This window comes from Phyllobates terribilis, unplaced genomic scaffold, assembly GCF_046119375.1.
Source record: "Phyllobates terribilis strain yellow unplaced genomic scaffold, ASM4611937v1 Scaffold_68__1_contigs__length_7421828, whole genome shotgun sequence".
Taxonomy (NCBI): domain Eukaryota; kingdom Metazoa; phylum Chordata; class Amphibia; order Anura; family Dendrobatidae; genus Phyllobates; species Phyllobates terribilis.
In genome coordinates this window covers 26,899-171,077 of record NW_027362828.1, presented here as the reverse complement: position 1 = coordinate 171,077, position 144,179 = coordinate 26,899, and positions in this window count along the sequence as shown.

Genomic DNA, 144,179 nt, shown 5'->3' with positions numbered 1-144,179 from the left:
AACATATCCCTTAACAAAAACTTATCTGCCTTCTGCATCAATTAAGTGATGTTTTGACGTGAAGGGCAAAATTTTGGGTATTGCAATGCTAACTCCCTTAGCTGTAGCTGAGCTACACCTATGGAACCATAGACGAAACTTACCGTATTTTTCGGACTATAAGACGCACCAGACCATAAAATGCACCTAGGTTTTAGAGGAGGAAAAGAGAAAAAAAATATAAGCAAAAAATGTGGTCATGATGCCCTGTTAAGGGGGAGGGGGTCTGCTGCTGACACTGTTATAGGTGTAATGTCCCCTCATCCCTGTATGTATGGCTCCCCTCATCCCGCTATGTATGGCCCCCCTCATCCTTGTATGCATGGCCCCCTCATCCTGGTAGCCGCACAGCAGCTAAAGTGTGCGCGCTATTAGGGAGAATGAATGGTCACTGCTCCCCATACACGCAGTCCCAGCATGGTGAGCAGTGACTATTCCATTACAGAGCGTGACACAGCGCTGGAGGAGAGAGGAAGTGAGTATGAGTGTTTATTTTTTTTTTCTGTGCAGCGTGACGGGTATTAGGGGGTACCAAGCATACCTGAATGAGGTGGGCTTAAATACAGGGATGAAAGAGGCCATACATACCGGGATGAGGGGGGGCCATACATACAGGGTGCCATACTTACCAGGAGCCGGGCTGCAGGCACAGTGTGCCAGTTATTAAGGAAAATTAATATTCACTACTCCCCACGCCCATGGACGTGGGGAGCAGTGAATATTCATTTTCTTTAGTAGCGGGCACAGTGTAGGCTGCAGCAGGTGGCTGCTGCCTCCTATGCACCGCTATTCCGCCACTGTCGCTTCCCCCACCACCCACAGCCACAGTATTTATGTATATCGGACTATAAGACATACCCCCACTTTGCTCCAATATTTTGGAGGAAAAAATTGCGTCTTATAGTCTGAAAAATACAGTAGATCCAGAAATATTTGGAGTGCGGCCTGATTTGCAGGCTATTGAAGCATACTATGGAACCTTGATTTCCAAATGAAAACCTTCTGAACTGTGTCAATGACTGCCTTCTGGACATCTGTCAAGTCAACAGTCTTTCCCATGATTGTGGAGCCTACTGAAAAAGATTAATGGATCTTTTTAAACGCTTAGGAAGCCTTTGCAGGTGTTTTTTTGTTAATTATTTTAATTTGCTGAGATAATTAGTTTTGTGTTTTCATTGTCTGTAAGCCATAATCATCAACATTAGCAGAAATAAACACTTGAAGTAGATCACTCTGTTTTTAATGACCCTATATAATATATCAGTTTCACTTTTTGTATTGAAGAACTGAAATGATTTAACTTTTTGATGATATTCTAATTTAGTGAGATGCACTTGTACTTGTAACTTGAAGACATACTTGTAACTTGAAGGTGAGCATGTGGGTAAACATTTTGTAGTACAGAGTCAAAGAAAAATATTTATGGTGTGATGTGTTCACTACGGACCCTCTCTTTATCATAATTATATTCTCACCACATTTTACTATCACTTTCATTTTACTATTACTTAAACAAAAGCCAAGTTTTATGTCCTGCTACAGATAGATTATTGCAATGGTCTTCGGCCTTCCTGCAATTTATTGTAATTTCATCCCTCCAAGGAACATTTCTTCTGCAGGTTTATTCAAACACGACATAAACCAGTGCAGAGATCAACATAAACGTGGCCTTTCTGGCAATATGAGAAAACAAAACATAACTTATAGCACAGTCCATATACCTGTTGGGATCTGTCCCCTCAGGGTACAATCAACAGTCCTGCACAGTTGCACATAACCACTTCCCTGGAGGTCTCTGGCCTCTACACACACAGAGAGAGAAAAAAACCATCAGTGGCTGGGCATTAAATTTCCTGAACCAAACCCTTGGGGTGGAGATGTGGTGAGCAGACGCTGCTGCATGTAACAGAGCAGGGCTTGAACAGCACAGATGCCGGGGAAGCGGCCCTGTACAGATGCCGGGGAAGCGGCCTGGGCCCCGATAACGAGTGGGCCCCACTGATGGCCCAGGGCCATGTGACATGCCTGAGGCCCTGCACTGCCACATGACTGAGGAGCTGGACGGGACACAGGCCAGGGGGCAGGTGAGCGAGCTTCCCCAATCCCCATATAAAAAATATTTCTAATGTGTGTGCGCATGTATGATGTGAATGTCTGTGTATGTCAGTGTGTATGACTGTGTATATATATATTGATGTCTGTTTTATATGTGTCTTTAAGAATGTGCTCAAATATGTATGTGTATGTATCTAAGCATGTCTGTATATTGTGTGTGTATATCTGTGTACCATGTTCATGTGTGTATGTGTGTGCATACCTGTGTGCCGTGTGCATGCGCATGTCTGTGTACTGTGTGTGCATGTCTGCGTATTGTGTGCATGTCTGCGTATTGTGTGCATGTCTGCGTATTGTGTGCATGTCTGCGTATTGTGTGCATGTCTGCGTATTGTGTGCATATCTGCGTATTGCGTGCATGTCTGCGTATTGTGTGTGTGCGTGTCTGCGTTTTGTGTGTGTCTTCGTACTGTGTGTGTGAGCGTGTCTGCGTATTGTGTGTGTGTGCGTGTCTGCGTATTGTGTGTGTGCGTGTCTGCGTATTATGTGTGTGTGCGTGTCTGCGTATTGTGTGTGTGCGTGTCTGCGTATTGTGTGTGTGCGTGTCTGCGTATTGTGTGTGTGTGTCTGTATTGTGTGTGTGTGCATGTTTGCGTATTGTGTGTGTGCATGTTTGCGTATTGTGTGTTTGCGTGTCTGAGTATTGTGTGTGTGTCTGCTTATTGTGTGTGTCTGCGTATTGTGTGTGTGTGTGCGTGTCTGCGTACTGTGTGTGTGTGTGTGCGTGTCTGCGTACTGTGTGTGTGTGCGTGTCTGCGTACTGTGTGTGGGCCTGCGTGTCTGCGTACTGTGTGTGGGCCTGCGTGTCTGCGTACTGTGTGTGGGCCTGCGTGTCTGCGTACTGTGTGTGTGTGCGTGTCTGCTTACTGTGTGTGCTTGCATGTCTGCGTACTGTGTGTGCGTGCATGTCTGCGTACTGTGTGTCTGTGTGCGTGCATGTCTGCGTACTATGTGTGTGTGCGTGTCTACATACTGTGTGTGTGCCTGCGTGTCTGCGTACTATGTGTGTGCGTGCGTGTCTGCGTACTATGTGTGTATGTCTGTGTACTGTGTGTGTGTGCGTGTCTGCGTACTGTGTGTGTGTGCCTATCTACATACTGTGTGTGTGCCTGCGTGTCTGCGTACTATGTCTGTGCGTGCGTGTCTGCGTACTGTGTGTGTGTGCGTGTCTACATACTGTGTGTGTGCCTGCGTGTCTGCGTGCTATGTGTGTGCGTGCATGTCTGCGTACTATGTGTGCGTGTCTGCGTACTGTGTGTGTGCGTGTCTGCGTACTGTGTGTGTGCGTGCATGTCTGCGTACTGTGTGTGTGCATGCATGTTTCCATATGTGAAGGATGAGGTGGCAGCCTGGGACCTGTGTTGTGTACCTATATTTCTCCGCCGTATCTGTGCTTCATGAATCGTGGTATGTGCTAAAGGCGTCTACTGAGACTCTTTCGCCCGGGGCCCACAAAAACCAGGAGCCGGTCCTGGTAGGAGATCTGCTATGTTCCCAAATGATAATCCGCATGTGCTATGCACATGCTGCGGAAATTTCCGCTGCGGTTATCATTGTGGAAAAGTCCGCAGCACTACCAATTATTTTGCTTAATCGCGGTGATTTCGCCACCATTGACTTGCATTGAATCGCTTAATATCCGCATGACTACATGTGCACATGTGGATATTAAGCGATTCAATGTGCGGATGGTACCCATGTCTGGATAAGAGGAGACTCTCCTCCAGACCCGGGTACCATAGTACCTGTAAAGAAAAAAAAAAGAATTTAAAATAAAAAATACATTATACTTACCTTTTGATTTGTCCCCAACCTCCATAGCGTCCTGGCTCCCCGGCAGCTCACGTTGGTCTAAAAGGACCTTCCATGACGTCATTTATTCATGTGACGGGTCACATAACCGCTGACGTCGGTGGTCGCGTGACCCGTCGCATAACTAAATTACGTCATGGAAGGTCCTTTTACACCACCACGAGACACCGTAGAGACCGGACGCATCGAATTAGGAGACCGGGGGCCATCGGAAGGTGAGTATATGGTTTTCTTTTTATTTTTTACCATTTTTATTCTTTATTTTAACAAACTTGGTCACTCTTTATAAAATCCATGCCGTTTGCTTGGATTTATATAGTTTTACCAAGTTGTCAAGCACTTTCCAAGTGATGCTAAAATCGCTTAGAAAGCTCTTGACAACCCGCATGCGAAATCGCATGATCAAAACCCTTCACAAACGTTTTGTCTGCCAGGTAGATGCAGAAACGCTCAGGAAAAATCTGGAGCATTTCTGCATCATGGGCACATAGCCTGACAGCCACTCACAAAAAAGATCCAACCCTGTCATGGCCGATTAACCCCTCTGAGCACATAACATGCTGGAGTCAAATGGTTTTCACATCACGGGAGATAGCAATCTGCGTGATGCATATCTCCCCCCTACTTACATTGCCAGTGATCCTTTCAAACCGTCCTGTGGCAGGTTTTGACAACTAGATGTGGTGTTCAGCTTTCACACCATTTATGGTTTCTGGTCTCCGTCAGAATACCGACTCTGGATCAATCTTACGGAACGGAAAACAATTTTTCTGACTCTCAGTTTTTCCTCATGCTGAGGAACCTTTAGCTTTGAGAACAGATGAACATCTCGACAGCGATGGCCTACTTTGAACCATTAGCAGAGCACATAGTGTGGTTGCTGACTTTGCCAGGCTAGTTAAACCTTGTGTCTGTTCACTTGGCTTGTTGCATTCCGTGACATGCTGTAACATTCCCAGAGTCCCCTATTCAAAAGAAAGAGACTGAAAAAGGCTTCTTTCAGGCTCATTATGGAGGAGAAAGTTTCTGCATACCATTTGTTTATTGTAAAGGAAGCGCAGTGGGATGTGCCTTCCTACACAGAATGCCACAGCAAAGGAGGGTATACTATGTAATATAGGTTTTCCTTAGTCAGCTTCTATAGCGGATAGATGCCTTGACACTCATCCTGACCGTGGCCAATGTCAGACATATACCTCTTGAGGGCATGCACCTACCAGTGAACACAAATGCTGTGTATACCTAGCTTCACAGTTGATCACATTAGTTTGAACTTCTTTAGTGCCAATGTCAAGTGTGACAGTGACATTTAACTGACTACTACATAGTGGTCCTCAGTTCTGTTGACCATCGGCCCTCCATGTAGTACAACCACAGGTTTCTGAAGGGTTATTGTAAAGTTTTTTGTTTTATTTTTAAGTAGTAAATGAAAACTCTATGTAAATTTGGAATCTCATAAGTAAACTGGCCTGTAGAGCAGAGTCAACATATCACCAACAGATTACCATTAAGTAAACGGCGCTAATCAGTGATGAGAGAACACTAAAATGCTCAGGTGCTCGTTGCTAAGGTCAGGCAAATCGTAATGCTCGGATGGTCAACACAAGCAGCCCAATGTTATTCAGTGGGAAACTCGAGCATTTTTCCGGCGGTTCCCCTGGAGTTCTGAAGGGGGCCGAAAAATTGACCAAATCGGTGGAAACAGTGCTGAATTGTTATGGAAACAGCATGGGGAAGACCTCTGGAAGCATTGACTCCCTGGTCACTGCTGTTAACATTTTTACTCCACTTTTACTGACTGCGAATAAAACATACAAAAAGTAAGCCAAAATGGACTTTCCTTGAAAAAAATGGTAAGGAACATTCTTTCCAGGGTAATGACTTGTATGTAAAGCAAAAACACAAATGCTCCACCAAACGTTGGGTTATGTTCACACATAGCGTTTTTGATGCGTTTTTGCACTTTTGCATTGCTTTCAACAATGAAAAATACATACATCAGTAAATGTGATTTTAACATTTTACTACCTTATCTGGCCATATGGTGTTTAAGACATGATCAGACAAATCCTGTTTCATTTATGAAGGAGGTACTCTGAAAGTCGCAAAGCCTATTTTTACAAGGCCTTCACTTTGCCCTTACTATTGTTAGACAGCCGTCAGCCGGCTATGCTTTGTTGTTCCCATTATTAAGGAGTGGGTCTCTTATTGTCACGGGTGTAAAATAATACTTCTTTCTGTATTATTTTCTCTACTGAGGACTTCTCAAAGTATCAATATCACGATATTCTTATAAAAAAATGTATCTATTTATTCTTGGATTGTCCATTAAAAAGAATCAGATTGCAGCAGGTACATACAATAATTAGTTATAAAGTAATTGTCCATTTGTCCATAATTAGCTTAATTGTTGAGATTCACCCATCTTTCCTTGGATCCTGGCTGGTAAATCATGTCTTTGTCCAGCACGTGTCCAGGCCTACGTCAGCTGCTTCTCAGCATGCATGAAGATTCTTCTTGTGGGGTGGGAAGAACAAGAGAGCCCCCCCTTTCTGTACCATGGGCTTTTATAGCCAGTCGTATGGCACACCTGTTCTACATATGGTAGTGAACTAAAAATACACACACAAATAGCGCATGTCAACTAGACACGATGGCTGATGCAATCCTTGTATAGAACTCAAAATTAAGGATAAAATGAATATCCATTATTAATTAACATTCCAAATGAATTTCCATAATTAACCATTTAGCAACGGGTGTGTCAGAAGTGGCAGACTGTCGCCCTGCAGTTGGCTGCAGGAGATCTCTACTTTTGGCATTACAGACATCTTACAGACTGTCTCTAGGACCTAGCGGCTACCTTCCTCTTGTTAAATAACTCCCTGGTCTGGGTGTATAAATACCTGCTGTGTATCATAGGGAGGTACTGGCAATATTCATTTACTTCTTGTGAAGGCTTTTGCAAGAGCAGTACTGCTTCCTCTCTGGTGCCTGAGTACGTGTGCGCATTTGTTTGGAGTTGTCTAAAGCTAAACAATTTCCCCTGTTTGTCGTCCCTTATTGCCTTTAGTGTTCTGTGGGGATCGACTACTGGTCATCTCCTCCCTTCCCTAGCCTGAGTCTAACGCCAGGGAAGGACAGAGCGAGGTACGCGTGCGACGATTGGTGAAGAGCCAATATAGGGTTGATAGGGGAGATGGGATGACATTATACCAGACTAGGAGGTTTCCACTCCCCCCTTTCCCTAGAGTCTGGGCTCTCTTTTTCTCTTCCCTTTGTGTTGCTCTAAGTCTTTCCATACTTTGCATGACGTTATCGCCGGCCAAGCACATTTTGAAATGGAAAAAAAAAACAAAAAAATAACCTGACACTTTTTTTCTCTGTGTGTTTTTGGGCGTGGACCTTTTTTTTTTCCTTTCTCCCCTGGTTTGGGTTCAGTTGCAGAGCTCGCAGAGTAGTTCCGCTCTCTGTCTCTGGAGGTGAATGACCAGGTTGCCAATGTTGGGTCTCTGCATGTAGGCCTGCCCAGCCTGAACCCAAGGTTGCCCTCCCGGACAGGTATTCTGGAGGTAGGGACAAGTTTTTTTGTAATCAAGGAGGCATGCAAATTGTATTTTGAACTTCGTCCCTATTCCTTCTGAAATGAGGAGCAACGGATTGGAATTGTGATCTCTCTACTGCAGTGAGATCCTCAGTCGTGGGCGTTTTCTTTACCGCAGGACTTGGTTTGTCTCCAGTCTTTGGAGGTTTTTTTTGAGGCTCTGTCCCTCATCTATGGTGACCCTGACCGAGTCGCCTTGGCTGAGTCGGTTAGTGTAAATGTACAATTCAGAATTCTGTATATGGGCAACGGATTCCAAATGGAATGACTCAGCCCTTAGAAGTCAATTTTGTGAGGGGCTTTCTGAAAGGTTGAAAGATACCTGAAACCCCTCAGTCCTTGGAGGCTGCCATGCCGTTGGCCATACGTCTTCATAGATGCCTTTGGGATAGACGAGTGATACCACCTTCTCCGAGGCCTACTGGTCGGGGTTGTGTACCTCTGCAGGGGGAGCGGTCTAGGGGTGTACCAGTACTGGGGGAGGTGGAGGAACCCATGCAGTTAGGGGGTATCTCTGCATCATACATCTCCCTGAAGATTTGCAAGAAAATATGCGTATTTTTTTTGTGGGAAAAAGGGACATTTTGTTGGGACCTGTCCTTCAATTCCTAAACAAAAGGAGACTCGATTAACTCTTGGTAGTCTGGAGTTGGATAACCAAGGGGTGCATTTGTGGCCAACCTGCAGTTCCAGCTTTGTCCTGACAGCAGATGTGGTGCTAGAGAGCAAAACCGAGAAAATTTCTGTGTTTGTTGACAGTGGTGCCGGAGTCGGCATGGTTGATGCTGAGTTTGTGAAAACTCATGGTCTTGCTTGCTGTACTTTAGATAAACCTATTTCCATTTTCCCCATCGACTTGGCACCACTTGCTCAGAAAGCATTTACTCAGATTGTACATAATGTAAAACTGAGGGTGGGGTGAGTTCATTGTGAAATATTTCCTTGCTATGTCTTGGACAATCTTCCCACACCGATTGTTTTGGGTATTTCCTGGCTTGTTAAACATAACCCATTGGTGGATTGGCAAATGGGAGATTATTGAATAGGGAGATTACTGCCATGAGAACTGTTTAGATATTTCCCTTGCTACTGTCTCTACGGAAATATCACCTGCTTTTCTGTCTGGTTTTGAGGATGTTTTTTCTGAGAGGGGGTGTCAGGATTTGCCTCCTCGTCATTTTTATGACTGTCCTATTAAACCTAGCCCCGGAGCTAAACTACCGAAGTCCAGACTGTATAATCTTTCTGGCCCTGAGAGACAAACCATGAAGGATTTCATTGCGGAAAGTCTGGAGAAGGGACATATCAGAACCCCATCTTCGTCCGTGGCGGCAGGGTTCTTCTTTGTGAAGAAAAAAGATGACTGTCTACATCCCTGTTTAGATTTCCGGGCATTAAATCAAATTACTATCCTTGGCCAATACAATCTTCCTCTGATTCCTGATTTGTTCATCAAGGTTGTTGGAGCTAAGGTAGTCTCCAAGTCGGATTCAAGGGGAGCCTCCAATCTGGTTAGAATCAGAGAGGGGGAAGTCCAGAGCTGTAAAGTCGAGGTCGGTGTCCATTTTGGTGGAGTCTTAATCGTAGTCGGTATAAAATGCTGGGCTGTGGAGTTGGTAAACCAAACCTTCGATTCCAACTCCGACTCCTCGATTTCCATGACACCCACTCCAACTCCGACTCCACGATTCCATCGTATATTGCTTTGGAATTCCTAACTAAATAAACCATCAATTCTCTCCCTAGCTCAGCAGCACCTCTCCCTACTCTGCCTGTCTGAAGGGTAGGGTCTTTATGACCGACAAATCTTGAATCTGGAATTTCTATGAACAATAAAATATTTCAGTCTATGTGAAGAAGCCAGTGCCAGGTCCTACTTGTGCACCGAAGTATACCCAGAAGTGTAGTGTTTGGTATCATAAGTATTTTTTCTCAGGAGTTGGAGCCAAAACCAGGAGTGGGTGATAAATGAAGAATTTGTGCTTTTGTTTCTATTTTATACCTTTTCTTTGATTGTTCTTCACCTGGTTTTGACACCCACTCCTGAAAAAATATACTGACCGAATACTGACCAAATACTCATAGTGGGGCCGCGGCCAAATACGGATAGTGGGGCTATGGCCTAAGGCCAAGGATTGAAACTCACAACTTAGTCATTGAATTCGGGTTTTTTCTTTTTGTCCCATTGCCACAGGTATATAAAATCCAGCACCTAAATATGCAGCCTGCCCCTTCAAACATTTGTAAAAGATTGACTCATTTTAAAGAGCATCCTGAATTCAGCATGTTTCTGTAAGGCCTCATAGCCATATGTGAGAAAAAAAAGGTCCGTATTCTAGACCGAAGAAACGGACGAGTGCCATGCGAGTGTCATGCGACTGCTATGCGATTTTTCACACCTAGCATCCGTATGGCATCTATATACAATGCGTTTTTTTTCTCTGCAGCTATTATTCTGCAATCACTTACAGGATCATTTACAGTGTTCTGTGCTACAGAATGGTAATGTATCCGTAAAAATCAGATGGCATACAGATGGTCCGTATGCCGTCCGTTTTTTTTCCTCGCACCTATTGACTTGCATTGGCGAGTCTCGTCCGAGATATGCGGCAATATGCAGCATGCTGCGATTTTTTTTCTCAGTTCGATTTCAGCTGAGAAAAAAAATCGCAAATTAGATGTAACCCATTGATTAACATTGGTCAGAGTGCAATCCGATTTTTTATCGGATTGCACTCTTCCGTTTTTCTCGCAAGTGAGCCCTAATAACATGTTGTCACAAGTCAGTTCATGAAAGTCCAAAACAGACATGGTTGGGTGAGTTTGGAGTGGAAGAACTTGACTGACCTCAACTCTATCAGATACATTTTGGCTGAACTAGAGATTACAAGCCAGGTCCTCTTGTCCAACATCAGTCGCTAACCTGATAAATTCTCTTCTGGATGAATAGATAAAAAATTGCACACAAAAAAAAAAGTTTTTTTTTAAATGCCTTCCAAATGCGTGGGAGCTGTAATATTTGCAAAACGAGATCAACTCCATATTAATGACCATGCATTTAGAATGGAATATCATAAAAGCTCCTTTGGGATTAATGTGTATGTGTCCCAATTGTTTTATCCCAATAGTGTGTAATAGGTTCTGCATGTGTAAATCTTAAGGTGAATGAGAATTATAATCAGTTTTTGTATAAATTGTAGGAAACTATAAACAAAAAGAAAAAGCAAAAAAAACAGTCCATTGGAAGACGCCGGTAACAGATAATGAAGATGAGGAGGTGCAGCCAAGGTAAGCAAGAAATATGGCTATCATTCCGGTATTGTTACATTGTAGTATAAGGCTCTGTTCACATGTCCAGTAGTTATTTCCATTTTTGGATCCATTTGATATGATAAAAATGGAAATATTCAATGCAAAATTATGTCATTTAAATGGGGACGAGAATGTCTTAGGCTGTGTGCCCACGTAGCGTTTTTCAAGCGTATATGCTGCGGAATTTCCGCAGCGTAAACGCTTGTAAAACGCATGTATATCCGCCCCCCATTGTCCCCAATGGCATTCAGCAATGTCAATGCCCATGCTGCGGATTTTTCCGCAGCGTATATGCTGCGGTCAAAAATCCGCAGCATGTTCATTAATTTTGCGGAAGCGCTGCGGGATCAATGTGCGGATGGTACCCAAGTCTGGAGGAGAGGAGACTCTCATCCAGACCTGGGTACCAAAGAACCTGTAAAAAAAAGAAAAAATAAAGTTTATACTTATCTTCTGATGTTTTCCCTCCGTCGCGCTGTTGTCTGAAGGACGTGCCACGTCATTGAGTCATGTGACCCATCACATGACTCAATGACGTCACCGCAGGTCCTGCACACAACAGCGAGAGCCGCTCAAGACTCCGGACGGGGCAGAGAATGCATCGGTAGGTGAGTATAAACTTTATTTTTTACCATTCTGATTCTTTTTTTTAACTATTACTTGGTCACACTATATAAATCCATGCCGGTTGCATGGATTTATATAGTATGAACAAGTTGTCAAGCACTTTTCCAAGTGATGCTTAAATCACTTGGAGAAGTGCTTGATAACCCGCATGCGGAAATGCATGCAAAGACGCCTCACAAACGCTTCTACCTGGCGGGAAAACCGCATGTAATATCCGCATGCGATTTTCCCGCCAGGGAGAAGCGTAAAAAATATGCTTCAGGTCCGCAACGTGGGCACATAGCCTTAAATTGTCTTCTTTTTTTACTACATTCCATTTTTTTAGCATGATAAATGTGAGGAGCTGCCCATTTTCTAAAGACTATGATACTTTTCCAGCAACGGACCACCATTTTTGTTAATATTATTATTGTGTTTTATTAGTGATTTACTTGTCATGTTTTATATAGTTCTGCTAACTTGTCAGTGTGTACACTAGATTCACTTGTAAAATGTCCAGCATTCCACTAATCTGTATCTCAGGACATCTTTATCACAGGAGTCCATTGTTTCAAACAGCCAATGGTCTCATTAGGTGAGTGGATTGAGACACAGTGGAGCCGTCATCACAGGGGGTCTTACATCTTTTCTCAAATGAAGGCTTCTAGAATATTCTTCATTGCTTTTGGCTTACAGTGAATGCTTGAGTGGGAGGGTGATCACTTCTGTGCTGGGAGGGGGCTGACCCCAGAGATGTAGAGAAAAAGACATGTTTTAGTGGGAGAGTTGATGGAAGGACACTGAAGAGATAGGACCTATGGCTGTGGCAGAAGAGATGATGGATGGATGGCTTGTGGAGTGTTGGAGCTCAGTTATCAACTGATCCCAGGTTGAGAACTTAAGGACTGAGAGAACTGTATTTTGGCCATTTACTTGGAATGCAAAATTATGTCATTTAAATGGGGACAAGAATGTCTTAAATTGTCTTCTTTTTTTACTGCAGTCCATTTTTTTAGCATGATAAAAGTCAGTGTTACATGGATTTTAATGGATGTCATCTGCCGTGCCACCTGTTAACTAATTGTTTTTTAGAACTGTGAATGCCCAGAACACTGGATAATTCAAAAATCACAGAATGCAAAAATACCCCACAGGAAACCCAAAACAGTATTTCAATGTGAAAGTAGTGGACAACCCCTTTAACTGTATTGACTGAACAGTACCATTATATGCCACCATAACATTACTAAATATGTAACTGTAACGAATACTGCCATATAGCTAGTAAATTATAAAATAATACTTTTCTAACATGACTTTAGCACCACCATACTGTAACTGAAAAGCAACATCATATTGTGACTTGATTGCTTGGGGGCTCAGCAGTTGGATCCCCAGCAATCAGTATGTTGTCACTTAATTCTAATTCTCATATAGAAGTTGGCTAAACCTATAATTTGGTCTTGAATCGGTTGACTATCTAATGTCTGTGGGGGCAGGGCTGATTGTAGCTTTTTTGTTGCCAGACGTGAATATTCAAGTGTCACTGCTCCCAGCAGTTCAATATAAACCTGTAATGAATAGACACAATTCCATCATTGTTTTTTTTGGAGTTTTGCTTTTAAGATATTGATTGTGTGGTAAAAGTGACATGTGAACATGATTCTCCAGGTCATTGCAATTACAGCAGTACCAAACTATCATAGATTTTTACTTTTTGTAAAAAAAAATGAAGATTTGGTTTGTGATGCCATTTTTGAAGACCTGTTATATTTTTATTCTTCTGTCCATAGAGCAATGTGAGGGCTGTTTCTTGCTTTGTAAGTTGAAATATTTATTGAAATCAATTCTGAGTGCAGAGAACATTTTGATGGCTTTTTGCTGCATTTTTAGGTGTGAAAAAGCAGTTCTATTACTTTTTTCTCTGTACTGTATGGCTAGGTTGACACATGTTGGGTTTTTCAGTGTTTTTTGCTGCAGATTTTTATGCAAATTTTCAGCTGCATTTTGCAGTACCAGCAAAGTCTATAAGAAACCAGAATTCTCTATTCACACATCTTTTTTTTGCGTAATTTGGGCCTTGGTTGGGTTTTGGAAAATATAGCATGTCACTTCTTTTAGCGTTTTTCCCCCATAGGAAGTAATGGGTGGGGAAAAAAATGCTGAAAAAACGCAGGTAACGTTTTTTCAGCGTTTTTGATGGCAAAATAGAATGGGGTTCTTTTTTCACAGAACTTTATGTACATGCATAAATAGAGTGTGGAGTTTTTACTCACTTGGGTGTGTCAGGAGCAAACAGGAAGCATTTTCCTTTAAATGTTCTTGTCAGTTTATTACTTCATAAACCAGACAAAAGCGTTCCTTTCCTGTGTTATACAGTTCAACTACCTTTTCCCATAGATCCATTGACAATTCTTTTACTTTCCCCATGACTCACAATCCACAAACGTCAGTGGCTGAATGAAAGATGCAAGAGTCTGTCTGGATCCCATAAACTCACTCAGCTTTTATGCACACATACTGATTACAAGCAAACAGGTCACAGGTGAGGGTGTTACCTTTAGTAGCCATTCAAACCCATTTGTGACAAATTCTGTGCATGTTAAAAGGCCAAAATCACCAGGGTATGTGAACTTTTGATCAGGGTCATTTGGATGTTTTTGGTTGTCATTAAGATTTAAAAAGAGAACACAGTAGTTTGACAATAAGTGGCTTCACCCAACCAATAACCATGAGTGGAGAAAAAGTTTTTTGTTATCATTCATATTCTCTGAAACAAGGCCAAGTAACCAAAAATTTTGCCGGGGTATGTAAACTTTTGAGCACAACTATAGCTTCCCTGCTCTATGTTCTTCCTGGAAGTTGAAATCCTGTAGGGCTAAAAACCTAGGGTGACCCTAGCGTTTTTTCCTTTTTTTTCCCTTCATTCATCTGAGTGGGGCATGGTCGGATACAAATCTAAACTTTCGTGCGATTGTACCGTAACGTGTCCACCACCCACTTTATGGCCAAGCACTCCTTCTCTATGATAGAATATTTTTTCTCGCATGAGTACAGCTTCCCACTCAGGTAGAGAACAGGGTGCACCTCCCTGTGTATCTCCTGGGAAAGGACTGCTCCTAATGTGACATCTGATGCTTCTGTTTGGAGTATAAATTTTTTCTTGAAGTTGGGGGCAACCAGAACCGGTTGCCTACACAGAGCCACTTTCATTTCTTGAAAGGCCGTCTCCGCCTCTCCAGTCCATTTGGCCATGGCTCATTTTGTTCCCTTAATGAGATCAGGGGTGCGGCCATCATGACGAAGTTTGGGATGAACCTCCTGTAGTATCGCACGATTCCCAGGAAGGTTCTAACTTGCTTCCTCGACAGTGGTTTCGGCCAAGCTTGGATTGGTTCCAATTTAGTGATTTGGGGTTTGATCTCGACTCTACTCACTACATATCCCAGGTATTTGACTACTACTTTTCCCATGGCACAATTTTTTCAGATTTATTGAAAACCCCGCCTTCTTTCGAGCATCAAACACCACCTGGACCTTTTCCAGATGACTTTTCCAGTCCAGTTTGCAATATCATCCAGGTACAGTTAGGTGCATATATATTTGGACAGAGACAACATTTTTCTAATTTTGGTTCTAGACATTACCACAATGAATTTTAAACAAAACAATTCAGATGCAGTTGAAGTTCAGACTTTCAGCTTTCATTTGAGTGTATCCACATTAAAATTGGATGAAGGGTTTAGGAGTTTTATCTCCTTAACATGTGCCACCCTGTTTTTAATAGGACCAAAAGTAATTGGACAATTGACTCCAAAGCTATTTCATGGACAGGTGTGGGCAATCCCTTTCTTATGTCATTTTCAATTAAGCAGATAAAAGGCCTGGAGTTGATTTGAGGTGTGGAGCTTGCATTTGGAAGGTTTTGCTGTGAAGTAAACATGCGGTCAAAGGAGCTCTCCATGCAGGTGAAACAAGCCATCCTTAGGCTATGTGCCCACGATGCAGAAATGAAGCAGAAAATTTCTGCAGCATTTCTGCATCTCCCTGGCAGAAAAAACGCATGCAGATTGTGCATGCGTTTTTCCTGCCAGGGATATGCGGAAATGAAGCGTTCTTCATTTGCATTTCCGCATGCGGGTGTCAACCGCTTTCCAAGTGATTTTAGCATCACTTGGAAAGTGCTTGACAACTAGGTCACACTATATAAATCCATGCAACCGGCATGGATTTTTATAGTGTGACCTTAAAGAATGTTAAAAATAAAAAAATAAATCTTTACTTACCTTCCGATGGCCCCTGGTGTCTTGCTGCGCTCATGTGCTGGCTGCCGGTACATCGCGGGACACTGTACTGAAGGACCTGCCGTGACATGACTGTGACGTCAGCGTAGGTCCTACAGCCCTTCGCGATCTGCTCGCTAGCACAGGGAAGGAGTCCGGGGGCCGTCGGAAGGTGAATATAATCTTTATTTTTTATTTTATTCTTTTTTTTACAAGTTTTATGGTACCTGGGTCCGGAGGAGAGTCTCCTCTTCTCCACACCCGGGTACCATCCGCACATTAGAACGCATGGAAGGCGCATGTACAGATGCAGTGATGCATTTTTCATGCTCTCTAATGCAAGTCAATGGCAGCGAAAACGCAGCGCTACCGCAAAATTAATGGACATGCTGCAGATTTTTGAGCGCAGCATAAACGCTGCGGAAAAATCCACAGCATGGGCATTGAAAGTGCGGAATTGCATTGGTGACCATGAGGGAAGGTTTCCCAAGCGTTTACGCTGCGGAAATTTCGCAGCGTAAATGCTTGAAAAACGCATCATGGGCACACAGCCTTAAGCTGCAAAAACAGAAGAAAAAAAACATCCGAGAAATTGCTACAATATTAGGAGTGGCAAAATCTACAGTTTGGTACATCCTGAGAAAGAAAGAAAGCACTGGTGAACTCATCAATGCAAAAAGACCTGGGTGCCCACGGAAGACAACAGTGGTGGATGATCGCAGAATAATCTCCATGGTGAAGAGAAACCCCTTCACAACAGCAAACCAAGTGAACAACACTCTCTAGGAGGTAGGCGTATCAATATCCAAATCTACCATAAAGAGAAGACTGCATGAAAGTAAATACAGAGGGTTCACTGCACGGTGCAAGCCACTCATAAGCATCAAGAATAAAAAGGCTAGACTGGACTTTTCTAAAAAAAACATTCTTTGGACAAATGAAACCAAGATCAATCTCTACCAGAATGATGGAAAGAGAAAAGTATGGCGAAGGCGTGGTATAGCTCATGATCCAAAGCATGCCACATAATCTGTAAAACACTGCGGAGGCAGTGTGATGGCTTGAGCATGCATGGCTGCCAGTGGCACTGGGTCACTAGTGTTTATTGATGATGTGACACAGGACAGAAGCAGCCGAATGAATTCTGAAGTATTCAGAGCCATACTGTGTGCTCAGATCCAACCAAATGCAGCCAAACTGATTGGTCGTCGTTTCAGACTACAGATGGACAATGACCTAAAACATAAAGCCAAAGCAACCCAGGAGTTTATTAAAGCAAAGAAGTGGAATATTCTTGAATGGCCAAGTCAGTCACCTGATCTCAACCCAATTGAGCATGCATTTCACTTGTTAAAGACTAAACTTCAGACAGAAAGGCCCACAAACAAACAGCAACTGAAAACCACCGCAGTGAAGGCCTGGCAGAGCATCAAAAAGGAGGAAACACAGCATCTGGTGATGTCCATGAGTTCAAGACTTCAGGCAGTCATTGCCAACAAAAGGTTTTCAACCAAGTACTAGAAATTAACATTTTATTTACAATTATTTCATCTGTCCAATTACTTTTGGTCCCTTTAAAAACAGGGTAGCACATGTTAAGGAGCTGAAACTCCTAAACCCTTCATCCAATTTTAATGTGGATACCCTCAAATGAAAGCTGAAAGTCTGTGAACTTCAACTGCATCTGAATTGTTTTGTTTAAAATTCATTGTGGTAATGTCTAGAACCAAAATTAGAAAAATGTTGTCTCTGTCCAAATATATATGGACCTAACTGTATATCATTGAGTATTTCTTATGGGGTGCAAGGATTCAATCCATGACTCTCTGGAAGGTGGTAGGGGTTCCCTGCAGTCCAAACTGCATCCGAACATATTGGAAGCATCTGTCCGGCATAGATAACTCAGTCTTCTCTTTAGGCTCCCTGTGAAATAGGGATCTGCCAATATTCCTTCATCAACTCCAAGGCGGTTATGTACCTTGCTGGCCCAAGTCTCTCGATCAGCTCATAGACACGCTGTATCGTATATTGGTCGAATTTGGAGACCTCATTCAACTACCGATAGTCATTGCAGATTCTCCATTCGCCATCTCGTTTTGAGACCAGTACAGTTGGGCTCGACCAACCGCTCTTGGATTCCTCAATGACCCTGAGTTTCAGCTTACGACTCACTTCTATGGAGAGCAACTCTCGTCAGGCCTCAGGAATCTGATAGGGCTTCAAGTTCACTCGCACATGAGGCTCCGTCAGAACCTCGTGCTTTATAACCTTTGTGCATCCCGGAAATTTTGAGAACAGATCCCTGTTCTTCTGTAGCAATTCCCGACACTGCTGTTTATGGTCTTTCATTAGTGTCTCCGCTATTGCGACTCCTCCAACCTCGCCTTCTGGTTTGGCCAACAAGCTCGGAGCTTCAACAGCCTCTATGTCTTGCCACGGTTTGATGAGATTCACGTGATGGATCTGGTATGGCTTACGTCATCCTGGTTGATGAATCTTATAATTCACTTCGAAAACATTTTTCACCACCTCATAGTGCTATTGCCACTTGGCCAAGAACTTGCTTTCAACAGTAGGAATTAACACAAGGACTCTGTCACCAGGAATGAACTGCCGCACTCTGGCTGATCGGTTGTAGACCCTGGCCTGAGCCTCTTGTGCCCGGAGGTGATGTTATTTTATGATGGACATCACCTTCGCAATCCTCTCCTTTATCAGGGCGACATGCTCGATGACGCTCCTCTGGGGTGTGACCTTGGCTTCCCAGGTTTCCTTTGCTACATCCAGGAGACCCCGCAAATGTCGGCTATACAGGAGTTCAAATGGCGAGAACCCAGTAGAGTCCTGTGGAACCTCTCAGATAGAGAACAACGGATACGACAGGAGACAATCCCAGTCTCTGCCATCCTTTTCTATGACCTTCCTCAGCACAGTTTTGTTGAACCTCTCCACGAGGCAATCTGTCTGAGGATGGTATACTGATGTTTTCAGTTGGGAGATTTGCAAGACCTTACGCAATTCCTTCATCACCTTACTCAAAAAGGGTGTTCCTTGGTCGGTCAGGATCTCTGTTGATAATCCTGTCCGGGAGAAAACATTGACCAACTCGCGAGTTATACTCTTGGCTGAGGAGTTTCTCAGAGGGATCGCTTCAGGATAGCGGGTGGCATAGTCCAAGATGACCAATATATATTGATGCCCACGAGCAGATTTATCGAGGGGACAGACCAAATCCATAGCAATTCTCTCGAACAGCACTTCAATGATGGGCAAAGGCACGAGGCGACTTCGAAAGTGAGAGGTGGGGTGGATAATCTGGCATGTAGGGCAGGACCTGCAATACTTTATTATTTCCTGGTGAAATCCAGGCCAATAAAGCTTCTGCATGATTCGTCCCTGAATTTTTTCCACTCCCAGATGTCCTTCCAAGACATGTGAATGGGCCATGTCCAACACCCTTAGTCTGTAGGGCCCTGTACCAATAACTGTTCCACAAGCTCCTCCCTCACTTTCGGAACACGGTACAACAACTCCCCACTCAACATTAAATAGAGAAGTCTTGTGTCAGCCCCCGGCTCCTGTGCAATCCCATTCATGACCGTGACATTATTAAAGGCTTCATCATAGTTAGGTCCTTATGTTGGGCATATCCAAAATTCTCACTGGTCACCCCTAACTCCGGAATGTCTGACTCAGGAGACACTATCGCCTCATCATCCACAAGAACACAAAAGGGAAATCCGTCTAACTCTGGGTGTGGTGATATCTCTTATGCTATGTTCACACACGTTTTTTTCTGCTGAAAATCTGCTGCTAACTTTTCTCTGGCAGGAAAACAGTTGCGTAAAAAACTTGCGTATTTGCTGCGTATATTGTTGCGTGTTTGCTGCATATTTTTGACCAGCCATTACTTCCTATGGGTTAAAATATGCAGCAAAAATTCAGGTGCGTTTTCTGCGCAGAAACGCTGAAAGAAGTGACATGTTCTATTTTCCAATTACGCAAGCAAGGCAGAAAATGCGCAGCAAACAAAAAGCAACATGTGTGAACAGAGAATTCTGGTTTCTCATAGACTTTGCTGGTACTGCTAGACCCAGCTGAAAATTTGCATAAGAATCTGCTGCAATATACGCAGCAAAACACAACGTGTGTGAACAAACTGGTTTCTTATCAAAGCGAGCGAACCCAGAACCCTTCCCCAACAGATCCCAAAACAAACAAAAGTCCCGGCCTATAATGATGGGGTGCAACAAGTCTTGGACAACAGCGACCTCGTAGGACTCAATACCGTGGGCCGTTTCATTGACCACTCTGGCCGTGGGGAAGTCTTTAGCATCACTATGAATGCTTCTTTCCTGGGATCAGTTGGAGAGGAAATGTGGCCTTCACAAGTGTCACCAGACTCCCGGAGTCCAGCAGTCCCGTTACCTGCCAACCATTTACCTTCATAGGACATGCTTGTGGCCCCTCGTTGGGTGGACAGTTCACACTGCAGGCCAGACACTGCAGTCCATCTGCTCGAGGGTCAGGGGACAACGGGCAGCTATATGGCCTGGGCCGCTGCACTTCCAGTAAATAATTTCACTCGTAGGGACTTTGAGCATTTCCTTCCCCGCCCCTTTGGACCTGGGACGCCCCACCCCCTTTTGGGCCTCCGCCCCCTGTATTGAGTGGGCTGCCTTCCCAGGGAACCCTCAACCCCTTGTTATCTCTCGACCAGTCCATCTACATTCCGGGGATCACCTTGGGCAAACCAGGTCTTTACTGGCTTCAGCATGGAATGCACAAACCGATCCATCATCACTCGCTTTACCATCAGCGCAGGAGTAGAGGACTCCGGCTGCAGCCATTGTTGACCAGGTGCAAAAGGTCAAACATTTGGGAGCGAGGGGGTTTGTACCGGTAATACTCTCAGCGGTGGACCCACTGTGCCCTGACAGTCAACGTCATCCCCAGGTGCGCTAGAATTTCGGTTTTAAGTTTGCCATATTCCTTGGCGTCCTGCAGAGCTAAGTCATAGTAAGCCTTCTGGGACTCCCCCATCAAGTATGGCACCAGCACTTCTGCCCACTGCTCTGTCAGAAGTTTCTCCCTCTCGGTGACCCTTTCAAACACAGTCAGGAAGGCCTCTGTCATCCCCTGGGTCATTTTCTGTAGGGCTCTCCTTACCGCCTTCCAGATAGAAAAATCGTCCACTGACCTTGTCTTTGCGGTCACCGTGCCACAGATCGTCTCTGCAAGTAACTTGAACTGCTGCTGCTGTTGATGATACTCATCCTGTTGCTGCTGCTTCTGGAGCTGGATCTGCTGCATCAGCAACTTAGTGGTCTCTCGTTGCACCATTTGTTGCTACTGCATTAATTGCTGGTGTTGCTGATGTTGTGCCTGCTGCGCCTGCACCAAATGTTTCAGCCGGTCCTCCATTTTGTCTGTTGTCACTTGCTGGCTTGTGGCAGACTTCACCCTGAACATGCAGTCTTCCTTTTAGCGGTCACACGTTTCTGCTGGGAATGCTGTCCAAACTACTAACACCAATTGTGGGGTTTCTACTCACTTGTGTTCATCGGGAAGCATTTTCCTTTAAATGTCCATGTCGATTTATTACTTCATCAGCCAGGCAAAAGGAATACAAACAGCCTTTAATTCATGCAAAAACTAAGTAAAAAGTCCTTAAGGCAAAGTCTCTGGTTAGCCAGTCGTGTGGGCACACAGGCTGTGGATAGCATCCCTTTCACTGGCTCAGTCATGAGACCACAACACACAGGAAGCATTCTCCCTCCAAACACACAGACCATGTGCCAAACACCGGCCTCCTTTTTATATTTTAACCACGCCCAGACGTGAGGTATGTGGCTAGCTAGACTCGCCCATCTCTCCCAACTACCCGTAACCCCGTCCCAGGTGCACCAAACAGTCCTCTTACTGCTTGCGTGCACTGGAGCAACATTCCGGGTTACATCAGAAGACAGACATCTCTGTGATACATACCTCCCATCAACTATGTGTCTGTTAGCCACCTTACAAGAGACAGTAGGACAGTTAAAAAAAACGCACAAAAAAGACAGTAAAACCTGAATTTTTGACACAGCTGACTTCCTGCCAGAGACTAGGTTGTGCTGCAGATTTGTGACGCTGAAAAACCCAACATGTGTGAACAGAGCTTATGTGTTTTTATGCATATGGACATAACAAAATATTTTTAATTGTGTATTTTATTTTAATGAGGGAAGGCAGCACCAGAGCCATTATCTTTACATGAATATATCACAAGAACATTTCATCAGTGTATAAATACAGCACCAGCACCACCATCAGTACTTAAACATAGCACCAAAACCACCATTGATGCATAAATTCATCACTAGAACCATAATCAGTAATTGAATATAGCACTGGAACCATCATCAATGCACAAGTACAGTATCAGAACCCTCATCATTACTTGAATACATCACCAGAACCACAAACAGTACATGAATACTTGACTAGAACTACCATACAGAGATAACAATATCACCAGAACCACCATCAATACATTAATACATAATCAAAAAAAATCAGAATTTCTGCATGAGTACTTTTCCAAAATCATCATCAGTACATAGATACAGCACTAAGCTTAAAGGATTTGTCCTGTTAAACTCTGAAAATGTTGTACCTCTGCGCAGTTTGTTATTAAAAAATAAACCAGCTGTACTCATTGTCCCCAGGTCCACTGATATATTTCAGCTGCTGCACTAGTGTCTGGAATTGACTGCAGTCCTGATGTCACTTTGACAATGCGGCAGCTAATAAGTAAGCTCTGCCAGAATAGATAGAATGACTTGCTCAGAGCCGCTGAGCTAGGTTGTTGTCTGCCACACTGTCGATGTGACATCAGTAATGCAGCCAATTCCAGACACCGATGCAGAAGACTTAGCACTGCACCTGGAGACAGTTTGTAATGCACGTATTTTATGTTTATACAGTATAACAAACTGCACTTGGGTAAAAAAAAATTCTGAATTGTGACACCTCCTTTAAAGGTGCTCTGTCAGCACAAAATTACTGCTCAAGCAAAGTACAAGCTCTCGGTGCATCACCGCTGGGCCAATAATTTAAATTTCACTTTCTCATCTGCTTTGTTTCCATCTATCTCTGCCTTTCTCAGGCCTTATGAATTTAGAGCTGATAATCAGAGAAGAAAGGAGTATGAAGCAGATGTAAAGGTGAATTTAAATGATTGGCACAGCCGTGAAGAACCAAGCACATGTACTTAGCTTGAAGAGTCATCCTTTGCTGAGTCCCTTTAATACAGCAATCAATTGCAATGTCAAATCTTGCCCCAACATATACATTTTTATCTCCCAAATCTATAACTCCCAGTATGTCCATAACAATGGTAAGGAGATATTAAGCGTTGCTATCAGTCAACATCAGACTGCGGACTATACAGAAGCCACAGTACTGATGAGACAGGCAACATCACAAATAAACATTTATATCCCGGTACTTTATAAGCGACATCTTCTCTGATTGGTGTTGTTTTCTTTCTATTCTTCTCCATGTTGTCCAGACGCCATGATGACTTTTCACATCCACAGCTTGTGTCTACAGACTTCCATCTTCTCTAGTCTTCTGCAGCACATCCCAACACAGTACCTTTCAAAATAAGAGTATCATTATAATGTTCCTGATTGAAAATATCTGCTCTATGCTGCAGGGCTGTGGAGTCGGAGTCGGAGTCGTGGAGTCTGTGTCCATTTTGATGGAGTTGAAATCGGAGTTGGTATAAAATGGACCGACTCCAACTCCTAAAATATATAATAAATTGGGTACAGTAGTTCAATGCAGTTTGTGGGGAATATTTTTTTCATAATAATTTGGGAAATTTATGAAATGTCCTATAAATGTCTGTCCTATTCCTCATCTAAGGGTCTAGACTTTTATCTGAGATGAATCTGTGCTGCTACAGTAAATTTATCACTTAAACATGAACTATGTATGTCTGAGTCGGAGTTGAAGTCGGTGTCATGGAAATTGAGGAGACAGAGTCGGAGTCGGAGGTTTGGCTTACCGACTCCACATCCCTGCTATACTGTGCCCCTGAATAATTGCCCCTCACTGTGCTTCTTGTACAAAATTTGACACCCACTTTGTCCTTCTCAAGATATATGTCCTAAACTTCCCTCTACTAGAAAATATTTCCTCCACAATATCCCCCCTTATGATTTATAACCGCTACACTGCTCTCCTTGTCAACCACAGTCTCCACACAATTCTGTCTTAGGAGCGATGACCGCCACAATTGTCCTTATGAATTATAACCACCAGACTGTTTGCTCATATTAGCTATAACCGCCAGACCGTTTTCCCTTTTGAACTATAATGTCTACATTCTCTGATTTTGTGAACTATAACTGCCACACTAACCACCCTTATGAACTTTAACCTCCACACAGTTCCCTTATGAACTATGACATCCACACCATCCCCAGTTTATGCTGTCCCCTATCTACTAATTATGTTGATGCTGTAGCCATCTCCATACTGTCCCTTCTTTATCAAGTCTCCCACAAGCTGTCCCCTCTCCATTCATACTTCCCCCTCATGCTGCCCCCTCTCCATTCTATCCCACACACGATGCCTTCTCTCCAAACAGTTCACCACAAGCTGCCTCTTTTCAATACTGTGCATCCCACAAGCTATCATCCTTACTGACAACATAATGTCCCTCCCATGCTGCTTTCTAGCACATTTCTCCCCCCCTCTTGAACCATGTTCTCCCATACTGCCCTCTCATACTCAAGGCTGTGGATTCTTAGTCAGTGTTCATTTTGGTGAACTTGGTATAAAATGGACCCACTCCTAAAATATATAATAAATTGGGTACAGTAGTTCAATGCAGTTTGTAGGGAATATGTTTTCATAACAATTTGGGAAAGTTATGAAATGTCCTACAAACGTCTGTCCTTTTATAGTCTAAGGGTGTAGACTTTTAGCTGAGATGAATCTGTGCTATCATAAATTTATCACTTAAAGATGAGCCATGTATTAGGGATTCGGAGTCATGGAGTCGGAGTCGGTGTCATGGAAATTGAGGAGTCAGATTCGGAGGTTTAGCTTACCGTCTCCACAGCCCTGCTCATACTAATACGATGTCACCAAAATTATAGTTTTCAGTGTCTTCAGCTAATACCGAGAACTTACCTTAAAGAAGTTGTCAACAACTTTTACAATGATGCCCTATCCGTAGAATGGGGCATCATCGTCTGATTGGCTGGGGTCCAGCACCCTCGCCGATCAGCTGTTATCGGTGGTGGCGGCGGCTGCTGGAAATGCTTACTTGTAGAGCTTGGCCATCTAATTGTAGTGGCCACCACGGGGTACTCCTATTCAATTCATTGGGAGGCAGATATACTGTACGAACAGCGACCTCAACAACTAGATGGCCAAGCACCGCAAGTAAACACTTTTGGCCAACGACAGCTGCTGCCGACACTGATAGCAGCTGATAGGCCAGGGTCCGCCAGCCCTGCCAATCAGACATTGATAGAGCATCAATATAAATGTAGTGGACAACTTCTTTAATGCACCTCTGAAGCACAGCTGTGATGTCAGCCGTAAAATAAGTTCACTTCATTATGCCACTGCACATCGTGGAGGTGGAGGATGAGCGCTTATTCTCTGCCGTGCCAGTCATTTGTGCAATTGTGAACATGTGTATAAGTGTAACATACCTGGTGGCGGGCTTGCATGGTGCACCATCTCTCACTATGCAAGATCGCAAACTTGATCTTCAGTCCAGTCTGCTAGCCTGGCTTCTATTCATGCTGTCTGTTTGTCTCTGTTCTGACTGCTTAGGGCGGCGGCCCGGTTACTTCCTGTTTCTTGTAGCTGCTGTGGGCACACCCCTAATGCATCCTCAGCCTATTGCTGTCTGTCACTGGATATTTAAACCAGCTCCACCTGAAAGCTGATGCCTGAGCAACTCTATCATTTAGTGTGCTCCTTGACTCTGAATGTGCCAGGTCCTGTTCTGTGTTTTCTTGCCTGTCTTTCTGCCTTCCTGGAGGCTGTATTTCCAGGCCAGTCTGAACATGCTCCTAGCCTGTTCGTCCCGCTTTCTAGGGGCCGCATACCTAGATCTGTTATCTGTGTTTTCTTGCTGTCTGTCCGCCTTCCTGGAGGCTGTATTTCCAGGCCAGTCTGAACACGCTCCTAGCCTGTTCGTCCCGCCTTCTGGGGGCCACATACCCAGACCTGCTCCTGTATCTCGCTGCAGTGTCAGTTCCTGTCTGATCACTCAGTTCCTGTCTGAACACTCTCCTAGCCTGTTTCCTGTTTTTCTCTATGTCCGTTTTTCCCTCTATGTCCCTTTTTCTGCAGAGTCTGAACCTGCACCTAACTCCTACTCGTTGTCGCTGTACTTCCGTTTGTGAGTTTAGAGTCCACTCGCTACTTCATTGCAAGTATCTTGTGTGTATCTGGTTCTGCCTTTCCCTTCCAGTCTGTTCGGTGTGAACATAGCCCTGTCCCCTCTGCTCTGCCTTGCTCACCGCTCTGGCGGTTTATCTCTGCTCTGCCTTACTCACCGCTCCGGCGGTTTCTGCCCGCTCTGCCTTGCTCACCACTCCGGCGGTTTCTGCCCGCTCTGCCTTGCTCACCGCTCCGGCGGTTTATCTCTGCTTTGCCTTACTCACCGCTCCGGCGGTTTCTGCCCGCTCTGCCTTGCTCACTGCTCCGGCGGTTTCTGCCCGCTCTGCCTTGCTCACCGCTCCGGTGGTTTCTCTCTGCTTTGCCTTGCTCACCGCTCCGGCGGTTCCTGCCTGCTCTGCCTTGCTCACCGCTCCGGCGGTTTCTGCCTGCTCTGCCTTGCTCACCACTCCGGCGATTCCTGCCTGCTCTGCCTTGCTCACCGCTCCGGCGGTTCCTGCCTGCTCTGCCTTGCTCACTGCTCCAGCGGTTCCTGCCTGCTCTGCCTTGCTCACTGCTTCGGCGGTTCCTGCCTGCTCTGCCTTGCTCACCGCTCTGGCGGTTTCTCTCTGCTCTGCCTTGCTCACCGCTCCGGCGGTTTCTCTCTGCTCTGCCTTGTTCACCGCTCCGGCGGTTCCTGCCTGCTCTGCCTTGCTACTTCATTGCAAGTATCTTGTGTGTATCTGGTTCTGCCTTTCCCTTCCAGTCTGTTCGGTGTGAACAGAGCCCTGTCCCCTCTGCTCTGCCTTGCTCACTGCTCCGGCGGATTCTGCCCGCTCTGCCTTGCTCACCGCTCCGGCGGTTTATCTCTGCTCTGCCTTACTCACCGCTCCAGCGGTTTCTGCCCGCTCTGCCTTGCTCACCGCTCCGGCGGTTTGTCTCTGCTCTGCCTTGTTCACCGCTCCGGCGGTTCCTGCCTGCTCTGCCTTGCTACTTCATTGCAAGTATCTTGTGTGTATCTGGTTCTGCCTTTCCCTTCCAGTCTGTTCGGTGTGAACAGAGCCCTGTCCCCTCTGCTCTGCCTTGCTCACTGCTCCGGCGGATTCTGCCCGCTCTGCCTTGCTCACCGCTCCGGCGGTTTATCTCTGCTCTGCCTTACTCACCGCTCCAGCGGTTTCTGCCCGCTCTGCCTTGCTCACCGCTCCGGCGGTTTCTGCCCGCTCTGCCTTGCTCACCGCTCCGGCGGTTTATCTCTGCTCTGTCTTACTCACCACTCCGGCGGTTACTGCCCGCTCTGCCTTGCTCACCGCTCCGGCGGTTTCTGCCCGCTCTGCCTTGCTCACCGCTCCAGCGGTTTCTCTCTGCTCTGCCTTGCTCACCGCTCTGGCGATTCCTGCCTGCTCTGCCTTGCTCACCGCTCCGGCGGTTTCTGCCTGCTCTGCCTTGCTCACTGCCCCGGCGGTTCCTGCCTGCTCTCCCTTGCTCTCCGCTCCGGCGGTTCCTGCCTGCTCTGCCTTGCTCACCGCTCCGGCGGTTCCTGCCTGCTCTGCCTTGCTCACCGCTCTGGCGGTTCCTGCCTGCTCTGCCTTGCTCACCGCTCCGGCGGTTTCTCTCTGCTCTGCCTTGCTCACCGCTCCGGCTGTTTCTCTCTGCTCTGCCTTGCTCACCTTTCTGGCGGGTTTCTCCCTGCTCCGCCTTGCCCACCGCTACGGCAGTTCCTCTCTGCTCTGCTTGTCTACCGCATCTGCGGTTCTGTTCCTGAATCCCAGTCTGTACTGGACCCTATCCAGCCTGTGCTCCAACCTGCTAGTACCTCTCCGTCTGCACGCCAGCCGTACTTGTCAATACCGTCCTGTCTGCATACCAGCCGTGCCTACCAGTATCCTCCTGTCTGCACTCCAGCCGGGCCTGCCAGTGCCCACCTGTCTGCATGCCAGCCGTGCCTCCCAATACCCACCTGTCTGTGTGCCAGCCTAACCTGCCTGTTCCTGTATTCCCCGGTGTGGGTCAACAGCCGTGTCCGGGGTCTGGCCTGGAGTAGCACCTGGTCCCTCTGCTCGTTTCCTCCCTGGTGCACGGCGTCGTTAGCCGTCGTGCGACCTAGGTTGGATCGGGTAGATACTTAGTTACGCCCCTCCAGGCACTCTCCGGTTCATGGCACAGTGGAATCACTAAATCACGCACACGCCAGTCCGCCCAGGCGTGTGCATAACAATAAGAGTCAGTTTGTAGGAATCGGCGTCTCACTGTTCTCTGAGCCAGCAGTCAGTGTAATAGCAGACTGGCTGAGTTTCACTTTTGGCAGAGGCGGCAAAATGTCACCCCTGGGAAGCATGTAAGGCCGCCATCTGAGGCGAGATGCTCATCCCCTCTCATGGTGGAAGCGTTTCTCTATTGGGGGACTCCCGACAGATGTTAGGGGAGAAAAGTATCTGGCTGATCCTTTTATTTTCTAGAGATAATCCACTGAATCATGATTCTGTCAGAGGGTTTCTTATTGAGATCACTTGCAAGGGGGCTGAGTGTTTCTGTGTATTAGACTTTACCCACTCTGGGGAGATTTTTCAAAATCATTAATGGTTCACTGTATAGCTATATATGAATCGCACTCATTCAGTACATGCCTATATATACTATACACAGATAGAATATGTCCATGTATAATGCACAACTGTGTCTACTGCATATGTGTATATACTATACATTTATATATGTGTTTATGTATTGTACCTGTGTGTATTTATATATAATAAGTACATTATATACTAACATACGCTCCACTTGGGGATGGGGTCAGTGGGTCAGTCCCAGCCTAGATTTGTCAGAACAGTAATGACAAGATGCAGCCTGTCAGAGAATATAGGTAGTGATTTAGTAACAGTATTCCCGAGCTTTAAGGTCTCTGGTCGGTGCTGTGTGGGATGAGAATCCTGATCGTGCACTGACCATACCGCTCTGAGCTTCAGGATCACAATCAGTAAATCACTGCTTGTAATCTCTAACTGCAGCCTCCTGTCATTATTGTTCTAAACAATCTGACACATGTAGCATCGGCGTCTCTGCCTCCTGCCGGGCAGAGACACCATTCCCCTCACCACCGCGGTCCTGGTCCGGCATCTTCAGGCCTCCCTGCTGCTGCACGCAGCTTCACGGGCACTGCACTTAAAGGGGTCGCGCTTCGTCCTAAAGAGTCCCCGGCCAATGGCCGGAGGACTTCTCCTATATAAGGCACCTCCTCCAAAATGGAGGTGCCTGTGCAAGGTTGTTGTTTCGTGTACTTACACTTGCTTCAACCCTCAGGTCCCGCTGCCAGTCAGTCCTGCCCGCCAGTCTGTCTCTAGTTCTGCTCGCCAGCCTGACTTCAGTCCAGTCTGCCAGTCTGACTGCAACCCAGCCCGACAGTCTGCCTACAGTCCAGCCCGCCAGTCTGTCTATGGGCTCTGCCCGCCTGCCTATTACCAGCCAGCTGTGCCTGCCAGTCTGCTTACCCGGAGCACCTGCCAGTTACCTGTTGTGCCCGCCAGCCTGACTACCTGGAGTACCCGCCAGTTACCCGTTGTGCCCGCCAGCTTGCTTACCTGGAGCACCTGCCAGTTACCTGTTGTACCCATCAGCCTGCTTACCCGGAGCACTTACCCGTTACCTGTTGTGCCCGCCAGCCTTCCTACCTGCAGCACCCGTCTGGCTATCTGCCATTCCAGCCTGCTTATCTACCTGGACCACACGTCTGCCTTCCTGCCGTGCTTATCCGCTGTACCGGTCAGCTCCTGTCATCTGACCAGTGGGAGTCACCTGCTCTCATACAAGGTCGGTCCCAGAGTAGCACCTGGTTCACCTGCCCGGTCCCTCCCTGGTTCACGGAGTCGACTAAGCCGCCGTGTGACCTTGGTCAGACCGTGTAGGCACCTAGTTTCGCCCCTCTGGTCCCTCCTTCCACCACCCGGACCCGTAACAACACATTCCTGGCCATTCTTTGCATTTCATTCTGGGTGGAGTCATGGGGTCATTGAGATCCTGGATGGGCTTGAAGTATGTGTAAGGAGTCAGAAGCGATGTTATCACTGGCACCAAACAGGAGTATCCGGGAAGAGGATCTTTTAAGATGGGATAAACCACCACACTGAGTTGTGTAAAATAATGCAGCGTGTGACTGTGCTTAATTACAAAGGTAAAATAAACTTTTATTTAAATTTGAAAAACGCACCACTAGAGATTCGAGACAGTAAACTTGTAATTCGGGGCACAGATATCTTCCCTTGATCGGTCTGCATCAGGAGGATGTGGACCCATGGATCTGTTGTCTCTGTCAAACTTACAGTTGAAACCAGAAGTTTGCATACACTATATAAGAAAACACATATGCATGTTTTTCTCAATATCTCACAGGAAATCAGAATAAACTTTGCCTGTTTTAGATCAATTAGGATCATCATCATTTTTAATATTTACCAAATGCCAGAATAATGAGAGAGAGAGCGAATGTTTTAAGGCATTTTTATTACTCACTGCAAAGTCAAAAGTTTACATACATTTCATTAGTATTTGGTGCCATTGCCCTTAAACTAAATTACTTGGGTCAAACGTTTGCAATATCCTTCCACAAGCTTCTCACGATAGTTGGTCGGAATTTGGGCCCATTCCTCCTGACAAAACTGGTGTAACTGATCCAGGTTTGTATGTCGCCTTGCTCGCACCTGCCTTTTCTGCTTTGCCCATAAATTTTCAATGGGATTGAGATCAGGGCTTTGTGATGACCACTGCAAAACATTGACTTTGCTATCCTTAAGCCACTTTGTTACCACTTTGGCAGCTTGCTTCAGGTCATTGTCCATTTGGAAGACCCATTTCCGCCCAAGCTTTAACTTCCTGGCTGATGTCTTGAGATGTTGCTTCAGTATTGCCACATAATCTTTTCTTATGATGCCATCTCTTTTGTGAAGTGCACCAGTCCCTCCTGCTGTAAAACAACCCCACAACATGTTGCTGCCACCCCAGTTGGGATGGTGTTCTTAGGCTTCCAAGCTTCTCCCTTTTTCCTACAAACGTAACGATGGCCATTATGCCCAAAAAGTTCACTTTTAGTTTCATCAGCCCGCAAGATATGTCTCCAAAAATTAAGGTCTTTGTTCCTGTGTGCATTTGCAAACGCTAATTTGACTCTTTTATGTTTCTTTTGGAGTATTGGCTGACAGAGTGGCCTTTCAGACCATGTTGATACACTACTCGTTTTACTGTGGGTATTGACACAATTTTGCTTTTGTCCTTGGGTTGATATGCACATGTCGGATCAAAGCACATTCATCTCTGGGACAAAGAACCCGTCTCCTTCCTAGGCGGGACGATGGCTGGACATTCCCATCTTGTTTTTACTTGCGTATAATTGTTTGTACAGATGAAGGAGGCACCTTCAGGTATCTTGAAATTGTACCCAAGGATGGGCCAGACCTGTGCAAGTCCACAACTCTCTTCCTGATATCTTGGCTGATTTCTTTAGACTGTCTTCTGATGCTTCACTAAGAAGCAGTGTGTTTCAGGTATGCATTAAAATACATCCACATGTGTGTCTCTAATTAAATCGGATGTTGCCAAAAACAGAAGCTTCCAAACACATGACATCATCATATGGGCAGTCCAGAATTGTTTAAATGAATAGCAATCTTAGAGTATGTAAAAATGCCTTAAAACATTCTCTCTCAATATTCTGGCATTTGACAAATATTAAAAATTATGACAATCCTAATTGACCTAAAACAGAAAAGGTTTATACTGATTTCATGAGATATTGAGAAAAACATACGTATGTCTTTTTATATAGTGTATGTAAACTTCTGGTTTCAACTGTAAATACTGGACTCACAAGTAGCTATGACACAATAGAAGATAGCCTGAACTATCTCATGAAGTTGATCTTGTGGCATGATGGTGGTTCTTGGCACCATGTCCACTGCCGGGTTGGGAGATAGTGATCCCTGGACAGCAGCCTATGATATTGGAAGCCGGCTTGTCCTCGGTAAGGATGCTGGGGAATGCATGATTGGAGCTGCGTGTTGGGACTCAAAAGGAGTAGGTTATGCTTGAGACCTTGGAATGGTCTGGGAAGAAGCGCTCCCTGAAGGACGATACATTGCACACCAAATAAACTGCTCTGATCTAGGAGCGCTACCTAAGGTATCAGTGCGGAATTTGTGGATGTTGCCTTTTTGGTAATTGTAGTGTCCTGTGATGGTGTAGTTGTCTTTCTTCCCCATCTGGTTAGGTAAAATGTAATCTCCGAGTAGTTGTTGTTTAGATTATGGCCCAGAAGAACAATGAACACGTCTTTACTCTACATTTGCCAGGACTATTCCTCCCACCTTGAAAGGTTTTATCACTTAAAATTGTATTTTTCTTCTCTTTTTCACACTAATAGAGACCTTGATGTGTATGTTTTACAGCAGGGGTCTCAAACACGCGGCCCGCGGGCCGCATGCGGCCCCTGAGGCTGCTTTATGCGGCCCGCAGGCACAGACCCCTTGACGATCCCGACCTGGTCCAGGAGGAGCCGCCGACAGCAGCGCTGAATTGCCACACAGAGACTGTTTCCCAGCACTGCATTTCCAATGCCAGCCGCTGGCCAATCAGAGGCCAGCAGCTGATATCTGCGTGTCGGCGCAGCGAGTATGACGTCATTGCCATATGCAGAAGTCAGCTGCTGGCCTCTGATTGGCCGGCGGCTGACATTGAAAATGCTGTGCTGGGAGACAGTCTCTGTGCGGCAATGCAGCACTGCTGTCGGCGGATCCTCCTGGACCAGGTCGGGATCGTCAAGGGGTCGGACTCTGTGGTGCCTGCGGGCCACATCTGCAGGAAGGCCGCAGAGGGAACGGAGGACAGGTGAGAATCATCTTTTTTTTTTTTTTCTATTTTATGTGTGTGAAGAACAGCACAGGGGGCACATAGCCACAGGATGGGGACCGGGATGGGGCACAGAGCCACAAGAGGGGACCTGGATGGGGCACATAGCCACAAGAGGGGACCTGGATGGGGCACATAGCCACAGGATGGGGACCTGGATGGGGCACAGAGCCTCAAGATGGGGACCTGGATGGGGCACATAGCCACAAGATGGGGACCTGGATGGGGCACATAGCCACAAGATGGGGACCAGATGGGGACCTGGATGGGGACCAGAGCCACAAGATGGGGACCTGGATGGGGAATATTGCCACAGGATGGGGACCTGGATGGGGCACATAGCCCCAAGATGGGGACCTGGATGAGGCACATTAGTACAAGATGGGCGCCAGGATGGGGAACGTTGCCACAGGATGGGGACCTGGATGGGGCACATAGCCACAGGATGGGGACCTGGATGGGGCACATTAGTACAAGATGGGGACTTGGATGGGGAACATTACTACAAGATGTTTTCCATTATTACTATATGATGCTAATTGTAAGACAATATTACTGTATGTGGCCAATTGGGGGAAATAAAATTGTAAAAAAAATAAAAAATAAAATAAAGCATGAAAAAATATTGGGCACTAAAAATGCTGTTTTATATGTAAACTAAAGTAAACACAAAAAAGTGCACGTTTATTATCGCCACATCCATAACGACCCAAGCCATAAAAAAATAAACACGGCAAAAATGTTCAAAAGGTGTATACAAAAAAAATGGTATCACTAAAAATGTCACATTGAACAAAGAATGCGGCCCCCCAAATTCAAATTTTTTCCATGTGCGGCCCATATACCCAGCCGAGTTTGAGACCCCTGTTTTACAGAAAGAAATACATGACTGAGGCCAGCACTGCTTTCACTGCTCAAGAGGAATTACCACCATTTTCTACTGAGCAATCATCAGCCACATCTGATGAATCCTCTAATGACTCCTTGTAAGTAATTTTGACAACATACAAAAATAGAAATAAAAGATGAACAATTTATGTAACTTTTGAATTCAAATTAAAATTAGATTAAAGTCAAAGTTAAAGGGGTTGTGCCATAAAGAATACAGTTAACCAACCAGAAAAGATGGAATTAAATAGTTTTGTAATTTGTGTTTAAAAATTATGTTTTATTCAAAAGATACCAAGCTTTTATTTTTTGTGTTATGCTCTCTGGTGCCCCCTGGTGTTATTCCATTACGACCTGGTAGTGAGTGATCAGCTGGTCGAGTTTGCGCAGTTCCATTCATAAGAGGTCCCCCCAACTCCCCACCCGCAGCATACACAACATATTCTCTGTCAGAAGTCTGACAGCGCAGGCGCCCTGCTGTAAGCACAGAGCCTGTCTGTCTATGATTCACCCCCTGCGCTCACACAACTGACCTCTGAGTGAGATCATCTGCTTCACAGACCCGCGAGCTCGATTGCAGAGAGACGCTTCATAATTTAAAAAAAAAAAAAAAGGCTTGGTATCTTTGGAATGAAGCATAATTTTTAATCCCTATGAATTGCAAAACTATTTCCACCTTTTCTGGTTGGTTAACTGTATTCTTTATCGTGGCACAGCCCCATTAATATTAACATAATTTGTATTTCATATGTATAAAGGAAAGAAAAAGAAGCTTAGAAAAAGAATTAGGCAACATGTATGAGTTGTCAGGTTTTCTTTAAGCTCAGTACTAATCAAAAGTTTGAAGCATCCTTTTAATGCAATGGTTTTACTTGTTTTTATTGGAATATGAATATTGTAGATTTAGACTGTGTGCACACGAGAAGGAATAGTAGCGTTTTGGACGCAGCATATTTTTACTGTGTTGTACAGTACAAGTACAGTGGATGGGATTAACAGAATCCCATGTCCACTGTGCTTCTTTTTTTACACTGCATAAAGTCACCTGCAGTGCGTGTTTTTGAGCCGCAGCATGTCAATTTGTTTTGCGGCAATGCAAAAAACGCATGTATATCATAAATAAAGAAATAATTTTAAAAAATGACGTGGGGTGCCCCCTATTTTTGATAACCAGCCCAAGTAAAGCAGACAGGTGCAGGTTTATAATACCAAGCTGGAAAGGTCCATGAATATTGGCCCCCTCCCTGCCTAAGCCCGCAGTCGCCCCAGAATTGGCCCATCTATGAGATGGGCCAATTCGGGCACTTTGCCCGACTCTTCCCGATTGCCCTTGTATGGTTTCAAACAAGGGAATAATTTATGGGGTTGATGTCAGTTTCATAATGTCAGCTTGCATCAAGCCATGGTGTTAAGAAGTAATGTTTCTCCTTGCGGAGAGCGACATGCTAAGCACGTCAAGGTTAGGAGACTTTTCAAACCGCAATGCTCTTCTGGGAAATATGCAAATTGTCTCTTCAGAGAGGAATAGAACCAGAACTCTAGTGCCACCTATTGGAAGTATCAATCTTAAAAGCCAATATTGACCCTTTAACGAGTATTATCACATGACTTAGGATAAAATCCAAGACCAGAAGCTCACTTTGCTGACACTGTGTTTCCCAGAAGAGCATTGCTCCTTGTGCTATGAGTACAGTTTTTCCTTTTTTACCGTTTGATAGAAGGCACCCAAGTGCCGCTAAGTGTGTGTAGAAGTATGAATACCACTATAAAATACTAAAGGCAGATTAGGGACAAAGTTTTTTATATACCCCTAGGCGTTTTTAATCAAATATGAAATAAAGGCTAAATTTCATGACTTGTTAGAGAGGGGTCTCTTTTGCGGTTCTCCCCATTTTGTAAATACATTATCAATATACCCCTTCCAGGCCATTGTTTTCCTCACAGTTTGTTATATATTACTAACCCAGTAATAAAAAAAACACACACAGGATAAAATAGTTTATTTTTGAAAACACTCCCCCACACTTCACTCACCAACTTATTAAAAAGCAAAAAAAACACCCTAAAGATCTGGCGTAATCTTGCAAATCAGGAGTAGCCCAAAAATGGGAACCTGAAAGACATAAAAAGAGTTAAATAAAAACAAGAAACACTCCCTAATTCACCAATTTATTATTAAGTAATAATTAGTGATGGGCGAGCACCAAAATGCTCGGGTGCTCATTGCTCGGGTCGAGCAAATTGGAATGCTCAGGTGCTCGATCCGAGCAACGAGCCCAATGTAAGTCTATGGGAAATTCGAGCATTTTTCAGGCGACTCCCTCAGCGGTCTGCAGAGGGACTATGTGAGAACGAAGTTCCAAAAGCCCTAAAATTATCTGAAGGTAAAAAGGTAGAAAGGGTCCACAGAATTGGTCCTCCATCCTCTGTCTCTGGAGCCCACAATACTACCAGACCAAGACAGGTCATTATGAAATTTTTGGATTTCAATGATAAAGCTGACATTATCCGAGCTTACAAACAATTAAACCACCCATTGATCATTCAAGGCCATAAAATCCTGCTTTTCGAAGACTACTCAATTGAAGTAACCAGGAAAAGGAAGTCCTTCAGCGCTTTATGCACCAGACTGCGCAAAGAAAAAATCCGCTTTCAACTACGCTATCCGGATACTCTACGCCTGAAAGACACTGATGGCTCTTTCCGGGAATTTATCTCACCTGATAAGGCAGACTCTTTTGTCAACAGGCCCAGTCCTGAACAGACCCTCCAGGCAAAAACTCCCTCTAGTTCACGGTCACCTAGGAGACCCACGAAACAAGGAGACAAAGGAGACCAGAGCTATAACAATCGCTGATTTAATGAGTTTCTCCTTTTATACGCTTGGTGGCCCTGGAGTGAAAGTCTTTTATGGAGGCAATTGTTTGAGAAAATTCTGATAAATTACCTTAATTAGGGGGGGAGTTAGGTTTGAATTTGAATCTAAATTTAAATTTAAATGTAATCTGTTATATTGCACACATGGTCGGGCAGAAGTGAAGCCCAGGAGATAGTCTTTTCCCTAGCGAGCAGTTAAACATGTTTACGCTCTTGCTAGGTCAGTTCTTTAAAACTTTTGTATATTGTTTTTTTGAGTTTGTTTCACATGTTCGAGCTTTGCTCGTTAGTACGTAATCTAACTACATGTCATCATTATTTTGTAAGTTGTTCACCAAACATGTCTATCTTTACAGTCTTTGAATATGTATATCGTATCTTTGAATGTTAAAGGTTTGCTCTCTCCCCAAAAACGGATGAAAGTCCTTACACATTTAAAACGTTTAAAGCCTGACATAGCCCTTCTACAAGAAACACATTTGCCTGAAGCAGATTTCCCCCGGATGAAAAAATTATGGGTTGGGGGTATCTATGGTTCACCGTCCATAGATAGAAAGGCTGGAGTCTTAATCCTTATTAATAAGCAGTTTATACACCAGCTCATAAGTGAGCAGCAGGATGGAGAAGGGAGATTGATTCAATTAACATTATCTACGTCTTGTGGAACCTTCTCTATCTACAATGTATATGCGTCTAACATAGGCAACAAACCTTTTTTTAAAGAATTGGAGACTAGACTCTTATTTGACTCCAACCCTAACAAAATAATAGGTGGAGACTTTAACTCGGTGGTTTCAGTTCATGAGGATAGGAAAAACACTACTGGTACTCCGCAATCGGTTACCTCACATGACAAAGCACTAGCACCTTTTTTGTCTAGTTGCCAATTAATTGATTCATGGAGGTTTTTGAAACCCAGTAATAGAGAATATACGCGCTTCTCACACGCCAACGACTCTTGGTCTTGTATTGACTACTTTTGTGCAAATTGATGATATTGTTATTTCTGATCATGCTTCAGTGAGGTTGGAACTATCAAAGGATTTCCCTCGGGGCCCTGACTTCTTGTGGAGATTTCCAGATTACTTTTGCAAAGACAACTCATTTATTTCCTCTCTCAAGATATGGTTTAGCGAATTTTTATCTGACAATTCGGCACACCAAGATAACCCCACATTATTGTGGGAATCGGCCAAGGCGGTACTGAGAGGAAAAATTTTGGCATATACTTTTTCTCACAAAAAAGGGTTATGAAAAAATATAGTGAATTGTCCTCTGAACTGAAACAAGCCTACACTACATTTCTTCTTGACCCTTCCCCTCTTAATAAAACACATTGGTCTCAAAAACAATCTGAATTCAACCAATATGCAGATATGAGAGAAAAATTCCATTTATCTCAAACAGAAGCATTCTTTTATAGGTTTGGTAACAAATCGGGGAGGGTGATGGCCAATTTAGCTAAAGGTATGAGAAAGCCATAGGGAATTTTTAAATTAAGAAATAATAATGGGGTTATTCACACGGACCTTAAATCAATTAATGAGATTTTAGGCTCATTCTATAAGGACCTATACAAAAAAGCAAAACAAACCTTGCCCCTCTCTGATACACTCTTGGATAAGGTCAAATTACCTTTTTTTCCGGAGGAACATAAATCTATATTAAATAAACCTCTTTCATTGGAGGAGATTACCACTACAATTAAAAATTTGAAACCAAACAAAGCCCCTGGACCTGATGGATACACTTCTGACTTCTTTAAATCCTTAACGGAAGAGGTGTCCCCGTTGTTAGTACCGATCTTCAACAAAATAATTTGTGGCAATCCCATTTTCCCTTCCGCAACTATGGCTTATGTCAAATTATTACTAAAGCCAGACAAAGATCCATTATCCCCCAATTCATACAGACCGATTTCACTTATAAATATCGACATTAAGCTTTTATCTAAAATAATGGCTGATAGACTGACCTCCATTCTACCCCACCTTATATCCCATGTACAATCAGGCTTTTTTAAAGGTCGCTCACCCACGCTAAATATTAGGAAAGTATTATTGGCGCTCGATAAAATCCACTCTACTCCTGATCTAAAGGGATCCACAGCAATTATCTCCCTTGACACCGAAAAAGCCTTTGATAATATAAGTTGGGATTGGTTATACATGGTTTTAACGAAGATGTCATTGTCAGGCCCCTTTTTTAATGACATTCGTAATTTATACACTTCTCCAAAAGCCCAGGTGCATAACCCGGGTTTTTTATCCTCTCCCTTCCCTCTTGAAAAGGGAACGAGACAAGGGTGTCCTTTATCCCCCTTACTTTTTAATCTGGCACTAGAACCCTTAGTCCGTATTTTGTCAGACCCTAAAACTTTTTCAGGCATCTAATTTAACAAAAAATCAATTCAGGCGACTTTTTTTGCAGACGACATCATTTTGTTCATGTCAGATCCCTTTCTACATTTACCTCTGGTGTTGGATCTACTTAAAAAGTTTGGCTCATATTCTGGATTCAAAATAAACACTAAAAAATGTGAATTGCTACCATTAACTGAAAAGGGTATGAAACTCTACCCAAAAAAATCTTTCTATGATATTAATATAGCTACATCCCATATCACCTACACTGTGTTCCAAATTATTATGCAAATATTATTTTCTCAGATTTTCCCAAATTACCTATATGAATTGCAGTCATTGTAATTTTCCAGTCAAATAACTATTAGAGTACAATTGAAAGGTTTTTGTATAAACTGCCTATGATAACAGTATATTTTTAAAAAAATAAAAAACTCAAACTGCACTCAAAATGCATGTTCCAAATTATTATGCACAGCAGAGTTTTCAACCTTTTCATTTTAATAAAGAACAAAAAATGGTCATTTTTGCAATTATAAGCATTAGCAGGTTATTACAAACTGAAATCAAACCGTTTTCACCTCAAAACTTTATTCTAGGTGATGTTACATTTGCACATAGGACCCTTTGTTCGAAAGGAGCTTCTGAACTCTCTCGTCCATTGAATTTGTCAGGTTTTGGATGGTTTCTGCTTCAATTGTTTTGCATGAGGACAGAATACCCTCCCAGAGCTGTTGCTTAGATGTGAACTGCCTCCCGCCATCATAGACACTCCTTTTGATGATGAGGTTCTCAATGGGGTTGAGGTCAGGGGAGCATGGGGGCCACACCATAAGTTTTTTCCCAGAAACCATCCAAAACCTGACAAATTCAATGGACGAGAGAGTTCAGAAGCTCCTTTCGGACAAAGGGTCCTATGTGCAAATGTAACATCACCTAGAATAAAGTTTTGAGTTGAAAACGGTTTGATTTCAGTTTGTAATAACCTGCTAATGCTTATAATTTCAAAAATGACCATTTTTTTGTTCTTTATTAAAATGAAAAGGTTGAAAACTCTGCTGTGCATAATAATTTGGAACATGCATTTTGAGTGCAGTTTGAGTGTTTTATTTTTTAAAAAATATACTGTTATCATAGGCAGTTTGTACAAAAACCTTTCAATTGTACTCTAATAGTTATTTGACTGGAAAATTACAATGACTGCAATTCATATAGGTAATTTTGGAAAATCTGAGAAAATATTATTTGCATAATAATTTGGAACACAGTGTATTTGGGCATAAAAATAGGCCGGTTGCCATCTTCTTTATATACATTAAATTACCCCCCCCCCATCAAAAAAATTACTGATCAATTGAAATCGTGGCAGGATTTGCCCTTGTCTTTTTTAGGTAGGGCGCATCTCGTTAAGATGATAAGTACTTCTAAAATTATATATCAACTCCAAACTCTGCCATTACTGCTGAAACACTCTGACGTAATCACACTTAATAGGGCCTTCCGTCATTTTATATGGAGAGGAAAACGTTCTAGGATTAGCCTTGACAAACTTATGTCATCCAAGGATGATGGAGGCATCAATTTTCCAAGTATCAGGAATTACAACCTTGCTTGCCTTTTTTGCTACATAATTCACTGGCTCCACAAAAGACATACATACTCTGATTACTCTTTGGAATCAGACTATGCTTACCCCTTTAATTTAACTGCAGTAATACACTTCTACACCCTGACATTTTCTTTAAATATTGGAAGCAGCAACTTGATGACGTTGAAATCCCTACTAAGATCAGATTAGGCTGGAATATATTTAGAAAATACATTATAAACGAATCATGGAGAGAGACTCAGAATAAAATAATACACGGGGCCATTTACGCTTTTAATATACCGAAAAAAGATCCTTTGTCAAATAGGATGATTGCATGCCCTAAATGTCATCACCCATACTCTGATCTTATGCACGGCCTATGGTCCTGCCCTGATTCAACAGTATACTGGAATCAAGTCTCAGATGTGATAAAGACTATATGGGGCCCAGGATACACTCTCTCTCCATATGTAGCCATACTACATCATTGGAATAACCCAGAAAATCCTGACCAAAAATCAAAAGGCCCCCCAAAACTACTTCATGCTCTATTCTTCCTGGCAAAAAGAGTTACTTAAACATTGGCTGGATCCTATCATTCCCCCTATAGCAGAGCTAATAATCCAAATGAAACATTTTATGCGAGTAGAGCAATTAGATACCCTTTGTAACAAAGAACAGCAAGCTGGCAAATTTCTATCAAAATGGAAGCAGTTTATTATAACATGCTGTTCTCTGTCTGAAAAGAATAAAATTGTCAAACCATTTACTTCTACAGAATGGTATATTCTGGAGGATCTAAATAATAACCTAGGACTCTTACGTGTTAACTAAAGCAGGGTGTAAAATAATACTTCTTTCTGTATTATTTTCTCTACTGAGGACTTCTCAAAGTATCAATATCACGATATTCTTATAAAAAAATGTATCTATTTATTCTTGGATTGTCCATTAAAAAGAATCAGATTGCAGCAGGTACATACAATAATTAGTTATAAAGTAATTGTCCATTTGTCCATAATTAGCTTAATTGTTGAGATTCACCCATCTTTCCTTGGATCCTGGCTGGTAAATCATGTCTTTGTCCAGCACGTGTCCAGGCCTACATGTCAGATACTTCTCAGCATGAAGATTCTGTGTCTTGTGGGGTGGGAAGAGCAAGAGAGCCCCCCTTTCTGTACCATGGGCTTTTATAGCCAGTCGTATGGCACACCTGTTCTACATATGGTAGTGAACTAAAAATACACACACAAATAGCGCATGTCAACTAGACACGATGGCTGATGCAATCCTTGTGCAGTGTATAAAACTCAAAATTTGAGAATAAAATGAATATCCACTATTAATTATTTAACACAGGGGAGATAATCATCACAATTTATCATTATTTAATTAATTCCATTGACTGTAGATGACTGTAACTTGCTAATACTTAGTTTAGATGTCTATTTGTTAAGCCAGCTAACCGGAACTTATTGATTATTCATTGTGGATGATCTGTGTACAGGTTCCTTATTATGTGCACCCTGGCTTTGATTTATTTGTTTTATATGTCTTTCTATGATTTGTTCTGTTGAAAAAAACAAATAAAAATGATGTTTGAAAAAGGCTGATGTATCTGATAGGGCCGTCACTGTCACAGTTCCTCCTTTGGTGGAAGACGGCGAATATGAAATTTCTCGTATCTTGAATTCTAGATGGCATAGAGGGAGATTACAGTATCTTGTCTCCTGGAAGGGTTTTGGTCCCGAAGATAACTCGTGGGTAAGGACGGATGATGTCTCTGCTCTTAGGCTTGTTAAAGCTTTTCCACAGGAGGTTTCCGGATAGGCCTGGGCCTGGAGAATCTGGAGGATCCGGAGGATCCTCATAAAAGAGGGGGTACTGTTAGAACCCTCCTGTTTGTTTTTTCCATCTTGTGTTTTGCGGTCACGTGACCATTTGCCTTTATATTCCAGCTCCGCCCTTCTGGCTGTGCTGGACTTCAGTGTTTGACTGTTTCTCTAGCCTGGTGCTTTGGTGCCCTTCTCTGTCAGTTCACTTGGTCCTTCTGGTACCTCTTGTACCTTTTGTCAGTTTGTCTTTTTGTGTTCTGCAGCAACTTCTCTGTTTAGGAGGTGTCCCATTTTTTGTCCTAGTCCTTAGTTCTTTTAGGGACCTTAATGCTATAGGTCTTCGTTCAGACTAGCCGAGTACTAAGGCGGGTCTGTTCGCTAGGAACAGGCAGCCTGCTACATCATAGGGATTCAGCTTAGTCTTAATGTAGGGACAGCTTTCCCCTATCTTTCCTTAGTACATGTTGCAGATCATAACATTTTATTTCTAATTGGGATATTGGTTGGTTTAATATATTTTATCTTCTGATATTTTGGGTAGCTTTATACTTTCTAAAAATTGATTGATCAGTTGGGCATTAGGTTGTGGTATTGTATTGTTTTTTTTGTAAATTGTAGAGGGTTGAGTAATAATTTGCGAAGGTATTGGCAATCTCTTTGTTTGGTCATTTTAGCTTTGACTTTAGTCGCTTGTATTTTACCTGCTCTGTTTCCCTGCCAATAGTATTTAGCTTTGCTTTTCCGTAGGTTATGCCCGTATTTATGTTGGAGCAATTGATATAAATCGTATCTTAATTTTTGTAATTTTTGGAGAGTTGTGTTTACGGGGCTGTTTTTATGCATTTCTTCTAGTGAGGCTTTGTTTTGGTTGATTTCCTCTATTTGGCATATTCTTTCTTTTTTGTTTTGGGATGCTATTTGAATTAGTTTTCCTCTAATATAAGCCTCATGAGCATACCATACTGTTGATGCGGACACGTTGAGTGTATTATTAATTATAAAATATTCTTTCAAGGTCTCCTGCAGTTGGGGCCTAATTTTATGTGTTGCGATTAGGTAATTATTTACTCTCCATGGGGAGTATGTCGTGTAGTTGTATCCCTCTTTAATGTGTTACGAGATGGGCATGGTCTGACCATGTGATGTTACCTATCGTGGCTTTTGGATGTCATGTAATAACCATTTATCTGTAAGAATTAGGTCGATTCTTGAGTAGCCCTTGTGTGAATGTGAATAGAACGTGTAATCACGTACGGAGGTGTGCAAAACTCGCCAAACATCGTAGAGTTCTTACGCCAAGAGAGTCTGAGAAAGAGAACGAGCTTTTTCTTTTTTTGAGGATGTACAGATTTGTCTATGCCTGGCATGGGGTGATATTAAAATCCCTGCGCACCAGCAGGGCTCTTTTTTTTGCATCTGTTATTACCGCTAAAGTTTCCTTAACAAATGAAATCTGCTTGGAATTAGGGGCATATTTGGAGGCGATCGTGTAAATTTTGTTATTTCTTCTGCATACTAAGATGATGTATCTGCCTTCATTGTCTACAATGCTGTTGATCAATTGGAAGGCGATGGTGTTTTTTATCACTATTACTACTCCCCTTTTTTACCAATTGCGTGAGAGTGAAACACATTGGGAAGTTTCTGTTCTGCAACCTGTGTACGTCAACACTGTTTAAGTGAGTTTCTTGAACACACAGTCGGGCCTCTCTCCATAGTAGAGATCTTTTAACCCCTTTATGACCTGGGGCATACTAGTTCGCCCCAGGTCATCATACCCGGTTCAGCACGGGCCCCGGCGCTCAGCCTGCACTGAACCAGTGATTTATACAACTGACATGTGCTCGCAACAGCCGCGGGTGGAATCGCGATCCACCCCCAGCTGTTAACCAGTTAAATGTCGCTGTCAATCTTGGCATTAGCCCCGCCCATCGGTGTTCCCATCACATGATCGCGGGTCACCGATGGGTTGGCATGACAACCCGCGGTCTGCAGCAGACCCCAGTGGTTGTCATGTCCTGATTGCTATGAGCGCCGCCGGCCAGTGGTTGATGCTCATAGCAAGTGAACAATTCTGCTGCATATAGGCGATCTGCTCATCTCCTGTATGCAGCAAAGCCGATCTAACCCAAAATAGTATCAATAAAAACGTCAGCTCGACGCGCAAAAAATAAGCCATCACCTGGCCCTAGATTCCGAAAAATGGAGATGCCCAGGGTCTCGGAAATGGCGTGGCTTTTTTCTATAAGGAAACTTTGGATTTTTTTTTTCACCACTTAAATAAAAAGAACCTATACAAGTGTGGTATCTACGAACTCGTAATAACACAGAGAATAATAATAGCAGGTCAGTTTTAGTATTCAGTGAATGTGGTAAAAAAAAAAAACATTTTGTTTTGCTATTTCACCGCACTTGGAATTTTTTTCCCGTTTTCTAGTACATGATATGGTAAGAACTAGTGATGTCGTTCAAAAGTACAACTTGTCCGGCAAAAAATAAGCCCTCACATGACCATATTGAGCGAAAAATATAAAAGTTATGGCTCTTGGAAGAAGGGGAGCAAAAAATTAAAACGGAAAATCGCAAGGTCATTAAGGGGTTAAACAGACTATTTAACCCTTTCACATTGATATTGGAAATGTGAAGTACCATATACAAAATACGGAGAAAATCTATATGTCACCACTAGACAGTTAGGGAAGAATGGGGAAATAACAAAATACAAATCTCAAAAGATATAAATAACTATAACAGTTCCAAGAATAGAGTCCGGTTCTAAGTGAACCTACTGGACATGCCGTGCTATCCAGTATACAACAAGGGGAAGTGAGAATGAAAAAATATTTTTCTCGTGCTACCGCAGAGTATTGGAAAAAATAGTTGTATGATCTGCTCAAAAAAAAATAATAAAAGATCTAGGCAGAGCAACTAAATTGAGGGTACAACGGTTAGGAAAGTAAGCTTGCTGCTTGTTCAGATCCACTCCTTCCTCAACATCGGCGGTTTCGTCTTCTTTATTAGAGAACTTGTCCCTTCTGCCACAGTCGCCAGCGACCACTTCTGCATCAGAGTCATTCCCTGCCGAGGAGATGTCAGGACATGTGTGACTCCTTTCTTAGTCATGATCAGCTTCCAGGGTAGCCCCACTTGTACACGATCTCGTTGTCTTGCAGGATTTTGGTCGCTGTAGAAAACTCGCACCTCCTGTTCAGGGTGGCAGCAGACAGATCAGTGAACATCATGATGCTCCTGAACCTGTCCGGAAGCTCTGGATTTCCCGCCGCGTCTTTGGTTATGGCTTCTTTAAAGTGGAAAAAGTGAAGCCGGGCAATTACATCTCTGGGTGCAGAGGTGGGGGCACTTTTGGGTTTGGGGATCCTGTGCGCCCTGTCTATTAGAAGGTTCCGCTGATACTTTTCAAGGATTAATTCAGTAAAAAAGTCCGTTAGGAACTCCTTCAGTGCGTCTGCAGCAATACTCTCCGGTATCCCTCTAAAATGTAGATTGTTGCGTCTGAAGCGGTTCTCCATATCCACCAACTTTAATCTCCGTGCATTAATCTCCTCATCTGCCTCATTATTAGCGTCGACCAGATTATTGTGAGCAGTAGTGAACTCCTCCAACTTCTCCTTAATATGTGCTTTTCTATCTCCAATGTGCACAATGTCTTTCTGTAATGCAGTGAAGGTGGAGGTAATATCACTGTGTATGCCCTGTTTAAGATCCCCTAAAAGGGACTTCAGTGTGGTCTCTGTAATGGGGGCAGAGCTGTGCCATGTGTCAGGTGCATTTGATACTTGCTGTTTGGTGTCTGGAGGTCTCTGGGCTGCAGGATGGCGATCCACATGGGTCCTCTGTCAGGGGGTGATGTTCCTGTGCTGGTCTCGGACTATAACCGCTCTTTATTAGGTGAGGTCTGACCCGATAGCAGAGGATCAGACCTCATGGAGCGTTCTGCACCGACTCTGGCTGCATGATGAGTTCTACGGCAGCCATCTTGGATTTTACAGGGTGTCGGCACAAAGACTGAGATCCTGCCCTGTGCCACATCTCTGCTCTTTGTGGTGCGCCCCATCGCCGCCCAAAGTGTACCGGAGCTTGTGCTGCACGATATTAAGGTAGTCCTCTACTTTTTTTTGCGCTGTGAGCCGCTATTCGACGGTGGAAGCTCGGAGCTGGGTCTATGTGCGGCCGCTCAGCTCCTCATCTGGACACACCCACTAAATAACATTTCCCACATGTCTACTTTACATCAGCACAATTTTGGAACCAACATTTTTTAAAAATGGGTTAAAATGGGTTAAAAATTGACCAGCGACTTTGAGGGCCCTTAATGACAGAAAATACCCAAAAGTGACACCATTCTAAAAACTGCAACCTTCAAGGTGCTCAAAACCACATTCAAGTAGTTTATTAACCTTCCAGGTGCTTCACAGGATTTTTTGGAATGTGGAAGAAAACAATGAACATTTTTACCTTTCTTTTTTCACAAAAATGTTATATTAGACTCAAATTTTCTTATTTTCATTCACAAGGGTTTTCAACAGGAAAAAATGAACCACTACATTTGTTGTGCATTTCTCCTGAAGAAGCCGTTACCCCATATGTGGGGGGAAACCACTGTTTGGGCACACGGCAGGGCTCAGAAGGGAAGGAGCGCCATTTGACTTTTTGAATGTAAAATTTGCTTGAATAATTTGGGGATGCCATGTCGGGTTTGGAGAGTCACTGATGTGCCTAAACAGTGGAAACCCCCCACAAGTGACCCCATTTTGGAAACTAGACCCCTCAAGGAACTTCTCTTGATGCGTGATGAGCACTCTTAAAAATAAAGAAATCACTTTTTAGGAAAATGAAAAAATCACTTTTTCCACAAAAATGATGTTTTAGCCCCAAATGTTTTTATTTTCACAAGGGTAAGAGGAGAAAATGGACCCCAAAAACTGTTGTGCAATTTCTCCTGAGTACAGCGATACCCCATATATGGGGAAAATACACTGTTTAAGCGCACGGTAGGGTTCAGAAGGGAAGGAGCACGGTGTGACTTTTTGAACGCAAAATTGGCTGGAATCGAGAGCGTATGCCATGTCACGTTTGGAGAGCCGCTGATGCGCCTAAACAGTGGAAACCCCCCACAAATGACCCTATTTTAGAAACTAGACCCCTCAAGGATTTTATCAAGGGTTATAGTGAACATTTTGAACCCAGAGGTACGACACAGAATTTGATACCCATTAGGTCATCATATTGAATAAGTTGTCATTAGTATTGAGCGCATGTGCTTGCTACTTGAGTTTGCATCGGGTAAGCACCATGTATTGCGGGTGCACGAGTGACATGCTCGAGTCCCCCGCCCCTCATGTTTCACGGTTGTTAGACACCCAAAAGAAAAACATGCGGGGATCGCTCGTGCATGGCAGGCAATCCCTGCAAGTTTTTTTTGTCTGTATAACAGCCGCAAAACATATGGGGTGGAAACTCGAGCATGTCACTCGAGCATCTGCAATTCTCTTTGTATACCCGAGATTTTTTGGCTGATGGAGCTGTATGGCAGCTTATTTTTTTGCAGGACAAGATGACATTTTCAGTGGTACTATTTTTATTTACATTCGTCTTTTTAGTATAATCTCTTTTTATTGAAATAAGAAAAGACATAAACATACAAAATCAACATCAGTAGAAGCCAGTGCTCAGTCTCGACGGTCAGAACATTGTATATTCACATATGTACTATTTTTCTTATAAGACTGAAGCACCTTTATCCAGCAGTATAAGCTTACTTTTATCTGTTCCAACAATGGAACCAAGAACATATATCAAATATCAACACTACCAAAACGGGAGAAAAGAAAAAAAAAAAAAGGGGGGAGGGGGGGGAGCAGGAGAAGAAGTAATAAGAAAGTGAAGATAGGAAAGGAGAGAAGGGTTTAAGGAATGGGAACGGGGCAGGGGAGTCTGAGCTAAGGTTCCATTTTAATTTCACTAATCATCTCCAGCACCAATCCGGATCCAATTCGCCTATTCATCAGTTTTTACCCAAATAGCCCGTGGAACTCCGACGAGTCTTGAAACAAGATCCAAACGCTCCAGATCTTCATGAATTTATCCGCACAATCATTGAAATCAGCAGAAAGCTCCTCCATTCTGCAGATATTAGCCATTTCATTGTACCACTCTGAGATTGGGGGGATTTGAGGTGACCTCCAATAACGTGGAATCACCGCACGAGCTGCTGTTAAACAAAATCTTAAAATATCTTTTTTTTGGGATCTAATCGATGAAGGCAGAATGGAAAGTAGGGCTATCTCAGGGCAGTTCTCAACCCTATTTCCAGTAATTAGGTTATAGTTGGAGAATATTTTATCCCACAGAGGTTTGATCCGACTACATTCCCACCAGATGTGGAGCATAGATCCCTTTTCCACTCCACATCGCCAACACATGTCTGAAGTTGCCGGAAACATGGAGTGGAGTTTCACAGGATACCGGTACCATCTTGCCATAATTTTGAAATTTTTCTCCTGCGCATAATTTGCACCTGACATTTTGTGTGTAAACAAGAAACTTTTTTCCCAGTCTGACGAGGGTATGATATGTCCCAATTCCTGTTCCCACTTATGTTGAAAATTAAGCTTTCCTGAGATATTTACCCCTATCAGACAATTATAAAGCATGGATATTACATGATTGGGAGGAGATTCCTGCAAAAACAGTCTCTCAAAGGAAGATGGTGTACACTGGAACAGGGGCACTGTCCCCCTAGACGATAAAAACGATTGTAACTGTAGATATTCCAACCACTGGAGTTTTCTAGACGGATACCTGTCTTGTATTGTATTGAATGACGGAAATCTACCATTTTCGAATATCTGCAGAAGGCGAACATCCTCCCTAGCTCTCCATCCCATGAAAGAATCCCTCAAATATCCAGGAGGGAAGGAGGGATTGGAGAATAATGGCATAAGAGGGCTGATTGTACTAGAGGAAAAGTGTTTTTTCATAATTGCATGCCAAATTTTTTTTGTACCCCTAGTCAATTCAGATAAACCTCCAATTGAGGAAACATCTGAGGCGAAGAGCCAAGGAAGGTGCTTCAAAGGAACAACTACTCCCTCCTGCTCAACAGTGACCCATTGCTTTGTCAAAGAATTATAGTGCCAGTCTAGAAGGCGACCCAAAGCAGAGGCTTGAAAGTATGTTTTAAAATTCGGAAATCCAGCTCCACCAGCTGCTTTAGGGCGGTTTAAAGTCTGCATACTTATCCTAGGTCTACCTTTACCCCACACAAACCTAGTTAATACTGTACGTAATCTGCTGAAAAAGCTGCATGGGGGAGAGATAGGGACAGTTTGAAAAATCTATAAAAAACGGGGAAGTATATCCATTTTTACGGCATTCATTTTGCCAAACCAGGACATTCTCAGTTTACTGTAATTTAGTAAATCTTTACATGTACGGTCCAAGAGAGACTGGTAGTTTAGCGCATACATTTTTGATGAATCAGAAGAAACGAGCACTCCCAGGTATTTTATCGCCTCCGATTTCCACTTAAAAGGGAAGTTGTCCATCACCTGTCTAACCTCTCTCTGTGGCAATGACACGTTTAATGCCTCCGATTTTGAGTAATTAACTTTGAAATTACTCAGGAACCCAAATCTGTCAAACTCCTTCATTAATGAAGGAAGAGATGTCTGAGGTTGAGATACATAGAGGAGGAGATCATCTGCATATAATGCTGTCTTATAAGTCCTTGTACCTATTTTAACCCCTTGAATACTACTATTTTTCCTTATAGCGTTGGCCAGGTGTTCCATCACTATCACGTACAGAAGGGGGGACAGAGGGCACCCCTGTCTAGTCCCATTTTGTATCTTAAAGGGTGAGGACAGGGTTCCATTAACCCTAACTCTGACAGTAGGACCTGAATACAAGGAGAAAATCAACTGTAAAAATTGTGATCCAATGCCTATTTGGCTTTGTGCTTCCTTCATAAATTGCCAATGAACCCTTTCAAAGGCCTTCTCTGCATCAACAGATAAAAGGCCCATAGGTAGGAATTGCTTTTAGCTTTGGAGATTAGCAACATAGTCTTAATGGTGTTATCTCTTGCCTCTCGGCCCTGAATAAATCCTACTTGATCTGTGTTTATAAGGGAGGGTAACAATGGGGCCAGTCTTTCTGCTAGAATTTTGGAGAGTATTTTAATGTCTACGTTTATTAATGATATGGGTCTATAATTAGCCGTGTTTGTAAGATCTTTACCCTGTTTAGGAAGGATACTAATATGGGCTTCCAAGGATTGGGGGACGAAGCACGTCTTATCATTTAGTGAGTTAAATGTTTTATGCATAATAGGGGATAATTGAGTTTTAAGGGACTTATAGAATGCTGGGGTAAATCCGTCTGGGCCAGGACTTTTACCAGATGGTGTAGATTGAATAGCAAGATTGACCTCCTCCTCCGTGATGTCTTTTTCCAGTTCCCCAGAGACCTGGCTATCTAAAGATGGTAAAGAAGTATCCTGTATATACTCTTTAATTCGGGCAGTTAAGTCACTGGGAGAGAGATCAGAATATTGCCCTTTAATATTCTATAACTTCTCATAGTATGAGCGAAATATCTCGATAATTTCTGTAGGGTTATGGGCATCCTCCCCATTCTGTTTCTTGATATATGGAACGTATGTTGCCACAGAACGAGGATGAAGCAATCTTGAGAGTGCCCGTCCACATTTATCCGACGATTCATAAAAAAAACTTTTAGTTTGCTCCCTGTGTCTTAGATACTTTTGCTCAAGCAAGATCTTAAGATCATTCCTTTTTTTTGATAGTTCTGCAAGTGTATTAGGTGACAATGTATGTTTGTGCGATGTCTCCAATATGTGTATCTGTCTCAACAGGTCATTCACCCTCTGTGTTCTTTCTTTTTTGAGTCTTGAACCATGTTTAATCAACACGCCTCTCATGACACATTTTAGAGTTTCCCATTGCAGAGGAGTTGAGGTCTGATCTGTTTTGTGAATTTGCATAAAAGAATCAACAGAATCTTTTAATTCTGTCATACAGATACTATCCTTGAGAAGGTGATCATTCATTTTCCATGTCCACGAGCGTCGGACAGAGGAAGGAATAGATAGGGATAGAAAAATTGGAGCATGATCAGACCACAACATGTCGCCTATTGTGGCAGATGGGTTTAAAGAAAGAGCGTGATGACTCAACAGGAAGAAATCAATGCGACTATATGAACCATGCGCAGGAGAAAAATATGTGTAATCCTTACCCTGAGGATTCAAGATTCGCCAAACGTCTGTCAATCTGAGGGCGTGGATGGCCCGCTTCAGTGATCGGAGCCTTCTCGAAGGGACAACACCCCTTCCTGAGGATGAATCTAGCGCGGGATTCCATGTGAAGTTAAAGTCTCCACCTGCAATCAGAATACCTTCTGCAAATTCAGAGAGGGATGTTAGAAAGGACCTACACGTGGGGATCTGATCTTTGTTAGGGAGGTACCAATTTGCTATTGTATATATTGATTCCGCTATTTTAAGTTTTAAAAACACATATCTGCCTTTATCATCAATGAGGGAATCCATGAAAGTGTAAGCCAACGATTTGTGTATGGCTATGGATACACCCTTAGAGCGTGAATCCGGATTAGTGCTGTGAAACCATCGAGAATAATACCTATCACCAAGAACAGGCACATGCCCCATTTTAAAATGCGTCTCTTGTAACATAAGAACCTGAACTTTTTGTTTGTGCATAGAGTATAAAATTTCAGAACGTTTCTGTGGGACATTAAAGCCTCTTACATTCAATGAACCTACTTTAATAGATGACATGATTACCAAGGGTGAGGAAGGGGGTGGGGTAAGATGGAAGACGGAAATATAAAGAAAGGGACGAGAAAGAGGAAAGGGGAACAAAAATAAAATTAGAATAAAGAAAACAATCTGATGAGGGGAGATGAGTCTATTTTACACCTGCCAGCAGTGTGTAAACCCCTTGAGAGAATGGGCTTTCTACCGAGGAGCCGTCCCCCCCAAGCCCAAACAACAGGCCAAACCTTTTGTACTAAAACTTTGATATAAAGGCAGCCAAAAACTGACATAGATTAACATCTGCTTATCACTATATTAAATCTCAAATCAATATATCACATAACCTTATGAGATAATATCTGTACCTCCCAAGAACTGAATACCATTGACACAGTACAATTAGTTTTGTCACTGATATCCAGTCACATATGTGAGGTATTCAAAATATCAACTATATTCTACGTTGAGAACATTTTAGAGGAATATAACATTCTAATGTCTTTCACCAACATTTTAGAGGAACATAACATTCTAATGTCTTTCACCAGCTTGACTAGCACTGAGGGCTAGAGAATTGACCACAGGTCCTTTTTGTGAGAGATGTTTCAATCTGGGGGATGCGAAACGTGTTTCCTATTGATCTCTCTTCTAGATTCTTCTCTGGCTTTGTTTCTTGTCACTTTTTGTGATTGTGGATTGAGATCCGACTTGGGGCCTCCCGGGAGACTTGGCCAGTCCTCTGATGATATATATACGAGGGGGATCCCCAAGCCCTTAACAAAAGCCGGGATGTCTCCAGGGCAGCGTACCACATGTAAAACCCCAGAATGGCGGACTTGTAGGCGGAAAGGGAAACCCCAAGAATATAATATGTTCTGCTGTCTTAAAACCTCTAATAGAGGTCTTAATGTCCTCCTCTTCTGAAGTGAGTGACGTGATAAATCAGACATGAGTTGTACAGGATGATCTTGATATAGAATAGAATCTATTTTTCTGGCCTTTATTAAGATGCTTTCTTTGATTTTGTATTTATGAACCCGGCAAATCACATCTCGATGTTTTGACATGTCAGAGGGTCTGGGACCCAGGGATCTATGGGCCCTGTCTAACTCCAACTCACTCTCTAAGGGCCGACCCAGAATAGAGTTGAACAAATGGCGCAGTGTCTCATCCAATTTATTGTGCTCAATTGTCTCTGGAAGTCCTCTAATCCTAATATTATTGCTCCTTTCTCTGTTCTCAATATCGTCTATCAAATCTGTTAGATATTCCAGTTGGTATGAGTGGGAGGACAAAGTTTGTTCATGGGATTTAACTTGTTGGGCGATGGATGCTGTGTGTGACTCAGCAGCAGACACTTTTTCTGTTAACTCTTGCATGTCCCCTCTAATGGCAGCAGTTTCAGCTCTGTAGGAGGACTCCAGTCTGGACAAATAGGACTCCATGTCCTCCCTGGTTGGGATAGCTCGTATTCGAGCTTTGAGATCTCTCCACACTGCCTCATGCTGAGATAAATCATCCTGTTGGCTCTCCTCTGAGCAGCCAGGAGAGGGAGAGCGTAATAATGTGGGAAAGGAGCCTCTCTCAGGGGATCTCTGGTCATCAGTGGACCATTGGGGTCTCTGTAAGTCCGGACCCGCAGCAGAGGTAAGCTCTGCCGAGTCTGAAGTGTCCGAGGGTTGGAGCACGGAGCTATCCCCCACCACGCACCTGAATCCCGGAGGCGCGAAACCAGGGTCCGCCATCTTGGACTGGGGGGGGTCCTCCGTAGCTGCGACGGTGAGGCCTCCTGTGTTCTCCCACGCCTGAGAGGTATCGTCCGGTCTGTTGATCTTGATGGGGAGCGTTTACCACGTGGGCTCAGAGCCTCCGATGCAGGAGCCGAGGAGCGCTGTGCAGGGCCCGCCGACGCCATCTTAGATCCCGCTTGTGCAGGGGAAGCAGGTGCAGTGCTTCTCAGATAGCGTGTAATGTTCGTTGGAGATGCCCGCTGGGTACTCACACTGGTCTGTGTTATGTTCCGTTTCTTTTTTGCCGGCATTGGCAGTATTTTGGCTCGATTTGATGTGGTAGGCATGCCCCGAAGCTGGGCCAGGGACGGGAGCAAACAACCCTGCAACTTCACTCCTCCATAGCCAGGCCACGCCCCCACATTCGTCTTTTTAATCACTTTTTTTTGTTTGGCGGTATGATGATAAAGCATAGTTTTTTGATTAGTTTTTTATATTTTATTTTTAGTTTTTTAGTTTTATAGGACAGGTCTTTCCGGGCACCGCAATGCCAAATATGTGTTCTTCTAATAGTTGTTTTTTTTTCATAATAATATTTATTTATGGGTACAGAATATTTTAATTTTTTTTGGATTTATTCTTTTTTTTTTTTATATTTTTACTATTTTTTTTCACTTTCTGATACTGTTTTTCACTTTTACACTTTGTCGCACTAGGGGACTTTCATTTTTTGCAGCCTGATTGCCTTTAAAGCATAGGGATGCAGTAGCATCCTTGTGCTATGAAGTCTGTCAGCCCTGCACTGGCACAAGTTAGATAAATCGTGCATTGCACACGCTCTATCCATCTTCCTGATGCCTGGTGACCCAGATGTTGTCATGGTATTCAAGGTTAGAGGGGCGCTCTTAACTCTGCTTGCCCCGGAAATGCACAGCCTCTGTGCGGGTGCGATCACATTGTGCGTAATCGTAGGTACCTGGTCCATAAGTACCAGGGCGCAGGGACGTACTATTACTGACAATGTCAGAAAGGGGTTAAAGTGCATTTACTCCTCGCCAACGCACCCAAAAACACATGTATGTCATAAATAATTTTAAAAAATGACGCGGGGTCCCCCCTACTTTTGATACCCAGCCTAGGTAATGGAGACAGGGCTTACATTATCAAGCTTGGAAGATCCATGGATATTGGCCCTTTCCCAGCCCAAAAATTAAAGCTCTCAGCCGCCCCAGAATTGACGCATCCATGAGATGCGCCAATTTGGGCACTTTGCCGACTCTTCTCGATTGCCCTGGTGCGGTGGCAATTGGGGTAATAGTTTATGGGGTGGATGTCAGCTTTGTAATGTCAGTGAGCAACAAGCCTAAGGGTTATTAATGGAGAGTTGTCTATCAGACACCCCCATTACCAATCCAGTAGTCATAAAAAAAACCACAGTAAAAAATCGTTTATTTTAAAAAACACTCCCACACACCTTGCTCGCCAATTTATTAAAAAGCAAAAACATCAACATGAAGATCCGACGTAATCCAGCCAATTAGAAGTAGTCCAAAAATGGGAACCTGAAAGACATAAAAAGAGAGTTAACTAAATGAAAACAAGAAACATTCCCTCATTCACCAATTTATTATTAATAATAATTCCTGCTGCTGTGATGTAAACCATTGGGGTTCCCACGACGTCTCGCGATTCTGTACAGCAACCTTTGGTGCGTCATTCTGAGAACGACACTTCACAGATCACTCCTGGTCATGTCTCACGAGCGATGACATCAGTAACTGAGTAACGTCATCGTTCGTGAGGGACCTATGAAGGGACCTATTAGCACATTCCAATAAAATGAATGAAAATTATTGCGTGAACTGTTGTTGTTAAACTTTTTATTGGTACTGTACATGAGCATCCCTTTATAGGGAACCCCTTCGATGCTGTTACTTTTTCTTCACTTTGTAACTTATTACGCAAGGGACTATCCTCTTTTTTTCATATATCGTAAAGTTCTACATGTAAAATTTCCTTAGTTCATGTCTGTGCATGTGAATGGTTAAAGTGGATCTGTCACCAAATTTGACAATCCTTCCTGCACTGCTACTGGTGGCATCTCACACGGCTAAATGCATGCGGATATATTGTCCTCTATTTGCTTCTTCTTGAACATTGGTTTGTGGTTGTTTTCCCTATGATCAGAATGCACCTTGGTGTTTCTAGGTTCTCCCCTGATGTAATATATTTTTTTTGCTCCTTAAAGGGAACCTGTGACGTGAAAAAAAGCTATTTATCTGCAGATATGGGGTTAATCTGCAGAGTAATAGCATCCTGAACCTGCACTGCACTTAGACCCCCGCTCTCAGGAGGAAATGAACTTTATTCCTCCCGGTAGTGTTCTGGGTTCAGTCACCGGGATGGTGCCGGCGTGGTTCAGTCACCGCTCTGTGTATAGAGAGGGCAGCTGTAACCGCATCCCCGGCACTGAGTAATGCTGAGCTGCTTTCAGTCAGTGCCAGTGATGTGGTTACCGCCACGGCTCACTATACACAGAGTGGTGACTGAACCTACACCTGTGCCACTCCCGAGATGGAAACCCAATGGATGCTGGGAGAAATAAAGTTCATTTCCTCCCAACAGCAGGGGATTAAGTGTGGGCGGGTTCAGAATAGTATTAACATAGAGATTATCCCCATATGTGCAGGCTAATTTCGTTTTTTCACATGACAAATTCCCTTCAAGGAAAGAAGCTTTTTTATTGTAGTTATTATTTCTTACAAGCATGTAGTAATGTGTTTTTTTTTTTTTTAAATCTGCAGTGCAAGCGGACCTTCTGACCGCACCTATTATAGAGGTAAGACATTTTACGAAAATTCAGATGGTATAATGAAATATGTGACTTTATATTTTATTCCAAAATTTTTATAGGTTTTATTAAAGGTACAGTGGGTACAGAAAGTATTCAGACCCCTTTAAATTTTTCACTCTTTGTTTCATTGTAGCCATTTGGTAAATTCTAAAAAGTTCATTTTTTTCTCATTAAAGTACACTCTGCACCCCATCTTGACTGAACATAAACAGAAATGCAGAAATGTTTGCAAATTTATTAAAAAAGAAAAACTGAAATATCACATGGTCATAAGTATTCAGACCCTTTGCTCAGTATTGAGTAGAAAGACCCTTTTGAGCTGGTACAGCCATGAGTCTTCTTGGGAATGATGCAACAAGTTTTTCACACCTGGATTTGGGGATCCTCTGCCATTCTTCCTTGCAGATCCTCTCCAGTTCCGTCAGGTTGGATGGTGAACGTTAGTGGACAGCCATTTTCAAGTCTCTCCAGAGATGCTCAATTGGGTTTAGGTCAGGGCTCTGGCTCGGCCAGTCAAGAATGGTCACAGATTTGTTCTGAAGCCTCTCATTTGTTATTTTAGCTGTGTGCTTAGGGCCATTGTGTTGTTGGAAGGTGAACCTTCAGCCAAGTCTTAGGTACAGAGCATTCTGGAAGAGGTTTTCATCCACAATATCTCTGTACTTGGCCGCATTCATGTTTCCTTCAATTGCAACCAATCATCCTGTCCCTGCAGCTGAAAAACACCCCCATAGCATGATGCTGCCACCACCATGTTTCACAGTTGGGATTGTATTGGGCAGGTGATGAGTAGTGCCTGGTTTTCTGCACACATACCACTTAGAATTACCACCAAAAAGTTCTATCTTTGTCTCATCAGACCAGAGAATCTTATTTCTCATAGTCTAGGAGTCCTTCATGTGTTTTTGAGCAAACTTTATGCGGGCTTTAATATGTCTTGCACTGAGCAGAGGTTTCCGTCGGGCCATTCTGCCATAAAGGCGTGACTGGTGGAGGGCTGCAATGATAGTTGACTTTGTGGAACTTTCTCCCATCTCCCTACTGCATCTCTGAAGCTCAGCCACAGTGATCTTGGGGTTCCTCTTTATCTCTCTCACCAAGGCTCTTCTCCCACGATTGCTCAGTTTGGCTGGATGGCCAGGTCTAGGAAGACTTCTGGTGGTCTCAAACTTCTTCCATTTAAGGATTATGGAGGCCACTGTGCTCTTAGGAACCTTGAGTAATGCAGACATTCTTTTGTAATCTTGGCCAGATCTATGCTTGCCTCAATTCTGTCTCTGAGCTCCTTGGGCAGTTTCTTTGAGCTCAGGATTCTCATTTGGTCTGACATGTACTTTGAGCTGTAAGATCTTGTGTGTACCTTTCCAAATCAAGTCCTATCAGTTTAATTAAACACAGCTGGAATCCAATGAAGGAGTAGAACCATCTCAAGGAGGATCACAAGGAAATGGACAGCATGTGACTTAAATAAGAGTGTCTGAGCAAAGGGTCTGAACACTTATGACCATGTGATATTTCAGTTTTTCTTTTTTAATAAATTTGCAAAAATTGGAGTTGGGGAACACTTTTTTAGTGTGTGACAGCAGCCAACCATAAAAATCCGATATACAGTGGCTTGCAAAAGTGTTCACCCCCTTCGCAGTTTTTGTGTTTTTCTACCTTACAACCTGGAATTTAATAGTTTTTTAAAGGCTTTGCATGAGATCATGTAAAGAACATGCCTACAGCTCTGAACATTTGGTTTTATTTTTGTTGTGAAGCAAACAACAAATAGGACAAAATACCTGAAAACTTCAATGCGCATAACTATTCACCCGTCTAAAGTCAGTACTTAGTAGAAGCTCCTTTCGCAGCAATTACAGCTGAAGGTAATTTTGGGTAAGTCTCTATGAGCTTTCTACCTCTTGCCACTGGGATTTTTGGCCATTCTTCAAGGCCAAACTGCTCCATCTCCTTCAAGTTAGATGATTTCCTCTGGTGAACAGCAATCTTCAAGTCTGACTACAGATTCTCAATTGGATTACAGTCTGGGCTTTATCACTAGAAAACATTTAGGCTATGTGCCCATGTTGCAGAAATGCTCCGGATTTTTCCTGAGCGTTTCTGCATCTCCCTGGCAGAAAAAACTCATGCGGATTGTACATGCGTTTTTCCTGCCAGGGACATGCGGATGTGAAGCGTTCTTCACATGCATTTCTGCATGCGGATTGACAAGTTCTTTTCAAGCGATTTTAGCATCACTTGGAAAGTGATTGACAACTTGGTCACACTATATAAATCCATGTGTGTTATATAGTGTGACCTTAAAGAATGTTTAAAAATAAAAAAATTAATCTATACTTACCTTCCGATGGCCCCCGAAGTCTTGCTTCGCTCCGTTCTCCCTTGCCGGCAGCTCGCGGTACACTGCACTGAAGGACCTGCCATCACATGACTATGACGTCAGCGCAGGTTCTTCAGTCCATAGCGAACTGCCGGCATGGGAGGATGAGCGCAGCGGGGGCCGTCAGAAGGTAAATATAATATTTATTTTTTATTTTAGTCTTTTTTTTTACAGGTTCTATGGTACCCTGGTCCGGAGGAGAGTCTCCTGTCCTCCACACCCGGGTACCATCCGCACATTGAAACGCTTGGATTCCGCATGTACAGATGCAGTGATGCGTAATCCGTGCGTTTCAATGCAAGTCAACGGCGGCAAAAAAAATAATTGGTAGTGCTGCGTTTTTTTCCGCAATGATAACCCGCAGCGGAAATTTCCACAGCATGTGCAGAGCACATGCGAATTATCATTGGGGACCATGGCTGGCCTTCTACCATGCGTTTCTGCAGCGTTTTTGCCGCTGCGGAAACGCTTAAAAAAAACGCATCGTGGGCACACAGCCTTACACTTTTTCCCTTAAATCACTCGAGTGTTGCTTTAGCAGTATGCTTTGGATCATTGTCTTTTTGGAAGGTGAACCACTGTCCCAGTCTCAAATCACTGACAGACTGAAACAGGTTTTGCTCAGAAAATATCCATGTATTTCGCTGGATCCATCTTTTCCTGGACTTGAACAATTTCCCCTATCCCTGCTGTCGAAAAACATCCCCATAGTATGATGCTAACACCACCATGTTTCACTGTGGGGATAGTGTTCTTGGGGTGATGAGTTGTGTTGGTTTGGCACCAGACATAGCGTTTACTTTGGTGGCAAGAAAGTTCAATTTTGGCCTCATCTGACCACATCGCCTTCCTCCACACATTTGAGGAGACTCCCACATGTCTTTTGGGAAACTCAAAATACCTTACAATTTTTGTAAGTAAAGGCTTTTTTCTTGTTCAATTATGTTTATTGGTATTTTAAAACATTTTAAAGGGAGAAATGCACACACAATATAAGCCTAAAGGTTGGCGGAGAGTAGGGGAGGTAGGAAAGCTAGGGGGAAGGAAGGGGAAGTAAAAGGTAATTCCTTTTGAAAATATGGAAAAGAGAGGCAAGTGTACAAAAAGCTGTCTTTCAATTTTACATGTAACTTACACTTGTTAAAATTATAGCTTATTCCTTATGAATTAATTGCTGAAAAAAGAAAGAGAGAAAAATTAGTAAGACACATATAGTACATTAAAAGTAGCTTAATGATATATGTGGACACTTGCCGGGGATCAAGATGTTCTCCATCGACCTGGGGGGAAGGAGTTTGATTTAAGTTTCCATTCAGTCAGAGTGAAGTATGAATAGAAGTTCGCTGACCTAATGCAAATATTGAAGATTGTTTCAATTGGAAGATGAAAAAAAAAAGGATTATGATCTTTTTATAATCTGGTTCTTGAAGATGGATTGTAATTAGTGTTGAGCATTCCGATACTGAAATATCGGGTATCGGCCGATATTCACTGTATCGGAATTCCGATACTTAATTCCGATACTTTTATAATATCGAATACCGGAATCGGAAGTTCCCATAATGCCTGCGCTCTGCAGTGTCTCTGAAGGATGACAAGCTGGATGGCAGCGCTCAGCTGCGATCCAGCTTGTCATCAGAATGCCATCCCAGCGTGGGAGAATTCTCCTGATTGTTTAAAAGCCGGCGCGCGGTAAAAAGCCGCCGGCTTTTAAACAATCACGCAGCCCCATACTGCTTCCCCGCAGCCTCCCACCCCGATCCTCCGCTCCCCTCGCCACCTCCCATCCCGATCGTAAATTAGGACCGGGCGGGGAGCGCAGCACCAAGGAGCGAAGGACCCGGGCGGGGAAGCCGGCAGTGAAAAGACTTCACCGCCGGCTTTCCCGTTCTGTGCTGCGCTTTCCCGCCGGTTATTTCAAATGAACAGCTGAGGTATCAGGTGATGCCGATCAGCTGTTCATTTGAAGTAGCCGCGGTGCCCTCAGAGGGTTCATGTGAGTTCATGCTTGACTGCATGAACTCACATGAACTTTCCCACGGCCGCACAGGTCAGCCTCACCTCCCGGACCCGTCATGATTAGTGTGTGCGGGGTGTGTGTGTGTGTGTGCGGGTGTGTGTGTGCGGGTGTGTGTGTGTGCGGGGTGTGTGTGCGGGTGTGTGTGTGCGGGTGTGTGTGTGTGCGGGGTGTGTGTGTGTGTGTGCGGGGTGTGTGTGCGGGTGTGTGTGCGGGGTGTGTGTGTGCGGGTGTGTGTGCGGGTGTGTGTGCGGGCAGACATAGGCCGATGTGACACTACTACTCCCATCGGCCTATGTCTGTCCCCCGTCCACTCCTGCCAGCAGGATCAGCTCGATGGGAGCAGTAGTTCCCATCAGCCTGATCCTGCTATTTAAATTGCCCTACTGTGTCCCCAATAAATGTTAAATACATGTCATTGGTGGCCAGTGGTTACCTAAAAGAAATTAGTTCATACATTACCTGTCCCCGCCGATCGCCACCTAAAATAAAGTAAAAAATAAAAAACTACACCTATACTCACCTAGACACCTAATTCCCCGAAGCCATCGATCTCCTGTAATAAAATATAAAATAATAAACCACAACCTTATCCTTACCCCTCCGTAGTAGTCCACGAGTGTCCCACGAAGATCTCCAGTTCAGAGCAGCCACATAGAATGTGACCGCTCTGAACCGCTGCCGCCGCTAGAATGACGGGGCCGTAAGGGTTCACCGGAGTTCAAGCAGCGCTGCTCCGGTTAGCTCCTTTACGGCACTGCTGTATCGTGAGAAATTCCCACGGTACAGCACTGCCGTAAAGGAGGTCTCCGGAGCTGCGCTGCCTGAATGCACTCCGGTGACCTCAGTCAGTGGCTCCCGCTGCCGGGAGCGGACGTGTTCCCGGCAGCGTGAGCTTACAGCAGCCATGCACAGCTGTCACCATCTCCAGATGTGACAGCTGTGCATGGGAGATCAGCGCAGGAACGTGGACAGGTAACTATTTTTTTTTTAGTAAACTAAGAATTAAATAAAATGGTGTTTTATTTCAAATAAATTATTTTTTTCTGGGTGTAGTGTGTTTTTTCTTTTTAACACTTTGTAGGTTAGTAATGGGGGTGTCATATAGACGGCCATCATTACTAACCTGGGCTTCATGGCAGCTGGCGCTGACATGAACCCCACCACTATTACCCCCTGCCACCGCACCAGGGCAGCGTGGAAGAGCGAGGCTAAGTGCCAGAATTGGCGCATCCTATGGATGCGCCATTTCTGGGGCGGCTGACGGCTGGTGTTTCTAGCCTGGGAGGGGGCCAATATTCATGGCACCCTTCCTGAGCTATTAATATCAGCCCCCAGCTGTCTGCCTAGCCTTTGCTAGCTATTAAAATAGAGGGGACCCCACGTCATTTTTTTTTGGGGGGTCCCCCATTTTAATAGCTAGTAAAGGCTAGGTATTCAGCTGGGGGCTGATATTAGTAGCCTGGGAAGCTCCGTGGGTTTTACCCCCTTCCCAGGCTTCAAACATCTGCCCCAGCCGTCTGCTTAACCTCCGCTAGAGACTAAAATTATGGGGGATCCCACGCCATTTTTTTTTTAAATAAATCCTTTATTTTAACACTAAATGACATTTGAGGACTTAATAAAGATGCAGTCCCTAAATTATTATTTATTTTTTAATAAATTTTTCCCAAAACTTTTGACGTGGGCTTCGCCATATTTTTGTATGCCAGCCAGGTACAGCATCCAGCTTCTATGAACGCGCCATTTTCCGGGGCGGCCGCGGACTGCAATTTTCAGCGGGGGGGGGGGAGGGCAAAAAGCTTGGGCCTCCCTGCGCTGCAGATTCCATCCCCCAGCTGCCTAGTTGTACCTGGCTGGACACAAAAATAGGGAGAAGCTCCACGTTTTTTTTTTTTTAATTATTTCATGAAATTCATGGAATAATTAAGAAAAAAAGGGCTTCCCTATATTGTTGTGTCCGGCTAGGTACAAATAGGCAGCTGGTGGTTGGGGGCAGCCCGTTCCTGCCTGCTGTACCTGACTGGACACAAATATAGTGCAAAGCCCCACGTCAATTTTTTTTTAATTATTTCAGGAAATTCATGAAATAATTAAAAAAAAATTATGTGGGGCTTCGCCCTATAATTGTGTCCAGCCAGGTACAGCAGGCAGGAACGGGCTGCCCCCAACCACCAGCTGCCTATTTGTACCTAGCCGGACACAACAATATAGGGAAGCCCTTTTTTTCTTAATTATTCCATGAATTTCATGAAATAATTAAAAAAAAAAATGTGTGGCGCTTCGCCCTATTTTTGTGTCCAGCCAGGTACAACTAGGCAGCTGGGGGCTGGAATCTGCAGCGCAGGGAGACCCAAGCTTTCTGGGTCCCACCCGCTGCAAATTGCAGTCCGCAGCCGCCCCGGAAAATGGCGCGTTCATAGAAGCGCCATCTTCTGGCGCTGTACCCAACTCATCCAGGGCCCTGGTGCGGTGGCTCACTGGGTAATAAAGGGGTTAAGGCCAGCTTGGCATTATCAGCTGGCCCTAAGCCCGAAATTCATGGGGTCACGCCAATATTAGACATGACCGCCATGAATTTCTAGTAAAGTATTTAAAAAAAACACAAACACCCAGAAAAAAGTCCTTTAATTGAAATAAAGACACAATTCTTTATTGTTCTAAATTAAACCATACTTACCGCCACACCCATTCCAGCTGAAGCCAACGATCTCCTGCAATAAAAGTAAAATAATAAAGCAACCTCATCCTTACCTTTCCATGGTTCCCAGGACAGCTTCAGCTCTGCTACATCGAGATGACAGGCTGGACCGCAGCAGAACGCTGCCATCCAGCCTGTCATCCCGCGGACACTGAGAAGCGCAGGCATGCTTGCGCTCCTCAGTGTCTTTCTGTGACGTCATCCAGATGAGCCGAGGTCATGTCCAATGAACTCAGCTCACCTCATGCACGTCACTGACAGCGTGGGAAAATTCTCCTGCACTCAGCGCTTCAGCGTGAGAATTCTCCCACGCTGTCAGTGACGTGCATGAGGTGCGCCGAGTTCATGGGACATGACCTCACCTCATGCACGTCACTGACAGCGTGGGAAAATTCTCACGCTGAAGCGCTGAGTGCAGGAGAATTCTCCCACGCTGTCAGTGACGTACATGAGGTGAGCCGAGTTCATTGTCGGCTCATCTGGATGCCGTCACAGCCAGACACTGAGGAGTGGAAGTATGCCTGCGCTTCTCAGTGTCTGCGGGATGACAGGCTGGATGGCAGCGTTCTGCTGCGGTCCAGCCTGTCATCTCGATGTAGCAGAGCTGGAGCCATCGTGGGAGCCATGGAAAGGTAAGGATGAGGTTGCTTTATTATTTTTCTTTTATTGCAGGAGATCGTTGGCTTCAGCTGGAATGGGCGTGATGGTAAGTATGGTTTAATTTAGAACAATAAAGAATTGTGTGTTTATTTCAATTAAAGGACTTTTTTCTGGGTGTTTGTGTTTTTTTTAAATACTTTACTAGAAATTCATGGTGGTCATGTCTAATATTGGCGTGACCCCATGAATTTCGGGCTTAGGGCCAGCTGATAATGCCAAGCTGGCCTTAACCCCTTTATTACCCAGTGAGCCACCGCATCAGGGCCCTGGATGAGTTGGGTACAGCGCCAGAAGATGGCGCTTCTATGAACGCGCCATTTTCCGGGGCGGCTGCGGACTGCAATTTGCAGCGGGTGGGGCCCAGAAAGCTTGGGCCTCCCTGCGCTGCAGATTCCAGCCCCCAGCTGCCTAGTTGTACCTGGCTGGACACAAAAATAGGGCGAAGCTCCACGTTTTTTTTTTTTTTAATTCATGAAATTCATGGAATAATTCAGAAAAAAAGGGCTTCCCTATATTGTTGTGTCCGGCTAGGTACAAATAGGCTGCTGGTGGTTGGGGGCAGCCCGTTCCTGCCTGCTGTACCTGACTGGACACAAATATAGGGCGAAGCCCCACATCAATTTTTTTAAATTATTTCATGAATTTCCTGAAATGATTTAAAAAAAATTGACGTGGGGCTTCGCACTATATTTGTGTCCAGCCAGGTACAGCAGGCAGGAACGGGCTGCCCCCAACCACCAGCTGCCTATTTGTACCTGGTTGGACACAACAATATAGGGAAGCCCTTTTTTTCTTAATTATTTCATGAATTTCATGAAATAATTAAAAAAAAAAATACGTGAAGCTTCTCCCTATTTTTGTGTCCAGCCAGGTACAACTAGGCAGCTGGGGGATGGAATCTGCAGCGCAGGGAGGCCCAAGCTTTCTGCCCCCCCCCCTCCCCCCGCTGAAAATTGCAGTGCGCAGCCACCCCGGAAAATGGCGCGTTCATAGAAGCTGGATGCTGTACCTGGCTGGCATACAAAAATATGGCGAAGCCCACGTCAAAAGTTTTGGGAAAAATTAATTAAAAAATAAATAATAATTTAGGGACTGCATCTTTATTAACTCCTCAAATGTCATTTAGTGTTAAAATAAAGGACTTATTTTAAAAAAAATTGACGTGGGGCTTCGCCCTATATTTGTGTCCAGCCAGGTACAGCAGGCAGGAACAGGCTGCCCCCAACCACCAGCTGCCTATTTGTACCTGGCCGGACACAACAATATAGGGAAGCCCTTTTTTAAAAAAATTATTTCATGAAATAATTAAAAAAAAATTGACGTGGGGCTTCGCACTATATTTGTGTCCAGCCAGGTACAGCAGGCAGGAATGGGCTGCCCCCAACCACCAGCTGCCTATTTGTACCTGGTTGGACACAACAATATAGGGAAGCCCTTTTTTTCTTAATTATTCCATGAATTTCATGAAATAATTTAAAAAAAAAATGCGTGGGGCTTCGCCCTATTTTTGTGCCCAGCCAGATACAACTAGGCAGCTGGGGGCTGGAATCCGCAGCGCAGGGAGACCCAAGCTTTCTGGGCCACCCCCGCTGCAAATTGCAGTCCGCAGCCGCCCCAGAAAATGGCGCGTTCATAGAAGCGCCATCTTCTGGCGCTGTACCCAACTCATCCAGGGCCCTGGTGCGGTGGCTCACTGGGTAATAAAGGGGTTAAGGCCAGCTTGGCATTATCAGCTGGCCCTAAGCCCAAAATTCATGGGGTCACGCCAATATTAGACATGACCACCATGAATTTCTAGTAAAGTATTTAAAAAAACACAACACCCAGAAAAAAGTCCTTTAATTGAAATAAAGACACAATCCTTTATTGTTCTAAATTAAACCATACTTACCACCACGCCCATTCCAGCTGAAGCCAACGATCTCCTGCAATAAAAGTAAAATAATAAAGCAACCTCATCCTTACCTTTCCATGGCTCCCACGACAGCTTCAGCTCTGCTACATCGAGATGACAGGCTGGACCGCAGCAGAACGCTGCCATCCATCCTGTCATCCCGCAGACACTGAGAAGCGCAGGCATGCTTGTGCTCCTCAGTGTCTCGCTGTGACGGCATAAAGATGAGCCGACATGAGGTGAGGTCATGTCCAATGAACTCCGCTCACTTCATGTACGTCACTGACAGCGTGGGAAAATTCTCCTGCACTCAGCACTTCAGCGTGAGAATTTTCCCACGCTGTCAGTGACGTGCATGAGGTGAGCTGAGTTCATTGGACATGACCTCACCTCATGTATGTCACTGACAGCGTGGGAGAATTCTCACGCTGAAGCGCTGAGTGCAGGAGAATTTTCCCACGCTGTCAGTGACGTGCATGAGGTGAGCTGAGTTCATTGGACATGAACTCGGCTCATCTGGATGACGTCACAGAGAGACACTGAGGAGCGCAAGCATGCCTGCGCTTCTCAGTGTCTGCGGGATGACAGGCTGGATGGCAGCTTTCTGCTGCGGTCCAGCCTGTCATCTCGATGTAGCAGAGCTGGAGCTGTCCTGGGAACCATCGAAAGGTAAGGATGAGGTTGCTTTATTATTTTTCTTTTATTGCAGGAGATCGTTGGCTTCAGCTGGAATGGGCGTGATGGTAAGTATGGTTTAATTTAGAACAATAAAGAATTGTGTCTTTATTTCAATTAAAGGACTTTACTCTGGGTGTTTGTGTTTTCTTTTAACTTTGACTATGGGGTTAGTAATGGGGGTGTCTTATAGACGCCTCTCCATTACTAACCTGGGCTTGATGTCAGCTGGCATTATAAGCTGACATCAACCCCAACCCTATTACCCCCTGCCACCGCACCAGGGCAGCGTGGAAGAGCGAGGCTAAGTGCCAGAATTGGCGCATCCTATGAATGCGCCATTTCTGGGGCGGCTGACGGCTGGTGTTTCTAGCCTGGGAGGGGGCCAATATTCATGGCACCCTTCCTGGGCTATTAATATCAGCCCCCAGCTGTCTGCCTAGCCTGTGCTAGCTATTAAATTAGGGGGGACCCCACGTCATTTTTTTGGGGGGGTCCCCCATTTTAATAGCTAGTAAAGGCTAGGTATTCAGCTGGGGGCTGATATTAGTAGCCTGGGAAGCTCCGTGGGTATTACCCCCTTCCCAGGCTTCAAACATTTGCCCCAGCTGTCTGCTTAACCTCCGCTAGAGCCTAAAATTAAGGGGAACCCCACGCCAATTTTTTTTTAAATAAATCCTTTATTTTAACACTAAATGACAAGTACAGTAATCAACACTGTCACTGTACTTCATATATATGTGACTGACATGTTTCTATCTATCTAATCTATGTGTGATTCTCTATTCCTTCTATTCTAAATTGTCGGGTACAGATGCTGAATTGCCGGCCGGCTTTCTTAAAGAGACGGTGCATGAAAACACTATTATTTTTTTAAATAAATCCTTTACACTAAATGACAAGTTCTGTAAGCAACACTGTCACTGTACTTCTTATATATGTGACTGACATGTTTCTATCTATCTAATCTATGTGTGAAGCTCTATTCTGTCTGTTATAAATTGTCGGGTACAGATGCTGAATTGCCGGCCGGCTTTTTTAAAGAGACGGTGCACGAAAACACTAATATTTTTTTTAATAAATCCTTTACACTAAATGACAAGTACAGTAAGCAACACTGTCACTGTACTTCATATATATGTGACTGACATGTTTCTATCTATCTAATCTATGTGTGAAGCTCTATTCTTTCTGTTGTAAATTGTCGGGTACCGGTGAATGCCGCTGATGAATTGCCGGCTTTTCATGTCATTCTACATTATTCTTAGTTGTTTTACTTCATGTAGAATTAACCTACAAGGAAAGAAAGGGTTTATTTTCATTCCGATATTTGTGTCCCATTGACTTGCATTGGTTTCCGGTATCGGAATCGGCGATATCCGATACTTTTTGGGTATCGGCCCGATCCAATCCGATACGATATTTCCTGATATCGGAAGGTATCGCTCAACACTAATTGTAATTCTATGGTAATAGTCCAAGATGGAAAATTGTATTACAATCCAGATGAAATCCAAGGCATAGACCCAAATTGACCCATATTGTAATCGAATTTAGTATGAATTGTAATTCAAGTGTTTATAATGTTATAATCTTGGTTAAAATCCGTAGATATTAGCTGATATTTATTCACCTAGTCCAAGAAATTCTAATTAAAAATCAATATTTTTTATTCATTATCCATATAAAAAATCAGAAAAACAATTTTTTTTAAAAAAAAAATGACAGGGGACATCCAGAAAAGAGAGATGCAATATATAGCTTGGTCATATCACATTCATCATGATTGTATAGCAGAAAACTAAACCACCTTATTCACTTGATGCATATTTGAACCGGTATTATAGACAGATGTAAACAGATTTGACAAAGTGCAAATTATGCAATACCCTAATTAAATTAAATGGTAGGGAGTCAGACATTTACATCTATGATCATAAAGTGCTAAGTGCTTATATTTAGAAAAAATAGTCTGCATTATTTCATTGCATTAGTTGGACCGTAAACAACTGCTTACAACTATGCAAAGTGCCATGGAGTAGTCAATATACCTATTAAAAATTGGTAAGAAAGTAAGAAAAGATCAAAGATATCTAATGATAGGCCAGGCGTCCGGGGGAGCCGTCCATAGGGAGTTATCCCATCAATCATGTGCCAGCTGTAAGGTGCTTTGATGGCTCATCGCACATGTGTATACTACACCTGTTTGCAAAAGGGACTTCCGGGTGGTACGCAGTGGAACGCATGTGTGGAACGCACGCGGTCCACATGTAGCGCATCCCCGGAAGTCAATAGGTGATGTCACACGCGTGTGCGCACAGCTCCCATGGGCCGCACGCCACTATACAGGAACCGGACCCGTGGAGTAAAGCCTAGCTGTGCAGAGCAGTGGAACGCATGTGTGAAACGCATGCGGACCACATGGAGCGCAACCTCAAAATGGTCCATCCCCACTTCCTAAACCATGAACCTGTAGGACATGGCATACATATCAAGGAATGACAAGGGAAAATGGGAGGGGAATGGGGAAGGAAGGAGGGAAGAAGAAAAGAAAAGAATAAACCAAATGTAAAGACAGAAAATAGATGCTGTAGGAGCATCGATTACCATAAAGTGAAATGTGAAGGGGGATGGGGGGGGGGTTGAAAAAGAAAGTAAAAGTGTAAATTAAAAAAGAAAAATCATGTATGAATGAAAATATGTATTTGTTGAATGTAAAGTGTATAAATAACGAAAATAATGTATGTATAGTGAAAAAGCAAAGAATAAGTGAAAATTAATAAAACAAATATATGTAAATAAGTGTTAATATGTCTATAGTCAAAGAGAGGCTAAGTGTAACAATTAGAAACATTTAATTGTGCTAGGATTTTATGCCACGCAATCACGGAGAATAAGGGGAGAAGCCTACCCTTCTATCAGTGTCAACCGTCATATACAAAAAACATGTTCTTCCCAATTGGGGACCCCCCAACTCACTCCTGAGATCATATATTGACATGTTGGATATATATCACTTGTTAAAAAGACAGCACCGTCCAATTTTATAGTCCATGTTCATCATTGATGGATAATTAAAATCCAAATATTTCTTACTTAATTTGTCCATTGCCATAAATTTCCGTGGACAATGCCACGAATTTCAAAAATATTCAATATGTTTCAGATTCACTTGTTAAAGGGACACAGCGCCATCTATAATTATAGTCCATGCATATCATTGGTAGATGGTTCCAAACTAATGTTTCTTGATTCTAATTGTCCATTATCATGGATCTCCACAGAAGGCTCTAGGAACACGATCCCCTTCGGAAGGAGGAGTCAACCAGGTCATCAGACTCCACCCCAAGTAGCCAAGGCAGCAGGTAAGTAGTGGATATAAGTAAGTCTTTGATCTGGGATAAAAAACACAAATCAATCAATTAGAAGTACATAATGGTTTGTAAAGAGGACTACTCATCCTTCACAGTACCCATGATACACAAAAATGAAAAATGAGAAGGGGGGGGGGAGGGAAAAAAGGGAACAAGGGAAGGGAAATTGGACCTAAGATCTATTTAAAAGCTGATTACAGCATAATTCTCGGCTACCCTATAAACGGCCTCGCAGACGCCAGGAAAAATGGTCAGAATGAAAAAAAGGGAAAAGTTAACCCCTTAAGCCCCGCGGGTGGTTTGCACGTTAATGACCGGGCCAATTTTTACAATTCTGACCACTGTCACTTTATGAGGTAATTACTCTGGAACGCTTCAACGGATCCCCCTGATTCTGAGACTGTTTTTTCGTGACATATTGTACTTCATGATTGTGGAAAAATTACTTCGATATCACTTACGTTTATTTGTGAAAAAAACGGAAATTTGGCGAAAATTTTGAAAATTTTGCAATTTTCAAAATTTGAATTTTTAAGCCCTGAAATCAGAGCGATATGTCACACAAAAGAGTTAATAAATAACATTTCCCACATGTCTACTTTACATCAGCACAATTTTGGAACCAAAATTTTTTTTTGTTAGGGAGCTATAAGGGTAAAAAGTTGACCAGCGATTTCTCATTTTTCCAACAAAATTTACAAAACCATTTTTTTAGGGACCACATCACATTTGAAGTCACTTGGAGAGGTCTTTATGACAGAAAATACCCAAAAGTGACACCATTCTAAAAACTGCACCCCTCAAGGTGCTCAAAGCCACATTCAAGAACTTTATTAACCCTTCAGGTGCTTCACAGGAATTTTTTGAATGTGGAAGAAAAAAATGAACATTTAACTTTTTTCACAAAAATGTTACTTTAGACCCAATTTTTTTTATTTTCACAGGGGTAGCAAGAAAAAATGGACGCCAAAATGTGTTGTGCAATTTCCCCTGGGCACGCAGATACCCAATATTTGGGGAAAAAACACTGTTTGGGCGCACGGCAGGGCTCGGAAGGGAAGGAGCGCCATTTGACTTTTTGATTGTAAAATTTGCTTGAATAATTAGCGGACGCCATGTTGTGTTTGGAGAGCCCCTGTGTGCCCAAACTTTGGAGCTCCCCCACAAGTGACCCCATTTTGGAAACTAGACCCCCCAAGGCACCTTTATAGATGCATAGTGAGCACTTGGAACCCCCAGGTGCTTCACAAATTGATTCGTATAAATGAAAAAGTGAAAAAAAAAACACTTTTTCATTTTTACGAATCAATTTGTGAAGCACCTAGGGGTTCCAAGTGCTCACTATGCATCTAGATAGGTGCCTTGGGGGGTCTAGTTTCCAAAATGGGGTCACTTGTGGGGGAGCTCCAATGTTTGGGCACACAGGGACTCTCTAAATGCAACATGGTATCCGCTAACAAATTGAATGCAAAATCGGCTCAAATTGTTAGCGGACACCACATTGCGTTTGGAGAGCCCCTCTGTGCCCAAACTTTGGTGCTCCCCCACAAGTGACCCCATTTTGGAAACTAGACCCCCCAAGGCACCTTTCTAGATGCATAGTGAGCACTTGGAACCCCCAGGTGCTTCACAAATTGATTCGTAAAAATGAAAAAGTGAAAAAAAAAACACTTTTTCAATTTTATGAATCAATTTGTGAAGCACCTGGGGTTCCAAGTGCTCACTATGCATCTAGATAGGTGCCTTGGGGGGTCTAGTTTCCAAAATGGGGTCACTTGTGGGGGAGCTCCAATGTTTGGGCACACAGGGACTCTCCAAATGCAACATGATATCCGCTAACAAATTGAATGGAAAATCGGCTCAAATTGTTAGCGGACACCACGGTGCGTTTGGAGAGCCCCTCTGTGCCCAAACTTTGGAGCTCCCCCACAAGTGACCCCATTTTGGAAATTATACCCCCCAAGGCACCTTTCTAGATGCATAGTGAGCACTTGGAACCCCCAGGTGCTTCACAAATTGATTTGTAAAAATGAAAAAGTGAAAAAAAAAAACACTTTTTCATTTTTATGAATCAATTTGAGAAGCACCTGGGGTTCCAAGTGCTCACTATGAATCTAGATAGGTGCCTTGGGGGGTGTAGTTTCCAAAATGGGGTCACTTGTGGGGGAGCTCCAATGTTTGGGCACACAGGGACTCTCCAAATGCAACATGATATCCGCTAACAAATTGAGCCGACAATTTGTTAGCGGATATCATGTTGCATTTGGAGAGTCCCTGTGTGCCCAAACATTGGAGCTCCCCCACAAGTGACCCCATTTTGGAAACTAGACCCCCCAAGGCACCTATCTAGATTCATAGTGAGCACTTGGAACCCCAGGTGTTTCCCAAATTGATTCATAAAAATGAAAAAGTGTTTTTTTTTCACTTTTTCATTTTTACGAATCAATTTGTGAAGCACCTGGGGGTTCCAAGTGCTCACTATGCATCTAGATAGGTGCCTTGGGGGGTCTAGTTTCCAAAATGGGGTCAATTGTGGGGGAGCTCCAAAGTTTGGGCACACAGGGGCTTTCCAAACGCAACATGGTGTCCGCTAACAATTTGAGCCCACAATCTGTTAGCGGATATCATGTTGCATTTGGAGAGTCCTTGTGTGCCCAAACATTGGAGCTCCCCCACAAGTGACCCCATTTTGGAAACTAGACCCCCCAAGGCACCTACCTAGATTCATAGTGAGCACTTGGAACCCCAGGTGCTTCACAAATTGATTCATAAAAATGAAAAAGTGTTTTTTTTTTCACTTTTTCATTTTTACGAATCAATTTGTGAAGCACCTGGAGGTTCCAAGTGCTCACTATGCACCTAGATAGGTGCCTTGGGGGGTCTAGTTTCCAAAATGGGGTCACTTGTGGGGGAGCTCCAATGTTTGGGCACACAGGGGCTCTCCAAACGCAACATGGCGTCCGCTAACAATTTGAGCCGATTTTCCATTCAATTTGTTAGCGGACACCATGTCGCGTTTGGAGAGCCCGTGATGTGCCTAAACAGTGGAGCTCCCCCACAAGTGCCCCATTTTGGAAACTATACCCCTCAAGGATTTTATTAAGGTGTATAGTGAACATTTTGAACCTAGAGGTATGGCACAAAATTTGTTTACATTAGGTCATCATATTGAATAAGTTGTCATTATTCTTGAGCGCAAGTGCTCGCTACTTGAGTTTGCATCGGGTACTCAGGTATGCACCATGTGCAGCGTGTGCTCGAGTGACATGCTCGAGTCCCTGCTCCGCATGTTTCACGGTTATTAGACACCCCAAAAAAAACATGCGGGGATCGCTCGTGCATGGCAGGCAATCCCCGTAAAGTTTTTTGGCCGCGAAGCATATGGGGCAGAGACTCGAGCATGTCACTCAAATACCCACGATACTCAATGCATACCAGAGCACCCGATGCAAACTCAAATAGCGAGCACTTGCTCTCAACACTAGTCGCCATATCGTCATCTTTTTTTCTTACTTTTGAAAAAAATCCCAACCCCAGCCCTAACCCTAGCACAACCCTAGCCCTAGCACAACCCTAGCCCCAGCACAACCCTAGCCCCAGCACAACCCTAGCCCCAGCACAACCCTAGCCCCAGCACAACCCTAGCCCCAGCACAACCCTAGCCCCAGCACAGCCCTAGCCCCAAACCTAACCCTAGCCCAATCCTAACCCAAGAGTTTATTTTTGACGCTGTTCCTTGTGCGGTATAAGTGATTAGACGACTTTATTCTTCGGGTCGGTGTGATTACAGCAATGCCAGAATCATATGGGGTTTTTACGACTGACAGCTGTCACACACTAAAAGACGCATTTTTTGTAAAATCTAGTTTTTGCATCGCCATATTTTGAGAGCTATCATTTTTCCAGATTTTGGCAGACAGTCATGTGACGGCTCGTTTTTTGCGGGATGACTTGACGTTGTTATTGGTGCCATTTTCAGGCACGTGACATTTTTTGATCGCTTTCTATTCCGATTTTTGGGAGGCAGAATAAACAAAAACCAACAATTCAGGGATTTATTTTTTTTTTTTAAATTCTGTTCCGCGTGTGGTAAAATTGATGAGGTAGCTTTATTCTTCGGGTCAGTACGTTTACAGCGGTACCACATTTGTATCATTTTCTATGTTTTGGCGCTTATACACAATAAAAGCTATTTTATAGAAAAAAATATTTTTTAGCATCTCTTTATTCTGAGAGCTATAACTTTTTTATTTTTCGGCTGATGGAGCTGTATGGCGGCTTGTTTTTTGCGGGACGAGATGACGTTTTCAGCGGTATCATTTTTATTTATATGCGTCTTTTTGATCGCGTGTTATTCCACTTTTTGTTTGGCGGTATGGTGATAAAGCATTGTTTTTTGCTTCGTTTTTTTTTTTTTACCGTGTTCACTGAAGGGGTTAACTAGTGGGACAGTTTTATAGGTCAGGTTGTTCCGGACGCGGCGATACCAAATATGTGTACTTTTATTGTTTTTGTTTTTGTTTTTTATAATAATATTTATTGATGGGTACATTATATTTTTATTTTTGGTGGATTATTTTTTTTTATTTTTTTTTTATATTTTTGCAATTTTTTTTTTTTCCACTTTCACACAGTTTATACACTTTATTACTTTGTCCCACTCTGGGACTTTCACTTTTTTTTCTCTGATCGCCTGCATGGCACAGGAATGCAGCACCATCCCTATGCCATGCAAGCTGTCAGAAATGCACAGTGTGAAGATTGCTTGGAGATGCACTGCGCATGTCCAAGCAATCTTCCTGCTGTCTGGTGACCCGGATGTTGTCATGACGACATCGGGTCGTCATGGCAACACCCGGGAAGCCTTTGCAGACTGCGCTGGAAGCCGGAAGAGGAGGTGAGTATCGGCGATCACCTCCCCTTGCCCCCGCAATGCCGCGATCGACTTCGATCGACTTCGATCGCAGCATCGCGGGGGTTAATGTGCTGGGAGCGGTGCAGGACCGCTCCCTGCACATAGTACCGGGTGTCAGCTGTGACAATCAGCTGACACCCGGCGGCGATCGCGCCCGCACAGCCTGTGTGCGTGCGTAATCGCCATGACGTACTAATACGGGTCTGGCTCTTAAGTCCCAGGGCACAGACGCGTATTAGTACGGCAAATGTTGTTAAGGGGTTAAAAAGGTATTAAAATACCATAAGATAAAAACATAAAAAATAGCCACCCAGAAAAAACATGAAACCTACCAACTCGAAAAAATGGGGGAAGAAATAAGAATAAATTACAAGAAAAAACTAAAACCCGTAGCTTCATTTAAACCCTGTGGATTCAAGGTCCCCAATTGAAAAATCCAACGACTTTCTAACTAACCTAAGGCTTTTCCAAGATCTCCACCCCTTAGACCTAGGACTATCTGACCTATGGCAAATGCCTTAAGGCCTTTAGGGGACCAATTGTGGTACAGTTTAAAAGCGTTGAGCGAGATTAGTGGCTTGTTGTTCAACTGACCAATAGGGATTCCCCTAATGGTGGAGGGCAAATGAGACAATTCTGCATGTAGCAGTGAGTTAGTGGCCGTAGACTTGCGATATATATCCGTAATGACACGTCCTTCACTAGAAATGTGGATTTTGAGATCCAAGAAGTCTAGCTCTCTACCATAATGATATGTCAATTTAATGTTAAAATTATTATTATTATTGAGAGCTTTCATCAGAATATCCAAATCCCCCACTGACCCCTCCCACATAAACCATAAGTCATCGATATATCGCATCCACCCTTGCACCAAATCAATGCCAGGAATTGATTCCCCCTGGAATATGTCCCTCTCCCAAGCTCCTAAAAACAAATTGGCTTAGGATGGGGCACAAGAGACCCCCATCGCTGTGCCCTGTAGTTGTAAATAAATTTTTTTTATGAAAAATAAATACATTATGCTTGAGGACATATTCCAGGAGGATCAATATTAAGTCAACTAGCTCTGAATCCAAATCGGTAGATCTCAGATACCAAGATGCCGCTCTCAAGCCATCTTCATGTTTTATACAAGTATACAAGGCTTCCACATCTGCCGTTACCATGATGGCTTGGTCTGGAATATAAAGGTGGTTTAATCTTTGGAGAGCCACATTGGTGTCCTGGATGAATGATGGTAGGGTGGATACGATAGGTTTCAAAAAATAATCAATGACGTCGGAAATTACCTCACATAATCCCCCATTGCCTGAAACAATGGGTCTACCGGGGGGGGGGGTCAGTGTGCTTTTTGTGGACCTTTGGAATGAGATACAATGTGGGAAGTTTTGGATGAAAGTTATTAATTGTATCTAACATTTTTTTGGTAATAATACCCTTCTCCAAAGCCTTCTCCATGATGAAAATTAATTCATTGTGGAAGGTAGGGGTCGGATTATATACCAGTTTTTTTATAGCAAGATGGTGGGCTTGTTTTTCGTATAAACAGGTGGGCCGCACCACCAGATTTCCCCCCTTATCTGCTGGTTTATATACCACGTAGGGGAGGGATTGTAATTCTTTTACCGCTGCTCTCTCCTGTTTATTAATGTTTGACTTACAGGGGGACAGCTTGGAAGAGATTGAATGTCATTAGTAACTAGTTTGGTGAAAACATCGACCGCTGGGCATGTACTTAGAGGGGGGAACTTTTTGTATTTGTGAAAAAGGTTCGAAGGAATGTTACCAACCTTTGTAAGTTTATTTTCATCATCCAATGATTCCAAAATCTGAAGTGCTTCCCTTTCTTCCACGGTGGAAAACATACTCTGATGGTCGGCCTTGTTATGCAATTTTTTAAAAACTAGCTTTATAGCAAGGAGATGTACATCTCTCACCACCGAGAATGTGTCTAAATACGAAGAGGAGAAAACGTCAAACCTCTTTCAAGAACTCTGAGTTGAATTTCAGATAGAACATGTGAAGACAAGTTAATTACCCGTAAGCGGTTCTCTCCCTTTTTGGTTCCAGCAGCCTTAGCAAACATATCCTGAAATCTTCGTTCCTGTCTTTTGCCCTTGTCCATATGAAAGCCCCTACTACTGGTGCTATCAATATCACTAGAGGATGAAAAATTCATCCGTCTGTGACTGATAAGGACTTTCATAAGACTGACCTTGATTGAAGACTTTAGTGACGTTTTTATGTTTTTTAATCTGCCAGCGAAATACTTTATTGTTCTCAAAATCAGTTAGATCTCGTTGGTATTTCTTACATTTTATCTGACTGATATCTCCTTCCCATTTATTTATATCAGTCATAAGTTTTTCAAAATTTTCCCCTGTAATCTCCTTGTGAATAGTTTTCTCCAGTGCCTCCAACTCATCATCCAAGTCACCAAGGGTTTTAGTATTTGTTTCAATGATGATCTGGATGAAATCCAGCGAGCATAAAGTTGCGGCCTTAATCCATTTATTGCTCAAAGTCTCGTCTTTTAGATCAAAAGATGGGTACACTTGTATACGTAAGCCACGTGGGATGATTCTTTTGGTATAATAATTCTCTAAGGATGTTTTATTCCACCATACACTGGATGTTCCCTGTTTGAATAGATCTGAAGCCTTAGTTTGCCAGGCATTCATTCTGGCTTTTAAATCCATTTTAAGTATTTTGAATGGACCAATCTGTTTGAAAACAGCAAACATAATTATTCACATAGTCCAAGAAATTCTAAGCAACACTAGACACTGGGAAAATATTACTATACACTTAATCCTATGTGGTTATTTGTTTCAAACCCACCAGGATAACACAGACTCTAATTTCAATTAAAAATCAATATTTTTTATTCATTATCCATATTAAAAAAAACAGAAAAACAAAACACTTTTTTAAAAATGACAGGGGACATCCAGAAAAGAGAGATGCAATATATAGCTTGGTCATGTCACATTCATCATGATTGTATAGCAGAAAACTAAACCACCTTATTCACTTGATGTATATTTGAACCGGTATTATAGACAGATGTAAACAGATTTGACAAAGTGCAAATTATGCAATACCCTAATTAAATTAAATGGTAGGGAGGCAGACATTTACATCTATGATCATAAAGTGCTAAGTGCTTATATTTAGAAAAAATTGTCTGCATTATCTCATTCCATTAGTTGGAGAGTAAACAACTGCTTACAACTATGCAAAGTGCCATGGAGTAGTCAATATACCTATTAAAAATTGCTACAAACTGACCATATTGACAGCATTTACCTCTCAGAACCCCTACGCCGTTTCGCTGTTAAGCTTCTTCCAGGGGTGTGTCTATCCACTGAGCGGCTTGAGTATATATAGAGCCATGTAGCCAATTGCATTGACTGATGTATGAAAAAGAAAGTAAGAAAAGATAAAAGATATCTAATGATAGGCCAGGCGTCCGGGGGGCCGTCCATAGGAAGTTATCCCATCAATCATGTGCAAGTTGTAAGGTGCCTTGATGGCGCATCGTGCACGTGTATACTACACCAGTTTGCAAAAGGGACTTCCGGGTGGTGCGCAGTGGAACGCATGTGTGGAACTCACGCGGTCCACATGTAGCGCATCCCTGGAAGTCAGTAGGTGATGTCACATGCGCGTGTTCACAGCTCCCATGGGCCGCACGCCACTATATAGGAACCGGACCCGTGGAGTAAAGCCTAGCTGTGCAGAGCAGTGGAACGCATGTGGACCACATGGAGCGCAACCTCATAAAGGTCCATCCCCACTTCCTAAACCATGAACCTGTAGGACATGGCATACATATCAAGGAATGACAAGGGAAAATGGGAGGGGAATGGGGAAGGAAGGAGGGAAGAAGAAAAGAATAAACCAAATGTAAAGACAGAAAATAGATGCTGTAGGAGCATCGATTACCATCCATTACCATAGACATCTTAACACTTATTTACATATATTTGTATGCATGGACTATAATTGTAGATGGCGCTGTGTCCCTTTAACAAGTGAACCTGAAACATATTGAATATTTTTGAAATTCGTGGCATTGTCCACGGAAATTTATGGCAATGGACAAATTAAGTAAGAAATATTTGGATTGGAATTATCCATCAATGATGAATATGGACTATAAAATTGGACGGTGCTGTCTTTTTAACAAGTGATATATATCTAACATGTCATTATTTGATCTCAGGAGTGAGTTGCGGGGTCCCCATTTGGGAAGAACATGTTTTTTGTATATGATGGTTGACACTGATAGAAGGGTAGGCTTCTCCCCTTATTCTCCGTGATTGCGTGGCATAAAATACTAGCACAATTAAATGTTTCTAATTGTTACACTTAGCCTCTCTTTGACTATAGACATATTAACACTTATCTATATATATAATCGTCTTATCCCGTCTGTCTGTCTGTCTGTGTGTCTGTCTGTCCAGGAAATCCCGCTTCTCTCATTGGTCCGCCAGCGGCCAATCAGCGCCGCGGGATTTCTGAAAAAAGATGGCGGCCGTTAGCGGCTCATTTGCGGGACGGAGCTCAGCGGCGATGCAGCCGGGAGATGACCGGCGTGAGGCGCTCATCTCCCGGCCGGTACTAGCAGAACGAACCCGACCGCCGGACCCATCTGCGGGACGGAGATGCAGCCGGGAGATGAGCGGCGCGAGGCGCTCATCTCCCGGCCGGTAGCAGCGGAAGGACCGCTGGCGCCTCTGACCTCCATGCGGAAGGGAGGACCGACGAGCGGCGCTGCAGGTCGGGATACTTCTGCTGCCAGCGCCCACTATGTCCCGGGTTCTCGCAGCGTAAGTAGCCGCACAGGCAGCGGCGCTCCCCGGTCCTCACCAAGACGATTCGATGATTGGTCGCAGTCTTCGGACCCGACCAATCACTGATCTTAGCGCAAAACTTAAACACCGCTGTGCTGATTGGTCGCCGGCCCTGCCCGCGACCAATCACCGATTTGGGCGCCAAATTTAAATATCGGCCGCGACCAATCAGCACAGCGGTGTTTAAATGTGGAGCCAAGATCGGTGATTGGTCGGGGCCGATATTTAAATTTGCCGCCCAAATCGGTGATTGGTCGCTGTCAGCGTCCGCGACCAATCAGCACAATAGTGTTTAACTTTGGCGACAAAATCAGTGATTGGTCGCGGGCCAAGACAGCGACCAATCACCGATTTGTGCGGCAGATTTAAATAGCGGCCGCGACCAATTGGATGTCAGCGGCGCTGCCTGTGCGGGTACTTCCGCTCCGAGAACCCGGGACATGAGCGGGCGCTCGCAGCAGAAATATCCGGACCCGCAGCGCCGCTCCCCTGTCCTCCCTTCACACCCTAGCCGCTGATCTCCCCACAGTATCCGAATGGTGTTACAAAGGTCCGGACATTTGTGTTAAAAATCGCTGATTGGTCGCGGGCGCTGCCCGCGACCAATCACCGATTTGGGCGCCAAATTTAAATATCGGCCGCGACCAATCAGAACAGCGGTGTTTATATGTGGAGCCAAGATCGGTGATTGGTCGCGGCCGATATTTAAATTTGGCGCCCAAATCGGTGATTGGTCGTGGGCGACCAATCACCGATTTTTAATACAAATGTCCGGACATTTGTAACACCATGCGGATACTGTGGGAACATCAGCGGCTAGGGTGTGAAGGGAGGACCGGGGAGCGGCGCTGCGGGTCGGGATACTTCTGCTCCGAGCGCCCGCTCATGTCCCGGGTTCTCGCAGCGGAAGTATCCGCACAGGCAGCGCCGCTGACATCCATGCGGCTAGGGTGTGAAGGGAGGATCGGGGAGCGGCGCTGACATCCAATTGGTCGCTGCCGCTATTTAAAAGTGCCGCACAAATCGGTGATTGGTCGCGGTCTTGGCCCACGACCAATCACGGATCTTGCCGCAAAAGTTAAACACTACGGTGCTGATTGGTCGCGGACGCTGCCCGCGACCAATCACCGATTTGGGCGCCACATTCAAATATCGGCCGCGACCAATCACCGATCTTGGCTCCACATTTAAACACCGCTGTGCTGATTGGTCGCGGACGCTATTTAAATGTGGCGCCAAAATCGGTGATTGGTCGCGCCCTACGTCGGCGACCAATCAGCACAGCGGTGTTTAAATGTGGAGCCAAGATCGGTGATTGGTCGCGGCCGATGTTTAAATTTGGCGCCCAAATCGGTGATTGGTCGCGGGCAGCGCCAGCGACCAATCAGCGATTTTTTACACAAATGTCCGAACCTTTGTAACACCATGCAGATACTGTGGGGACATCAGCGACTAGGGTGTGAAGGGAGGACCAGGGAGCGGCGCTGCGGGTCGGGATACTTCTGCTCCGAGCGCCCGTTCATGTCCCGGGTTCTCCTAGCGGATGTACCCGCACAGGCAGCGGCGCTCCCCGGTCCTCACTAATACAATTCCGCTCCCCGCTCCTCACCAATACGATTCGCTGATTGGTCGCGTGCGGAGAGCGCGACCAATCAGTGATCTTGGCGCTAAAGTTAAACACCGCTCTGCTGATTGGTCGCGGCCGTCAGCCGCGACTAATCAGCGATTTTGTCGCCAAATTTAAACATCGCTCTGCTGATTGGTCGCGGATGCCGGACGCGTCCAATCAGCAAGATTGGCGCTAAATTTAAACAACGCTCTGCTGATTGGTCGCGGTCGCTGGCCGAGATCAATCAGCAGTATTGGCGCAAAATTTAAACACCGCTCTGCTGATTGGTCGCGGTTGTCGGCCTTGACCAGTCAGCAGTATTGGCGCCAAATTTAAACCTCACTCTGCTGATTGGTCGCAACCACCGGCCGCGACCAATCAAAGAGATTGGCGACAAATTTAATCAACGCTCTGCTGGTTGATCGCGGTCGCTGGCCGAGATCAATCAGCAGTATTGGCGCAAAATTTAAACACCGCTCTGCTGATTGGTCGCGGTTGTCGGCCTTGACCAGTCAGCAGTATTGGCGCCAAATTTAAACCTCACTCTGCTGATTGGTCGCAACCACCGGCCGCGACCAATCATCGTTTTTTGTGCAAAATTTAAACAACGCTCTGCTGATTGGTCGCGGTCGCTTGCCGCGACCAATTAGCAGTATTGGGGCCAAATTTAAACCCCGCTCTGCTGATTGGTCGCGGTCGCCGGCCGCGACCAATCAGCAGTATTGTCGCCAAATTTAAACACCTCTTTGCTGATTGGTCGCGGTCGCGACTAATCAGCGATTTTGGTGCCAAATTTAAACACGCTCTCCAGTCCTCACTAACACGGTTCGCCGATTGGTCGCGACCGCCGCCCGCGACCAATCAGCGATTTTGGCCCAAAATTTAAACACCGCTTTGCTGATTGGTTGCGGCCGCCAGCCACGACCAATCAGCGAGATTGGTGCCAAATTTAAACACCGCTCTGCTGATTGGTCGCGGCCGCCATCCACGACCAATCAGCGATTTTGGCGCCAACTTTAACCCCTTAAGCCCCGCGGGTGGTTTGCACGTTAATGACCGGGCCAATTTTTACAATTCTGACCACTGTCACTTTATGAGGTAATTACTCTCGAACGCTTCAACGGATCCCCCTGATTCTGAGATTGTTTTTTCGTGACATATTGTACTTCATGATTGTGGAAAAATTTCTTCGATATCACTTGCGTTTATTTGTGAAAAAAACGGAAATTTGGCGAAAATTTTGAAAATTTTGCAATTTTCAAAATTTGAATTTTTAAGCCCTGAAATCAGAGCGATATGTCACACAAAAGAGTTAATAAATAACATTTCCCACATGTCTACTTTACATCAGCACAATTTTGGAACCAAAATTTTTTTTTGTTAGGGAGCTATAAGGGTTAAAAGTTGACCAGCGATTTCTCATTTTTCCAACAAAATTTACAAAACCATTTTTTTAGGGACCACATCACATTTGAAGTCACTTTGAGAGGTCTTTATGACAGAAAATACCCAAAAGTGACACCATTCTAAAAACTGCACCCCTCAAGGTGCTCAAAACCACATTCAAGAACTTTATTAACCCTTCAGGTGCTTCACAGGAATTTTTTGAATGTGGAAGAAAAAAATTAACATTTAACTTTTTTCACAAAAATGTTAATTTAGACCCAATTTTTTTTATTTTCACAGGGGTAACAAGAAAAAATGGACCCCAAAATTTGTTGTGCAATTTCCCCTGGGCACGCAGATACCCAATATTTGGGGAAAAAATACTGTTTGGGCGCACGGCAGGGCTCGGAAGGGAAGGAGCGCTATTTGACTTTTTGATTGTAAAATTTGCTTGAATAATTAGCGGACGCCATGTTGTGTTTGGAGAGCCCATGTGTGCCCAAACTTTGGAGCTCCCCCACAAGTGACCCCATTTTGGAAACTAGACCCCCCAAGGCACCTATCTAGATGCATAGTGAGCACTTGGAACCCCCAGGTGCTTCACAAATTGATTCGTAACAATGAAAAAGTGAAAAAAAAAAACACTTTTTCATTTTTATGAATCAATTTGTGAAGCACCTGAGTGTTCCAAGTGCTCACAATGCATCTAGATAGGTGCCTTGGGGGGTCTAGTTTCCAAAATGGGGTCACTTGTGGGGGAGCTCCAATGTTTGGGCACACAGCGGCTCTCCAAACGCAACATGGTGTCGCTAACAATTTGAGCCGATTTTCCGTTAAATTTGTTAGAGGACACCATGTTGCATTTAGAGAGTCCCTGTGTGCCCAAACATTGGAGCTCCCCCACAAGTGACCCCATTTTGGAAACTAGACCCCCCAAGGCACCTATCTAGATGCATAGTGAGCACTTGGAACCCCCAGGTGCTTCACAAATTGATTCGTAACAATGAAAAAGTGAAAAAAAAAACACTTTTTCATTTGTATGAATCAATTTGTGAAGCACCTGAGGGTTCCAAGTGCTCACTATGCATCTAGATAGGTGCCTTGGGTGGTCTAGTTTCCAAAATGGGGTCACTTGTGGGGGAGCTCCAATATTTGGGCACACAGCGGCTCTCTAAATGCAACATGGTGTCCGCTAACAAATTTAACGCAAAATTGGCTCAAATTGTTAGCGACACCATGTTGCGTTTGGAGAGCTGCTGTGTGCCCAAACATTGGAGCTCCCCCACAAGTGACCCCATTTTGGAAACTAGACCCCCCAAGGCACCTATCTAGATGCATAGTGAGCACTTGGAACCCCCAGGTGCTTCACAAATTGATTCGTAACAATGAAAAAGTGAAAAAAAAAAACACTTTTTCATTTTTATGAATCAATTTGTGAAGCACCTGGGGGTTCCAACTGCTCACTATGCATCTAGATAGGTGCCTTGGGGGGTCTAGTTTCCAAAATGGGGTCACTTGTGGGAGAGCTCCAATGTTTGGGCACACAGGGACTCTCTAAATGCAACATGGTATCCGCTAACAAATTGAATGGAAAATCGGCTCAAATTGTTAGCGGACACCACATTGCGTTTGGAGAGCTTCTCTGTGCCCAAACTTTGGAGCTCCCCCACAAGTGACCCCATTTTGGAAACTAGACCCCCCAAGGCACCTTTCTAGATGCATAGTGAGCACTTGGAACCCCCAGGTGCTTCACAAATTGATTCGTAATAATGAAAAAGTGAAAAAAAAAACACTTTTTCATTTTTACGAATTAATTTGTGAAGCACCTAGGGGTTCCAAGTGCTCACTATGCATCTAGATAGGTGCCTTGGGGGGTCTAGTTTCCAAAATGGGGTCACTTGTGGAGGAGCTCCAATGTTTGGGCACACAGGGACTCTCCAAATGCAACATGATATCCGCTAACAATTTGAGCCGACAATTTGTTAGCGGATATCATGTTGCATTTGGAGAGTCCCTGTGTGCTCAAACATTGGAGCTCCCCCACAAGTGACCCCATTTTGGAAACTAGACCCCCCAAGGCACCTATCTAGATTCATAGTGAGCACTTGGAACCCCAGGTGCTTCACAAATTGATTCATAAAAATGAAAAAGTGTTTTTTTTTTCACTTTTTCATTTTTACGAATCAATTTGTGAAGCACCTGGGGGTTCCAAGTGCTCACTATGCATCTAGAAAGGTGCCTTGGGGGGTCTAGTTTCCAAAATGGGGTCACTTGTGGGGGAGCTCCAAAGTTTGGGCACAGAGGGGCTCTCCAAACGCAATGTGGTGTCCGCTAACAATTTGAGCCGATTTTTCCATTCAATTTGTTAGCGGATACCATGTTGCATTTAGAGAGTCCCTGTGTGCCCAAACATTGGAGCTCCCCCACAAGTGACCCCATTTTGGAAACTAGACCCCCCAAGGCACCTATCTAGATTCATAGTGAGCACTTGGAACCCCAGGTGCTTCACAAATTGATTCATAAAAATGAAAAAGTGTTTTATTTTCAGTTTTTCATTTTTACGAATCAATTTGTGAAGCACCTGGGGGTTCTAAGTGCTCACTATGCATCTAGATAGGTGCCTTGGGGGGTCTAGTTTCCAAAATGGGGTCACTTGTGGGGGAGCTCCAATGTTTGGACACACAGGGGCTCTCCAAACGCAACATGGCGTCCGCTAACAATTTGAGCCGATTTTCCATTCAATTTGTTAGCGGACACCATGTCGCGTTTGGAGAGCCCGTGATGTGCCTAAACAGTGGAGCTCCCCCACAAGTGTCCCCATTTTGGAAACTATACCCCTCAAAGATTTTATTAAGGTGTATAGTGAACATTTTGAACCCAGAGGTACGGCACATTATTTGTTTACATTAGGTCATCATATTGAATAAGTTTTCATTATTCTTGAGCGCAAGTGCTCGCTACTTGAGTTTGCATCGGGTACTCAGGTATGCACCATGTACAGCGTGTGCTCGAGTGACATGCTCGAGTCCCTGCTCCGCATGTTTCACGGTTATTAGACATCCAAAAAAAAACATGCGGGGATCGCTCGTGCATGGCAGGCAATCCCCGTAAAGTTTTTTGGCCGCGAAGCATATGGGGCAGAGACTCGAGCATGTCACTCAAATACCCACGATACTAAATGCATACCAGAGCACCCGATGCAAACTCAAGTAGCGAGCACTTGCTCTCAACACTAGTCGCCATATCGTCATCTTTTTTTCTTACTTTTGAAAAAAATCCCAACCCCAGCCCTAACCCTAGCACAACCCTAGCCCCAGCACAACCCTAGCCCCAGCACAACCCTAGCCCCAGCACAACCCTAGCCCCAGCACAACCCTAGCCCCAGCACAACCCTAGCCCCAAACCCAGCCCTAACCCTAGCCCAATCCTAACTCAAGAGTTTATTTTTGACGCCGTTCCTTGTGCGGTATAAGTGATTAGACGACTTTATTCTTCGGGTCGGTGTGATTACAGCAATGCCAGAATCATATGGGGTTTTTATGACTGACAGCTGTCACACACTAAAAGACGCATTTTTTGTAAAATCTAGTTTTTGCATCGCCATATTTTGAGAGCTATAATTTTTCCAAATTTTGGCAGACAGTCATGTGACGGCTCGTTTTTTGCGGGATGACTTGACGTTGTTATTGGTGCCATTTTCAGGCACGTGACATTTTTTGATCGCTTTCTATTCCGATTTTTGGGAGGCAGAATAAACAAAAACCAACAATTCAGGAATTGTTTTTTTTTTTTTTTTTTATTCTGTTCCGCGTGTGGTAAAATTGATGAGGCAGCTTTACTCTTCGGGTCAGTACGTTTACAGCGGTACCACATTTGTATAATTTTTCTATGTTTTGGCGCTTATACACAATAAAAGCTATTTTATAGAAAAAAATATTTTTTAGTATCGCTTTATTCTGAGAGCTATAACTTTTTTATTTTTCGGCTGATGGAGCTATATGGCGGCTTGTTTTTTGCGGGACGAGATGACGTTTTCAGCGGTATCATTTTTATTTATATGCGTCTTTTTGATCGCGTGTTATTCCACTTTTTGTTTGGCGGTATGGTGATAAAGCATTGTTTTTTGCTTGGTTTTTTTTTTTTTTTTTTTACCGTGTTCACTGAAGGGGTTAACTAGTGGGACAGTTTTATAGGTCAGGTTGTTCCGGACGCGGCGATACCAAATATGTGTACTTTTATTGTTTTTTTTTTATTTTTTTTATAATAATATTTATTGATGGGTACATTATATTTTTATTTTTGGTGTATTATTTTTTTTATTTTTTTATAATATTTTTGCACATTTTTTTTTTTTTTTTTTTTCCACTTTCACACAGTTTATACACTTTATTACTTTGTCCCACTCTGGGACTTTCACTTTTTTTTTTCTGATCGCCTGCATGGCACAGGAATGGAGCACCATCCCTATGCCATGAAGGCTGTCAGAAGTGCACAGTGTGAAGATTGCTTGGAGATGCACTGCGCATGTCCAAGCAATCTTCCTGCTCTCTGGTGACCCGGATGTTGTCATGACGACATCGGGTCGTCATGGCAACACCCGGGAAGCCTTTGCAGACTGCGCTGGAAGCCGGAAGAGGAGGTGAGTATCGGCGATCACCTCCCCTTGCCCCCGCAATGCCGCGATCGACTTCGATCGACTTCGATCGCAGCATCGCGGGGGTTAATGTGCTGGGAGCGGTGCGTGACCGCTCCCTGCACATAGTACCGGGTGTCAGCTGTGACAATCAGCTGACACCCGGCGGCGATCGCGCCCGCACAGCCTGTGTGCGCGCGCGATCGCCATGACGTACTAATACGGGTCTGGCTCTTAAGTCCCAGGGCACAGACGCGTATTAGTACGTCAGATGTTATTAAGGGGTTAAACAACGCTCTGCATCGCTCTGCTGATTGGTCGCAGTCGGCGGCCGCGACCAATCAGCAGTATTGGAGCCAAATTTAAAAACCGCTCTGCTGATTGGTCGCGAGTAATCAGCGATTTTCGTGCCAAATTTAAACACGCTCTCCAGTTCTCACTAACACGGTTCGCCGATTGGTCGCGGCCGCCGCCCGCGACCAATCTCCGATATTGCCGCCAAATTTAAACACCGCTTTGCTGATTGGTCGCGGTTGCCAAACGCGACCAATCAGCGATTTTGGCGCCAAATTTAAACACCGCTCTGCTAATTGCGCCCGGTCGGCCGCATACATATTCTAGAATATCCGATGCGTTAGAATCGGGCCACCATCTAGTTTACATATATTTGTTTTATTAATTTTCACTTATTCTTTGCTTTTTCACTATACATACATTATTTTCGTTATTTATACACTTCACATTCAACAAATACATATTTTCATTCATATATGATTTTTCTTTTTTAGTTTACACTTTTACTTTCGTTTTCACCCCCCCCACCCCCCCACCCCCCCCCCACACACACACACACACACACACACACACACACACTTTCACATTTCACTTTATGGTAATCGATGCTCCTACAGCATCTATTTTCTGTCTTTACATTTGGTTTATTCTTTTCTTTTCTTCTTCCCTCCTTCCTTCCCCATTCCCCTCCCATTCTCCCTTGTCATTCCTTGATATGTATGCCATGTCCTCCAGGTTCATGGTTTAGGAAGTGGGGATGGACCTTTTTGAGGTTGCGCTCCATATGGTCCGCATGCGTTCCACACATGCGTTCCATTGCGCACCACCCGGAAGTCCCTTTTGCAAACAGGTGTAGTATACACGCGCGAAATGCGCCATCAAAGCACCTTACAGCTGGCACATGATTGATGAGATAACTTCCTATGGATGGCCCCCCGTACGCATGGCCTATCTTTAGATATCTTTCATCTTTTCTTACTTTCTTTTTCATACATCAGCTATAAATTTTCCTTTAGCCTTCTTTTCCTCAATAAAACAGATCCTATCCCAATACATTTGGAAGTATAAAAAACCTAGACTTCCTCATAAAATCCTAACCCTACCTAATCATAAAGGGGGTATTGGCATTCCTAGTGTCCTAAACTATTATTAAGCAATCCACTTAAATAGATGGCTCAAATTAGCCAGTGCATCCAAGAGAGTGGAAGCCTCAGACATTGATCTTCTACTCCTGGGTAATAATCCACACAAATACATATGGGCAAATATTGTCCGCACTTCCGAGGCCATAAGTGATATTACTATTACCACTTCCCTTAAGATTAAACGCGACTTAGATAAAGATCTAAAAAAGAGCATACTTCCCTCAGCTCAGGCCCCTATTTCTACCATTCCGTACTTTCTAGACCCAAATTATTCAGATCCCTATAATCTTTGGTTGGATTTGCCGAACTGTTCAATCAAAGAGTTCCTGACCAATAAAATCCCATTGCTGGATTCATGGCCGGTTAATTCCTCCACGCGCCCCATTAATTTCTTACAGCATAAACATGTCACCCACATTCTTTCGATGTTTAAATCTAAATTCCCTGGTGCGGGAGGAGGTTCATGGGTGGACATGCTATGTAAACTCTCGTTCCCTTTTCCTAAAGGAATATCGAAGATATATAACCATATGATCCTGCCTCAGTCCTTCCAAAAACCTTCCTTTATATACTCTTGGGAAAAGGAACTTAACATCTCTTTGGCGGATGAAGAAGTCGAATCCATTCTTACTAATTCTCACGGATTCTCCAGGTGCATTTCTTTGCAAGAGAATTCATACAAAATATTAATACGGTGGTATAGAACGCCAGAACTATTATGCCATTATGGATCGTCTGACTCTAACCTTTGCTGGAGATGTAAAGCAGGGGTGGGAAACATGTCCCATATATTTTGGTACTGCCCTAATATTAGACCTTTTTGGGTTAAAATAGAGGAGACGTTGAAAGACCTAGGTATGATAAGGGGTCCCTTGTCTCCGAAAGAAGTCTTACTATCCTTCCCGTCTCAAAATTTTAAACCTACAAGACATGATCTGCTCCCTCTACTGTTCGGGGCGGCGAAATACCTGATCCCTCTGCACTGATTGCAGGTTACACCCCCCATTTACGTTGAGTGGTTGAATAAGGTTGACATGATTAGGCGGTTGGAGGAGCTCACTAGTTGGGAGACTTCCCAGCATTCCTATTTTCGTGAGGTTTGCTTTCCCTGGAAACCTACCTGGCCGGTTTAGCGGTTTTGTGGGTTAAAAATAACAACTACTTATTCTGTCATATCTTGAGCACCTCCTTCTCCTTCCCATTACTGTTTATCTCCTACCTCATTCAGGTTGTTTATTAATCTTGCCAACGCGCCGCAACACACATAACTTTGTTTTGGTATGTGATGTCTCTCATACATTATGCTCCCTTGTATTAATTCTTTTCTGATACTTTATTCAGATATTATTCATTTTCCTAGCTTAGGTCTCTTGTTGTCTAGGTATACTAGCTTTAGTTTTGTATTTGTCTTGTTATATATTGTTTCACGTGCCTTGATTTGTTCCATTGAGATACTATTGTCTTTTTATTGATATTGTTATGATATCTCAATTTCCTAGTCTATAATTCCATATGTTGCACTGATGTCATTTGTTTCTGTTCTATTTACTTAAATATAGAATGTTTAAAAAAAATGTTTTAAATGGAACCTTTATGGCGTCACTTAAAATTCTCTCATGGAACATTAGTGGATTAGGGAATGCCAAGAAAGGGAATATTGTATTCTCCCAGATACGTAAATCTCAAGCGCAAATAATATGCCTTCAGGAAACCCATTTAACCCCGGACACTGTGTCCAGAATAAACAAACCCTGGATAAAGTGGGACAAACACGCTACACATACTTCTTATTCTAGAGGTGTAGTTACCATTGTGCATAAGTCAGTGGGATAGTCAGTTCAAACTGTCAAAAGAGACTCAACATATACAACCCACCACCAGCCAAAATGGATGTACTCCAACAGGCAGTGATTTTTGTATCACAGTACCGAGATGCTAAAATGTTATGTATGGGAGACTTCAATATGATTCTTAATACACACTTGGATAAAATGAGCCCTGCCAACACTAGGTCTGATAGTCAAGACACCGCTACTTTACATACTTTCATAACGGAGGTGGGTTGGATTGATTTGTAGAGGCAGCAGCACCCACTCAAGAGAGAATTTTCCTGCTACACACCTGCTGTTCGATGTTTATCTAGAATGGATCATATATTTGGAAACAGTACTGCATTTTCGGATTTAAGTAAAATTGAATATTCCCCTAGAACGGTGTCGGACCATGCTCCACTGATAGCATCTTTTCATTTGGGGGGTCCTAACAGACCCAAGAGGTTTCGCATACATCCGTTTTGGTTGTCTCTTATTTGAGAACATGATAGGATACCAGATCAAGGGGAAGTATTTATAGCAGGTCATGGGGACTTCCCTGACAGATTGATAGTATGGGACACACTTAAAGCATATATTAGGGGATGCGTTAAATCAACGATTTCATACATTAAAAGGGAATCTTCTATTGGGGAGCAGAGGCTTGGCGAAGAGTGCAAATTATTAGAAGCTAAATATATTAACCCCTTAATAACATCTGACGTACTAATACGCGTCTGTGCCCTGGGACTTAAGAGCCAGACCCGTATTAGTACGTCATCGCGATCGCGCGCACACACAGGCTGTGCGGGCGCAATCGCCGCCTGGTGTCAGCTGATTGTCACAGCTGACACCCGGTACTATGTGCAGGGAGCGGTCCTGCACCGCTCCCAGCACATTAACCCCCGCGATGCTGCGATCGAAGTCGATCGCGGCATTGCGGGGGCAAGGGGAGGTGATCGGCGATACTCACCTCCTCTTCCGGCTTCCAGCGCAGTCTGCAGCGGCTTCCCGGGTGTTGCCATGACGACCCGATGTCGTCATGACAACATCCGGGTCACCAGAGAGCAGGAAGATTGCTTGGACATGCGCAGTGCATCTCCAAGCAATCTTCACACTGTGCACTTCTGACAGCCTTCATGGCATAGGGATGGTGCTCCATTCCTGTGCCATGCAGGCGATCAGAAAAAAAAAAGTGAAAGTCCCAGAGTGGGACAAAGTAATAAAGTGTATAAACTGTGTGAAAGTGGAAAAAAAATAAAATAAAAATGTGCAAAAATATTATAAAAAAATAAAAAAAATAATACACCAAAAATAAAAATATAATGTACCCATCAATAAATATTATTATAAAAAAAAACAATAAAAGTACACATATTTGGTATCGCCGCGTCCGGAACAACCTGACCTATAAAACTGTTCCACTAGTTAACCCCTTCAGTGAACACGGTAAAAAAAAAAAAGAAAAAACGAAGCAAAAAACAATGCTTTATCACCATACCGCCAAACAAAAAATGGAATAACACGCGATCAAAAAGACGCATATAAATAAAAATGATACCGCTGAAAACGTCATCTCGTCCCGCAAAAAACAAGCCACCATACATCTCCATCAGCCGAAAAATAAAAAAGTTATAGCTCTCAGAATAAAGCGATACTAAAAAATATTTTTTTCTATAAAATAGCTTTTATTGTGTATAAGCGCCAAAACATAGAAAAATGATACAAATGTGGTACCGCTGTAAACGTACTGACCCGAAGAATAAAGCTACCTCATCAATTTTACCACACGCGGAACAGAATAAAAAAAAAAAAAAAAACAATTCCTGAATTGTTGGTTTTTGTTTATTCTGCCTCCCAAAAATCGGAATAGAAAGCGATCAAAAAATGTCACGTGCCTGAAAATGGCACCAATAACAACGTCAAGTCATCCCGCAAAAAACGAGCCGTCACATGACTGTCTGCCAAAATCTGGAAAAATTATAGCTCTCAAAATATGGCGATGCAAAAACTAGATTTTACAAAAAATGCATCTTTTAGTGTGTGACAGCTGTCAGTCATAAAAACCCCATATGATTCTGGCATTGCTGTAATCACACCGACCCGAAGAATAAAGTCGCCTAATCACTTATACCGCACAAGGAACGGCGTCAAAAATAAACTCTTGGGTTAGGATTGGGCTAGGGTTAGGGCTGGGTTTGGGGCTAGGGTTGTGCTGGGGCTAGGGTTGTGCTGGGGCTAGGGTTGTGCTGGGGCTAGGGTTGTGCTAGGGTTAGGGCTGGGGTTGGGATTTTTTTCAAAAGTAAGAAAAAAAGATGACGATATGGCGACTAGTGTTGAGAGCAAGTGCTCGCTACTTGAGTTTGCATCGGGTGCTCTGGTATGCATTGAGTATCGTGGGTATTTGAGTGACATGCTCGAGTCTCTGCCCCATATGCTTCGCGGCCAAAAAGCTTTACGGGGATTGCCTGCCATGCACGAGCGATCCCCGCATGTTTTTTTTTTGGGTGTCTAATAACCGTGAAACATGCGGAGCAGGGACTCGAGCATGTCACTCGAGCACACGCTGTACATGGTGCATACCTGAGTACCCGATGCAAACTCAAGTAGCGAGCACTTGCGCTCAAGAATAATGACAACTTATTCAATATGATGACCTAATGTAAACAAATTCTGTGCCGTACCTCTGGGTTCAAAATGTTCACTATACACCTTAATAAAATCCTTGAGGGGTATAGTTTCCAAAATGGGGACACTTGTGGGGGAGCTCTACTGTTTAGGCACATCACGGGCTCTCCAAACGCGACATGGTGTCCACTAACAAATTGAATGGAAAATCGGCTCAAATTGTTAGCGGACGCCATGTTGCGTTTGGAGAGCCCCTGTGTGCCCAAACATTGGAGCTCCCCCACAAATGACCCCATTTTGGAAACTAGACCCCCCAAGGCACCTATCTAGATGCATAGTGAGCACTTGAAACCCCCAGGTGCTTCACAAATTGATTCGTAAAAATGAAAAAGTGAAAAAAAAAAACACTTTTTCATTTTTATGAATCAATTTGTGAAGCACCTGGGGTTCCAAGTGCTCACTATGAATCTAGATAGGTGCCTTGAGGGGTCTAGTTTCCAAAATGGGGTCACTTGTGGGGGAGCTCCAATGTTTGGGCACGCAGGGACTCTCTAAATGTAACATGGTATCCGCTAACAAATTGAATGGAAAATCGGCTCAAATTGTTAGCGGACACCACATTGCGTTTGGAGAGCCCCTCTGTGCCCAAACTTTGGAGCTCCCCCACAAGTGACCCCATTTTGGAAACTAGACCCCCCAAGGCACCTTTCTAGATGCATAGTGAGCACTTGGAACCCCCAGGTGCTTCACAAATTGATTCGTAATAATGAAAAAGTGAAAAAAAAAACACTTTTTCATTTTTATGAATCAATTTGTGAAGCACCTGGGGTTCCAAGTGCTCACTATGAATCTAGATAGGTGCCTTGGGGGGTCTAGTTTCCAAAATGGGGTCACTTGTGGGGGAACTCCAAAGTTTGGGCACAGAGGGGCTCTCCAAACGCAATGTGGTGTCCGCTAACAATTTGAGCCGATTTTCCATTCAATTTGTTAGCGGATACCATGTTGCATTTAGAGAGTCCCTGTGTGCCCAAACATTGGAGCTCCCCCACAAGTGACCCCATTTTGGAAACTAGACCCCCCAAGGCACCTATCTAGATGCATAGTGAGCACTTGGAACCCCTAGGTGCTTCACAAATTGATTCATAAAAATGAAAAAGTGTTTTTTTTTTCACTTTTTCATTTTTACGAATCAATTTGTGAAGCACCTGGGGGTTTCAAGTGCTCACTATGCATCTAGATAGGTGCCTTGGGGGGTCTAGTTTCCAAAATGGGGTCATTTGTGGGGGAGCTCCAATGTCTGCAAATATTGAAATACTACTCTGTATACCCCTACAAGGTCATTAATAAATATGTTAAAAAGAAGCGGGCCCAATACTGACCCCTGTTGTACCCCAGTGTTAACTGTGACCCAGTCTGAGTGTGTTCCATCAATAACCACCCTTTGTTTCCTATCACTGAGCCAGTTCTGAACCCACTTACATATATTTTCCGCTATCTCCATTGTTCTCATTTTATGTATCAACCTTTTGTGTGGAACTGTATCAAAAGCTTTTGAAAAGTCCATATACACAACATCCACTGCATTTCCTTGGTCCAGTCCAGAACTTGCCTCCTCATAAAAGCTGATCAAATTAGCTTGACAGGAACGGTCCCTCGTAAACCCATGTTGATATTGGGTCATGAGGTTATTCTTCTTCAGATACTCTAGTATAGCATCTCTTAGAAAACTCTCCAGGATTTTACCCACAGTAGAGGTTAAGCTTACTGAGCTATAATTTCCAAGTTCGGTTTTTGTCCCCTTTTTGAATATTGGCACCACATTTGCTATACGCCAGTCCTGTGCTACAGACCCTGTTATTATGGAATCTTTAAATATTAAAAATAATGTTCATCTATGACTTTACTTAATTCCTGCAGTACTCACGGGTGTATCCCATCCGGGCCCGGGGATTTGTCAACTTTAGTGATTTTTAGATGCCGCCATACTTCCTGCTGGGTTAAACAAGTGACATTTAATGAAGAATTTTTGTTATCACTAATCATGTTTTCTGTCATGTGATTTTCTTGTGTAAATACTGTTGAAAAAAAATCGTTTAGCATATTGGCTTTTTCCTCATCCAACATTTCACCCATAGTATTTTTAAGGGGGCCAACACTATCATGTTTTAGTTTCTTACTATTTATGTAGTTAAAGAATATTTTGGGATTATTTTTACTTTCTCTGGCAATGAGTCTCTTTGTCTCAAACTTTAGTGCCTTGATTTGGTTTTTACAGAATTTATTTTATTTTCTGTATTTATTTAATGCCTCATCACTACCTACTTGCTTTAGTTCTCTAAATGCTTTCTTTTGTCACTTATTGTGCCCCTTACAGCTCTATTTAGCCATAGTGGTTTCCTCCTATTTCTTGCATGTTTATTCCCATAGGGTATATATTGTGCACAGGTCCTATTCAGGATGCTAATAAATGTCTCCTATTTGCTTTGTGTAGTTTTATGTCTCAGGATATCGTCCCAGTTTATTGCACTAAGAACCTCTCTCAACCTTTGGAAATTTGCCTTCCTGAAGTTTACTGTCCTTGTAACCCTTCTACTACACATTTTATTAAAGGATACATGAAAACTTATTATTTTGTTAACACTATTACCCAAGTGACCCCCAGCTCGTATATTTAATATGCGGTCTGGCCTGTTGGTTAATATTAGGTCTAGCAGTGCCCCCCTTCTTGTTGAGTCCTGAACCAGTTATGAAAGGTAATTGTCTCTCATAGTTGTCAGAAACCTATTACCTTTGCTTGAACTACAGGTTTGTGTTTCCCAATGTATTTCCGGGTAGTTAAAGTCCCCCATAATAATGACTTCTCCTTGAGTCGCTGCTTCATCTATTTGCTTTATGAGGATATTCTCTGTTGCTTCCATTATTTTTGGAGACTTATAACAAACCCCTATCAGTAATTTACTATTTTTCCCCCTCCCCTTATCTCCACCCACAGGGACTCTACATTTTCATTAGATTCATATATATTGTCACGCAAGATGGGTTTTAAGGATGATTTTACATATAAACACCCCCCCCCCCTCGCTTGTTTGTACGGTCATTTCTGAACAGACTATAACCCTGTAAATTAACTGCCCAGTCATGGCTCTCATCCAGCCATGTCTCAGATATCCCCACCATGTCATAATTATTTTCCAACAAAATGTATTCTAATTCCTCCATTTTGTTGGTGAGGCTTCTTGCATTAGTGTACATGCATTTTATGTATCTCTCTATACCTCTATTCCTTCTTACTATATTGACTTTTCTAACCCCACCTCCAGTTTCTTTATTTCTGCCCAGGTCACTATCTGCACTATCTTCCCCACCTATAAAATGAATACCCCCCACCACCCCCAATCCCTAGTTTAAACACTCCTCCAACCTTCTAGCCATTTTCTCCCCCAGCACAGCTACACCCTCCCCATTAAGGTGCAGCCCATCCCTAGCGTGGAACCTGTAACCAACTGAGAAGTTGGCCCAGTTCTCTAGGAACCCAAACCCCTCCTTCCTACACCAATTCCTGAGCCACTTATTTATGTCCCTAATTTCCCATAGCCTCTCTGGCGTGGCACATGGTACAGGCAGTATTTCAGAGAATACCAGCTTGGAGGTCCTTACTTGAAGCTTGCAGCCTAAATCCCTGAAATCATCTTTAAGGCCCTTCCACCTACCTCTAACTTTGTCATTTGTGCCAATGTGCACCATAACCGCTGGGTCCTCACCAGCCCCTCCCAGCAATCTGTCAACCCGATCAGCGATGTGCCGGACTCGAGCGCTAGGTAGTCAGCGCACTGTTCGACGATCCTTGTCTTTGTGACAGATTGCCATATCTTTTCCCCTAATAATTGAGTCCCCCACTACCAGCACCTGCCTGGCCTGCCATGCTCTCCTATTTCCCCCCTTACAGGAGCTGACACTCCTCCGACTTTCTGAGGACATGCCTTGCTGCTGCAGTGCTACCCCTGTACTGACACTCCCCTCATCTCCCAACTTTGCAAACTTATTGGAGTGTGCCAGATCAGGACTAGCCTCCCTTGCATTCTTCCCTCTACCCCCCCTTCTAACTGCCACCCAGCTAGCTGCCTCACTGTCCTGCAGCTACCTACTACCACCCTCCCCCACATCTACCCCAGTGAGCAGCTGCTCAGTGAGCAGCAGACTCCTTTCCATATTGTCAATGGAGTGTTGCCAGCTGCTCATTTAGATCTAGTACCTGGGCTTCCAAACGCACAGCATGCACACATCTCGCACAGCAGTATGCACCCATGACCGGCTGTTCAAGGATTGCATACATGTGGCAAGATGTACACTGGATACCATTGTCAATAATGGAGCTCATTTCCTAATGGGGATTGCACTAGACAGAAATGTTAAGTAAAAAGAAATGTAAAGAATTAATAAAATACAGACAGCAATTCAGTCTAAATTCCTCCCTTCCAAACTCCGTGAATCCAAAGTCACTGAATCAGAAGTCACACACTTACTTCCTTTCGAACTTGCGCTCCAGTCACACTCAGCTCGTTCACACTTGCTAAGGAAGAAGATTTAAAGAGTTTTTTTCCCCCTTTAGCAGCAATCCAACCTACAGCTCAATGCACTTCCAAAGGACTGGATGCCCCAACCAGCTGCCCTTTATAAACCAATAATTATGACCCCCTCACCCTTAATGAACCCCTTGTGAGTATAGCTACACCTCAGGATTTAAGTGCAATGTAGTTAACCCTTAAACACACATGTAGTAAAATAAGAAACTGTAGAACTGTAGAGAGCAAATAGGTTTTAAAAAGCCCAATAAAATTAAACGGTAGAAAATCACTCAGCAGTTCACAATTCAGCAACTCACAGCAATTCACAGTGATATTTTCTGCAGGATTCCCAAATACCTTTTCACTGAATCACAAGTCACACACTTTCTTCCGTTTGCACTTACGCTCCGGTCACACTCAGCCTGTTCACAGTCGCTAAGTAAGAAGATTTAAAAAGTTTTTTTTTTTTTTCCTCTTTTGTAGCAATCCAACCTTCAGCTCAATGCACTTTCAATATATTGCTCCATACTGAATAATGGACCCCATGTAATGCTCCATACAGGATTCTGGCCTCCATATAATGCTCCATGCAGGATGGGCCCCATATTTTTATTTATTTATTTTACTCACTTATATAGTGCCATTAATTCCACAGCGCTTTACATACATTATCGGCACTGTTACATAGTTACATAGTTTATAAGGCCGAAAAAAGACAAGCGTCCATCCAGTTCAGCCTATTTCTTGTGCACTGCAGCTATTCCGCAGCGTTGATCCAGGGGAACGCAAAAAAAAAAAAAAAAACAAAAAAAAAAAAAACATGCGGTATAGGCCAATTGACATCATTGAGGAAAAAATTCACTTCCCGACACCAATCTGGATTAATTAACTATCACTAAGCATAAGATGTAATTTTATTGTTCTCAAGAAAGGCGTCCAGGCCTCTCTTGAACTCATTAAGTGAGTTGGACATCACCACTTCCTCTCCCAGAGAGTTCCAGAGTCTCACGGCTCTGACCGTAAAGAATCCCCTTCTATGCTGGTGCAGGAACCTCCTTTCCTCCAGACGCATAGTGTGCCCCCTCGTCTTTGTCACCATCCTTGGTATAAACAGGTCATGGGAGAGATCTCTGTACTGCCCCCTGATGTATTTATACATGTTTATGAGGTCTCCCCTAAGCCTTCTCTTTTCCAACGTAAATAGGCCTAATTTTGACAACCTCTCTGGGTATTCTAGTCCCTCCATTCACTTTATTACCTTAGTCGCCCTCCTTTGTACCCTCTCTAGCTCCAATATGTCTTTCCTGAGCACCGGAGCCCAGAACTGTGCACAATATTCTAAGTGCGGCCTTACCAGCGCTTTATACAGAGGAAGAACAATGTTCTCATCATAAGCCCCTATTCCTCTTCTGATGCATGCCATGACTCTATTTGCCTTCGCAGCTGCTGCCTGACACTGGGCACTCCAATTTAATTTGCTATTAACCAAGACGCCCAGGTCCTTCTCCATGTCAGATTTCCCCAACGGTTTCCCATTTAATATGTATGGGTGACTGCTGTTTTTCTTTCCCATGTGCATGACTTTACATTTATCGGCATTGAACCCCATTTGCCATTTTTTGGCCCAACTCCCCAATTTATCTAAATCCTCCTGTAGCTGTGCCCTATCCTCATCTGTGTTAACTACTTTACAAAGTTTAGTATCATCTGCAAATATTGCTATTTTACTATGCAACCCTTCCACTAGATCATTAATAAATATATTAAATAATATAGGGCCCAAGACAGACCCTTGAGGCACCCCACTAGTAACCCTGACACACCCTGAGCTTACTCCATTGATAACCACCCTCTGCTTTCTATCACTCAGCCAGCTATTTACCCACTTACACACATTATCCCCCAGACCAAGCATTCTCATTTTATATACCAACCTTTTGTGTGGCACGGTATCAAACGCTTTGGAGAAGTCAAGGTATACAACATCCACTGACTCTCCCCGGTCCAGCTGTGAGCTCACCTCCTCGTAGAAGGCAATCAGGTTTGTTTGGCAGGAGCAATCTCTCATGAATCCATGTTGATATGGAGTTAGACAGTTATTATCATTAAGATATTCTACAATAGCATCTCTAAGAAATCCTTCAAACAATTTACCCACAACAGACGTTAAGCTGACTGGTCTATAGTTCCCTGGGTCACTTTTAGACCCCTTTTTGAATATTGGTACCACATTTGCTTGGCGCCAGTCTAGTGGGGCAGTCCCTGTCCATAAAGAGTGCTTGAATATAAGATACAGCGGTCTGTCTATCACATTACTTAATTCTTTTAGTACCCGGGGGTGTATGCCATCTGGGCCTGGTGACTTGTCTATTTTGATATTATTTAGGCGTTTCTGAACTTCCTCCTGGGTTAGGTGGGTGATATTTAGCGGAGGGTTTACTTTATTACTTTGCATTTCCTCCGATAAATTGTTTTCTTTTGTGAAAACAGTGGAGAAGAAGCTATTGAGTAGGTTTGCTTTACCCTCATTGCCCTCTATGATTTTACCCAGGTTATTTTTCAATGGGCCAACTCCATCAGTTTTAATCCTTTTACTGTTTATATAGTTAAAGAACAGTTTGGGATTCGTTTTACTTTCTTTGGCAATTAGTCTCTCTGTCTCCTCTTTTGCTATTCTTATTTGTTTCTTACAGATTTTGTTTTTTTCCCTATAAGTTATTAGCGCTTCCTCGCTGCCTTCTTGTTTAAGTTTACCGAAAGCCCTTTTTTTGTTTTTCATTGCCCTCTTGACTTCCTTATTTAGCCACATTGGCTTCCTCCTATTCCTAGCCCTTTTATTCCCATAAGGTATGTACCTTCTACAGTGACTATGTAGGACTGTTTTGAAAATTTCCCATTTTCTATCCGTGCTCCTATTACTGAAGATACTATCCCAGTCTATAAGGTGAAGGGCATCTCTTAGCTGATCAAACTTTGCCCTCCTGAAGTTCAGTGTTTTTGTGACTCCCTTGCTGGGCACCCTACTGAAGCACATGTGGAATTGTATAATGTTGTGGTCACTATTTCCCAGGTGCCCCCCAACCTGCACCTCAGTTATTCTGTCTGGCCTGTTAGTTAATATTAAGTCTAAAAGGGCCGTCCCTCTAGTTGGTTCCTGCACAAGTTGTGACAAATAATTGTCTTTGATAATTGACAGAAACCTGTTTCCTTTCTGAGATCTACAGCTTTCGGTTTCCCAGTCTATCCCCATTGGGGCTCACAATCTATATTCCCTATCAGTATGTTTTTGGAGTGTGGGAAGAAATCAATGCAAACACGGGGAAAACATACAAACTCCTTGCAGATGTTGTCCTTGGTGGGATTTGAACACAGGACCCCAGTGCTGCAAAGCAACAGTGCTAATGCTCCATGCAGGCTTGTCCCCATACAATGCTCCATCCAGAATACTGGCCCCAATATAATGCTCCATCCAGAATACTGGCCCCAATATAATGCTCCATCCAGAATACTGCCCCCAATATAATGCTCCATGCAGAATACTGGCCCCAATATAATGCTCCATCCAGAATGCTGGCCCCATATAATGCTCCGTTCAGAATACTGGCCCCATATGATGCTCCATACAGGATTCTGGCCCCATATAACGCTCCATACAGAATACTGGCCCCCATATAGTGCTCCATGCAGGCTGGGCCCCAAATAATGCACCATGCAGGCTGAGCCCCATATAATGCTCCATGCAGGCTGGGCCCCAAATAATGCTCCATGCAGGCTGGGCCCCATATAATGCTCCATGCACCCTGGGTCCCATAGGATGCTCCTTGCAGGCTGGGTGCCATACAATGCCCCACATAATGCCCCACGCAGTCAGGGCCCCATATAATGCTCCTCGCAGGCTGGGCCCCATATAATGCTTCATCCTGTATGGGCTCCATATAATGTCCCATGTTGTATGGCCCCCATATAATGCCCCATCCTGTATGGGTTCCATATAATGCCCCACCTTGTATGGGCCCCATATAATGCTCCATGCCTCCATACATAAAAAAATAAAATAATCAAATACCTCTCCTCGCTGCGGCTACTCTGCTCTGCTCCGGACTCCTCAGCGTCGCCTTCTTCCTGCTCTCTGCGCTGTGACTGCACGCCGGGATACCCGACGGTGAGTGGGCCCCCCGTCTGCTCAGGGCCCCGGTGCTTGCCTGGGTGCTGACGCTGGGCCTGGTTATAAGGTATAGCAGTACAGGATCACTGCTATTCCTTATGACCTGTCAGTGCTGCAGACTGTACTGTGCATGATCAAGCTATCTTGATAGTGCCTGGTGACCCGAATGTCGACATGACAACACTGGCACTGAGTGCTGGCTGTCATTTGTCAGAATCAGCTGACACCCGGCAGCGATCACGCCCGCATAGCCTCTGTGCCCACGCGATTGCCAAGATGTAATAATGCGTCTCTGGTCCATAAAGCCCAGAGCACACGGACGTATTATTACGTATAATGTCAGAAAGGGGTTAAAATAATTTATGTCTTTTGTATTATCAACCAAACCTGCTCCTTTGGTGCGTTTTTTTTTGATAGAGCAAGGAGGAAACTTCTTTTTCTCTAACCTTTTTTAGGTGGGAACTTAGCGCGAGCAATTAACCTCGAATAACAGCTTTATTTGCTTCCCAAACCACTGGGGGAGGGGTGCCAGATCCTGAGTTTTCAAGGAAGTAGAAATCTAAAACCTTGGATATTTTGGTAAAAATTTCCTCATTACCCAGCATAGATTTGTTTAACCTCCATGTAAAGTGAAGATATGGCCAATTCCAAGAATACAGGTTCATGATGAGATAGCGTTATAAAACCAATTGAGGTAGATTTAATCAGGGACAAACACAAGCTTTGAAGAAAGATGTAGTCGAGTCTATGATATGTGGAGTGTGGATTAGAGAAAAAAGTATAATCTTTCATAGAGGTTGAGGAGGCTCCAGATGTCAATAAGTTGTAAGGAATTTAAAGATAAATGGATTCTTTTGAGGACTCTTTATGACGAAGTGGAGAGACCAGTGGAAAAGTCAAAGAGTGGATTTAAAGTGGTGTTAAGATCTATACCTAGTATGAGAATGCCCTCTTTGAAGGAATTCAGGGTCTCTAATGTTCTGATGAGCCATGCTGATTGGCCCTTGTTTGGTACTTCAAGGTTACAGAGTGTGACAGTGGTATTAGTAACATATCCCTTAACAAAAACTTATCTGCCTTCTGCATCAATTAAGTGATCTTTTGACGTGAAGGGCAAAATTTGGGGTATTGCAATGCTAACTCCCTTAGCTGTAGCTGAGCTACACCTATGGAACCATAGACTAAAATTACCGTATTTTTCGGACTATAAGACGCACCGGATCATAAAATGCACCTAGCTTTTAGAGGAGGAAAAGAGAAAAAAAATATAAGCAAAAAATGTGGTCATGATGCCCTGTTAAGGGGGAGGGGGTCTGCTTCTGACACTGTTATAGGTGTAATGTCCCCTAATTCTGTTAATATCCCCCATCCTGGTATATATGGCCTTCTCTCTCCTATTATACGTGGCCCTCATCCCCATCCTGATATGTATGGCACCCCAATCCCCCATCCTGGTATGCAAGGCTCCCACATCCCTCTTCCTGGTATGTACAGTATGGCACTCTTCATCCTGTTATGTATGGCCCCCCTCACACCCATCCTGGATTGTATGGCACCTTCATCCTCTTCCTGATCTGTATGGCACTCTTCATCCCTATATGTATGTCCCCCCTCATCCTGGTATGTATAGCCCCCCTCATCCTGGTTTGTATGGCTCCCTACATCCATGTATGTATGGCCCCTTCATCCCTGTATGTATGGCTCCCTTCATCCTTGTATGTATGGCCCCCCTCATGCCTCATCCCTGTATGTATGGCCCCTCTCATGCCTCATCCCTGTATGTATGGCTCCCCTCATCCCGCTATGTATGGCCCCCCTCATCCTTGTATGCATGGCCCCCTCTTCCTGGTAGCCGCGCAGCAGCTAAAGTGTGTGCGCTATTAGGGAGAATGAATGGTCACTGCTCCCCATACACGCAGTCCCGGCATGGTGAGCAGTGACTATTCCATTACAGAGTGTGACACAGCGCTGGAGGAGAGAGGAAGTGAGTATGAGTGTTTATTTTTTTTTTCTGTGCAGCGTGACGGGTATTAGGGGGTGCCAAGCATACCTGAATGAGGGGGACATAAATACAGGGATGAAAGGGGCCATAGATACAGGGATGAGGGGGGCAATACATACAGGGTGCCATACTTACCAGGAGCCGGGCTGCAGGCACAGTGTGCCAGTTATTAAGGAAAATTAATATTCACTACTCCCCACGCCCATGGACGTGGGGAGCAGTAAATATTCATTTTCTTTAGTAGTGGGCACAGTGTAGGCTGCAGCAGGTGGCTGCTGCCTCCTATGCACCGCTATTCCGCCACTGTCGCTTCCCCCACCACCCACAGCCACAGTATTTATGTATATCGGACTATAAGACATACCCCCACTTTGCTCCAATATTTTGGAGGAAAAAATTGCGTCTTATAGTCTGAAAAATACAGTAGATCCAGAAATATTTGGAGTGCGGCCTGATTTGCAGGCTATTGAAGCATACTATGGAACCTTGATTTCCAAATGAAAACCTTCTGAACTGTGTCAATGACTGCCTTCTGGACATCTGTCAAGTCAGCAGTCTTTCCCATGATTGTGGAGCCTACTGAAAAAGATTAATTGATCTTTTTAAACGCTTAGGAAGCCTTTGCAGGTGTTTTTTGTTAATTATTTTACTTTACTGAGAAAATTAGTTTTGTGTTTTCATTGGCTGTAAGCCATAATCATCAACATTAACAGAAATAAACACTTGAAGTAGATCACTCTGTTTTTAATGACTCTATATAATATATCAGTTTCACTTTTTGTATTGAAGAACTGAAATGAATTAACTTTTTGATGATATTCTAATTTAGTGAGATGCACTTGTACTTGTAACTTGAAGACATACTTGTAACTTGAAGGTGAGCATGTGGGTAAACATATTGTAGTACAGAGTCAAAGAAAAATATCTATGGTGTGATGTGTTCACTACGGACCCTCTCTATCATAATTATATTCTCACCACATTTTACTATCACTTTCATTTTACTATTACTTAAACAAAAACCAAGTTTTATGTCCTGCTACAGATAGATTATTGCAATGGTCTTCGGCCTTCCTGCAATTTATTGTAATTTCATCCCTCCAAGGAGCATTTCTTCTGCAGGTTTATTCAAACACGACATAAACCAGTGCAGAGATCAACATAAACGTGGCCTTTCTGGCAATATGAGAAAACAAAACATAACTTATAGCACTGTCCATATACCTGTTGGGATCTGTCCCCTCAGGGTACAATCAACAGTCCTGCACAGTTGCACATAACCTCTTCCCTGGAGGTCTCTGGCCTCTACACACACAGAGAGAGAAAAAAAACATCAGTGGCTGGGCATTAAATTTCCTGAACCAAACCCTTGGGGTGGAGATGTGGTGAGTAGACGCTGCTGCATGTAACAGAGCAGGGCTTGAACAGCACAGATGCCGGGGAAGCGGCCCTGCACAGATGCCGGGGAAGCAGCCCGGGCCCCGATAACGAGTGGGCCCCCCTGATGGCCCAGGGCCATGTGACATGCCTGAGGCCCTGCACTGCCACATGACTGAGGAGCTGGACGGGACACAGGCCAGGGGGCAGGTAAGCGAGCTTCCCCAATCCCCATATAAAAAATATTTTTAATGTGTGTGCGCATGTATGATGTGAATGTCTGTGTATGTCAGTGTGTATGACTGTGTATATATATTTATGTCTGTTTTATATGTGTCTTTAAGAATGTGTTCAAATATGTATGTGTGTGTATCTGTGCGTGTCTGTATATTGTGTGTGTATATCTGTGTACCATGTTCATGTGTGTATGTGTGTGCATGCCTGTGTACCGTGTGCATGCGCATGTCTGTGTACTGTGTGTGCATGTCTGCGTATTGTGTGCATGTCTGCGTATTGTGTGTGTGTGCGTGTCTGCTTTTTGTGTGTGTGCATGTCTGCGTACTGTGTGTGTGCGTGTCTGCGTATTGTGTGTGTGCGTGTCTGCGTATTGTGTGTGTGCGTGTCTGCGTATTGTGTGTGTGTGCGTCTCTGCGTATTGTGTGTGTGTGCGTGTCTGCGTATTGTGTGTGTGCGTGTCTGCGTATTGTGTGTGTGCGTGTCTGCGTATTGTGTGTGTGTGCATGTCTGCGTACTGTGTGTGTGCGTGTCTGTGTACTGTGTGTGTGCGTGTCTGCATACTGTGTGTGTGTGCGTGTCTGCGTACTGTGTGTGTTTGCGTACTGTGTGTGTGTGCGTGTCTGCGTACTGTGTGTGTGCATGTCTGCGTACTGTGTGTGTGTGCGTGTCTGCGTACTGTGTGTGTGTGCGTGTCTGCGTACTATGTGTGCATGTCTGCGTACTATGTGTGCGTGTCTGCATACTGTGTGTGTGCGTGTCTGCGTACTGTGTGTGGGCCTGCGTGTTTGCGTACTGTGTGTGGGCCTGCGTGTCTGCGTACTGTGTGTGTGTGCGTGTCTGCGTACTGTGTGTGCGTGCATGTCTGCGTACTGTGTGTGCGTGCATGTCTGCGTACTGTGTGTGCGTGCATGTCTGCGTACTGTGTGCGTGTCTACGTACTATGTGTGTGCGTAAGTGTCTGCGTACTATGTGTGCGTGTCTGCATACTGTGTGTGTGCGTGTCTGCATACTGTGTGTGTGAGTGCGTGTCTGTGTACTGTGTGTGTGCGTGTCTGCATACTGTGTGTGTGTGCGTGTCTGCGTACTGTGTGTGTTTGCGTACTGTGTGTGTGTGCGTGTCTGCGTACTGTGTGTGTGCATGTCTGCGTACTGTGTGTGTGTGCGTGTCTGCGTACTGTGTGTGTGTGCGTGTCTGCGTACTATGTGTGCGTGTCTGCGTACTATGTGTGCGTGTCTGCATACTGTGTGTGTGCGTGTCTGCGTACTGTGTGTGGGCCTGCGTGTCTGCGTACTGTGTGTGTGTGCGTGTCTGCGTACTGTGTGTGCGTGTCTGCGTACTGTGTGTGCGTGCATGTCTGCGTACTGTGTGTGCGTGCATGTCTGCGTACTGTGTGTCTGTGTGCGTGTCTACATACTGTGTGTGTGCCTGCATGTCTGCGTACTATGTGTGTGCGTGAGTGTCTGCGTACTATGTGTGCGTGTCTGCATACTGTGTGTGTGCGTGTCTGCGTACTGTGTGTGTGTGCGTGCATGTCTGCGTACTGTGTGTGTGCATGCATGTTTCCATTTGTTAAGGATGAGGGGGCAGCCTGGGACCTGTGTTGTGTACCTATATTTCTCCGCCGTATCTGTGCTTCATGAATCGTGGTATGTGCTAAAGGCGTCTACTGAGACTGTTTCGCCCGGGGCCCACAAAAACCTGGAGCCGGTCCTGGTAGGAGATCTGCTATGTTCCCAAATGATAATCCGCATGTGCTGTGCACATGCTGCGGAAATTTCCGCTGCGGTTATCATTGCGGAAAAGTCCGCAGCACTACCAATTATTTTGCGGAATCGCGGCGATTTCACCACCATTGACTTGCGTTGAATCGCTTAATATCCGCATGACTACATGTGCACATGTGGATATTAAACGATTCAATGTGCGGATGGCACCCAGGTCTGGCGAAGAGGAGACTCTCCTCCAGACTCGGGTACAATAGTACCTGTAAAAAAAAAAAAAGAATTTAAAATAAAAAAATACATTATACTTACCTTTTGATTTGTCCCCGGTCTCCATAGCGTCCTGGCTCCCCGGCAGCTCACGTTGGTCTAAAAGGACCTTCCATGACGTCATTTATTCATGTGACGGGTCACATAACCGCTGACGTCGGTGGTCGCGTGACCCGTCGCATAACTAAATTACGTCATGGAAGGTCCTTTTACACCACCACGAGACACCGTAGAGACCGGACCATCGGAAGGTGAGTATATGTTTTTTTGTTGTTTTTTTTTACCATTTTTATTCTTTATTTTAACAAACTTGGTCACTCTTTATAAAATCCATGCCGTTTGCTTGGATTTATATAGTGTGACAAAGTTGTCAAGCACTTTCCAAGTGATGCTAAAATCGCTTGGAAAGCTCTTGACAACCCGCATGCGAAATCGCATGATCAAAACCCTTCACAAACACTTGTCCATGACTGAAAAAACGCATGTAAACCCGCATGTTTTTTTTTCTGCCAGGTAGATGCAGAAACGCTCAGGAAAAATCCGGAGCATTTCTGCATCATGGGCACATAGCCTAACAGCCACTCACAAAAAAGATCCATCCCTGTCATGGCCGATTAACCCCTCTGAGCAAATAACATGCTGGAGTCAAATGGTTTTCACATTACGGGAGATAGCAATCTGCGTGATGCATATCTCCCCCCTACTTACATTGCCAGTGATCCTTTCAAACCGTCCTGGCAGGTTTTGACAACTGGATGTGGTGTTCAGCTTTTACACCATTTATGGTTTCTGGTCTCGGTCAGAATACCGACTCTGGATCAACCTTATGGAACGGAAAACAATTTTTCTGACTTTCAGTTTTTCCTCATGCTGAGGAACCTTTAGCTTTGAGAACAGATGGACATCTCGACAGCGATGGCCTACTTTGAACCATTAGCAGAGCACATAGTGTGGTTGCTGACTTTGCCAGGCTAGTTAAACCTTGTGTCTGTTCACTTGGCTTGTTGCATTCCGTGACATGCTGTAACATTCCCAGAGTCCCCTATTCAAAAGAAAGAGACTAAAAAAGGCTTCTTTCAGGCTCATTATGGAGGAGAAAGTTTCTGCATACCATTTGTTTATTGTAAAGGAAGCGCAGTGGGATGTGCCTTCCTACACAGAATGCCACAGCAAAGGAGGGTTTACTATGTAATATAGGTTTTCCTTAGTCAGCTTCTATAGCGGATAGATGCCTTGACACTCATCCTGACCGTGGCCAATGTCAGACATATACCTCTTGAGGGCATGCACCTACCAGTGAACACAAATGCTGTGTATACCTAGCTTCACAGTTGATCACATTAGTTTGAACTTCTTTAGTGCCAATGTCAAGTGTGACAGTGACATTTAACTGACTACTACATAGTGGTCCTCAGTTCTGTTGACCATCGGCCCTCCATGTAGTACAACCACAGGTTTCTGAAGGGTTATTGTAAAGTTTTTTGTTTTATTTTTAAGTAGTAAATGAAAAATCTATGTAAATTTGGAATCTCATAAGTAAACTGGCCTGTAGAGCAGAGTCAACATATCACCAACAGATTACCATTAAGTGAACGGCGTTAATCAGTGATGAGAGAACACTAAAATGCTCAGGTGCTCGTTGCTAAGGTCAGGCAAATCGTAATGCTCGGATGGTCAACACAAGCAGCCCAATGTTATTCAGTGGGAAACTCGAGCATTTTTCCGGCGGTTCCCCCGGAGTTCTGAAGGGGGCCGAAAAATTGGCCAAATCGGTGGAAACAGTGCTGAATTGTTATGGAAACAGCATGGGGAAGACCTCTGGAAGCATTGACTCCCTGGTCACTGCTGTTAACATTTTTACTCCACTTTTACTGACTGAGAATAAAACATACAAAAACTAAGCCAAAATGGACTTTCCTTGAAAAAATGGTAAGGAACATTCTTTCCAGGGTAATGACTTGTATGTAAAGCAAAAACACAAATGCTCCACCAAACGTTGGCCTATGTTCACACATAGCGTTTTTAATGCATTTTTGCACTTTTGCATTGCTTTCAACAATGAAAAATACATACATCAGTAAATGTGATTTTAACATTTTACTACCTTATCTGGCCATATGGTGTTTAAGACATGATAAGACAAATCCTGTTTCATTTATGAAGGAGGTACTCTGAAAGTCGCAAAGCCTATTTTTACAAGGCCTTCACTTTGCCCTTACTATTGTTAGACAGCCGTCAGCCGGCTATGCTATGTTGTTCCCATTATTAAGGAGTGGGTCTCTTATTGTCACGGGTGTGTCAGAAGTGGCAGACAGTCGCCCTGCAGTTGGCTGCAGGAGATCTCTACTTTTGGCATTACAGACATCTTACAGACTGTCTGGCTATGTGCCCACGATGCAGAAATGAAGCAGAAAATTTCTGCAGCATTTCTGCATCTCCCTGGCAGAAAAAACGCATGCAGATTGTGCATGCGTTTTTCCTGCAGAATACATGCGGATCCACATGCGGATTCACATGCGTTTCCGCATGCAGATTGACAAGCGCTTTCCAGGCGATAGCATCACTTGGAAAGTGCTTGACAACTAGGTCACACTGTATAAATCCTTGCAACCAGCATGGATTTATACAGTGTGAACCGTAAAAATTAAAACAAATAAAGCTATACTCACCCCCGAGGCCCCGGCGTGGCTGCAGCGCTCGTTCATGTCTGGTTCCCGGCTGCCGGCATATCGCGAGACAGAGCGGTGAAGGGCCTGCGGTCACATGACTGTGACGTCACCGCAGGTCCTCAAGCGATGCCGGCATTCAGAGAGAAGACGCCGGACAGGTGAACATAACTTTATTTGTTATTTTATTCTTTTTTTTACAGGTAAAATGGTACCCAGGTCTGGAGGAGAGTCTTCTCTCCTCCAGAACTGGGTACCATCCGCACATAGAGACGCATAGAAGCCGCTTGTACAAATGTACAGTCGCGGTTTCTATGCATCTCAATGCAAGTCAATGGCGGGAGTTCCGCTGCGCTTCCGCAAAATTAAATGACATGCTGCGGATTTTTGTACGCAGCATAAACGCTGCGGAAAAATCCGCATCATGTGCATAGAACATGCGGAATCCCATTGGGGACCATGGGGTGCGGATTACCTAGCGTTTAACAAGCGTTTATGCTGCGGAAATTCCGCAGCATAAACGCTTGAAAAACGCTACGTGGGCACCCAGCCTCTCTAGGACCTAGCGGCTAACTTCCTCTTGTTAAATAACTCCCTGCTCTGGGTGTATAAATACCTGCTGTGTATCATAGGGAGGTACTGGCAATATTCATTTACTTCTTGTGAAGGCTTTTGCAAGAGCAGTACTGCTTCCTCTCTGGTGCCTGAGTACGTGTGCGCATTTGTCTGGAGTTGTCTAAAGCTAAACAATTTCCCCTGTTTGTCATCCCTTGTTGCCTTTAGTGTTCTGTGGGGATCGACTACTGCTCATCTCCTCCCTTCCCTAGCCTGAGTCTAACGCCAGGGAAGGACAGAGCGAGGTACGCGTGCGGCGATTGGTGAAGAGCCAATATAGGGTCGATAGGGGAGATGGGATGACATTAGACCAGACTAGGAGGTTTCCACTCCCCCCTTTCCCTAGAGTCTGGGCTCTCTTTTTCTCTTCCCTTTGTGTTGCACTAAGTCTTTCCACACTTTGCATGACATTATCGCTGGCCAAGCACATTTTGAAAAGGAAAAAAAAAACAAAAAAAAAAGACACTTTTTTTCTCTGTGTGTTTTTGGGCGTGGGCCTTTTTTTTTTCCTTTCTCCCCTGGTTTGGGTTCAGTTGCAGAGCTCGCAGAGCAGTTACGCTCTCTGTTTCTGGAGGTGAATGACCTCCGCTGTAATGTTAAACAGCAGCATAGGTGGCTTCAGGTTGCCAATGTTGGGTCTCTGCATGTAGGCCTGCCCAGCCTGAACCCAAGGTTGCCCTCCCGGACAGGTATTCTGGAGGTAGGGACAAGTTTTTTGTATTCAAGGAGGCATGCAAATTGTATTTTGAACTTCGTCCTTATTCCTCCTGAAATGAGGAGCAACGGATTGGAATTGTGATCTCTCTACTGCAGGGAGATCCTCAGTCGTGGGCGTTTTCTTTACCCCAGGACTTGGTTTGTCTCCAGTCTTTGGAGGTTTTTTTTGAGGCTCTGTCCCTCATCTATGATGACCCTGACCGAGTCGCCTTGGCTGAGTCGGTTAGTGTAAATGTACAATTCGGAATTCTGTATATGGGCAACGGATTCCAAATGGAATGACTCAGCCCTTAGAAGTCAATTTTGTGAGGGGCTTTCTGAAAGGTTGAAAGATACCTGAAACCCCTCAGTCCTTGGAGGCTGCCATGCCGTTGGCCATACGTCTTCAGAGATGCCTTTGGGATAGACGAGTGATACCACCTTCTCCGAGGCCTTCTGGTCGGGGTTGTGTACCTCTGCAGGGGGAGCAGTCTAGGGGTGTACCAGTACTGGGCTAGGTGGAGGAACCCATGCAGTTAGGGCGTATCTCTGCATCATACATCTCCCTGAAGATTTGCAAGAAAAAAGGCGTATTTTTTTTGTGGGAAAAAGGGACATTTTGTTGGGACCTGTCCTTCAATTCCTAAGCAAAAGGAGACTCGATTAACTCTTGGTAGTCTGAAGTTGGATAACCAAGAGCACATAGTGTGGTTGCTGACTTTGCCAGGCTAGTTAAACCTTGTGTCTGTTCACTTGGCAAACATGAAGGATTTCATTGCGGCAAGTCTGGAGAAGGGACATATCAGACCCCCATCTTCGTCCGTGGCGGCAGGGTTCTTCTTTGTGAAGAAAAAAGATGACTGTCTACATCCCTGTTTAGATTTACGGGCATTAAATCAAATTACTATCCGTGGTCCATACCCTCTTCCTCTGATTCCTGATTTGTTCATCCAGGTTGTGGGAGCTAAGGTAGTCTCCAAGTCGGATTCAAGGGGAGCCTCCAATCTGGTTAGAATCAGAGAGGGGGAAGTCCAGAGCTGTAAAGTCGAGGTCGGTGATCATTTTGGTGGAGTCGGAATTGTAGTCGGTATAAAATGCAGGGCTGTGGAGTCGGTAAACCAAACCTTCGACTCCAACTCCGACTCCTCAATTTCCATGACACCCACTCCAACTCCGACTCCACGATTCCATCGTATATTGCTTTGGAATTCCTAACTAAATAAACCATCATTTCTCTCCCTAGCTCAGCAGCACCTCTCCCTACTCTGCCTGTCTGAAGGGTAGGGTCTTTATGACCGACAAGTCTTGAATCTGGAATTTCTATGAACAATAAAATATTTCAGTCTATGTGAAGAAGCCAGTGCCAGGTCCTACTTGTGCACCGAAGTATACCCAGAAGTGTAGTGTTTGGTATCATAAGTATTTTTTCTCAGGAGTTGGAGCCAAAACCAGGAGTGGGTGATAAATGAAGAATTTGTGCTTTTGTTTCTATTATACCTTTTCTTTGATTGTTCTTCACCTGGTTTTGACACCCACTCCTGAAAAAATATACTGACCGAATACTGACCAAATACTGATAGTGGGGCCGTGGCCAAATACGGATAGTGGGGCTATGGCCTAAGGCCAAGGATTGAAACTCACAATTTAATCATTGAATTCGGGTTTTTTCTTTTTGTCCCATTGCCACAGGTATATAAAATCCAGCACCTAAATATGCAGCCTGCCCCTTCAAACATTTGTGAAAGATTGACTCATTTTAAAGAGCATCCTGAATTCAGCATGTTTCTGTAAGGCCTCATACCCATATGTGAGAAAAAAAAGGTCCGTATTCTAGACCGAAGAAACGGACGAGTGCCATGCGAGTGTCATGCGACTGCTATGCGATTTTTCACACCTAGCATCCGTATGGCATCTATATACAATGCGTTTTTTTTCTCTGCAGCTATTATTCTGCAATCACTTACAGGATCATTTACAGTGTTCTGTGCTACAGAATGGTAATGTATCCGTAAAAATCAGATGGCATACAGATGGTCCTCATGCCGTCCGTTTTTTTTTCTCGCACCTATTGACTTGCATTGGCGAGTCTCGTCCGAGATACGCGGCAATATGCAGCATGCTGCGATTTTTTTTCTCAGTTCGATTTCAGCTGAGAAAAAAAATCGCAAATTAGATGTAACCCATTGATTAACATTGGTCAGAGTGCAATCCGATTTTTTATCGGATTGCACTCTTCCGTTTTTCTCGCAAGTGAGCCCTAATAACATGTTGTCACAAGTCAGTTCATGAAAGTCCAAAACAGACATGGTTGGGTGAGTTTGGAGTGGAAGAACTTGACTGACCTCAACTCTATCAGATACATTTTGGTTGAACTAGAGATTACAAGCCAGGTCCTCTTGTCCAACATCAGTCGCTAACCTGATAAATTCTCTTCTGGATGAATAGATAAAAAATTGCACACACAAAAAAAAAGTTTTTTTTAAAATGCCTTCCAAATGCGTGGGAGCTGTAATATTTGCAAAACGAGATCAACTCCATATTAATGACCATGCATTTAGAATGGAATATCATAAAAGCTCCTTTGGGATTAATGTGTATGTGTCCCAATTGTTTTATCCCAATAGTGTGTAATAGGTTCTGCATGTGTAAATCTTAAGGTGAATGAGAATTATAATCAGTTTTTGTATAAATTGTAGGAAACTATAAACAAAAAGAAAAAGCAAAAAAAACAGTCCATTGGAAGACGCCGGTAACAGATAATGAAGATGAGGAGGTGCAGCCAAGGTAAGCAAGAAATATGGCTATCATTCCGGTATTGTTACATTGTAGTATAAGGCTCTGTTCACATGTCCAGTAGTTATTTCCATTTTTGGATCCATTTGATATGATAAAAATGGAAATATTCAATGCAAAATTATGTCATTTAAATAGGGACGAGAATGTCTTAAATTGTCTTCTTTTTTTACTGCAGTCCATTTTTTTAGCATGATAAATGTGAGGAGCTGCCCATTTTCTAAAGACTATGATACTTTTCCAGCAACGGACCACCATTTTTGTTAATATTATTATTGTGTTTTATTAGTGATTTACTTGTCATGTTTTATATAGTTCTGCTAACTTGTCAGTGTGTACACTAGATTCACTTGTAAAATGTCCAGCATTCCACTAATCTGTATCTCAGGACATCTTTATCACAGGAGTCCATTGTTTCAACAGCCAATGGTCTCATTAGTGGATTGAGACACAGTGGAGCCGTCATCACAGGGGGTCTTACATCTTTTCTCAAATGAAGGCTTCTAGAATATTCTTCATTGCTTTTGGCTTACAGTGAATGCTTGAGTGGGAGGGTGATCACTTCTGTGCTGGGAGGTGGCTGACCCCAGAGATGTAGAGAAAAAGACATGTTTTAGTGGGAGAGTTGATGGAAGGACACTGGAGAGATAGGACCTATGGCTGTGGCAGAAGAGATGATGGATGGATGGCTTGTGGAGTGTTGGAGCTCAGTTATCAACTGATCCCAGGTTGAGAACTTAAGGACTGAGAGAACTGTATTTTGGCCATTTACTTGGAATGCAAAATTATGTCATTTAAATGGGGACAATAATGTCTTAAATTGTCTTCTTTTTTTACTGCAGTCCATTTTTTTAGCATGATAAAAGTCAGTGGTACATGGATCTTAATGGATGTCATCTGCCGTGCCACCTGTTAACTAATTGTTTTTTAGAACTGTGAATGCCCAGAACACTGGAGGTGTTCAGAGACACTTGTAGTAAATTTGTAGCAAGCTGTAAATGTTTTGTGCTACATGTTTTCCCAGACATTCGTGCCTGAATACGCCTGGGAAGAAAAGGAGAAGAGGATGTATAATATATATGTATATATACAGTACAGACCAAAAGTTTGGACACACCTTCTCATTTAAAGATTTTTCTGTATTTTCTTGACTATGAAAATTGTACATTTACACTGAAGGCATCAAAACTATGAGTTAACACATGTGGAATTATATACTTAACAAAAAAGTGTGAAACAACTGAAAATATGTGAGATTTCTTGCTTTATAAATGGGGTTGGCACCATCAGTTGTGTTGTGCAGAAGTCTGGTGGATACACAGCTGATAGTCCTACTGAGTAGACTGTTAGCTGCTTTTTTCTTGCCATAATACAAATTCTAAGTAAAGAAAAACGAGTGGCCATCATTACTTTAAGAATTGAAAGTCAGTCAGTCCGAAAAATTGGGAAAACTTTGAAAGTGTCCCCAAGTGCAATTGCAAAAACCATCAAGCGGTACAAAGAAACTGGCTCACATGAGGACCGCCCCAGGAAAGGAAGACCAAGAGTCACCTCTGCTTCTGAGGATAAGTTTATCCGAGTCACCAGCCTCAGAAATCGCAGGTTAACAGCAGCTCAGATTAGAGACCAGGTCAATGCCACACAGAGTTCTACCAGCAGACACATCTCTTCAACAACTGTTAAGAGGAGACTTTGTGCAGCAGGCCTTCATGGTAAAATAGCTGCTAGGGAACCACTGCTAAGGACAGGCCACAAGCAGAAGAGACTTGTTTGGGCTAAAGAACACAAGGAATGGACATTAGACCAGTGGAAATCTGTGCTTTGGTCTGATGAGTCCAAATTTGAGATCTTTGGTTCCAACCACCATGTCTTTGTGTGACGCAGAAAAGATGAACAGATGGACTCTACATGCCTGGTTCCCACCGTGAAGCATGGAGGAGGAGGTGTGATGGTGTAGGGGTGCTTTGCTGGTGACAATGTTGGGGATTTATTCAAAATTGAAGGCATACTGAACCAGCATGGCTACCACAGCATCTTGCAGCGGCATGCCATTCCATCCGGTTTGCGTTTAGTTGGACCATCATTTATTTTTCAACAGGACAATGACCCCAAACACACCTCCAGGCTGTGTAAGGGCTATTTGACCAAGAAGGAGAGTGATGGGGTGCTACGCCAGATGACCTGGCCTCCACAGTCTCCAGACCTGAACCCAATCGAGATTGTTTGGGGTGAGCTGGACCGCAGAGTGAAGGCAAAAGGGCCAACAAGTGCTAAGCATCTCTGGGAACTCCTTCAAGATTGTTGGAAGACCATTTCCGGTGACTACCTCTTGAAGCTCATCAAGAGAATGCCAAGATTGTGCAAAGCAGTCATCAAAGCAAAAGGTGGCTACTTTGAAGAACCTAGAATATAAGACATATTTTCAGTAGTTTCACACTTTTTTGTTAAGTATATAATTCCACATGTGTTAATTCATAGTTTTGATGCCTTCAGTGTGAATGTACAATTTCCATAGTCAAGAAAATACAGAAAAATCTTTAAATGAGAAGGTGTGTCCAAATTTTTGGTCCATACTGCATATACAGGTGCATCTCACTAAATAAGAATATTATCAAAATATTAATTTATTTCAGTCTTTCAATACAAAAAGTGAAACTCCTATATTATATGGAGTCATTACGAACAGAGTGATCTATTTCAAGTGTTTATTTCTGTTAATGCTGATGATTATGGCTTACAGCCAATGAAAGCACAAAAGTCATTATCTCAGTAAATTAGAATACTTTATAACAACAGCTTGATAAATGTTTTTAAAATCTGAAATGTTTCCCTACTGAAATGTGTGTTCACTAAATGCACTCAATACTTGGTCGGGGCTCCTTTTGCATCAATTACTGCATCACTGTGGCGTGGCATGGAGGCGATCAGCCTGTGGCACTGCTGAGGTGTTATGGAAGCCCACTATGCTTTGATAGCAGCCTTCAGCTCGTCTGCATTGTTGGTTCTGGTGTCTCTCATCTTCCTCTTGACAAGGTCTGACGAGTTTACTGGCCAATCAAGCACAGTGATACTGTTGTTTTTAAACCAGGTATTGGTACTTTTGGCAGTGTGGACAGGTGCCAAGTCCTGCTGGAGAATGAAATTTCCTTCTACCAAATTTTGTTAGAAAAGTGAAGCATGAAGTGCTCTTAATTTCCTGGTAGATGGCTGTGCTGACTTCAGTCTGGATAAAACACAGTAGACCTACACCAGCAGATGACATGGCTCCCCAAACCATCACTGATTGTGGAAACTTCACACTAGACCTCAAGCAGCTTGGATTGTGTGCCTCTTCACTTTTCTTCCAGACTCTGGGACCTTGATTTCCAAATGAAAATTGGAACGCTGGGACCCTCTGCTGTGTGTCAATGACTGCCTTCTGCGTTCAAGTCAGCAGTCTTCCCTATGATTGTGGAGCCTACTTAAACAGACTAAAGGCCCCGTCACACTAAGCGATGCAGCAGCGATCCCGACAACGATACGACCTGTCAGGGATCGTTGCTGCATCGCTAATACATCGCTGGTGAGCTGTCAAACAGGCAGGCTCACCAGCGATGAGGGGAGCAGCGATATCGTGGAAAGAATCGTTCCACGATGTCCTGCTCCCGTTACCAGCCTGCTGCTTAAGCAGGAGCAGGCTGGTAACTATGGTAAATATCGGGTTACTAAGTGCGCGTGTGCCCCTAGTAACCCGCTGTTTACCATGGATACCACTGTGCTACGGTGCGCTGGAGCCTCCGCTCAACGTAGCAGAGTGGTATCTATGGTAAACAGCGGGTTACTGAGTGCGCGCGTGCCCCTAGTAACCCGATATTTACCATGGTTACCAGCCAGATCGTTGGTCCCGCTGGTCACACACAGCGATGTGTGCTGGCCAGCGGGAGGCCAACGACCAAAAAATGGTCCAGGACACTTTGCAACGATCAGCGACCTCACAGCAGGGGCCTGATCGTTGCAAAGTGTCACACATAGCGACATCGCTGGTGAGGTCGCTGGTGAGTCACCAAAACCGTGACACAGCAGCGATCTCGCTAGCGATATCGCTTAGTGTGACGGGGCCTTAAGGGACCTAAACGCTTAGGAAGCCTTTGCAGGTGTTTTTTGTTAATTCTTTTAATTTACTGAGATAATTACTTACGTGTTTTCATTGGCTTTAACCCATAATAATCAACATTAACAGAAATAAACACAAATAAGTCACTCTGTTTGTAATGACTCTACATAATATGAGTTTCACTTTTTGGATTGAAGAACTGAAATAAATTTACTTTTTGATATTCTAATTTAGTGAGATGCACATGTATGTGTATATATACACTGCTCAAAAAAATAAAGGGAACACTTAAACAACACAATGTAACTCCAAATCAATAAATCTTCTGTGAAATCTACCTGTCCAGTAATGAAGCAACACTGATCTGATTGTGAATCAATTTCTCCTGCTGTTGTGCAAATGGAACAGACAACTGGTAGAAATAGGCAATTAGCAAGATACTCCCTATAAAAGAGTGGTTCTGCAGGTGGTGACCACAGACCATTTCTCTGTTCTCATCCTTTTTGGCTGTTGTTTTGGTCACTTTTTCATTTTGCCATTGCTCTCATCCCTAGAGGTACCGTAGCATGAGGCGGTATCTACAGTACAACCCACAGAAGTTGCTCAGGTAGTGCAGTTCATCCAGGATGGCACATCAATGCGAGCTGTGGCAAGAAGGGTAGCTGTGTGTGTCAGCACAGTGTCCAGAGCATGGAGCAGATACCAGGAGATGTGGAGGGAGCCATAGGATTGCAACAACCCAGCAGCAGGACCGTTACCTCCTCCTTTGTGCAAGGAGGAACAGGAGGAGCTCTGCAAAATGACCTCCAGCAGTTCACAGATGTCCATGTGTCTGCACAAACGGTTAGAAACCGACTCCATGAGGGTGGTATGAGGGCCCGACGTCCACAGATGGGGGTTGTGCTCACAGCCCAACACCGTGCAGGACGCTTTGCATTTGCCAGAGAACACCAGGATTGGCAAAGTCGCCACTGGCGCTCTGTGCTCTTCACAGATGAAAGCAGGTTCACACTGAGCACATGTGACAGACGTGACAGATTCTGGAGACGCCATGGAGAGAGATCTGTTGCCTGCAACATCCTTCAGCATGACTGGTTTGGCTGTGGGTCAGTAATGATGTGGGGTGGCATTTCTTTTGAGGGCCGCACAGCCCTCCATGTGCTCGCCAGAAGTAGCCTGACTGCCATTAGGTACCAAGATGAGATCCTCAGACCCCTTGTGAGACCATATGCTAGTTCAGTTGGCCCTGGGTTCCATCTAATGCAGGACAATGCCAGACCTCATGTGGCTTGAGTGTGTCAGCAGTTCCTGCAAGATGAAGGCATTGAAGCTATGGACTGGCCCGCCCATTCCCCAGACCTGAATCTGATTGAGCACATCTGGAACATCATGTCTCGCTCCATCCACCAATGTCACGTTGCACCACAGACTGTCCAGGAGTTGGCAGATGCTGTAGTCCAGGTCTGGGAGGAGATCCCACAGGAGACCATCCGCAACCTCATCCGGACCATGCCTAGGCGTTGTAGGGAGGTCATACAGGCACGTGGAGGCCACACACAATACTGAGCCTCATTTTGACTTGTTTTAAGGACATTATATCAAAGATGATACAACGAGTAATCAGTTAGGAAAAGACACTGTAGTGCTGTCATACATGTATATGTTTTATAAAGCAAAAGAAAATAGTATATAAGAAGAGTTTAAGTGAAAAAATATACAACGTATACCTCAGATATATTGTGTTCAGGAAAGCTACTGTTTACTCGTTGTATCATGAAATGATGTGTTTATATGTTATAAAATATGACATTGTTTCTGTATAGATCCTCATCCCTGATGAAAATCATGTTATGATTGAAACCATCGTCGGATTTTTTCTTTTGGATCAAATGAATAAAAGGATCTTCTTTTTGCATATTATCTCCTTGTCTTCCAGGATAGTATATTATATATTGGACATCTTTTTCCTGAGCACCAGAATATTATCGGTTGAACACAGCCTTATCCTCTATTATTACCATCATTTTATAGACGGTCATCTTGGCTAGCTCATACATAAATATGACTTGTAACTATGTAGTATATGATTTGTTACACAGAGTCCCGTCAAGTCACTGCTTAGTTATTGTTTTGCTCCAAAAAATCAACATTTTAATTTTTATTCAAGGACAGAAATCCTTAAAGAAGTCGTCCTCTACTTTCACATTGATGCCCCATCCGTAGGGCATCAACAATTAAAAACACAAGAAATGCACTGTACAAGACCACAACATTATACTCTCATGGTCAATCCTCAATTCATATTATAATTAAAATATCGCAGAATGCAAAAATACCCCACAGCAAACCCAAGACAGTATATCAATGCCAAAGTAGTGGACAACCCCTTTAACTGTATTGACTGAACAGTACCATTATATGCCACCATAACATTACTAAATATGTAACTGTAACGAATACTGCCATATAGCTAGTAAATTATAAAATAATACTTTTCTAACATGACTTTAGCACCACCATACTGTAACTGAAAAGCAACATCATATTGTGACTTGATTGCTTGGGGGCTCAGCAGTTGGATCCCCAGCAATCAGTATGTTGTCACTTAATTCTAATTCTCATATAGAAGTTGGCTAAACCTATAATTTGGTCTTGAATCGGTTGACTATCTAATGTCTGTGGGGGCAGGGCTGATTGTAGCTTTTTTGTTGCCAGACGTGAATATTCAAGTGTCACTGCTCCCAGCAGTTCAATATAAACCTGTAATGAATAGACACAATTCCATCATTGTTTTTTTTGGAGTTTTGCTTTTAAGATATTGATTGTGTGGTAAAAGTGACATGTGAACATGATTCTGCAGGTCATTGCAATTACAGCAGTACCAAACTATCATAGATTTTTACTTTTTGTAAAAAAAAAATGAAGATTTGGTTTGTGATGCCATTTTTGAAGACCTGTTATATTTTTATTCTTCTGTTCATAGAGCTATGTGAGGGCTGTTTCTTGCTTTGTAAGTTGAAATATTTATTGAAATCAATTCAGAGTGCAGAGAACATTTTGATGGCTTTTTGCTGCATTTTTAGGTGTGAAAAAGCAGTTCTATTACTTTTTTTCTCTGTACTGTATGGCTAGGTTGACACATGTTGGGTTTTTCAGTGTTTTTTGCTGCAGATTTTTATGCAAATTTTCAGCTGCATTTTGCAGTACCAGCAAAGTCTATAAGAAACCAGAATTCTCTATTCACACATCTTTTTTTTGCGTAATTTGGGCCTTGGTTGGGTTTTGGAAAATAGAGCATGTCACTTCTTTTAGCGTTTTTCCACCCATAGGAAGTAATGGGTGGGGAAAAAAATGCTGAAAAAACGCAGGTAACGTTTTTTCAGCGGTTTTGATGGCAAAATAGAATGGGGTTCTTTTTTCACAGAACTTTATGTACATGCATAAATAGAGTGTGGGGTTTTTACTCACTTGGGTGTGTCAGGAGGCAAACAGGAAGCATTTTCCTTTAAATGTTCGTGTCAGTTTATTACTTCATAAACCAGGCAAAAGCAAAGGAATACAAACATCCTTTAGTTCAGGCAAAAACAAAGTAAAGAGTCCTTAAGGCAAAGTTTCTGCTTAGCCAGTCGTGTGGGCACACAGGCTGGATAGCATCCCGTTCTCTGGCTCAGTCAGGAGACCACAATACACAAGAGGCCTACTCCCTCCAAACACACAGACCATGTGCCAAACAACGGTCTCCATTTTATAGCTTAACCACACCCAGAGGTGAGGTATGTGGCTAGCTAGACCCGCCCATCTCTCCAACTACCCGTAACCCGGGCCAAACAGTCTTATTAGTGCTTATGTGCACTAGAGCAACATTCTGGGTTATGTCACAGAGGACAGACATCTCTTTGATACATACCTCCCATCAACTATGTGTTCATTAGCTACCTTACATACCTCCCCCTCTGCCTATTTCAGTGGGGCTTGGCACCTTCTACTACTTGACAAGGGATTCTCGAGAGGGCATCGGCATTACCATGTACAGTTGTGCTCAAAAGTTTACATACCTCGGCAGAATTTTTGCTTTCTTGGCCTTGTTTCAGACAATATGAATGATAACAAAAAAACTTTTTCTCCACTCATGGTTATTGTTTGGGTGAAGCCATTTATTGTCAAACTACTGTGTTTTCTCTTTTTAAATCTTAATAACAACCAAAAACATCCAAATGACCCTGATCAAAAGTTCACATACCCTGGTGATTTTGGTCTTTTAACATGCACAGAATTTGTCACAAATGGGTTTGAATGGCTACTAAAGGTAACATCCTCACCTGTGACCTGTTTGCTTGTAATCAGTATGTGTGCATAAAAGCTGAGTGAGTTTCTGGGATCCAGACAGACTCTTGCATCTTTCATTCAGCCACTGACGTTTGTGGATTGTGAGTTATGGGGAAAGCAAAAGAATTGTCAATGCATCTATGGGAAACGGTAGTTAACTGTATAACACAGGAAAGGAACACAAAGAGATATCCAGGGAATTGATAATGCCAGTCAGCAGCATTCAAACTGTGATTAACAAATGGATAATCAGGGGCTTTGTAAAAACCAAGCCACGGTCAGGTAGACCAACAAAAATTTCGGCCACAACTGCTAGGAAAATTGTTCGGGATGCAAAGAAAAACCCACAAATAATAGCTGAAATTCAGCACTCTCTGAAAACTAGCGGTTTGGCTGTTTCAAGATGTACAATAAGGAGGCACTTGAAGAAAAGTGGACTGCCGGGTTGAGTCACCAGAAGAAATCCATTACTGCGCAAATGCCATAAAGTATCTCGCCTACAATACGCCAAACAGCAAAGAGACAAACCTCAAAACTTCTGGACCAAGGTAATTTGAAGTGATGAGACCAAAATTGAACTCTTTGACCACAACCATAAACGTTACATTTGGAGATAGGTCAACAAGGCCTATGATGAAAGGAACACCATTCCTACTGTAACGCATGGAGGTAGCTAGCTGATGTTTTGGGGATGTGAGAGCTACAAAGGCACAGGAAACTTGGTAAAAGTTGAAGGAAAGTTGAATGCAGCACCTTATCATAAAATACTAGAGGCAAATTTGCACTCATCAGCCCGGAAGCTGCGCATGGGAGGTACTTGGACGTTCCAACATGACAATGATCCAAAACACAAGGCCAAGTCGACCTGTCATTGGCTACTGCAGAACAAAGTGAAGATTCTGGAGTGGCCATCTCAGTCTCCTGACCTCAATATCATTAAGCCTCTCTGGGGAGATCTGAAACGCACAGTTCATGCTAGATAACCCAGGAATTTACAGGAACTGGAGGCTTTTTGCCAAGAAGAATGGGCAGCTTTACCATGTGAGAACATAAAGAATCTCATCCACAACTACCACAAAAGACTTCAAGCTGTCATTGATGGTAGGGGGGGGCAATACACGGTATTAAGAACTGGGTTATGTGAACTTTTGATCAGGGTCATTTGGATGTTTTTGGTTGTCATTAAGATTTAAAAAGAGAGCACAGTAGTTTGACAATAAGTGGCTTCACCCAACCAATAACCATGAGTGGAGAAAAAGTTTTTTTGTTATCATTCATATTCTCTGAAACAAGGCCAAGTAAGCAAAAATTTTGCCGGGGTATGTAAACTTTTGAGCACAACTATAGCTTCGCTGCTCTATGTTCTACCTGGAAGTTGAAATCCTGTAGGGCTAAAAACCAGCGGGTGACCCTAGCGTTTTTTCCTTTTTTTCCCCTTCATTCATCTGAGTGGGGCATGGTCGAATACAAATCTAAACTTTCGTGCGATAGTACCGTAACGTGTCCACCACCCACTTTATGGCCAAGCACTCTTTCTCTATGATAGAATAATTTTTCTCGCATGAGTACAGCTTCCCACTCAGGTAGAGAACAGGGTGCACCTCCCTGTGTATCTCCTGGGAAAGGACTGCTCCTAATGTGACATCTGATGTTTCTGTTTGGAGTATAAATTTTTTCTTGAAGTTGGGGGCAACCAGAACCGGTTGCCTACACAGAGCCACTTTCATTTCTTGAAAGGCCGTCTCCGCCTCTACAGTCCATTTGGCCATGGCTCATTTTGTTCCCTTAATGAGATCAGTCAGGGGTGCGGCCATCATGACGAAGTTTGGGATGAACCTCCTGTAGTATCGCACGATTCCCAGAAAGGTTCTAACTTGCTTCCTCGACAGTGGTTTCGGCCAAGCTTGGATTGGTTCCAATTTAGTGATTTGGGGTTTGATCTCGCCTCTACTCACTACATATCCCAGGTATTTGACTACTACTTTCCCCATGGCACAATTTTTTCAGATTTATTGACAACCCCGCCTTCTTTCGAGCATCAAACACCACCTGGACCTTTTCCAGATGACTTTTCCAGTCCAGTTTGCAATATCATCCAGGTACAGTTAGGTGCATATATATTTGGACAGAGACAACATTTTTCTAATTTTGGTTCTAGACATTACCACAATGAATTTTAAACAAAACAATTCAGATGCAGTTGAAGTTCAGACTTTCAGCTTTCATTTGAGGGTATCCACATTAAAATTGGATGAAGGGTTTAGGAGTTTCATCTCCTTAACATGTGCCACCCTGTTTTTAATAGGACCAAAAGTAATTGGACAATTGACTCCAAGGCTATTTCATGGACAGGTGTGGGCAATCCCTTTCTTATGTCATTTTCAATTAAGCAGATAAAAGGCCTGGAGTTGATTTGAGGTGTGCAGCTTGCATTTGGAAGGTTTTGCTGTGAAGTAAACATGCGGTCAAAGGAGCTCTCCATGCAGGTGAAACAAGCCATCCTTAGGCTATGTGCCCACGATGCAGAAATGAAGCAGAAAATTTCTGCAGCATTTCTGCATCTCCCTGGCAGAAAAAACGCATGCAGATTGTGCATGCGTTTTTCCTGCCAGGGACATGCGGAAATGAAGCGTTGTTCATTTGCATTTCCGCATGCGGGTGTCAAGCGCTTTCCAAGTGATTTTAGCATCACTTGGAAAGTGCTTGACAACTAGGTCACACTATATAAATCCATGCAACCGGCATGGATTTATATAGTGTGACCGTAAAGAATGTTAAAAATAAAAAATAAATCTTTACTTACCTTCCGATGGCCCCTGGTGTCTTGCTGCGCTCATGTGCTGGCTGCCGGCACATCGCGGGACACTGTACTGAAGGATCTGCCGTGACATGACTGCCCTTCGCGATCTGCTCGCTAGCACAGGGAAGGAGTCCGGGGGCCGTCGGAAGGTGAATATAATCTTTATTTTTTATTTTATTCTTTTTTTTTACAAGTTTTATGGTACCTGGGTCCGGAGGAGAGTCTCCTCTTCTCCACACCCGGGTACCATCCGCACATTAGAACGCATGGAATGCGCATGTACAGATGCAGTGATGCGTTTTTCATGCTTTCTAATGCAAGTCAATGGCAGCGAAAACGCAGCGCTTCCGCAAAATTAATGGACATGCTGCGGATTTTTGAGCGCAGCATAAACGCTGCGGAAAAATCCACAGCATGGGCATTGAAAGTGCGGAATTGCATTGGTGACCATGAGGGAAGGTTTCCCAAGCGTTTACGCTGCGGAAATTGCGCAGTGTAAATGCTTGAAAAACGCATCGTGGGCACACAGCCTTAAGCTGCAAAAACAGAAAAAAAAAACATCCGAGAAATTGCTACAATATTAGGAGTGGCAAAATCTACAGTTTGGTACATCCTGAGAAAGAAAGAAAGCACTGGTGAACTCATCAATGCAAAAAGACCTGGGCGCCCACGGAAGACAACAGTGGTGGATGATCGCAGAATAATCTCCATGGTGAAGAGAAACCCCTTCACAACAGCCAACCAAGTGAACAACACTCTCTAGGAGGTAGGCGTATCAATATCCAAATCTACCATAAAGAGAAGACTGCATGAAAGTAAATACAGAGGGTTCACTGCACGGTGCAAGCCACTCATAAGCATCAAGAATAAAAAGGCTAGACTGGACTTTTCTAAAAAACATCTAGAAAAGCCAGCACAGTTGTGGAAGAACATTCTTTGGACAAATTAAACCAAGATCAATCTCTACCAGAATGATGGAAAGAGAAAAGTATGGCGAAGGCATGGTATAGCTCATGATCCAAAGCATACCACATAATCTGTAAAACACTGCGGAGGCAGTGTGATCGCTTGAGCATGCATGGCTGCCAGTGGCACTGGGTCACTAGTGTTTATTGATGATGTGACACAGGACAGAAGCAGCCGAATGAATTCTGAAGTATTCAGAGCCATACTGTGTGCTCAGATCCAACCAAATGCAGCCAAACTGATTGGTCGTCGTTTCAGACTACAGATGGACAATGACCCAAAACATAAAGCCAAAGCAACCCAGGAGTTTATTAAAGCAAAGAAGTGGAATATTCTTGAATGGCCAAGTCAGTCACCTGATCTCAACCCAATTGAGCATGCATTTCACTTGTTAAAGACTAAACTTCAGACAGAAAGGCCCACAAACAAACAGCAACTGAAAACCACCGCAGTGAAGGCCTGGCAGAGCATCAAAAAGGAGGAAACACAGCATCTGGTGATGTCCATGAGTTCAAGACTTCAGGCAGTCATTGCCAACAAAAGGTTTTCAACCAAGTACTAGAAATGAACATTTTATTTACAATTATTTCATCTGTCCAATTAATTTTGGTCCCTTTAAAAACAGGGTGGCACATGTTAAGGAGCTGAAACTCCTAAACCCTTCATCCAATTTTAATGTGGATACCCTCAAATGAAAGCTGAAAGTCTGTGAACTTCAACTGCATCTGAATTGTTTTGTTTAAAATTCATTGTGGTAATGTCTAGAACCAAAATTAGAAAAATGTTGTCTCTGTCCAAATATATATGGACCTAACTGTATATCATTAAGTATTTCTTATGGGGTGCAAGGATTCAATCCATGACTCTCTGGAAGGTGTCAGGTGTTCCCTGCAGTCCAAACTGCATCCGAACATATTGGAAGCATCTGTCCGGCATAGATAACTCAGTCTTCTCTTTAGGCTCCCTGTGAAATAGGGATCTGCCAATATTCCTTCATCAACTCCAAGGCGGTTATGTACCTTGCTGGCCCAAGTCTCTAAATCAGCTCATAGACACGCTGTATCGTATATTGGTCGAATTTAGAGACCTCATTCAACTACCGATAGTCATTGCAGATTCTCCATTCGCCATCTCGTTTTGAGACCAGTACAGTTGGGCTCGACCAACTGCTCTTGGATTCCTCAATGACCCTGAGTTTCAGCTTACGACTCACTTCTATGGAGAGCAACTCTCGTCAGGCCTCAGGAATCTGATAGGGCTTCAAGTTCACGCGCACATGAGGTTCCGTCAGAACCTCGTGCTTTATAACCTTTGTGCATCCCGGAAATTTCGAGAACAGATCCCTGTTCTTCTGTAGCAATTCCCGACACTGCTGTTTTTGGTCTTTCATTAGTGTCTCCGCTATTGCGACTCCTCCAACCTCGCCTTCTGGTTTGGCCAACAAGCTCGGAGCTTCAACAGCCTCTCTGTCTTGCCACGGTTTGATGAGATTCACGTGATAGATCTGGTATGGCTTACGTCATCCTGGTTGATGAATCTTATAATTCTCTTCACAAACCTTTTTCACCACCTCATAGTGCTATTGCCACTTGGCCAAGAACTTACTTTCAACAGTAGGAATTAACACAAGGACTCTGTCACCAGGAATGAACTGCCGCACTCTGGCTGATCGGTTGTAGACCCTGACCTGAGCCTCTTGTGCCCGGAGGTGATGTTATTTTATGATGGACATCACCTTCGCAATCCTCTCCTTTATCAGGGCTACATGCTCGATGATGCTCCTCTGGGGTGTGACCTTGGCTTTCCAGGTTTCCTTTGCTACATCCAGGAGACCCCGCAGATGTCTGCTATACAGGAGTTCAAATGGCGAGAACCCAGTAGAGGCCTGTGGAACCTCTCAGATAGAGAACAACGGATACGACAGGAGACAATCCCAGTCTCTGCCATCCTTTTCTATGACCTTCCTCAGCACAGTTTTGTTGAACCTCTCCACGAGGCCATCTGTCTGAGGATGGTATACTGATGTTTTCAGTTGGGAGATTTGCAAGACCTTACGCAATTCCTTCATCACCTTACTCAAAAAGGGTGTTCCCTGGTCGGTCAGGATCTCTGTTGGTAACCCTGTCCGGGAGAAAACATTGACCAACTCGCGAGTTATACTCTTAGCTGAGGAGTTTCTCAGAGGGATCGCTTCAGGATAGCGGGTGGCATAGTCCAAGATGACCAATATATATTGATGCCCACAAGTAGATTTATCGAGGGGACAGACCAAATCCATAGCAATTCTCTCGAACGGCACTTCAATGATGGGCAAAGGCACGAGGCGACTTCGAAAGTGAGAGGTGGGGGCGGATAATCTGGCATGTAGGGCAGGACCTGCAATACTTTACTATTTCCTGGTGAAATCCAGGCCAATAAGGCTTCTGCATGATTCGTTCCTGCATTTTTCCACTCCCAGATGTCCTCCCAAGACATGTCAATGGCCATGTCCAACACCCTTAGTCTGTAGGGCCCTGTACCAATAACTGTTCCACAAGCTCCTCCCTCACTTTCGTAACACGGTACAACTCCCCACTCAGCATTAAATAGAGAAGTCTTGTGTCAGCCCCCGGCTCCTGTGCAATCCCATTCATGACCGTGACATTATTAAAGGCTTCCCTCATAGTTAGGTCCCTATGTTGGGCATATCCAAAATTCTCACTGGTCACCCCTAACTCCGGAATGTCTGACTCAGGAGACACTATCGCCTCATCATCCACAAGAACACAAAAGAGAAATCCGTCTGACTCTGGGTGTGGTGATACCACTTATGCTATGTTCACACACGTTGTTTTTTTCTGCTGAAAATCTGCTGCTAACTTTTCTCTGGCAGGAAAACAGTTGCGTAAAAAACATGCGTATTTGCTGCGGATTTTGTTGCGTGTTTGCTGCGTATTTTTGACCAGCCATTACTTCCTATGGGTTAAAATACGCAGCAAAAACTCAGGTGCGTTTTCTGCGCAGAAACGCTGAAAGAAGTGGCATGTTCTATTTTCCAATTACGCAAGCAAGGCAGAAAATACGCAGCAAACAAAAAGCAACATGTGTGAACAGAGAATTCTGGTTTCTCATAGACTTTGCTGGTACTGCTAGACCCAGCTGAAAATTTTCATAAGAATCTGCTGCAAAATACGCAGCAAAACACAACGTGTGTGAACAAACTGGTTTCTTATCAAAGCAAGCGAGCCCAGAACCCTTCCCCAACAGATCCCAAAACAAACAAAAGTCCCGGCCTATAATGATGGGGTGCAACAAGTCTTGGACAACAGCGACCTCGTGGGACTCAATACCGTGGCCCGTTTCATTGTCCACTCTGGCCGTGGGGAAGTCTTTAGCATCACTATGAATGCTTCTTTCCTGGGATCAGTTGGAGAGGAAATGTGGCCTTCACAAGTGTCACCAGACTCCCGGAGTCCAGCAGTCCCGTTACCTGCCAACCATTTACCTTCATAGGACATGCTTGTGGCCCCTCGTTGGGTGACAGTTCACACTGCAGGCCAGACACTGCAGTCCATCTGCTCGAGGGTCAGGGGACAACGGGCAGCTATATGGCCTGGGCCGCTGCACTTCCAGTAAATAATTTCACTCGTAGGGACTTTGAGCATTACCTTCCCCGCCCCTTTGGACCTGGGACGTCCCACCCCCTTTTGGGTCTCCGCCCCCTGTATTGAGTGGGCTGCCTTCCCAGGGAGCCCTCAACCCCTTGTTGTCTCTCGACCAGTCCATCTACATTCCGGGGATCACCTTGGGCAAAACAGGTCTTTACTGGCTTCGGCATGGAATGCACAAACCGATCCATCATCACTCGCTTTACCATCAGCGCAGGGGTAGAGGACTCCGGCTGCAGCCATTTTTGACCAGGTGCAAAAGGTCAAACATTTGGGAGCGAGGGGGTTTGTACCGGTAATACTCTCAGCGGTGGACCCACTGTGCCCTGACAGTCAACGTCACCCCCAGGTGAATTTCGGTTTTAAGTTTTCCATATTCCTTGGCGTCCTGCAGAGCTAAGTCATAGTAAGCCTTCTGGGACTCCCCCATCAAGTATGGCACCAGCACTTCTGCCCACTGCTCTGTCTGAAGTTTCTCCCTCTCGGTGACCCTTTCAAATACAGTCAGGAAGGCCTCTGTCATCCCCTGGGTCATTTTCTGTAGGGCTCTCCTTACTGCCTTCCAGATAGAAAAATCGTCCACTGACCTGGTCTTTGCGGTCGCCGTGCCACCGATCGTCTCTGCAAGTAACTTGAACTGCTGCTGCTGTTGATGATACTCATCCTGTTGCTGCTGCTTCTGGAGCTGGATCTGCTGCATCAGCAACTTAGTGGTCTCTTGTTGCACCATTTGTTGCTACTGCATTAATTGCTGGTGTTGCTGATGTTGTGCCTGCTGCGCCTGCACCAAATGTTTCAGCAGGTCCTCCATTTTGTCTGCTGTCACTTGCTGGCTTGTGGCAGACTTCACCCTGAACATGCAGTCTTCCTTTTAGCGGTCACACGTTTCTGCTGGGAATGCTGTCCAAACTACTAACACCAATTGTGGGGTTTCTACTCACTTGTGTTCATCGAGAAGCATTTTCCTTTAAATGTCCATGTCGGTTCATTACTTCATCAACCAGGCAAAAGGAATACAAACAGCCTTTAATTCATGCAAAAACTAAGTAAAAAGTCCTTAAGGCAAAGTCTCTGGTTAGCCAGTCGTGTGGGCACACAGGCTGTGGATAGCATCCCTTTCACTGGCTCAGTCATGAGACCACAACACACAGGAAGCGTTCTCCCTCCAAACACACAGACCATGTGCCAAACACCGGCCTCCTTTTTATATTTTAACCACTCCCAGAGGTGAGGTATGTGGCTAGCTAGACTCGCCCATCTCTTCCAACTACCCGTAACCCGGTCCCAGGTGCACCAAACAGTCCTCTTACTGCTTGCGTGCACTGGAGCAACATTCCGGGTTACATCAGAAGACAGACATCTCTGTGATACATACCTCCCATCAACTATGTGTCCCTTAGCCACCTTACAAGAGACAGTAGGACTGTTAAAAAAAACGCACAAAAAATACAGTAAAACCTGCATTTTTGACACAGCTGATTTCCTGCCAGAGACTAGGTTTTGCTGCAGATTTGTGACGCTGAAAAACCAGACATGTGTGAACAGAGCTTATGTGTTTTTATGCATATGGACATAACAAAATATTTTTAATTGTGTATTTTATTTTAATGAGGGAAGGCAGCACCAGAGCCATTATCTTTACATGAATATATCACAAGAACATTTCATCAGTGTATAAATACAGCACCAGCACCACCATCAGTACTTAAACACAGCTGATACATAAATTCATCACTAGAACCATAATCAGTAATTGTATATAGCACTGGAACCATCATCAATGCACAAGTACAGTATCAGAACCCTCATCATTACTTGAATACATCAGCAGAACCACCAACAGTACATGAATACTTGACTAGAACTACCATACAGAGATAACAATATCACCAGAACCACCATCAATACATTAATACATAATAAAAAAAAAACAGAATTTGTGCATGAGTACTTTTCCAGAATCATCATCAGTACATAGATACAGCACTAAGCTTAAAGGATTTGCCCTGTTAAACTCTGAAAATGTTGTACCTCTGCGCAGTTTGTTATTAAAAAATAAACCAGCTGTACTCATTGTCCCCAGGTCCACTGATACATTTCAGCTGCTGCACTAGTGCCTGGAATTGACTGCAGTCCTGATGTCACTTTGACAATGCGGCAGCTAATAAGTAAGCTCTGCCAGAATAGATAGAATGACTTGCTCAGAGCCGCTGAGCTAGGTTGTTGTCTGACACACTGTCGATGTGACATCAGTAATGCAGCCAATTCCAGACACCGATGCAGAAGACTTAGCACTGCACCTGGAGACAGTTTGTAATGCACGTATTTTATGTTTATACAGTATAACAAACTGCACTTGGGTAAAAAAAAATTCTGAATTGTGACACCTCCTTTAAAGGTGCTCTGTCAGCACAAAATTACTGCTCAAACAAAGTACAAGCTCTCGGTGCATCACCGCTGGGCCAATAATTTAAATTTCACTTTCTCATCTGCTTTGTTTCCATCTATCTCTGCCTTTCTCAGGCCTTATGAATTTAGAGCTGATAATCAGAGAAGAAAGGAGTATGAAGCAGATGTAAAGGTGAATTTAAATGATTGGCACAGCCGTGAAGAACCAAGCACATGTACTTAGCTTGAAGAGTCATCCTTTGCTGAGTCCCTTTAATACAGCAATCAATTGCAATGTCAAATCTTGCCCCAACATATACATTTTTATCTCCCAAATCTATAACTCCCAGTATGTCCATAACAATGGTAAGGAGATATTAAGCGTTGCTATCAGTCAACATCAGACTGCGGACTATACAGAAGCCACAGTACTGATGAGACAGGCAACATCACAAATAAACATTTATATCCCGGTACTTTATAAGCGACATCTTCTCTGATTGGTGTTGTTTTCTTTCTATTCTTCTCCATGTTGTCCAGACGCCATGATGACTTTTCACATCCACAGCTTGTGTCTACAGACTTCCATCTTCTCTAGTCTTCTGCAGCACATCCCAACACAGTACCTTTCAAAATAAGAGTATCATTATAATGTTCCTGATTGAAAATATCTGCTCTATGCTGCAGGGCTGTGGAGTCGGAGTCGTGGAGTCGGTGTCCATTTTGATGGAGTTGGAATCGGAGTTGGTATAAAATGGACCGACTCCAACTCCTAAAATATATAATAAATTGGGTACAGTAGTTCAATGAAGTTTGTGGGGAATATTTTTTTCATAATAATTTGGGAAATTTATGAAATGTCCTATAAATGTCTGTCCTATTCCTCATCTAAGGGTCTAGGACGTGCAAGAAAGAGTTTCCAGTTTGTCAGGGAGCGCTTCCAGGTGATTCATTACTTACTCCAAATCTTTCAGGAATAATCCAGTTTATTTTTATACAAACAACGCGTTTCGGCTATACATAACATTAGCCTTCATCAGGTAAAATCATACTTGTCTTTAAATGATACATTTATATAGAATAAAAAGAGGAGGAGGAACTAATCCAACCCCTCAATCAATTTTCAGCAATTTAAAACACATGTGCAATTTCTAAAAGGTATTAAGCAGTTAATAAAAAGTGAACTCTATGAATTTAGAAAGGGGAGAGGGGAAAAAATTAAAAAAAAATAAAAAAAAACACCACTATATATTGTTTTTTCCTATTCAATAAAATTTTTTCTATAAAATTGTTTGTCATATGACTCCATTTACTATCCTATTTTCTACTTCACTGATAAGGGAAAAGGGTCTAGACTTTTAGCTGAGATGAATCTGTGCTGCTACAGTAAATTTATCACTTAAACATGAACTATGTATGTCTGAGTCGGAGTTGAAGTCGGTGTCATGGAAATTGAGGAGACAGAGTCGGAGTCGGAGGTTTGGCTTACCGACTCCACATTCCTGCTATACTGTGCCCCTGAATAATTGCCCCTCACTGTGCTTCTTGTACAAAATTTGACACCCACTTTGTCCTTCTCAAGATATATGTCCTAAACTTCCCTGTACTAGAAAATATTTCCTCCACAATATCCCCCCTTATGATTTATAACCGCTACACTGCTCTCCTTGTCAACCACAGCCTCCATACAATTCTGTCTTAGGAGCGATGACCACCACAATTGTCCTTATGAATTATAACCACCAGACTGTTTGCTCATATTAGCTATAACCGCCAGACTGTTTTCCCTTTTGAACTATAATGTCTACATTCTCTGATTTTGTGAACTATAACTGCCACACTAACCACCCTTATGAACTTTAACCTCCACACTGTTCCCTTATGAGCTATGACATCCACACCATCCCCAGTTTATGCTGTCCCCTATCTACTAATTATGTTGATGCTGTAGCCATCTCCACACTGTCCCTTCTTTATCAAGTCTCCCACAAGCTGTCCCCTCTCCATTCATACTTCCCCCTCATGCTGACCCCTCTCCATTCTATCCCACACACGATGCCTTCTCTACAAACAGTTCACCACAAGCTGCCCCTTTTCAATACTGTGCATCCCACAAGCTATCCTCCTTACTGACAACATAATGTTCCTCCCATGCTGCTTTCTAGCACATTTCTCCCCCCTCTTGAACCATGTTCTCCCATACTGCCCTCTCATACTCAAGGCTGTGGATTCGGAGTCAGTGTTCATTTTGGTGAACTCGGTATAAAATGGACCGACTCCTAAAATATATAATAAATTGAGTACAGTAGTTCAATGCAGTTTGTAGGGAATATGTTTTCATAAGAATTTTGGAAAGTTATGAAATGCCCTACAAATGTCTGCCCTTTTATAGTCTAAGGGTGTAGACTTTTAGCTGAGATGAATCTGTGCTATCGTAAATTTATCACTTAAAGATGAGCCATGTATGAGGGATTCGGAGTCATGGAGTCGGAGTCGGTGTCATGGAAATTGAGGAGTCAGATTCGGAGGTTTAGCTTACCGTCTCCACAGCCCTGCTCATACTAATACAAAATTATAGTTTTCAGTGTCTTCAGCTAATACCGAGAACTTACCTTAAAGAAGTTGTCAACAACTTTTACAATGATGCCCTATACGTAGAATAGGGCATCATCGTCTGATTGGCTGGGGTCCAGCACCCTCGCCGATCAGCTGTTATCGGTGGTGGCGGCGGCTGCTGGAAATGCTTACTTGTAGAGCTTGGCCATCTAATTGTAGTGGCCACCACGGGGTACTGCATATCCGCCTCCTATTCAATTCATTGGGAGGCAGATATACAGTACCCACAGCGACCTCAACAACTAGATGGCCAAGCACCGCAAGTAAGCACTTTTGGCCAACGACAGCTGCTGCCGACACCGATAGCAGCTGATAGGTGTAACGAGTCTGGGAGGTGGAACCTCTGAGCAACTATACAAAGGGGCAGTCCTTGTAAGGAAGCGGGTGGCTCCCAGGGAAGGCGGGCAGGTAGTCACGGCAATTGACAGGGACAGTCTCTGGGTAGAAGGGGCAGGAGGTCACGGCTAGTGACGGGGACAGTCTCTAGACAGGCGGATGGTCACGGCAAGTGACAACAGGGTAAGAGTCTCTAGATGGGCAGGTGGTCACGGCAAGTGACAGCAGCGAAAGAGTCTGTAGACGGGCAGGTGGTCACGGCAAGTGACAGCAGGGAAGAGTCTCTAGATAGGCTAGCAGGCAGGTAGCAGGTGAGCGCTCCCAGGTGAGCGGGCAAGAGTCTCTGGACAGGCAGGTGGTCACGGCAAGTGACGGCAGAGCCTCCAGGTAGGCTAGCAGGCAGGTAGCAGGTGAGCGCTCCCAGGTGAGCTGGCAAGAGTCTCTGGACAGGCAGGTGGTCACAGCGAGTGACGGCTAAGCCTCCAGGTAGGCTAGTAGGCAGGTAGCAGGTGAGCACTCCCAGGTGAGCGGGCAAGAGTCTCTGGACAGGCAGGTGGTCACAGCGAGTGACGGCTAAGCCTCCAGGTAGGCTAGCAGGTAGGTAGCAGGTAAGCGCTCCCAGGTGAGCGATTAAGAGTTTCTGGACAGGCAGGTGGTCACAGCAAGTGACGGCTAAGCCTCAGGTAGGCTAGCAGGCAGGTAGCAGGTGAGCGCTCCCAGGTGAGCGAGTAAGAGTCTCTGGACAGGCAGGCAGGTATCAGGCAGGTATTTGGCAGGTACTTCCTGGTCCGCAGGCGGACTGATCCATAGACAGACTGGCAGGTGCTGGTAGGCAGACTGTCGGACCACAGGATAACAAGCAGGTAAGCAGATATCAGGCAGGTATCAAGCAGGAATCTGGCAGGTGACTGGCAGGTAACTGGTAACGGGACCTGAGGGCTGAAGCAGAGTTGAAAGGCTTTGCAACAACATTGCTCGGGCACCTCCATTTTGGAGGAGGTGCCTTATATATGGTGAGGTCCTCCGGCCATTGGCCGGGGACTCCTTAGGACGACGCGCGCGGCCCCTTTAAGAGAGGAGGAGCATGCTCGCTGCCAGCAGAGCGGGAGGAAGCCGCCGGGCACGGAGCGGAGAGGTGAGGGGAACGGCGTCCCTGTCTGGCAGGAGGCAGGGACGCCGACACTACAATAGGCCAGGGTCCGCCAGCCCTGCCAATCAGACATTGATAGAGCATCAATATAAATGTAGTGGACAACTTCTTTAATGCACCTCTAAAGCACAGTTGTGATGTCAGCCGTAAAATAAGTTCACTTCATTATGCCACTGCACATCGTGGAAGTGGAGGATGAGCGCTTATTCTCTGCCGTGCCAGTCATTTGTGCAATTGTGAACATGTGTATAAGTGTAACATACCTGGTGGCGGGCTTGCATGGTGCACCATCTCTCACTATGCAAACTTGATCTTCAGTCCAGTCTGCTAGCCTGGCTTCTATTCATGCTGTCTGTTTGTCTCTGTTCTGACTGCTTAGGGCGGCGGCCCGGTTACTTCCTGTTTCTTGTAGCTGCTGTGGGCACACCCCTAATGCATTCTCAGCCTATTGCAGTCTGTCACTGGATATTTAAACCAGCTCCACCTGAAAGCTGATGCCTGAGCAGCTCTATCATTTAGTGTGCTCCTTGACTCTGAATGTGCTAGGTCCTGTTCTGTGTTTTCTTGCCTGTCTTTCTGCCTTCCTGGAGGCTGTATTTCCAGGCCAGTCTGAACATGCTCCTAGCCTGTTCGTCCCGCTTTCTAGGGGCCGCATACCTAGATCTGTTACCTGTGTTTTCTTGCCTGTCTGTCCGCCTTCCTGGAGGCTGTATTTCCAGGCCAGTCTGAACACGCTCCTAGCCTGTTCGTCCCGCCTTCTGGGGGCCACATACCCAGACCTGCTCCTGCTCCTGTATCTCGCTGCAGTGTCAGTTCCTGTCTGAACACTCAGTTCCTGTCTGAACACTCTCCTAGCCTGTTTCCTGTTTTTCTCTATGTCCGTTTTTCCCTCTATGTCCCTTTTTCTGCAGAGTCTGAACCTGCACCTAACTCCTACTTGTTGTCGCTGTACTTCCGTTTGTGAGTTTAGAGTCCACTCGCTACTTCATTGCAAGTATCTTGTGTGTATCTGGTTCTGCCTTTCCCTTCCAGTCTGTTCGGTGTGAACAGAGCCCTGTCCCCTCTGCTCTGACTTGCTCACCGCTCCGGCGGATTCTGCCCGCTCTGCCTTGCTCACCGCTCCGGCTGTTTATCTCTGCTCTGCCTTACTCACCGCTCCGGCGGTTTCTGCCCGCTCTGCCTTGCTCACCGCTTCGGCGGTTTCTGCCCGCTCTGCCTTGCTCACCGCTCCGGCGGTTTATCTCTGCTTTGCCTTACTCACCTCTCAGGCAGTTTCTGCCCGCTCTGCCTTGCTCACTGCTCTGGCGGTTTCTGCCCGCTCTGCCTTGCTCACCGCTCCGGTGGTTTCTCTCTGCTTTGCCTTGCTCACCGCTCCGGCGGTTCCTGCCTGCTCTGCCTTGCTCACCGCTCCGGCGGTTTCTGCCTGCTTTGCCTTGCTCACCGCTCCAGCGATTCCTGCCTGCTCTGCCTTGCTCACCGCTCCGGCGGTTCCTGCCTGCTCTGCCTTGCTCACCGCTCCGGCGGTTCCTGCCTGCTCTGCCTTGCTCACTGCTCCGGCGGTTCCTGCCTGCTCTGCCTTTCTCACCGCTCTGGCGGTTTCTCTCTGCTCTGCCTTGCTCACCTCTCCGGCGGTTTCTCTCTGCTCTGCCTTGCTCGCCGCTTCGGCGGTTCCTGCCTGCTCTGCCTTGCTACTTCATTGCAAGTATCTTGTGTGTATCTGGTTCTGCCTTTCCCTTCCAGTCTGTTCGGTGTGAACAGAGCCCTGTCCCCTCTGCTCTGCCTTGCTCACCGCTCCGACGGATTCTACCCGCTCTGCCTTGCTCACTGCTCCGGCGGTTTATCTCTGCTCTGCTTTACTCACCGCTCCGGCGGTTTCTGCCCGCTCTGCCTTGCTCACCGCTCCGGCGGTTTATCTCTGCTCTGTCTTACTCACCGCTCCGGCGGTTTCTGCCCACTCTGCCTTGCTCACCGCTCAGGCGGTTTCTGCCCGCTCTGCCTTGCTCACCGCTCCGGCGGTTTCTCTCTGCTCTGCCTTGCTCACCGCTCCGGCGGTTCCTGACTATGCTTACCCCTTTAATTTAACTGCACTAATACACTTCTACACCCTGACATTTTCTTTAAATATTGGAAGCAGCAACTTGATGACGTTGAAATCCCTACTAAGATCAGATTAGGCTGGAATATATTTAGAAAATACATTATAAACGAATCATGGAGAGAGACTCAGAATAAAATAATACACGGGGCCATTTACGCTTTTAATATACCGAAAAAAGATCCCTTGTCAAATAGGATGATTGCATGCCCTAAATGTCATCACCCATACTCTGATCTTATGCACGGCCTATGGTCCTGCCCTGATTCAACAGTATACTGGAATCAAGTCTCAGATGTGATAAAGACTATATGGGGCCCAGGATACACTCTCTCTCCATATGTAGCCATACTACATCATTGGAATAACCCAGAAAATCCTGACCAAAAATCAAAAGGCCCCCCAAAACTACTTCATGCTCTATTCTTCCTGGCAAAAAAAGTTACTTAAACATTGGCTGGATCCTATCATTCCCCCTATAGCAGAGCTAATAATCCAAATGAAACATTTTATGCGAGTAGAGCAATTAGATACCCTTTGTAACAAAGAACAGCAAGCTGGCAAATTTCTATCAAAATGGAAGCAGTTTATTATAACATGCTGTTCTCTGTCTGAAAAGAATAAAATTGTCAAACCATTTACTTCTACAGAATGGTATATTCTGGAGGATCTAAATAATAACCTAGGACTCTTACGTGTTAACTAAAGCAGGGGAGATAATCATCACAATTTATCGTTATTTAATTAATTCCATTGACTGTAGATGACTGTAACTTGCTAATACTTAGTTTAGATGTCTATTTGTTAAGCCAGCTAACCGGAACTTATTGATTATTCATTGTGGATGATCTGTGTACAGGTTCCTTATTATGTGCATCCTGGCTTTGATTTATTTGTTTTATATGTCTTTCTATGATTTGTTCTGTTGAAAAAAACAAATAAAAATGATGTTTGAAAAAGGCTGATGTATCTGATAGGGACGCCACTATCACAGTTCCTCCTTTGGTGGAAGACGGCGAATATGAAATTTCTCGTATCTTGAATTCTAGATGGCATAGAGGGAGATTACAGTATCTTGTCTCCTGGAAGGGTTTTGGTCCCGAAGATAACTCCTGGGTAAGGACGGATGATGTATCTGCTCCTAGGCTTGTTAAAGCTTTTCCACAGGAGGTTTCCGGATAGGCCTGGGCCTGGAGAATCCGGAGGATCCTCATAAAAGAGGGGGTACTGTTAGAACCCTCCTGTTTGTTTTTTCCATCTTGTGTTTTGCGGTCACGTGACCATTTGCCTTTATATTCCAGCTCCGCCCTTCTGGCTGTGCTGGACTTCAGTGTTTGACTGTTTCTCTAGCCTGGTGCTTTGGTGCCCTTCTCTGTCAGTTCACTTGGTCCTTCTGGTACCTCTTGTACCTTTTGTCAGTTTGTCTTTTTGTGTTCTGCAGCAACTTCTCTGTTTAGGAGGTGTCCCATTTTTTGTCCCAGTCCTTAGTTCTTTTAGGAACCCCTCCCTTAATGCTATAGGTCTTCGTTCAGACTAGCCGAGGACTAAGGTGGGTCTGTTCGCTAGGAACAGGCAGCCTGCTACATCATAGGGATTCAGCTTAGTCTTAATGTAGGGACAGCTTTCCCCTATCTTTCCTTAGTACATGTTGCAGATCATAACACTTTATTTCTAATTGGGATATTGGTTGGTTTAATATAATTTTATCTTCTGATATTTTGGGTAGCTTTATACTTTCTAAAAATTGATTGATCAGTTGGGCATTAGGTTGTGGTATTGTATTGTTTTTTTTGTAAATTGTAGAGGGTTGAGTAATAATTTGCGAAGGTATTGGCAATCTCTTTGTTTGGTCATTTTAGCTTTGACTTTATTCGCTTGTATTTTACCTGCTCTGTTTCCCTGCCAATAGTATTTAGCTTTGCTTTTCCGTAGGTTATGCCCGTATTTATGTTGGAGCAATTGATATAAATCGTATCTTAATTTTTGTACTTTTTGGAGAGTTGTGTTTACGGGGCTGTTTTTATGCATTTCTTCTAGTGAGGCTTTGTTTTGGTTGATTTCCTCTATTTGGCATATTCTTTCTTTTTTGTTTTGGGATGCTATTTGAATTAGTTTTCCTCTAATATAAGCCTCATGAGCATACCATACTGTTGATGCGGACACGTTGGGTGTATTATTAATTATAAAATATTCTTTCAAGGTCTCCTGCAGTTGGGGCCTAATTTTATGTGTTGCGATTAGGTAATTATTTACTCTCCATGGGGAGTATGTCGTGTAGTTGTATCCCTCTTTAATGTGTTACGAGATGGGCATGGTCTGACCATGTGATGTTACCTATCGTGGCTTTTGGATGTCATGTAATAACCATTTATCTGTAAGAATTAGGTCGATTCTTGAGTAGCCTTTGTGTGAATGTGAATAGAACGTGTAATCACGTACGGAGGTGTGCAAAACTCGCCAAACATCGTAGAGTTCTTCTGCCAAGAGAGTCTGAGAAAGAGAACGAACTTTTTTTTTGAGGATGTACAGATTTGTCTATGCCTGGCATGGGGTGATATTAAAATCCCTGCGCACCAGGAGGGCTTTTTTTTTGCATCTGTTATTACCGCTAAAGTTTCCTTAACAAAGGAAATCTGCTTGGAATTAGGGGCATATTTGGAGGCGATCGTGTAAGTTTTGTTATTTCTTCTGCATACTAAGATGATGTATCTGCCTTCATTGTCTACAATGCTGTTGATCAATTGGAAGGCGAGGGTGTTTTTTATCACTATTACTACTCCCCTTTTTTACCAATTGCGTGAGAGTGAAACACATTGGGAAGTTTCTGTTCTGCAACCTGTGTGCGTCAACACTGTTTAAGTGAGTTTCTTGAACACACAGTCGGGCCTCTCTCCATAGGAGAGATCTTTTAACCCCTTTATGACCTGGGGCATACTAGTTCGCCCCAGGTCATCATACCCGCGGTTCAGCACGGGCTCCGGCGCTCAGCCTGCGCTGAACCAGTGATTTATACAACTGACATGTGCTCGCAACAGCCGCGGGTGGAATCGCTATCCACCCCCAGCTGTTAACCAGTTAAATGCCGCTGTCAATCTTGGCATTAGCCCCGCCCATCGGTGTTCCCATCACATGATCGCGGGTCACCGATGGGTTGGCATGACAACCCGCGGTCTGCAGCAGACCCCAGTGGTTGTCATGTCCTGATTGCTATGAGCGCCGCCGGCCAATGGTTGATGCTCATAGCAAGTGAACAATTCTGCTGCATATAGGCGATCTGCTCATCTCCTGTATGCAGCAAAGCCGATCTAACCCAAAATAGTATCAATAAAAACGTCAGCTCGACGCGCAAAAAATAAGCCATCACCTGGCCCTAGATTCCGAAAAATGGAGACGCTCAGGGTCTCGGAAATGGCGTGGCTTTTTTCTATAAGGAAATTTTGGATTTTTTTTTCACCACTTAAATAAAAAGAACCTATACAAGTGTGGTATCTACGAACTCGTAATAACACAGAGAATAATAATAGCAGGTCAATTTTAGTATTCAGTGAATGTGGAAAAAAAAAAAAAAAACATTTTTTTTTGCAATTTCACCGCACTTGGAATTTTTTCCCCGTTTTCTAGTACATGATATGGTAAGAACCAGTGATGTCGTTCAAAAGTACAACTTGTCCCGCAAAAAATAAGCCCTCACATGACCATATTGAGCGAAAAATATAAAAGTTATGGCTCTGGGAAGAAGGGGAGCAAAAAATTAAAACGGAAAATCGCAAGTTCATTAAAGGGTTAAGCAGACTATTTAACCCTTTCACGTTGATATTCAAAATGTGAAGTACCATATACAAAATGCAGAGAAAATCTATATGACACCACTAGACAGTTAGGGAAGAATGGGGAAATAACAAAATACAAATCTCAAAAGATATAAATAACTATAACAGTTCCAAGAATAGAGTCCGGTTCTAAGTGAACCTACTGGACATGCCGTGCTATCCAGTATACAACAAGGGGAAGTGAGAATGAAAAAATATTTTTCTCGTGCTACCGCAGAGTATTGGAAAAAATAGTTGTATGATCTGCTCAAAAAAAAATAATAAAAGATCTAGGCAGAGCAACTAAATTGAGGGTACAACGGTTAGGAAAGTAAGCTTGCTGCTTGTTCAGATCCACTCCTTCCTCAACATCGGCGGTTTCTTCTTCTTTATTAGAGAACTTGTCCCTTCTGCCACAGTCGCCAGCGACCACTTCTGCATCAGAGTCATTCCCTGCCGAGGAGATGTCAGGACATGTGTGACTCCTTTCTTAGTCATGATCAGCTTCCAGGGTAGCCCCACTTGTACACGATCTCGTTGTCTTGCAGGATTTTGGTCGCTGTAGAAAACTCGCATCTCCTGTTCAGGGTGACAGCAGACAGATCAGTGAACATCATGATGCTCCTGAACCTGTCCGGAAGCTCTGGATTTCCCGCCGCGTCTTTGGTTATGGCTTCTTTAAAGTGGAAAAAGTGAAGCCGGGCAATTACATCTCTGGGTGCAGAGGTGGGGGCACTTTTGGGTTTGGGGATCCTGTGCGCCCTGTCTATTAGAAGGTCCCGCTGATCCTTCTCAAGGATTAATTCAGTAAAAAAGTCCGTTAGGAACTCCTTCAGT